General features: G+C 52.3%; 6 protein-coding genes across 6 annotated transcripts; 5 read left to right on the plus strand and 1 right to left on the minus strand.

Moving 5' to 3' along the window:
- Positions 1-42652: 42652 nt before the first annotated feature.
- LOC122364938 (nidogen-like) lies at positions 42653-72389 on the minus strand. Its single transcript, XM_043335749.1, has 34 exons — positions 71981-72389; positions 70772-70908; positions 62905-63046; positions 62387-62595; positions 61996-62096; positions 60857-60997; positions 60441-60674; positions 59917-60117; positions 59391-59533; positions 59145-59226; positions 58866-58962; positions 58376-58563; positions 57950-58102; positions 56936-57064; positions 55822-55968; positions 55377-55523; positions 54727-54846; positions 54081-54227; positions 53705-53824; positions 53155-53301; positions 52744-52863; positions 52204-52427; positions 51688-51778; positions 51191-51385; positions 50498-50759; positions 50108-50219; positions 49679-49817; positions 49250-49387; positions 48799-48909; positions 48405-48576; positions 46725-46897; positions 46307-46415; positions 46015-46133; positions 42653-43677 (listed from the first exon to the last, which is right to left on the minus strand). Exons 1-34 carry the CDS (start codon positions 72188-72190, stop codon positions 43460-43462), a joined length of 5178 nt encoding a protein of 1725 aa, XP_043191684.1. The 5' UTR covers positions 72191-72389; the 3' UTR covers positions 42653-43459.
- A 650-nt stretch (positions 72390-73039) lies between these two features.
- On the plus strand, positions 73040-95283 carry LOC122364939 (protein bark beetle-like). Its single transcript, XM_043335750.1, has 16 exons — positions 73040-73095; positions 75429-75618; positions 85158-85318; positions 85634-85821; positions 86072-86271; positions 86517-86658; positions 86900-87141; positions 87459-87590; positions 88175-88292; positions 88611-89891; positions 90602-90759; positions 91060-91226; positions 91485-91711; positions 93618-93861; positions 93997-94236; positions 95172-95283. Exons 1-16 carry the CDS (start codon positions 73040-73042, stop codon positions 95281-95283), a joined length of 3858 nt encoding a protein of 1285 aa, XP_043191685.1.
- Positions 95284-95689: 406 nt separating this feature from the next.
- Positions 95690-98359, plus strand: LOC122364940 (ubiquitin carboxyl-terminal hydrolase 16-like). Its single transcript, XM_043335751.1, has one exon. The coding sequence runs from the start codon at positions 95690-95692 to the stop codon at positions 98357-98359; it is 2670 nt and encodes an 889-aa protein (XP_043191686.1).
- Positions 98360-100194: 1835 nt separating this feature from the next.
- Positions 100195-117646, plus strand: LOC122364942 (protein bark beetle-like). The gene is made up of 21 exons (XM_043335752.1): positions 100195-100671; positions 102364-102493; positions 103054-103242; positions 103509-103726; positions 103947-104054; positions 104199-104325; positions 105662-105797; positions 108275-108484; positions 108781-109566; positions 109901-111223; positions 111748-112007; positions 112220-112431; positions 112708-112938; positions 113147-113271; positions 113581-113706; positions 113861-113887; positions 114115-114240; positions 114403-114532; positions 114788-114992; positions 115386-115645; positions 115960-117646. Exons 1-21 carry the CDS (start codon positions 100195-100197, stop codon positions 116566-116568), a joined length of 6015 nt encoding a protein of 2004 aa, XP_043191687.1. The 3' UTR covers positions 116569-117646.
- A 7297-nt stretch (positions 117647-124943) lies between these two features.
- LOC122364943 (trypsin-1-like) lies at positions 124944-129376 on the plus strand (the record flags this gene model as incomplete). Its single annotated transcript, XM_043335753.1, has 5 exons — positions 124944-125083; positions 126155-126314; positions 126574-126688; positions 126915-127069; positions 128870-129376. Coding segments are annotated over 5 exons (759 nt in total), but the record flags the coding sequence as incomplete, so codon positions are not given.
- Positions 129377-130078: 702 nt separating this feature from the next.
- On the plus strand, positions 130079-132822 carry LOC122364951 (trypsin-1-like). Its single transcript, XM_043335761.1, has 5 exons — positions 130079-130292; positions 130574-130917; positions 131263-131377; positions 131775-131929; positions 132290-132822. Exons 1-5 carry the CDS (start codon positions 130226-130228, stop codon positions 132458-132460), a joined length of 852 nt encoding a protein of 283 aa, XP_043191696.1. The 5' UTR covers positions 130079-130225; the 3' UTR covers positions 132461-132822.
- Positions 132823-142033: the final 9211 nt, after the last annotated feature.

Genomic DNA, 142033 nt, shown 5'->3' on the forward strand with positions numbered 1-142033 from the left:
TGTGAGCCAGGGACCCCATTTTGGCTATCTCAGCTCAAATCTAATGTTAAGGTGGGAGGGTCCCTTTAACTGGTCGATAAAAACAATGGTAAGTGTTTACAAAGTAATATAAAGGCATGGGTCGGGTGGGCTACCATTTATATATTTTTCTTTTTAGTTAAAAAAAAATTCATAGTGTCAGGGCTGTGACGAAAAATAAGTGGCCTAAATCCGATGAGAAAACAGGATTTGGGGGTACCCTAGGTTTGGCTCCTGCATGAGTTGGCCCCCCCCAAAACGCAAGCCTGGATCCGCCAGTGTCATTGTGTATGGCCGCGGGCGATGGGCCGGCGGCCGGCCGGGCGGCCCCACCCCGCGCCCGGAGCGCCCGTCAGGTGACAGGTTACCTGACTCAGGGACCAGAGCGGTCGTGATTCATCGATCGGCGTCGATGATGGTCTCCGGGCGTGAGTCAGTCGGCGGCGGGCGCGGTCACTCGCCGCCACCCGCCGGTAAATCGCTCGTCTCACCGGCGCAGAGCGACACTCCTAAATAGCTCCCATCACGGCGTCAGCTAAATATTTGCGCGTCGACGAGAGCGGCGCGGAAATAGACGATCGAGTGACGCGTCGCGTTGCGTTCGCCGCAGACGCGGCGAGATTGACGCTAACCACTCGTACACAGAGGCGGCGCGGCGGCGGCGTGACGACAGCGCGCCGTGTTTGCCGCCGAGTGACGAGCGGCAAAAATGGCGCGGCTCGTTTTGCGCGCCGCGTGGGAACGCCGCCTTGGGTCGCTCGGACGGCGCCCGGTCGGCCAACGGGGCCCGGCTGGGCCAGTAGCTCGGACTGAGAGCAGCCACACAGGTAAACGGAGATCTGAGAGACCCGACCTCGACGAGAAACTGTCTGTTTTCCCAGAAATGGCGCCGATGATGCACAACAGGCCAAGCGGAAATCCTACAGCAGTAGCTATCTGATCTTGTGCCTGATCGGGGGGTTAGTCATCAGTCAGAAGTTTTTATGGGAGATTTTATCGCGCTGTTCCGAATCCGTTAGAGAAACTCCAGAGCCCAACTCTCCTCAGCAGCCTATGTTTTTTTTTTTTTTTTGATAGATATTTCAATGTTTTTTTTAGTGAACCCTGGTTTTTAAAAACGTCCTTTTCCTAAAATATCTCCCACAACATTATTAGAAATTAGAAAACATATTTACCTAGGCATTGCATGAAATATCCTCAATCTCGTGTTCCAAGGAAAACATACCTATCACCGGCAAAAATGGAGAAAGTTTGAATCTATGCAGCTTTCGACAGGTGTGTTGTCAGTCGTGTCAAAAAGCCGTAAATAAGAGCCCTCATACTGTCTTTGTATAAGCGCTTACTTTTAATGAAATCTAAATTCTTTCAGCAGCATTTTGAGTAAGTTCTTTCTCTTTAAAAAAATGGCAGCTGCCCAATGCCTGCAAATATCTTACCGGCACCTTCATCAGGTGCGAAGTCCGGGTAATTCAAACTACAAGCGAGTGTGAAACACAAGCGCATACTGATGTAAAAGGCCGAGGGCTTCTGCGCCTAATCAACATCTGTGCGTCAATGAGTGTACCTCGACTTCAAGTAGATAGTGGGAAGCCCTTGTACAACCACTGTAGCTGGAAGCGCCTTGAATCGGCGCTGCGTTATTGCCCAAATTCGCCTGCAAAGAACAATCAATGGATAATTTATGTGCCATTACCTTGACTAAGCCAAAGTCGTTTTGGCTGCCTGGGGATAGTATGTGGAATATATTTTATGCCAATTTGTTTTGTGTGGCGTGCCGTTGATTGCCTGTGTACAGACTCTTTGATAAATATTGACGCCATGTCGGGATACCTCCCGTTTTTATGTGCTGCTCGCACGACATCTGCATGGAACGACATGATAAGTTCGTTTTATGCATACACCTATCCTGTGCTGAGTCCCCAAGACATGCACTGCATGATGCTGCATTGCTCGTGCCACGTACATATTAATCAGGTAAGCTTTTTTTTTGTCTAATTGTGGCGTATGTGCAGTGCCTAGTATTATTTGGTTTACTCAAAAGTTCTAATGTTTCTGTGCCATTGGTTCTTTTCGGCTCTAACAAAGCGTTCTGTAGCCTTATCAAAACAGACGGAGCCCGCTCAGCGCCAGCTCAGCAGCGCTGTGCCGCCGACTTCACACCCCATCTCGGCGGCCCTCGGCCGTCCGCCGCGATCCCGGCCAGAATTAACAATATGGCTCCTTTGTTTTTTGACATGGGGGCGGTTTCGGCGCCGGCAACAATGACCCTCGAACCGGGCTGCGGCAACAATCACAGCGATCCGGCGCGCATTGTGGCGCACTCTCGCCGCCAGCGCGCCACAATAGCCGCGCCCGGCGATTGCGGCGATAGCGCAGCGCCGCCGTGACTTATCCGGCGCAGCAGCGCGCCGCTCTGGCCACTCAGAGCGCTCTCGGGACGGGCGAGCGTGGCAATCAGAGGGTCGACCCGGGCGCGCCGCCTTTGTCGCAGACCCCTGACCCGGCTGACCTGACAGGCCGCCGGCGGCGGTGGCGGCGCGCGGACGGCGCTCCGTCCGACGGCCGGGCGGCGCCGGGTGTGGGGATTGGCCTCGTTTGCCGTCGCCAGTTTGCCCCTTTGGTCGGCGTCGAGTCGGCCGCCGCTCACATGTTAGCAGCCAAACGCGCCGGCCGTCGCGCGTGCCAATTGGTTTGATTAGTGCCGCGCACGTCGCGTCCGCGCCGCGTTGGCACACTCGGCGCCGTTTTGGTCCCAATTAGCGACGGGCCGGCCGGCCGCGCCTGTCACCCGGAGAGCGGCCCCTTTTGTGTTCAAACTTGAAATTCTGGCTGCAGGGCGGGCCCGGTGCCGCCGCGCCGTCGCCGGGTCGTCGCTCAACCCGTTGACGTTTCAATCCTGGCTCTGCGGGCGCGGCGGATCGGCTCGAGTGGCGTCAGGAGGCGATTGTCCGGCTGTCACACACCAATTGTCGTAACTAGCGTCAGATGGATATGAATCGCCCGCCGCCGATGGACGTGGACGGCCGGCACAGATTGGATCAGAACTGTATGAAATGGATCGGCCTGGTGGGCTACGGAGGGAAGAAAGAAAGTCGCTCGGGGCCACTTCGCTTGATTTGATGGGTGAAAAGCGAGTTATGAAATCAAATTGAAATGAAAGCTATGTGATGGATTAACCCGGCCGGGCCCGGGGGGTAATCCCAACCACCGCAGCCCGGGGGGGGGGGGGCGTTTTTCGCCCCCCCCCTGTCTAACTCCGTAAATAAGGGAGCTACGGAAACAAAAGCGATACCAAACGAAAGGTCCTTACGAGACGATTCTAATGCACCCAAAATTTTTGACCTCAGGTCAATTTTCAAGGTCAGAGGTCAAGGTCAAAGGCCAAAACCGGCACATGTGTAGTGATCTCAAAGTAAGCATTCTAGAGGACGGCAGGCTGCATCAAACCGGCAAAATTGGGTGTCAAACAAAAGAAGAGAATCTGAGGATTCTGAAAATGTGCTCCAAATCAAAGGTCAAGGTCAAGGTCACGCTCAAATTTGACCTCAAACTTGGCACTTTTTCGCACATCTTGCGTGCTAACTTCCAAGATGTTTTGAAATGTTTTGAGGCTTATCAGTTCCCTATTTGTGGTTCATCTTACGATACAAGGCTGCTCAAAGGTCAAGGTCACAGAAGAGTATCCCTGCTAGAGGCTATTTCACTGATTCAAGTTAGTAATAATAAATAAGACAATTTTGCCATCCGGAAGCTCTAAATGAAGGCTTAGAGGAAAATAGATGCCAGATTCGTGATCAGCGGGTACAAATCCATCATAAACGACCTTTCATGTGTCAAGGTCAACCAGAGGTCATTCGAGGTCACATGAGGTCAACATGAAACTTGACCTTTTCCGAACAAAATATATATCATTCGACGCGGCTTGACAAGGCGAATGCGATGGTACCACTGCTGTAGCTCTAGGACCATTTTTGTCGAAGTTATTTGCGAAAAACTAAAACCACATTTCGGGGTCGTTGACATGACCTCTGACCTCAGGTCACCGAAACTATTTTTCTATTTTTTTCTAGGTCAAACGCTACACAGCCGTGCTCGCAATTTGTCTTTATCTCTAAAACTCTATTTTTAGCAGCTATTTGAAGTTTGCGTCTGTGACGCCGAAGTTTGCCGTGCAGGGGTCTAGAAAAATGGACCTTGTGACGTCATCAAGGGGGCTAGGTCCAAATTTTTTACTTCAGAAGATGTCAAATTGATGGGAGAAAAGGTACTGAAAGTTTCGCCTTCCTATCCCTAAGCGTTCGTGAGTTATCGCAAATATTCGCCAGGGGGGGCGAAAAACGCCCCCCCCCCCGGGCCCGCGAGGGTTAAGCTTCAGTTAGATAAGTTTTATTTGAGTTTCATCCTGAACGTATGCTTATTGACGGGCAAAGGATAACTTGAATGATTTTCTTCCATCTTTTTACCAATGATAATTGCTGTAATCAGCGGCGTAAATGTTACGGCTGTTACGGCTCTTTATGTCCATCCCGAAGCGCCCTGCGCCGAGCTTGATCCGCGGCTTCGATTTTGATCGAGTTTGACCGGTCACCTCGGGTCGGTAGAGTGCAGACCGCCCGACATCTTTGTCCCTGTTCGTCTGTCTCCGCCTCTCCCAGTCTTCTGCCTGGTTCAGAGTCCTTTTCCTCGTTATCGTCTTAGTTGTTGACTGTCTGCCTCCGTCTCTGTCTACGTCTCCGTGTCCGTGTCTGTCTCTCTCTCTCTCTCTCTCTCTCTCTCTCTCTCTCTCTCTCTCTCTCTCTCTCTCTCTCTCTCTCTCTCTCTCTCTCTCTCTCTCTCTCGACTAATTTCGTCTTTCTTTCTCGCTGCCTCCATCTGGCTCTGCGTTTCCGTCCGTGTCTGTCCTGGCTCTCTCCGTCTGTCTTTGTATATGTCTCTGTATTAGAGATATCAATCGGATACCAACTTTTTGGTATACCGATACCAAACCGATACCAACTTGGTATTTGGTATTTCAATCGTAATGTGTTTGGTATTTTGTTGGTATCATACGCCCTCACTAATGTACATATAAGAGGCTTATAAATCGGTAAAAAGTTGGTATTTCCCTCAGTTTCCCAAGTTGGTTTGGTTTCGGTATTTTCCCGTGGTTTTGGTCGGTATTTGGTTTGGTATCGGTATTCCGATTTTCCGTAATTGACATCACTACTCTGTATGTTCCCGTCTGTCTCCGTCTGTGTCTGTCTCTGCGTCTGTGTATGTGTCTGTCTCTGTCCCCGTCTATCTCCGTCTTTCCCCGTCTGCGTCTCTCCGGTATCATCCGATCGTGTCCGGCGGCCTGCGTCTCCGTCTCCGTCGCCGTCTGCGTCTCTCCGCTATCGTCTGTCTATCCGTCTCTGCCTTTGTGTCTGTGTCTGTACACGGTGCTCTCCGTCGCCGTCTGCGTCTCTCCGCTATCGTCTGTCTCTGTCCGTCTCTGCGTCTGTGTCTGTCTCTGTCCCCAGTGCTCTCCGTCTGCGTCTGCACGTCTCTCCGCTATCGTCCGATCGTGTCCGCCGGCCTGCATACGACGGCTAATTACCCGCATATCCCGGCTATCGGGCGGCCATTAGTGAATACTCACTCCGATAATGAGATATGGCGGCGCGCATTGTCTCGGCGCGCTGCCAGCCCGTGACAGACGACCCGGAATGTGTCCACTTCCGGTCAGAAGGGCCCGGCAAGCGCGAGCGGCGCGCGCCGCAAACAGAGCGGCCCGCATGTCGGCCTGCCGAGACGATTTCGATGATCGCGCGAGCGCCGCGCCGCGGCTGCCGGCTCCACTCGGGCGGAGGGGAACGTAACGAGGCGCACACGGGAGAGGGGAGAGGTGGCGGTTGTTGGAGATGCTTCCCTCGGTGGTGGTGAGGAGGTTGTTGAAGTGGTTGGAGGGGGATTGACCCGGTGACTGCCCGCCCGCTGGACCAGAGCTGTGGCTGAGGAGCGCAGCGTCGCAGTTGCCAGTGACTTGTGACTTGGGAATGGTATTCCCTGCTGTGATTGGTGACCGGTGACCCCGGAGCTGACCTGTGATCCAAATGGTAACCGCACACCGGCCGCAGACCTTGGGTTGACAGATGCTGCCGGCCACAAACAAATAAATCCCTGCGGCTTGTCTGGTATGACTACAGCCTTGTGAATCTGTTTTGTTTGCACAACTCAATCGAGCTCACCTTGGATTCCGATTCCGTCAACTTGTCTGCATGGCTGCGCGGCTCAGCGTCCCCCGACCGGTCTCTGTTCTGTTTGCCATCGACTGCCCGTGTCGTTGCGAACGACAGCTCCCTGCCGGAATAAGCGCGAGGATTTGCATTCTCGTGATTTGTGTATTTTTGTCGAAGCAAGTAAAAAGGGAGAATTTCAGGAGGTGGATTCGGAACTTTGAATAGAATCATGTAGAATCTAGCATATGAGTAGTTAATTGCAAGTAAAGGCAATATAAGACATGAGATAAAATGATTTTGGCTTTTTTAATGTTTGAATCATAACATTTTGGTCCTCCGGGCCGGATCAGGCCAGTAAAGTAAACTTGATTATCACTAACGTAACGTAACATGTCGTCCAAATCACAAACCAGTTTGAAAACGAGAAGTGTAGCAGGGTCGGGCACATCGACTCAGAGTTCTGTGCGTAGAAGAGCACAGGTTTCACAAGTGAAGGCCGCTCAAGCCCAACGGGCTCTGGAAGATGTGGAGCGGGCTGCTGCGGCCCGACAGGCCGCGTCGGCAGCAGCGGCAGCAGCGGCGGCAGCAGCAGCCGCTGCGGAAGAAGCCCAAATCCAGGCAACATTAGAGCAAGCACGAGCAAATGCACGTCAAGCTGCTGACGCAGCTGAGGTGGATGCCATAGAGTTGCAGCTCGTGGAGGATGACGATGCAATTTCTCAAGGGACAAGAGAGGATGTGGAGGACTTCCGGGACGGCAATGGCACCGGGAGCGGTCTTGTGGCTCCAGCTGTAGAGGAGCGGGAACCTGCCGGCGGTGACTCGCCGCGCAGGGAGCCTGCTGCGAGGCTCCGACGAGTCTCCGAAGACCCACAGAATCGCACCCGGAGCTGGATAACGGCCCTTCCCGGCGGACGGGTCGAACACCGAGAAACAACAGCAGCACTCCCTAGGATATCTCTGGAGAAATTTGACGGCTCTCCGCTAGACTGGCCTAGATGGAGTGGTCTTTTTAAGGCACTGGTACACGACAACGGTACTCTGACCGATACGGAGCGTCTAACGCACTTGCAGTCTTGCCTCACTGGAGAGGCAAGAGAGGCAGTGAGGGGGCTGCTGTGCGATGGTGCACTCTATGAAGAGGCGCTCCGAGAGCTGGAACAACAATTTGGAGACCCAGCAGCGGTAGTGCAGCAGACTCTGGGGAGTGTACTGCAATCCCCTCCCGTGAGACCCAATGACCTTGCGGGGCTCACTCAGCTCTCCCGTTCGCTTCACGCGGCTGTTTGCACCCTGACCACCTACCGCTTCGACGCTGATCTCGCGGCCACGACCAACCTGCGCCAAGTGGTAGCAAAACTGCCAATGAATCTGGCGTGGCAGTGGGGACAAGCAGAACTGGAACTTGGTCACAGCGTGTCGACCCTGTCAGATCTGGATGAGTGGTTGCGAGGAGTAGTGCTCGCGGGTCGGCGCGCCCTCCCAGAGCTGGGCGCCGCGCGCTACTACCGGAGACCCAGTCAAGGAAGGGAGACGGGAGGATCAGCACGGACGACTCGACGCCCCCCGGCAGTGAGCAGCGGTGAGCTTCAGCGAACTACGCTGGCTACTCAGGACGCAGCCACACCTGCAGCAGTGTGCGTAATCTGCCAGAGAGGGGCACATCGACTGGACGAGTGTGAACAGTTTCGAGCCATGACGGCGGACGAGAGATTTCAGGTGGTTCGTGCCAGCAAGCGCTGTTTCAGATGCCTCGGCGAGGGTCACTGGGCTCACCAATGTCGCAAGAAGTCGCTGTGCGGGAAGGATGGCTGCCGCGGGCGGCATCACAGTCTGCTCCATTCACCGGCATCGGCGGTGAGCGAGCTGGAAGAAGTGGACGTGGAAGACCCGCGCAGGGTGCTCGCTACCAATTCAGCGCCTGTGAGCAGCCGCGTGTCAACACTGCTTCAGGTCGTGCCGGTACGGGTGCATGGAGATGATGGCGCGTATGTTGACACATGCGCTCTCTTGGACTCCGGCGCCGACACCTCTCTCTGCACAGAAGACGTGCTGCGGCGATTGGGGATTACCGGTGAGCCAGAAGAGCTGCGTCTCAACAATGTGGAAGAAACTGGCGAGAAACGGATGTCTGTTCGGACCACACTCACGGTTTCACCAGTTGCTGCGGCTGACGGAGAAGAGCGCCTGACGGTGCCAGAAGTTTTTTCCGTCAAGAAACTCAACTTGCGTCCGCAGAGGATCGAATGGAGGGAAAAGCACAACTGGAAGCATCTGGCAGGGATCTCGATCCCGGACACAAATGGCCGGCCCGTAGAGCTGTTGCTCGGTGCGAATGTGTTGGAGGCCATGCTGCAGAAGGAGGTGCGTGTCGGCCCTCCAGGCCAGCCGACGGCCATAAGAACGCACCTTGGCTGGTGTTTGACGGGAAATGTGCAGCAGCTGCTACCGGTCGGTGCTCGAGAGGTTCTCCACATTCGGACCGAGCGTTCAGATCGGGACTCGCTGTCAGAGATGATGGAAGACTGGTGGTCAACTGAAGCATACGGGACTAGATTTGACTTCAAGGCTCCCCGTTCGGCCGATGATCTGGAGGCTGAACGGATACTGGAAGGAACGACCCGTTGGAGAGGTGACCGTTATGAGACCGGGCTGCTGTGGCGCTCTGACGGTATCATCTTGCCAGATAACTATGGAATGGCACTGCGTCGGCTAGAGAACACAGAGAGAGGACTGAAGAGAGCGCCAGAAAAGGCTGACGCCTATCAGAAGGTCATGCAGGAGTACATAGAAAAGGGCTACGCGCGGAAACTGTCTGAAGAGGAGCGGCGTCAGTCTCACGATCGATGCTGGCATCTCCCTCACCATGCCGTCACGAGCCAGAACAAACCAGGGAAGATCAGAGTCGTCTTCGATGCCGCGGCTAAGTACGGTGGCACCTCTCTGAACGAAAACCTGCTCACAGGGCCAGACTACCTGCTAACCATCCCAGGGGTACTCATGAGATTCCGACAGGAACCAGTGGCCTTGAATGCAGATATCGAGAAGATGTTCCTACAAGTGGCAGTGAGGGCAGAGGACCAGCCGGCGCTGAGGTTCCTCTGGCGAGGTCTGGAGGTGCACCGACCCCCAGACATTTATCAGATGGATCGGGTGATTTTTGGTGCGCGCTCGTCTCCAGCCTCAGCCAGCTATGTGCTGAACAAGACAGCAGAGGAGAAGTGTTCTGAATCAGCGGCAGGCCTAGCCGCAGCGGCCACCGTCCGAGGCAACTTCTACATGGATGATCTGGCGACGTCAGAGAAGGACATCTGGGCAGCGAAGGAAATGGTTTCTGAAGTATCAGCGCTGGTCTCTAAAGGCGGATTCTGCCTCCGGAAGTGGCTGAGTAACAGCAGAGAGGTGCTGGCCGGGATCCCGACGGACGACCGGGTGTCAAGTGCGACTGACTTGCGAGGGCCGCTGCCGACGGAGAAGGTGCTGGGCGTCATGTGGGACGCAGAGCGAGACAAGCTGTCTGTAAGCCAGCCGCCAATAGTTACTGAAGATGCAGAGACAAAACGCTCAGTTTTACGTGTGGTGGCTTCGATCTATGATCCCATTGGCCTGCTCTCTCCATTCACGCTGCTGGCGAAGCTGCTCCTTCAAGACCTCTGGTCTGTTCAGCGTGACTGGGACGAGCAGCTCGACGCAGATGAATATCGGCGATGGACTGCATGGCTCACCGAACTGTCACGAGTCTCAGCGGTCACGGTGCCAAGATGGTACGGAAGACTAGAAGAAAAGCCACGTCAGACACAGCTCCACGTGTTCGGTGATGCCTCGGAAAGGGCATTTGGTGCGGTAGCATTCCTTCGAACAGTGTATCCAGATGGAATGGTGCATTGCTCCTTGGTTATGAGCAGATGCCGGGTCGCCCCCCTGAAGAAACTCTCCATTGTGAGACTGGAGACACAGGCGGCTGTCATGGCTGTACGGCTGGCCTGCTGTGTGAGACAAGAGCTCACACTGGACATCCACGAGACAATTTACTGGAGCGATAGCCGAGTCGTGCTTGGCTACATTTTCAACACCAGCCGGCGATTCCACACATTTATTGCGAATCGTGTCGCAGAGATCCGGAGTGTTTCCGAACCGTCCCAGTGGCGATTCGTACCCGGAGAAGAAAACCCAGCCGATGACTGCACTCGTGGACTGGTGGCATCCGAGATGACTGAAGACTGCCGCTGGATCCATGGGCCCGACTTCCTATGGCAGCCTGAGAAGATGTGGCCGGAGGATCCTCTACCACGGTCAGTCGCAGAAGAAGATCCTGAGGTGAAGACGGTTCTGAGCGTGAGTTATGGGAGCGAGACAACGTCTGAAGTGTTACCGGACCCCAGCCGCTTCTCTAGTTGGAACCGGTACCGGCGCACGGTGGGTTGGATGCTCCGATTCTGCAAGAATCTGGCGGCCGCACGCACGACTGGTAGGCGCGGCTCCGGCCCCCTGTCGACACCTGAGCTCCGAGAAGCAGATGCCGCTATCATTCGCCTGCTGCAACGCAAGGAATTTGGTCGGGAGTTGGCTGCGCTGAGAAGAGGAGCTCCCATAGACAGCAGCAGTAGCCTACTGCCTCTGTCTCCGCAGCTGGGTCAAGATGGCCTGCTACGTGTCGGAGGCCGCCTGGACCGTGCTCCGCTATCAGAGACGGCGTGCCATCCACTCATCTTACCAAGAGAAGCCGGTGTGACGTCACTGCTGATCGCAGCCACTCACGAGCGGCTGATGCACGCCGGGACGGATCACGTCCTGAACGAGCTCCGTCAGCAATACTGGATCCCGAGGGCAAGACAAACAGTGAAGAAGGTCGTGCGCGCCTGCGTAGTCTGTCGCCGTCGACGGGCCAAGCCATGCCAGCCGCTCATGGCCGATCTCCCGGACTCGAGATTTGACACCCGTCGCAGTTTCAGCTCAGTTGGGATTGACTTCTTCGGGCCTCTGGTCACCAGGTCGGGTCGGCGCAGCATGCAGCAGAAGAGATACTGTCTGCTGATAACATGTCTAACTACCCGAGCCGTCCATCTCGAAGTAGCAGAGTCTCTATCTACGGACAGCTTCCTCATGGCACTTCGGAGGTTCATCGCGAGGAGAGGCAAGCCTGAAGTGATCTACAGCGACAACGGCACGAATCTGCGAGCTGGCGAGAGAGAGCTCCGCCGGCTGATCCACGAGTGGAACCAACAAGACATCAGCGACCAACTGTCTCAGGCTGACATCATCTGGCGCTTCAATCCGCCGGGGGCAGCGGACATGGGCGGCATCTGGGAGAGGATGATAGGAACGGTGAAGAGGGCACTCCGCACCGTTCTCGGAAGGCTGATTGTCACTGACGAAGTCCTACACACTGTCATCACGGAGGCTGAAGCCGTGGTGAACAGCCGACCGCTGACCTACGTGTCCTCTGAGGATGATGGCCTGGAGGCGCTCACACCCAACCACCTGCTGCTGGGATACCGGACCGTCTGTCTTCCACCGGGTGTCTTCAGCGACAGAGACACGTCCAGCCGGCGGCTCTGGCGTCAGACACAGGCGCTGGCGGATCAGTTCTGGGCCCGCTGGTTGAGAGAGTATGTACCCAGTCTGATCTGCCGCCAGAAGTGGACTCGTGAGACAAGAAATCTGGCCCGTGGAGACCTGGTCCTACTGGTGGAGGAGAACATGCCACGCGGTCGGTGGCCACTCGGTCGCGTGGTGGAGGTGATGCCAGGTCCGGACGGTCGTGTGCGCTCTGCCCGCGTGCGGGTTCACGGCGGTGAAGTGCACCGCCCGGTGCGACGGATCTGTGTGCTGGAGGAGGACACTGTCTGAGGGAGCTGCCACCTCGTTCCTCGTGTCGTCAGCCCTTGGGAGGGGGAGGATGTCGTTGCGAACGACAGCTCCCTGCCGGAATAAGCGCGAGGATTTGCATTCTCGTGATTTGTGTATTTTTGTCGAAGCAAGTAAAAAGGGAGAATTTCAGGAGGTGGATTCGGAACTTTGAATAGAATCATGTAGAATCTAGCATATGAGTAGTTAATTGCAAGTAAAGGCAATATAAGACATGAGATAAAATGATTTTGGCTTTTTTAATGTTTGAATCATAACAGCCCGGTTCACTGGAACTCGAGGCCCTCTCAGCTGCGCCAGCCGCCCCGTAATCGCTCCGCGAATGGCTTAATTATGTGCCTTCCCGCCGCGTGACGGCCGCCGGGCGCCGCTGAGAGGCTCTCAGGGGGCGTCTGGTGGCGCCGAAGGGCCGTGTCGCCGCCCGTTACCTCCCCGACCGGTGCAGACCGCCGCGGGACGCTGGCCATCGGCGGTCCGGAGCTGTTGGCAGCGCTGTTCCCCAGCTCTGTCTGTGTCGGCGAGGCGTCAGTTTACGACCTGGCGGCGCCCCTCGCCGCGCCGCGCTGCTCTTCGTCGCCCCGTGAGCTGCGCTCGGCGGCGCCGCGGCGCGCCGACACCAACCGACCTCAAACGGGCAGTAAAGTGACGCCGGAAAATGGCGAGCAATTATCGGCCGGCGCGCGCGGCCGCTTTCATTGGCGGCGGCGCGTCGTTCGGCGTGGTTTACGATCCTGTCTCGGTCGCTGCGGCTGCCCAGGTGAGAGAACCGCCCCGGGCACCGCTCCGCCGCTCGACTTCAATGCGTGATTTCACACATGAACAGTAACACCGGCAGCCGGCGACGGTAAATCAGCGACGCTCGACTGCCCTTGGAGCGGTGAGACAGAGACAGAGACTGGTGCTGCGGCCGATCTGGATGGAGATTAGCTGGACTGGTGGACAGAGGCGCTGAGTCCCCCAGCTAGTCACAGTCCTGGGACTGAGTGATGTCTCAGTGGCCGACGACAGGTCCGGGCAGCGGGCATTGAGTCATAAATGCGGCTATACATCTGAACCAGTTTAGATATATATAATTTATTGGAACTTTATTTACTTTAGGGTAGCTATCTTATACTCGTACGTTACAGCGATTCTATCATTGCGTGCTTCACATTCCTTTCATTAGTGTTTTTTTTTTCAGGAAACATAACACTTGAATAGTAAGTTAATGTGAGTATGACAAGAAGCGGATTAAAAGTTAGGCGATTGCATTATTCAATTCTTCACCTTGAAAGCTTACACGAGATGGTGAATATCATCGTGCCAGACACAATCGCGTCAGAAAAGTAAAACTGTCACCAACAAATGCCACACGTGAAATGTTCTTGTGGTCCGGCACACGCGCTTCTATATCAGATTGGGCACACAAGACTTACTGAGACGAAACAATGGATCTACCACAACCGGCATCACCCCCAGTGTTTTTGTCGCGCCAGTCTCTCATTTTGCGACTGATATCCACGCAGTATCAGATCCAGCGACCCCCAAACATGTGTGGGTCATTCCAAACTCGGAGAACAAAACATATGTATGTATGTATGTATTTACGTCATGGGGCACATCCACATAGTTCAGTGGCTATTCCGCACCCTGCAGTCGCAAAGATAAAAAAAAACGGTCATTTAGGTCAACATGCACACATGCACACGCACTAACCCACACACGCCTGCTCTTTAAAGTACACCTAGCCGACGCCGCCCCGCTGCTTCATAAGCAGGTGTTGCCTGAGTTCTTTCTTAAAGTCTCCAGTAAAGTTTCGCAACTCACGTGGCAAAGCATTATAGGTGGTAACGATCGAGTGCTTAAAACGACGCCTGCCTGACTCCGATCGACTCGCCGGCATGACTAAATGGTCGGCGTTCCGTGTGGTACGATGGTGAACATCACCACGAGTGACTAGGTCGCTGACGATCGACTCGGGCTCCGATGTCACTAACATGCGCTTCAGTAGGATAAGACCGCGGTATAGATACAGGTGCTCTGCAGTAAGCCAGTCAAGACGGTCCAAAACGTCGCTGATGTGATCGTACCTCCTTCGACCGGATAAGACACGGGCGGCAAAGTTCAACACCTTCTGAATGCGCCTCATCTGGGTCTTGTTACACACGCCGTATACGACCAAGCAGTATAAAATGCGCGAAATGACAAGTCCCTGAATGAGCGTCAACAGGGTTGACTGAGGCAGACTGTGCCTGCTGTGGCTCAATCCGCACAGGATGCCAGTGCATTTTTGCACAACGCTGTCTACATGCGGGGTAAAAGTCATATGCTGGTCGAAAGTGACACCCAGGTTTAGGACGGCGGCGGAAGCGGCGACCTCGGCATCCATTAACTTGATGTTGACTGTGGGGAGACGTTGAATGTTTTGTCGCGAGCCAAGAATGATGAACTGGGTCTTTTGTGCGTTAATTTTGATGCCGTTTTTGCCGAACCATCGAGAAAGGAGGGCCAGGTTGTGCTCCATGTGCTGCACCAGGGAGCCGATGTCGCCGATCCCACCGCTGACTGCCACCTGGGTGTCGTCAGCGTATTGCACGACGTGAGCGCCCTCCGTGTACAAAGGTAAATCGTTGGCATAAATCGAAAATAAAAGCGGTCCGAGCGCTGAGCCCTGATACGTGCCGATCGGGTTAGGAAGCGCCTCTGAAGTCACAATCCGCCCTGAGGCGGCATCCTGAAGCTGCACCCGCTGGTAGTGACCGTCAAGATAGCTGCTAAACCAGCGGGTGTCGACGCCATATAGTTGAAGTTTGTGCAGCAGTGGGTCATGTGGAATCACATCAAAACATTTGGAACAGTCGAGAAGACATAAAAGCGTGATTTGACTGCGGTCCATAGCCGTAAACACGTGATCAGTGACGGATAAAAGCGCCGTGTCGGTCGAGTGGTTATATCTAAAACCGTGCTGAGATGACGAGAAGAGGTGATGAGCGGCGAAGTAGTAAAAGAGCTGCTCGTAGACAACGCGTTCGACGATTTTCGCTATGGTGGGTAAAATAGAAATGGGCCGATAGTTCGCGACCTCGGTAGACTTGGACGATTTCTGAATTGGATGAACAAGCGCCACCTTCCATGAGTCCGGGACACGATGCGACACAAGACTGCTGTTTACAATGCGAGTGATGACATGACAGATTGAAGGCAGACAGATCTTAATGAAGCGGATACACAGTCCATCGGCGCCACACGCGGCAGAGTTACTCATTCGGGAAAGCACACGACACAGGTCATCTGGTGAGATGGGCGCCACCTGGAACCGGCCGGTGGCCACCCGAGGTAGGCGGACCGGCAGCTCCGGTCCGGACGTGTCCACCTGACGGGCCGTGTCGGGGCCTACAGACACAAAGTACCGGTTCAGCGCGTCTACGTCTGCGCTGGGAGCAGACCGGGTCGGCCTGCTCGAACCGATGATAGGCCGCGCCACGCGCCACATACCGCTCGGTCCCACCTCCCGCAGCCGCCGGTCCAGCTCCTCACGGCTGTCGCGCCGGATCGCCGACCGAACTTGGCGGTTGAGGGTCTTGTAGGTGTCACGGTCTTGAACTCGAAGCGCTGCGCGTCGTCTCGACATTAAATCCTTAGTGTCGCTCGTTATAAATGGCGCCGTCGGATTGAAAACCTTACGCCGCTTGGCAGGCGCCACCGTGTCCAGTATGGGCCGCGTCGTCGCCAAAAAATAGTCCCACTGCACTCCTGGATCATCACTAGCGAACACCGGACTCCAGTTTATATATATTTTGACGTCGCTATGTGGCGTGCCGTTGGGTGGCGCGCTCGGCGCCCGTTCCCCATCCATCACGACCCGCTGACCGGCGGGGCTCTTCTCACCTCTGCCGGTGGGGTCTCCTCACCTCGCGGCTCGGCTCCCTCCCATCCATCACCCCCAGCGGCGGCGGACGACGTGCCAGAGGCGTTTATCAATTGTTTTCACGGTCTCTGTGGCAGGTATGTGGTGCGCCGCCATCCGTCTCCCGCGCGTCATCCACGCCGCCGTGCAGGACGCCATCGCGGTGCTAATTGGCCACAACGCCGCCACTTCCGCGCCGGATGGATGGCCAATAAACAATTAGCGAGGGGGCGGGGCACTGGTGTGTGTTGGCGGCCGGATGACCTGGGACGTGGAGGGGGGGGGGGGGGGCGGTGGCGGCTGAGGTGCCGTGGGCCAGCGCCGGCGCTCCGAGCCGCATCCCTTGGTAGACGGCCCCAGGGGTACGGCCTTTATTTTGCCACTTGGCGCGGTTTGTTGTCGCTGCGAGAGGCACTTCCGGTGATTGTTTGTCAAAAATGCTCGCCCTCTGTTCTGCCGCCGCGCTAAGACGGCCGCCCGGCGGCCAAAGCTTTGGTCTCGGTGCATCCGGAATAATAAACGGTCGGATAGGTCGCCGCTCGGCGTGACCGGCCACACGGGGCGCGGCGTCGATTTCTGTTGAGCCTGCACTCCTTCCGCCGGCGCCCTCTGATCAAAGGCGTCTGACAGTCGCGTCACATCCGGACATGGGCTGTGACGGGCCGAGTTTGACGGCTGCATGCGAGCCCAAAGTTGATCTTGCATGGCCGCTGAGTGCGGAGCGCCAATCGCCGCCCGCGGAGGACGCTGAGGTGCTATCGCATGTGACCGGTCTGATGTTGCACAACCAGATACAAATGGGTCTTGTAGCCAAGCGGTCGAGCTGCCAGCCTAAGGGCTACACGACCGCCTGTCCTGCTTGTTTACCAAATTAGCCCGGCAAGTTGTTACGAGCGAGCGAGTGCGGCGAGCGAAGTGAGTCTTTTCAATATAACGGAAAAATCTCAGTATGAGCGGCCCGGCCCGGCCCGGCCTGTAACGCTTTTGAGAGGCTTATATCTCAGCAACCGCTGGACCGATTGGCCTGCGGTCTTTTTTGTTGGGTAGCCCCATCCCTTCTACCCCGTAACTGACTACTTTTGATACATCTCAGTGACTGTCGTGGCACGTGCCACGTGAAAAGTCAAGGGTGTTCAAGCTGTTTTGCAAAAGTAGTGATTTTGAGAGGCTCATATCTCAGCAGCCGCTTGGGCGATTGGCTTGCGGTAATTTTTGTAGGGTAGCAGCATCCCTTCTACCAAAGATAGGATACTCTTGATGCATGTGGGTCACCCCCAGTGCACGTGCAAAATACAACAATAAGAGTTGTCAAATTTGTTCCCATTTTAATAACTCGGTAATTACTGGGGCGATTTTGCTGAAACTTGGAATACAGGTAGGCACCCACCAGACAATGCATTCCCATGTGTTGCAGTTAAGGTGCTACTGCACGTGCGCACGTGCAGGGGGCGCTTCCAGATCTCGAGAACGGCTGGGCCGATTGCGCTCAAATTTGGTACACGGTTGGGGACCAGTTAGTAGGGTGCCGTGCAAAAGTCAGTTTGGACCCCGTTTGCACGTGCGCACGTGCAGAATGCCGCTTCCAGATCTCAGGAACGGGTGGGCCGATTGCGTTCAAATTTGGTACACCGCTAGCGACCGGTTAGAAAGGTGCTTTGCGCAAGCCCGTTGGAAGTACCCTCTCGCCCTTCCGCACGTGCAGGGCTCACCATCTCGCTCGCTCGTTCTTCGCCCAAAAGGCGTTTTACTGGTTTTATGAATTTGAGTGGGGATTACTTTCTCTCGGAATTGGCGGTGTCCAGTTTGACGAAGCTGTTATTCTGACCAAATATTTGTGATCTCTGTTGCGTGCTGATATGCTAATTCCCCACGAATGCTGGTCATATTACCTGGCCCGATCTCTTCTCGGATGGTGTTTGAAACTAATGGATGGGACGATCGCATCCCCAGATGGTCCTGATGTATCGCTCCAGAATTCAGTCCGGCCGCTCTTCGCGATAGGCACGTGATATGAAATATTTACCGAAAAGCAAATGATATCCACGACCACGTTTTCTCATGCATGTGCATTCCACAGCCCTCATGATAAGTGTTTGAATTTCATTGATCCATGTGGTGTTATCAATGCGGTCACCGTTAACCTGTTTGACCTCACTGTACATACTGGCGCACCCGTCTCCCCCATTCCGTGGCCCTACGCGGAGTGCGATTTCCAATCCCGTCAGTCCATACCTGTTGTCTGTTTCTTCCCATCAGCTGGCTAACCGAATCAGTGTTTTATACACCCCATGCGGGCTCTATTCGCACGCCATCGACACGTTAACAGCGTTTTTCCATTAGTCTGGCTCTCTGGCGACGAAGCTCACCGCATGGATTAGGGCCGACGTCTTTCTCATATCTCGCCGCCGAGTTCGTATGAAGACTTCAGACGCGCCGAACGAACGCTGATGATGTCTGTCTGTCTGTCTGTCTGCCTATCTGACTATATGTATGCGTGCGTGTTTCCATAACGTTCCCGTGCCATTCAACCACACCTAGTTTTCCAAACCTACGTCTCTATCCTCTAAGGTTGCCGCGCTTTCTTCAAGCCCAGTAGCGATGACAGAGCTGACTGAATCAGAAGACCGCTGCATTCTGAGTCCATCTGACCCCAGCTCACTGCTCAGGGTGACTGATAGGGGTGACTCGCGGCGCACACCGACCGCCCTGTCCGCCGTGCCGAGCGGACATGCCCGATGACGTCTGTCGATGACGTGATGCGTTTGTAATGCGTTGACGGGTATCAGCGTCGACCACGGAGCGGGAATGAATATTGCGGAATAATTGCCGGAGAAATTGCAATCGTGCTTGTAATTGACTGATGAGTAAGATATTTGTATTCTTTCACTGCTTTTCGTAAGAGTTACACAGCAATGACGCGAGAAATTATGAAGGGATCGTGGCCTTGATTATCGTAGAAAAGCCTAAGCTAATACAGGCGTCTAAAAGTTAACGCTTATGTACAGATTCAACACTTGTAGGCACTATATACTCTCTGTTTAGGCAGTTGATAACTACATAATTGGCCAATGTCAATTTGTCAGTTAGTTACCTAGTGCAAAATTAGATTAGGTCAAATATATTTTACCTAATTAATTAGTTAAATTATATTTTTTCAATTGTACTTTTATATCAATGGCATTTTTATGCCAAACGCGCGTAAATACCACGTATTGACAGACCTTAACTGCTCCTCCGCTCACATTAGCCTCTGCAGGAGGGCCCTCGCGGGGTGGGACCTGCGTTGGGCCTCCGGGTCAGACATTTTGTATCCAGGACCGCCATTGGTCGTCGGTTGCACTAATGGTGGTCATTTGAACAAGTCTGAAGCCTCAACACCAATTGATTTTGATTTCATCCTCATTATACCTTAGTCGGATTGCGTCATCTCTAATTTCCCGCCAGGCGCCATGTCACCATTGCCATTGGCAATTGGACAAACGAAGTAGACGGGTGATTTTGAATGTAGCAGACCACCATTACAATCATTTCATCAGCTGCACTTTCTTCGCACGTCTGACGCAAAAGCGCTAGATTTTCAACGGCCCGCTGTTCAAACAGGTTTGATCTATTGGCTTGCTTGATGGATGCTGATGATCCCTCTCTAGCAGCTGCTGAATACATTGCATTATTTTTCTGTTGTCGTCCAAGTATAGGTGATTTATAAACGTACGCGTCGCACCGTGGTACTGTTAGATTGCATCGCTTGGCAATTAGTATTAGTATCATGGCTATTAGTATCATGGACTGGTGAGAAAAACTCATTTGTTTGACATGGCGATAACTTCAAGTGATTTATTCCCCCTTACAGGTAGGGGAAGCGGGGGTAACACCGCCCCCCTAAGCTTTTCGCCAAAATGAGAGAATATGTGTGAAGTCTCTTGGTAGTTATTGTCTTCGTTACAATATTTAAACATTTGCTCACGTGTTTTAGGTACTTATTTTGCATGCTCCTAAAAGGTTTTCATGTATCACGACTTTTAAAAATACCTTGCATATTTGCCGCCTACAAATTGTGTGGGTAACCCCGCCACCGGTGTTGACTGGTGATGTTAACCCAACCCATCCCTACGAAAGCTTTAAATTGTTCAGAGATCGCGTGCGATGAGTTTCCTGTCGGTAAGTGGTAATTTTCGCAAATAATCGGTAATGGACACCTAAATAGGTATAGGTTCATCAGCTGTTTGCCAGTTTTATACAGCTGGCAAGTGCTTGGTCGGGATGCATGAAAAATATAAAGTAAAAAGTCAAATAAGCTGCTTATTCCCGGCTTAGGAACATCTACGAACATAAATAAAGCGTGTCTTTGGAATTTCATCACTTATCACGCTACGAACAGGAAACACCGCAACCTCAATTGGGGTAACACCGCCACGGGGTGGCGGTGTTCCCCAATAAGTGATCACAAGCAAAAATCGCCAGCGGCAAGAATGTACTACACGGTTCAAGCAAACCTATCTTACTGGACAAAGCCGATCAGTTATTTTTCGATGTAATCAAGTAAATCAAAATGAGTCTCTACTTAAAGACATACAAAAGTGCTCCCAACTCATCGAATTTTTATAAGAGAATGTGCATTTTTCTTTAAATGCCCACAATGAGCTTCGATTACACTGAAACACCGGAATACAAATCAGAAGACGCTTACCTTCGTGCGGTTAATAGGAAATAACGGATTTTTACACTTTATAGTTCATACTTTCGCCGCCAGATGGGGTGGCGGTGTTTCCCACAGTGGCGGTGTTCCCCCCGCTTCCCCTAAAGCTTCAATTTGTTGACAGGTTCAGTTGCTGCTGCATGAATTCAACGATATGAGCATACAACTGATGCCTGATTTGAGAATCGCTTTAGTGGCTTATGGCTACATATTTGGATGTACATACATATTGTGTCCCCAGTGACATCGAATAGCATATAGCACAAGCTTATGCCGGCATCTAGTTTTCTTCGTATCGACCACAATTATCAGATAGAATGCTATATTTCACTGTACGTTCCTGCAAATGTCCCGTTTTCATTGGTTGAATGCGCCTTTGAATTATAAGTGAAGAGGTGTTTTGTCAAGTTGTCTATGAGCTTCGTTTTCATGACAATTGGATCAGTACGCTCCTCCCAATTCAACAATGGATTGACTGCGACGGACGGTCTAACAGAGATAATTAATCCATCGACTGAAACCTGAAACGGAGAAATTCATTCACGGTCATATGGTAGCTAGCGTTATCCATCTACCACGCACTGCTCGTTTATCGTGCACACGGAAACAGTTGCCAGTGGGCTTTAACCGTGCGGAGCCGACGGTTTGCGTGCGGCTGCGTGCGCGTTAGTGGCCCGTTTGGCGGAGTCTGCACCGGGGCAGCCGCTGAGCGTCCGCGCCGAGCGCCGACCATCACTTAGAACGATAACAAACACGGTGGTCGGCCGTTTACAAATCTCGTTGCCGCGTTATTGAGAGATGCGCCACAGACGACATGGAACACACGGCATGGGGCGTAAATAAACAACGGAACGCGCCAAATAAACGTTCCGTCAAACGTTACAAATCCTTTTTCTTTTCATAACACGTCGCTCCGTTATTGGGCACAAATGAACGGCGAAGTAGTGTGAAAAGCATCGTCCTGTTGACAACTGGCTCACCCCGGAGCCGAATGGAATCAGCCAACAGTAAACAAGCAACCGACTTCGAATGCTACACTCACCAGCTGAAGCTAAATAAAACGTCATGGCTGGAGCACACCTCGCCAATTCTGTAAACCAGTGTGAAACAAATAAGGAGCCAAGCTACCGAACCAACTAGCCTCACGTCCTTCCGAGATTGATCTAAATTTAGCTCATCTGTTCTATTTGTCATACGATTTGATTGGTATGTATCACCACCTGAATGTCCCCCAAGCCTTCACCAATCCGGGTCCCCTCCGTCAGTGAAGGACCTCTCTGGGCTCATTGTGGCTGCCCCTGTGTTCGGAGAGGCGCGCGCCGTCCTCCGAACACTCGAGGGCCCACAGCCAACCGGCCGGCCGGCGCTGCCGCATTCCAGAGGCTCTGCGGCGACTGTGTGACATGCCGGCTGATACAACAGAGTTATCACCGTCGAGGAGCCCTCTCCAGTGCAGTTGGCGTCGATCAATATCCGAAAATAAAGCCGGTGGCGCTGGTCAATATTTTCCCGGCACCGCGGTGACAAAGATGGAAGCTCTCCGATACAGCTGTCCCAAAAGACCACAAACACTTGAGGAGAGTCTGCAAACAGTCGGTAGAGGCGCCTCTTCCGCCGCGGTGGTGTCGGAACAGAGAAGCCTCGTGCGTCGATGGTGCTGCGTCACCTATCCTCACCTGCTCGGTCTGCCCCTCTGTCTGCCGCCGCGCGGAAAGGGATGAAACATGCTCACCACCATCCAAGCGAGATGTTGACGTGCTTTCTTTCGAGAATATCAACTAGGGTATTTCTTTGACCTTTTCTAGTATCTATGTATAGCGGTTACATAGCTAATTTTCAAATATTGTCCATGCCGAACGAATGTTTTTTATGTGGAATACTCGAGCTACTTGAAGAAATGTGTCATCAGAGACGGGCATTTGGTATGTATTTATGTAGGTACGGGGTTACGCACTTGTGACGAGTATGTGATTTTAGAATAGCACCATTTGAAGCACAGACATAGATCTCTCCTCTCCTCATCTCCTCTCTCTCTCTCTCTCTCTCTCTCTCTCTCTCTCTCTCTCTCTTCTCTCTCCCTCTCCCTCGCATGCCCCTCCATCTCCGCTCCTCCCCTGGTCGGGCGCCGCAAAAAAGCGTACCCAACAAGACCGACGGTACACAAGGAACGCCGGTAATGGATGTCGTCGAATTGTCGCCGCTTTCTAAAGGTGTTGATGTGATTAATGGTGCGGATAGCGGCGGGAATTAGTGCGGCTAGACCGCCTCCACTGCGGCGCGTTTGTCGCTCCGCGCCGCCGCCGCCGCCGCCGCCGTCGGCTCTTTATCTGGGGAGACGCGCGCGAACCGAAATATTTCGGCTCGCATTCGACGCGCGCGCTGGGTGGCCGCCGAGGACTGATTGAGACGTGGTCTGGCGCGGGGAGGTGAGATGTGGCGAGGTGTGGCGCGGCGCGGTGTCGCCCGGCGGGGTCCCGGTGAGATCCCAGCGGGGGCCCGGCCGGGCGCCACACCGCCCTCGGAAACACTCGCCGCCCCAGAGGTGAAAGTGCCACCATCTCTCTCGATTGGCGAACTAATGGAATGCCGATGATGCGCTGTGAAATGATATATGTGGCAAGCGGCGAGCATTGCGAAAGTGCGCCAGGCTCGGTGTGCCGATTGTGCTCGCTCGGCTGTGGGCGCCGGTGGTATGTGGGCGGGGACCCATGCTGAGGGTGACACTCCCGCCCCTTTATAAACGAGCACCTCACGCGTTTTATGTCTCAATCACCGTGTTCAAAATATCTCAATGGTGTCCCGCTGTTTATGATATTTGGTGTGGCGATGCAAATTCCTGAGGATAATACATCTCATTAGAGTCCTGTGTGCCGGGTGTTGAAATGTGCCCAGCTGAAGTAACCTTGATTTGAGGTATGGAAACATGACTTTCCGTCGCCAATGGATTTCATAACAGCTCATTGTCGTTACGTCTTCAGCAACGTTTGGGGTCGCATGTTTTTATGTGGGCAAAATAAATGATAACGTGCGACTATCGAGAAATGAATGGCAAAAATGGTGAGAGGTAGTGAGATTTGTGGTGTCTACATGACATTTTGGCCCGCTTATTATTTGCCACAAATAAGAACGGCATTGAACTGTTTGGAAGATGGTGTTTTCCACGGTTGTGAGCGTGGTCTTTTTCATCCACCTTTGAAAAAAACTGGCAGACAATTTTAACTCCATACTTTTTTCAACGGATGTGAATAAATCTAAACCTCGGCTCACCCGGTCGAGCCATCTGCCCCCGAGTCATCAGCTGGGCCACGCTGACCCACAACTGACCCCGGACCCGTTCCCACAGTCCCGCTGTGACCGGAAATACTCCCCGTCCTCTGAGTCGACTCAAGCCCTGACCCAACGGGATCACCCTCGGCGCCCCGGCCGGCGGCTCCGCGCTGTCTGTCTCGATAATTCCCAATCAATCCACCTCGGACAGCGTGCCTTGTGATCTCGGCTGCCTGTGTCAGCGGCGCACCGTTTGGGAACGGGTCCGGTCGGCGGCTCCGTGCCGTCTGGCCGGCCGGACGGACGCGTTCCTGACCGCGTCATAAATCCATCGGTGCCCGGTCGGCGCTGTCAGACGGCGGCGCGCTGCCACAGGTGCGTCTGACCGCTACCGGCCTCTTTTTGTGGCCGGTCACCGGGCTGCGTCTGTCGGCCGCGAGCGGTGCGCCGGCGATGTGACAGGGGTTGGATGACGAGACGACGCCGACGGAGGGAACGGTGGGGTGGGATGAGCGATGGGAAAGGAACGTGGGATGGGATGAGCGATAGGAAAGGAACGGAGGCTGAGGAGCGGGATGATGGGCGCCATACGGGACAGATTGTGCCGATCAAGTCCACAACAAATCATGGCATGTTCAAGAGAATTTTTTGTGAAATGCCAAATGTCCGTTTTGAATTATATTCAAGCGTTATTTTTTATTTTCCGAAGACTGACCCAGCCCCAAAATGTTAACTACACATCTTGGTAGGATCCTTTGCTTTCGAACAAAATGGCTGCTTGGAAACCGGTTACCGAACGATACCAGTTGTCAGCAGCTGTGCTCGGTGATCGTTTACAGCATCAGCAGTCAGCGCTGCATACCAAACAGGGACACTTGATGAAGTGCCGGCTCCATGCCGAATGACCTATTGACGCATCCCGGACGTAAACCATTTTCCGCCACCACTCTGTGCCCGGCGTTCTGCGAAAACTGCGCTCGTTTCAGCCGTCCTGCCACAAATCACACTGACAGCTCACTTAGTCGTGCTTTTGTGTGCTGGCGCTAATCCTCCCTGCTCGGCCGACGCGCCGAGCTATCTGATGCAGTCATTGCCTGACAGTGTATCACATTCAATCAACTTCATTTATCGAAATACCGTCAATAAAAATTCCAACTTCCACAACAAGCGTCCATTCTTCGTGACCGCTAATCCGATAAATAATGATTTTGTTAATTACGGACGGTTGTGCGCGGCGCGCACGTGCCCCCTAGCTGACGGGAGGGGCAGGGGCGTCCCTTTTGTTTGACTGATCGGGGGTCGACACGGCTGGGGGTGCGTTCCACTAGGGGTCGCGATCTCTGCTCTCGCGGGAGCGGAGCGAGCGGGACAGAGGAGCGGAGTTGACAGACATGGGGTGCTGGCGGGGAGAGGGGTCAGGGGTCGCTGAGGGGAGAGCCTGGGGCGCGTGTTCGAGAGGTGTTGGGTATGCGGGCGCGCGGGACGATGATACGGGTCTGCGGCCAAGATAAGTGTCCGATTGCAGTTAATAAAATAAAGCAGCCTGCTGGCGGGGTGATGACATGGCGTGTTGAAACTCGGGGTGTCGCCCACAGCCTGAAGACATGTACGGTGTGTTTGTTTGAATAGAGACGGACAGTCGAGTGCATGTTCCCTGGCATTCGTTAGTGTCACATGGCAGACGCTAGACCAGTGCACTGTTGTTAAATAGGCATCAGTCAAAGTGAGGCCATGATAATCGAACTGTGACAGGGGCGCACTGCGTCAGTTGCCTCATGCCTCACTCGTCTATGGCACCGTCAGTCAGCGGTTACCAGGATTCTGAGAGTAGCCGGTGAAAATATACAGACATACACCCATAACTCGGCCGACTGGGTCAGTCGTGTACAGCAGCTGGGTGTCGGCCAGCCATTACAGTCATGATTTCACAGTGTACACAGGAGAGTAAATTATAGGGCTTCTAACGACCGCACTTAGTACGGAGCAACGCGGCAGCTGGCCTGGAACGTAGCTCGACTTGAATTTACTGGTTTTTATAGACGTCCAGCGTCATGTTCCGTGACATCACTTGCGCAATATACAACACATTTGCACCCACAAAGAAGTGGTCAAAATTAATTGAACGTTATAACCCTTGTATTTGTTCACAATAATGGCCCTTGATATATGGAAAGAATGGGCAATGCATGCTACTGCAATGATTATTGATTGCAGAATAAGTGAGGTAAATAAAGAAGCCAGTCAGTTGTCGTGACGTAGCCCTGGGTCGAATCGCCGGGGATGAAGTGAGTTCAATTACTTATTCCCATAATAAATTGAAAAGTAATGCTGGTGACACTCTTCCTGAAATATGTCGCTTTAGCTGCAGCACTTCGTTGTCCGCTTTAACAATGATTTCAAAATGATTCCAAGGCAATATAATCCCTACGGCCTACGCCCTTCCCACAGACAGCCCCGTCTGCGTTTAGCTCGATGTCTGTCCGCGCCTATACCATCGTCTGCGCTTGGGTCCAGACCGGCTGTTTACCGTCTGGGGGCGGCATCCCATGAGAACCGCGCGCCGGCCGATTTTCACCAGTCTCAGGAGGTGTCAGCCGCCGGTCCTGTGACTGTGAGTGAGGGCTGGGGAGTCTGGTGAGTGACGTGTCAGGATGCGGGGTGACGGTCGGTATCATACTCAAGGATACTCCAGGCTCGCATAGTGTGTTCAATCATAGAAGCCTTTTGTGACGTGTAACGTGCACAGTCCATGCTGCCTATAGTTTGCGGAAACGTTTTTTTTTTGCGTTTTTCTCCTCAGCTCAGCGGACATTAGCATTATTTCTGTTTACTTCATTCCGCTCATATCCTGCTTCTTTTCATTCGATAACCTACATATATAGTATATAACCCTCCACTCTCTCCGCCCACATACCACGTTCCTTGACCGGCCCTTCCGTCCTATCCACTATTCCTATAACTATAACCTATATACCTCTCCACAGTCCACATACCTACCACTCCCCGACCGGCGCGGCGCGGTGACCGGCTCTTCCGTTATCCACAATTCCGTCGGCGGTATCGATAACGCGGCGCGCTTTTTGGGCGCGTTTTTGGTCGGCGACCGCTCCAGGTGCTTGGCGGGGACATCAGAAGTGGCCGGCGCTCCCGTCAGCGGCCGTCATCGAGCCGTCATCGGAGCCGTCATCGGCCGGTGAGGAGCGCGGCGGCACCCAGTCTGGCCGGGTCGTGCCGGCAGACACCGTGCCGCCGTCCGGGTCGGTAAAAACCGGGCCCGACGGCGACCTCCAGTCGCGGCCGGCGGCCAGGGGAGGAGGGGGGGGGGGGGGGCTGTGACCGGCATGGGGTCAGTGGGCACTGGTCAGCAGGCAGTGGTCAGTGGTCACTGGTTAGTGGTTAGTGGGCAGTGGACAGCTCTGATAAATAGTGATGGGTGATGGGGCGTTAAATGGTCATAAATAGTTTTCGCCTTTTGTTTGTGCTTCGTCCAGTTTGTCATTTTCCATTAATTTTCTGTCTGTTGAAATGTCAGGGAGTGAATATGGGGGCTTAGCCTTCGTTTGCGGGTAAATACATCCGTGTAATAAATACTGTCCAATGTCTCACAGTAATCACGCTGTTCATGACAAGCCAGTCATGACAAAAAGCTTTGGTGAGTTTTCTCTGTGAATGGGCCATAACTCAGGTTTACGGCTGCTTTGCACTCGGCTGTGACGGTGGCGGTCTGGCCACGGTGCCTGTTGTGTCAACTGCCGCTACGCGATTCCGTAATCTAAACACCAGCAAAAATACTGCGGCCGCTCAGCTATGCCGGGCTTGATGTGCCGGCGCGGTGCGAGCTAAGCTGGGATGATTAAATCATCATTGGTGATTTAGTTATGACCATAAAAATGTTTCAAGGTTGTCATAAATCAGTGTGTTCCAAACAGCCATTGCAGATGGTATCTGGTCGCCGCGACGCTCAACCCGGTTACATGGCTACATATTGCACTTGATTGGGCAATTCTACTTGCGTGCTTATTTTCTTAAATGTGTCATGTGCATTGTCCACTATGGGACGTGAAGTCTCATACATGTAATATCTCCTGTAAGAGATTCGGTCTGAGCCTGCTGTGGTATAGCAATTCGAATTTGATGGTGTAATTTCACTTTTCAGCCATGTTTCCAACAAAGATCGAAGCGAAGAGCTGTTTCGTTATCTCTGATCTTCTGCATAATCACACCGACATCGTCGACCGCAAAAAGTCATCGGCGGACTGCCCTGTCTTGTAGAAGAACCGGGCGTCTGTTGGCCCCCGCGGGCGCTTCTCGGTATCTCCCGGTGTCTCCTTATGTCTTTCAGTCTCTCCCTGACCCTCCCTCATCTCTCCCGGTTGACAGATGCAGCCCATGACATCTCCCGTCGATCGAGGGCCGCGATCAAAGCGTCCTCCGCCACGGCTCGGCGGTTTCCCAGCGGTGGGAAAATCGCCGCTCCATTGGAGTCCACCGCTGTCCGAAATAATTGACCTATCAGAGCGGTGACCAATGGGCGTCCGACGACCCTCTCTGGCTCCGCCCACCGTCTTAAATCGCCAATAAAACCGCCAAACAGCCGTCCGTCGGAGTCGGGATAATTTATTACCCTGTCATTGCGGCGAGACGTTGTCTAATGATAACCATTGGCTGCATACTCCCGTCCAGATACAACGCTGATAGCATTCATTGCAGTCGCAAAAAGCTCTCGTCTGCTTGCAGGCTGTCATGCTGTCAGCTTTGGCTGTCTCGTGTCGTCGTCAACGCTTGAGCGCTGTATGTTTTCATATTTTACTGTCACATTGTCCCCGCAGCGGCGCAGAGATGGTAATGGCTCCCTAGGGCCGGCCGTCCGCCACCTGAAGGTCCCACGAGGTGACTAATACCCTACCACTTGACAGACCCACGATTTCTTGACTGTGGGATTTGAACAGTACGTTATCGCGTAGCCTACACGCGAATGCATAGGTAATTATGTATTTCACAGTTCTCACAACGAAACTGATCAAACTAATGCACTTGCACTGCGCAGCCTGCGCCCCCCGTCGCATTTCACATACCATCATGTAATCCCATGTAATCCACACAGCACCATTGCTGCATTCCAGTTAGCAAATGCAAACCCTACATACCATAGCACACGGTCGAAATTCCACAGGCTCTCATTCCTCATTCCAAATCCACATTACACAGGTCACATTGAAAGTCCACAGATCTCGGTGGGAGTCCAGAGATCTCGGTGGAAGTCCACAGGTCACGGTGGAAGTCCACAGGTCACGGTGGAAGTCCACAGGTTACGATGGGGTCCACAGGTCACGGTGGAACTCCATAGGTCACGATGGAGTCCACATGTCACGGTGGAAGTCCACAGGTCGCGGCCACCGTCTGGCAGCTGCAGCTGGCCGCTCGGCAGGTCGCGGCCACCGTCTGGTGGCTGCAGCTGGCCGCTCGGCTGGTCATTAGTCCAACCAGTCTCGGAGGCTCACCTCCGGTGGGCGGCGGCCGGCGGGCGGTCCTCCGCCCAGCCCTCGCCCCCGCCATCGCCGCCTCTGTTTATTTGACCGCGCCGCCATCTATTTGGACAGCTACACGGGAAATATTTGAGTTTACATTAAATTGTGCTGATTATTGTGTGTGTACGCCGCGCTGCGGTGTGTCAGAGGCCAGCTCGCCGCCGGGGTGTGTTATTGGTATCGCGCTGGCCACCGCCCGTCTGTCACACACGCTGTGTCCGTGTGATATGGACCACTGCCCGCCGCCGCCTGCTCTACTGGCGCAGGCGGACGTATGGCGGTAAATGTGGGACCGCCCGGGACGCTGGGATCTGTGGCTGTATATGTGCGCTCGAAATGGTGTGTGCTCGCACAGATTGAACCATGACACAATATGAAATATGCCCATGACGACTATGCCCGTCTTGTATTGACGACTATGCCCGTCTTGTATTGACGACTCGTTCACAGTGATCAAGCTTGCAATAAGATATGCCCACAAACACTCATGCTAGAATGTAGTCACCGACTTGCGAAAAGTGAAATGCGAGTGGAGAAGCGTTCTATCGCCGCCTCATGATCTCATCACAGAGTGGCCATCATCCAACGAATGCGCTTTATTTCAAATACGTATTCAAGTAAATTTTTGCGATTTTTTTTATTGAATGCTTTCTTATGAATACCGAATCAAAACAGTAGTTCTTAACCAGGGTGACCCGCTTGTTCCACAACGCGAGGAGAGGCTGCGGAAACAATATCCAATACCCTCCAGTGTGCAGTGGCCGGCCGCCTAAGCCGGTCACCTGGCCCACGGGCCGCGTGCCCAGGCTCATGCGTTAGAGAGTGGCCGCGCGGTGCGGCTCCGCGGCCTCCGCTCGCGTGCCGCCGGCGTCAGGGCGGCACTGGGCGGCTCCATGTTTGGTAAGGTGCCGTCTGATGCCGTGCCGCCCTGGCACACGTCAGCGGACCGCGGCCCACAGCTTCCGTCCCATGGCCAGACACCTAATTGGTGAGAGAGCGCTGCTGTTCGCCTGGAAACGCCCTTCGGAGTTGATATTCGTTAGCAGTTTTTGAGGGTTGGAAGTTAAAGGTAGTGTGCCAGCTTTCCTGGACCGTATGGAGTTAATGGCCCAGATAAGGAGAACCGGATTTTTAGAACTTATCCATACCTTCAAAACTCATGAAAACGTCTTAAATTCTTCAAATTTTGAGTACCCCAGCGCGAAATTCGCCCCGACGGGTTGTCGGTCGTACCCCAACCACATTTCACACCACTATGAACAATAAATGCACACACTGAAATCGCTATTACCGATATGCTCATCCAATCAAGTTTCGATAAACCCGTTCATCATCATCTCCTGCGGTTTCGAACACGCCTGTTAGGTGGTGCGGTAGACCGCGCCCAAAGCCAGGGCCCCGGTAACGTGAGGTAGCCGAGTCGGGGCAGCGTGCGCTGACCCAAGCCGGGGCCGCGCGTCCTCCCGGTGTCATGTGATAGCCCGGGGGGATGCGGTAGACCGCGCCCAAAGCTGCGGCCCCGGCTTGGGTCAGCGCACGCTGCCCCGACTCGGCTGCCTCACGTTACCGGGGCCCTGGCTTTGGGCGCGGCTTTTGCTCATACTTTGTGGTGCGGTGGTGGTGCGTCGGGCCGCGCGCTCTGACTTCGGCCAAGAAAAATGCGTCAGCTGATCATTGTCATTTCTGCCACTTGCGTGTGGTGAAATAGGGTCATAACTTAAGAGACGGCTTTTTCATATCAATTATTTTACATAAAATCATATTTCAAACCATAAATAATGTTCGACAGCCAAATAAAAGAAACAATACCAATACAGGCTTACAGTTTAAGGCTCGACATTGTGTTGTCTACGATTAGACAGCTGATAACTCATTCCCGTACGCCGTAACTCTATAATGACCTTTGCTTATTGTCACATGTGCGCCGCATTCGCGATTGTTGCCGACGCCTGTTTGCAGCTCAGCCCACTACAGTTGTTATACATATCGAAAAACCGATAAACTTTTAGGCGAAAAAGGCACTATTCCAGGCCCATTTTTGATTTTTTTTTGCGATATTAGGTAAAAACAGAAGCTTCTTATCCTAGGAAAAATAAAATGGGAAATCTTTCAAAGGTGGCACACTACCTTTAATGTGATTTTCCCTGAAGGCTGTTTAAAGGCGATGGTTGATATGTGCAAAGGCGAATTCAAAACGATTGGTCATGGCGGCTCGTAAAATAGCGATTGTAGACATTTTCCTTCAAGAAGTGTTGGAACAAATTATAAACAATCAGCCGTCAGTACCTTGCATTGGAAGTCAATGAATGAATTGCCGGTTTTTCACAGCACCATATGCTGTCATAAATTATTGCCGCGAACGATATCTTGTGCTAGGTAAGTGCAATTTATCTATCACCTTGTTCATCCTCGTCCGGCTCCGTCGGATGAGTCGCCATGTGTCGTGTTTTGCCCTTACTTTCAGCTCAGCTTGACGTTTACATAATAAAACCTCGCACAGGACAGCGCTGATTAAACAAAAACATGAAACATTAATACATAAAACATTCAAACAATCATGAACAATAGCGAGACTTCATTTCACGCCAAGGTCTTTGGCACAATGGTTGTGGTTCATTGGACCTATAAATCGAATAAAATCAAATGCTATCTTTTGAAGTTTAACTTTATTGGTCAGTTATGAAACTTGGTTGTTTTCTGCCTCTAATCTGGGCCCAATCTTACCAATGCGGTGCATGGGACTTGGCGGCACTTGCCGGAGCTACCGACAATGATATTAAATGTATTCTTTTCATTTACGTGTAGCTAATTTCGCCGAATGTGTTTTATGTCGTGGATTATTGTGTGTGTTCCCTGATTGAATAAATGAAGGAAGAAATACTTATGAATGTTGCGAATGCCGTGAATGCGCGTTCATGGCATTTAGTCAGATTGGGCCCAGGTTCAATCAGTACCTTGCTCCTTGTGCGTTTGTCTCTGTTACGCTCTTTGCTCTATCATTTCCTGCTCCTAAGCCGGTGCTGTCCCTCGTACCCCGTTTTGTCATGTGCTAACTCTACCCCTGTCCCGGCCTGCTGCCGTCCCTCTCAGTCACAACCCTGTGGCGGTCTCGGGTGTCGCCAGGGGCAGTAACTGACCCCGGCCCCGGTCCAGACAAGGGCCACCATGACACGTGTTTAGCCCGTCTACTGCGCTTGGGGTCACATGCTGGCAAATGCCGAGAGACAAATAAACCGTACTTCAGGCGCGTCCGCACGCTGGGCGCAAAACATATTTGACACGGCATGATTTTAATGAGGTGTCTGGCGGCTGAGAGCTCGGCCCTGACGCTATTTGTGGCCATGATAGACTGTATGGTTCCATGTTGTGCAAATAAATAGGGCGTCTGGCCCGGGTGACATCAGCTGACCTCTCGATCCCTGGCGCAGATCCGGACCCTTTGCCGGATGGAATTATGGCCAGCTGGCTACGAGCTGCAATTTTATTTTATGGACGTATCTAATTGCCTGAAAGACTAGTAGGTATGGCTCCAGATTTCCGTCCGGTTAGGAATAGTAAACTGTCGATGGATCTTCAGGTCCTTGGCTTGTGGGTGGTCTGCCTCTGTGTCTGGACATGCCGATTCCATGCTGGTGGTCTCGAGAATGGAAGTGGGTCAAAAGACTGAGAAGGTCCGGAGTGGACTGTATGAGAGGGCATATGCGTGGGTTTTGGCTTTTGCTATATAGACTGAAGTCTCAACGGTTCATAGCTGTTTCGTGCCTCGGGCTGGATCTTTGTCATGAAATGATCGAAGTAGGCCGAAAGATCCTAATCCCGTAAGATAAATTGAACAAATTGATGAAGAATGAAGATCCTCCGAAACTGCCTTCACGTATATATTTGGCATCGCTGTTTTGGGTGCATTATTGATAGATCTGCATTTGTGTGGGTGCATGTGCACGAGCAAAACAAGATAATTATGGTATCATCACATTTCATCATGCTTTCTTCTCCCAGTAACACTATTTCATCATGGTCTAGCCGCGGTTTTCCCGTTTGTACACAGTGCATAAATTTGTTTGACAGCGAATTACGTTCCCTAATGGCGGTCCATCGATCACGGTCGCCGTGGTCACGGTGCTGGACCGTCAGCTGTCGACAGAAGGGGTCACGTGGCCGGTGACCCCGCGGCGCCAGCTGACGGCCGCCGGAGGACAGAGGGGTGATGGACCGCCGGCTGCCGGACAGAGCAGCGGTGTCCATCAGCGCGACACGTGCAAACAGGGCACCGAGGGTCAGACGGGTCAACACAGACAGGGTGTGGTGGACACTGGACGGCATAACAGACTGTAAACAACAGCCAACACTCGTCTGAAGTCCGTATACAGTCGGAGGACGTTGGACAGGAGGCATAGATCATAGAGCTGGTGGCTGAAAACAACTTTGTTATCGATTGATATCAATCGAATTATTGATCAATCTAGCGAAATAATTTTGTAAATTATGAATGTTATCCATGATTGCACCTCATTTTCTCATTTTTTTATTGTTATAAGAAAACGATACGAAAGTTGAGACTTAGAGGCAACTGCCTTGCATTGTTGCTTTAATGTGTCCTCTTCTACATCAATTGGTTTGCTTCTACAATACATACCTATATAACTAAAAGTGCAGTAAATTGAACAAAATCCCTGCAAGGCTGTCCGAATAGGCAGAACCGCCCCAAAATGTCAACCAATTTCCGTCAAACGAAACATGTCAGAGGTCACCTAAGATCATGATCTCGAATATCCTGAGTAACCTCTGGGCTAACCTTGCCTGGTCTAAAGATGTATCATATTTTTGTTGTAACTATTTTCTAGCGAATCGTATCTTGGAGCACCAAAACATGTTTCAATGCTGGTGTCTGTCCTGTGAACACTTGTCTTGCACATAATAAAAAGTCATGCAGTAGCCGGGTACACCAGTCTATTTACATTCAACATTATGTGATTGATTAATGATCATGTTTTGCATCAGCCTGGGCGATTGGCACGCCCATTTGGCTGGTGACATTGTTGAATGTTTATGCAGCTGTGGCGGGCATCTCGGCCCTCGGCGGGCGCACTATGCAGTACCTGATGATGATGTTTCCTAATGTCAGTCGGGACCACCCTGCGCTCTGTTTGTTGTAGTAGGCGGGCCGGCCCGATCGTCGGCTCCGCTGGCCGCTCCTGACACTCCCAGGGCCAATAGAGGCCCCTGACACCGAGCAGACCTATACCGCAGATACGGCGGTCAGCGCCGCGCGCCGCGGTGGTCGCCCCTCTGCTCTCCATTACCACGAGCCAGTGCTCTGCGTGGTCTGTCTGTCACACTCAAACACGCTGTCACGTCCAAACGTTTCATATCTTTGGCTTATTTTTGTTTTAGAACCTTGTTCTCGAACAGTAATGAACGCAGTTGGCTAGAGATGTCAATCGGATACCAACTTTTTGGTATACCGATACCAAACCGATACCAACTTGGTATTTGGTATTTTGATCCTAATGTTGTTGGTATTTTGTTGGTATTACGAATCCGGCTAATGTATAAGAGGATACGAATTCGGTAAAAAGTTGGTATTTCCCTCATGTTCCCAAGTTGGTTTGGTTTCGGTATTTTTTCATGGTTTTGGTTGGCATTTGGTTTGGTATCGGTATCCTGATTTTCCGTTATTGACATCACTACAGCTGGCACACTCGATATAAATCATGATACTTTTTCCAAAACTGTGCACCCATGTCGGTAAACAGTTCGTGAAACACTTCAAACAGTACACTGGTAATTCATTCATCGATCGCATACCCCGGCCATCGGTGGTCATCGCAGAGCTTTCACCACACGAATTCGCCGTATCGGCCCGGCTCTCATCTCGGTCTTCTGGAAACTGGTGTAAGTGGAGCCTGCACTATCAGATAATGAATGGGCATTTCCTCAACAGAGGCATGGCCAAACGTCAACAGCCGCGGCTGGAATGTGGGCGCGGACTACCGAGAGACTGACCCTCTGACGCCGGCCAGCGTCCCGCTTTACTGCAGAGTTGCGCGTGTGTTCAGTAAACGTGCAGCCTCAGTGCGCTCGTCTGTCGGCACTTGTTTGATTGCGGTCAAACTGAGGCAGCGCTATCGGCTCTGATTTCGTGTCCGGGTGCGCGCCGTTGCGCCGCTATCTCTGCCCGAGGCGGTGACCGCTCAAGGCGAGTCAATTTACATGGCGGCTCAGTGAATGTGGTGCTCTGTCGGCGATGACGTCACAGGATTTCCGGTGGCTCTGTCTGCCGGACTGATGTATTGAGTAACGGTGCATGTGTAGGGATCTGTAAACTTGTATTGAGGAGGCATAAGACGGCCTGCAATTTGTAGACTTCCTGAACAAACAGATTAACGAAATGCATGTTTGTGGTAACGGTCAAGTGCCAAAAGCACGAGTTGTCGCCGATATGCTGAATGGATTGCTAGTGGACTACCGGTAATGGTAATGGTACATATGGATGGTGAAGTGATTTTTGGGTAGACAATGAACATATTGATTATTGAATTGTAATGAACGAAGTGATTGTCCCAGACGTCTGGTAAATTTTATAACGGACGCAGTTTGATACCCGGTAAACCGAGTAAGACCGTTCCCTGGGCAATGTTTGCTTTGGTGCATAATTATCTGCTCTCTTCTCTGAAGGCCAGCATACGACCAGACGCCCCTGGGACCGGATGGGTGCTGTAATGCTGTGCAAACAGCGTCATTTGGAGCGTTTAGTGCATCATCACCAACACAGTACGGAGACGGAATGAGGCCATCACTAGGATAACAGTGTCTCTTACAGCCATAAACGGGATGTGAGTGTGTGTGTATGAAAATGGCATAACCGATATATTACATAATATTATAAAAGTAACCCAATAAACATTATTAGTCTATCACATAGCTAGTCGCTATATGAACAATTAAGATGAAGCCACTGGCTCATGCATGATAATTCATATTTTGGCGAGTTTTGCCTCGACTCCTGAGCAGGGTTGTATACGACTCAATCAATAGCAATCAATTCAATCACGACAAATTTGGGAAACCAATCAAATCAATCAAGTCAGAGCAGTTTTCGGGAATTGATTCAATCGACTCAAACGCGACAATGAAAGGAATCAATCAACTCAATCAAACGACTCAAACCAAGACATACATTAGGTTTTTTGCCCCACCAACTTGGAAAAGTGTCCATAGCAGTCTGGTGTACCTATACCTACCTACCTACCTACCTACCTACCTACAGAAGAAACATAAAAATATTGTCATCTAAAATTATAAATTGCCATGCCATTCAAAGTTTCTATGTAATAAGGAAGGATACCTAGTGATGGACAGGTGGATCATGATATTGAGGTTCAATGGGTAGAATTGGAGCAGAAGTTTCATTTAATGGGTGCAAAATGACCCAGTAGTTGACTCGCCCCTTAACCCAAATCACCACCTTTCACCTAAAAGTTGTCAATTTAATTTTGGCCATATTCCAACGCCATTTACACTAAATATCAGATATTGCAGTTGAAAGTTGGCTGCTCGGATTTTGGCAGTGTTCGTGATTTGGCCATTTACCCTACACCATGTCTATTTTAATGGATAATATGCATCAATAACATATTAACCATAGGGAAATAGAAATAAATATCTTACCTGCATCATGCATGTGACGGTTTCGGTTAGACAGAGACTGACGGGCAGCCTGAAAAATCATTCCACACAATGTGCATTTGAGACATGGGATGTTGTCAGATTGGGAAGGAAGAGATTTGAAGTATTTAGCGGTCCACGATTCTGGACGTGGCATGTCAATGTTAGGTAGGGGAAGTTGGGGCAATGCCGGAGTTGGGGCAAAGCCGAAATTCGAGATATTTCGAAAACCGTAAGACATAGATGCCACCTGTCAGTGATGCTCTGAAGCTTAAGTGACTACAATTATCGCATGTTTGTTACGAGTCGTCATTCGGAATACTTCGGCTGTGAGGGCGCCAAGAGCGTTTTCAAGGTACGCGTTCCTTGTACTACATGCGCCTTTGAAGCTGCATTTCTTACTCATTATGCTACCGTTTGTCTGGCCAATTCGGTCAAGTAATCTTCAGCATGTCTTTGCATAAGTGTGCTGCCTATTTGAAATTTATACGGCACGTTGAAAAGTTATGGGCCTGCAAATGAAAGTATGGCTGGCTGGGGTAATGCCGAAAACGTGCAATTACGCACGTTAAAGCACGCTACGTGGACTTTACTGCTGTACAATAGCAACGCGAATTTTTAGTCACACAAATTACACTTTCAACCGACACAACGGCCTGTTACCTGTAAGGAATTATTTACCTGGCATTTTCTTATTATATCACATAACTTCCAGTGTGCACCAAGCGTCCTCAAGCTCTTAAAACGCGTGTCAGCTTTGATAAATTCTGGATAAAGTTTGAGATCAAGTGGCAAAACATCAATGTCGGCATTCCCCGTAGATCATTTCTCCCATTTTCGGCTTTCCCCGCAGTCCGGGGCAACGCCGAAAAAGTCACTTCTTTGATATTTTTAGCTTGTGCGCTTAACGGTATGCGAGTTCATCAAATGCGCCTGGTATGTTTGAAAGGCAAAAGACTGGCCTCTCGAATGACGCCAACAAGAATAGCTTATGTTGTCTACCTTGCGTGCTACGGGCGTCAGAAAAAAAGCATTCGGCGTTCCCCCAACTTCCCCTACCTATGTGAAGAATTCAAAACATTTTATTGCAATACAATTTGAAACTGTTAGGACTGGGGGATAGGGATGAGGATTAAAAATATATTTAAAAGGAAATGGAGAGGACAGGGACTCTGGGAAAACGGCACGGCGCGACTGCGAAACAACGAAAACGTGTTTGGATTTGCCAATAAGTATGCTAAGCTTTTATAAATCCTTATTCTACTTCTTTTGACTTTTTGGTAAGATGACGTCATTGATTATCATGTAGTATGGTAGATCATCATAAAATAAATCGGTTGTACAGCACCAATTTCGCTTTAATTATTATTTCATTTGAAATAAAAACACTTAATAATATTCGGTAAAATATTTAAGGAAAATGAAATATATTAAATAATAAATATGTTATGCTTACTTAGGCTCTCAGGAGCAAAGGATCAACAATTCAAAAAGGAGATCGTCAGGAGCCAACAAGCTACAGACCCGTGAGTCTCACTGCAGTGCCGTGCAAAGTTATTGAGTCACTGGTAAGGGACAGCCTACTTGCACACCTAACCTCAACTGGCCAGCTACATCAGGCTCAGCATGGGTTTCTCCCCAAAAGGTCTTGCACCTCACAGCTCCTGGGGGTGATTGAGGACTGGACTGCTGCCATGGAAGAGGGAGTACCTGTTGATGTGGCGTACCTAGACTTCGCCAAGGCATTCGATTCGGTACCACACAAGCGACTCCTAGGCAAGTTGAGGTCTTATGGTGTGTCGGGTCGACTCCTGAACTGGATCCAGGCCTTCCTGTTTGAGCGCCTTCAAAGGGGGTTGTTCGGGGATGCAAGTCAGCCTGGGCTCCAGTAACAAGCGGCATTCCGCAAGGCACCGTCCTCGGTCCTGCACTTTTCACAGTGTATGTGAACGACATGCCAGCACAGGTCACCAACACAGTGAAGATGTTCGCAGACGATACCAAGCTGTACTGCAAGATGACTGCCAACCACGATGGCCTGCAGGACGACATCGACGCTCTGGTCCGCTGGTCGGAGACATGGCTGCTCCCCTTCAATGGTGCGAAGTGCAAGACCATGCACCTAGGCTTCCACAACCCAGACCGCACGTACCACTTGAATGGAACTGCTGTCGCCACCTGCGAGGAGGAACGAGACCTAGGTATTATCATCGACAGGCAGCTAAGATTCCACAAGCAGACAGCCGCTGCCGTCGCCAAGGCTTCACAGATACTCGCAGTGATCCGTCGGTCGTTGAGAACCTGGATGAGTTCACTTTACCTCTTCTTTTCAAGGCCTTAGTCCGACCCTTCCTCGAGTTTGGGAACGCCATCTGGGGTCCATTCTCCAAAGAAGACCAGAAGAGACTGGAGGGTGCAGCGACGCGCGACCCGCCTGATCACGGACCTCAGAGACCTGCCGTACCCTGACAGGCTTCGCCGCCTCGGCCTCCCATCGCTGCACTACCGCCGTCGTCGTGGAGATATGGTGACCGTGTACCAGCTCTTCCACGGACTTCTGGATGTGCCGCTTGAGTCACTGCTGACGAGACACGAAGCGCAAACACGCGAGGCCACCATGGAAGCTGAGGAACCAAACGCCAAGCATCTTTCTCGCAGGAACGCGTTCAGCGTCAGAATCATCAACGATTGGAACGCCCTGCCAACAACGTCGTCGCTGCTGAGTCGCTGTCGTCTTTCAAGGCGCGGCTGGACCGGCACTGGTCGAGCGTGATGTTCGACATCCCTACCCTCTACTAAGGACCATAGCCTCTCCGATTATGCCTTTCACTCGATATGAGCGGGACCCATAGGCCGAGTGGCCTTATAACCCGATGACCAACTAGGTAAGGTAAGGTAAGGTAACAAACGTTCTGCTGCAAATTAAACAATGCAGCAAATTAGCTATTAATTGTACGTAAACGTAATCAGCGAGACGAAAACGGCGCTTTTTTTTTGTTTCAGTTATTTTGTAGGGTTTCAGCACTGAACTCTATAATGTTTCAGATATTTATAGAGTTCAGTGGGTTGTTTCTGAGGAGATGTGGAGATGTGAATTATTATTAATCACACTTTATAGTATATAGGGCCTTGCACTTTATCATCTGGATTAAAAAAAAAAACGTTTCCTGCTGAGTGCAGAAAAAAGGTAGGTGCATCGCCAGGTTCTATCACCAGGATTGGAGCAGTTATTGCAGTTGAAAGTCACGTTGGCTGTTCATGTTGTTTAGGCCCTGTTCTTTATTTGGCCATCTACCCCATATTGCAGTTGTGATGACACAGTTTTCAGTGTAGTTTTGTGATCTTTGGTGTCATCAATTGGTGTCATTATTTTTCGTCAACTAAACTTATTTGACTTTCCATTCAATCGACTCAATCATACGAGTCACTCTAATTTTCGGGAATAAAATCAGTCAACCAGTCGCTAAAGTCAAACGAGTCAGTCAACCAGTCATCTCGAAAAGTCAATCGACTCAATCCAATCAACTCAAAATACGCGTTGAAACAAATCAATCAATTCAATCGACTTGATTGGTAACAACCCTGCTCCTGAGGGGAGGTCAGAATTGTTGTTCTCCCTCCATGCGTCTGGGCACCGCCTCTCTGCGGCGGGCAGGCCGGTGTGTAACACGTCTAAACATTTACACCGTCTGCGTCGGCCGGCACGCCGCCTGTTTGGTGTTTACTGACCCTCAGTGTGCCCCGAGGCGGTGTCTGGCATGGCGGGGGGCGGGCGAGGGAGTACATCCTACTCCCACCCGCCACCGCACTCCTAGCCGCCACGAGAGGCGCTTCCAGCCCCACAGGCCACCTGATGATCGCAGGACATGAACGATGCAGGTCGGCCGGACCATGCACTGTGGTGGCCTTTCGGTACCCATTTGTGGTATAGGTATGGACACACTATGCTCATTCGGTTGCAGTGTAGTTGCGAGATAACTACTTGGGAAATTATGCGTCTTTGTGACAACGAACATCGGTACAGATCCCAACCAGCAAGTTATCGATAGGTACTCGGGTCCGGCCCAAACAGTCCCGCACGTTTTGAAGTGCTCTTGCCCGCTTGTTCACTTTCCCAAGCCACATCACCAGAGGTTCTCGAATAAACGTGCTGCTTTCATTCACACACCCATGCATATTTCATCTGGGTCAAATTTCAAAAGAAGCACTTGACTGAATCAGACACTGACCCAGTCAGCAGGGGCGAGGCCAATTCACGTCTGGAACAATTAACTCTTGGGAAAAAACCTCCCGCGGACGACCGCGGCCCTGACGGCTCCCATGAGTGCGCCGAGTTGGCCGCGGCGCCGGTTTTGCGCCGCGCTCGCCGCAAGAACCTCATTACCAAGCCAGATACAAATTGAGAACGAACCGTGATGGACAGTCGGCTGGCAAACAATCGGCGAAACCGGCGCGGCGCGGCCAAACTGGCGCGCGCGCCGATCACGCCGCCAGGTCCAGGTGTCAATCGCGGCTCGGCTGGGGGTCGGCGCGGCCCCTCGGCCGTGTCATAACTTGTGAAAATACGCCGGCGGCGCGGCGCGGCTTGTTATGCGCGCCGGTGACGGTGGGACGGACGTATTGTGATGGAGGCACCGGGGCGCGATTGGCAGCACCTCGCCCCGGGAGGTGGCCGCTGAAATGAAGATGTCAGTGGTCCGGATCACCCGTGGCGCCCGCGCGCGCGCCCCTTACATATTGAGGAGAGAGAGAGAGAGAGCGGAGAGGAGGGAGAGAGAGAGAGAGAGAGAGGGAGGAGGAGAGGAGAGAGGAGAGAGGAGGGAGAGAGAGAGGGAGAGAGAGAGGAGGAAGAGAGAGGGGATGAGAGGAGAGGGAGGAGGGGAGGGGGAGGAGAGGAGAGGAGAGGAGAGGAGAGAAGAGGGGAGGGAGAGGGAGAGAGGAGAGATGAGAGAAAAGAGAGAGAGAGAGAGAGAGAAGAGAGAGAGAGAGAGAGAGAGGAGAGAGAGAGAGAGAGAGAGAGAGAGGAGAGAGAGAGAGAGAGAGAGAGAGAGAGAGAGAGAAAGAGGAGAATGGTATTATGAAAGAAAGAGGGGGGAGAAAGGTAGATATATTTTTGCGGCACTGTTGAATAGTGAACTCCAAGCATGCTGAATACAAAGTTTATATACCCTGGTTTGAATTGGCTGGAGAAAACGTTACCTACACGAATGCCAAATGCCCGAGCACCAACCTCATACCAGTATGTGGGGATACTGAACCTGCTCCATCAACACAACAGATCTCGCCGTAAGGTGAACCGTACAACATTACCGTGTTGCCCAGTCGACTTTTGCGTCGCAAAATGCATCGTTACAGCATCATAATATGCGTTCGTTATGCCGACTTCTATTTCGCTCTTCGGGTCCCTCTGATAAGTGCAGTGGAGTCGCACCTTTCCGAAATTCCACCCCCATCCTAGCACATGACCACTGACCAGTCACTGCATCTCGAACCGTGACTGCATCTCAGACTGCCCAAAGACTGTGTACTCTGATGTGTATTGCAGGCCGACCTCAAACACCTGTGAAGGCACAACAGTACACGCTTACTGAAGGTCGCCGTTTCTTAGCCCGCACGCGCCAACCGAGGGGCTGTGACAGCGACCTAGGACGTTAGGAGGGTTCTATCGCACACAGACGGGCCAATCTAACAAACGGGAGGCATGGTACTAGAGGGGCATCATGCCCGTGCCAACTAACGACAGAACTAGACCTATATCTGTGCCTTACACACCTGAACCGAACAATGATCTTTCAGGACACATTAAGTGGGTATAGGACGCGGCGTATTTACTAGGTATATCAAATCGATCTTTCAAGATGTCATATGTTAGGAGGAAAGGTTGCATTAAACGAATATAGGGCCAATACCCAATGGTGTCATTGCAAAAAAAAACTGAAGTACAAAATCGACGATGAGGCGCGCAAAGAAAACACAAGCGGTATGCAGCAGCTTGGCAGTGAAATGGCTGACCCTTAAATGCATGATGTTCCAAAAACGGTACAAAGGTACATCACTCTTAAACGACTACCTCAGGGCGTGCGCTTTTCGCTGTTTACGATCATCGTTGCCATCCGCTCGTTTTACGTAATGCGATGCGCCCCTAGTTGATGGGGCAAGTACGCACAAGTACTCACAAGCTCTGTCATCCACTTTCTCACTAGCTGCGCTCACGCACATTGCTACTATAGGCTAGTTGCTTCCTTCTACCATTGCTTCCCTTCACTCGAACAGTAACAGCGCACTGCATCCGCGTTCTTCTTTCAGCACAAAGTCCACTGTAGGACTTTTAGCGTGTGTCCCGCAGTTGGCGGTAGGTGGCAGGCCGATCGGGCCGGTAGGTGTCAAGCTCAGCGGGCCGTCTCCGTTTTGTCGGCAGATGGACGGGCCCGAGGGTTCGGTTGACATACTGGTCCGGGCAGATGCAGACGCGACTGCCTCCGTCCGTGGGCAGGCACAGCTGCTCGGCCGGGCAGCCGCCGTTCTGACGTCCGCACACGTTCGTCACTGAAAAGAAACAGTGGTAAGTGCTTACTGCCACTGAAAGTTGCCTATAACGATTCACGTCCCATATTCATCCCTCGGCTTGATGCAAGGTATGTACAGTGGGTCTATTTAAGATCTCCAGAGCCACCACGTGGCGCTACGGTCGGGGTAGGGCGAGTCCAAATCCCGAGGGGAGTGAGGTCACCGGTCATTGTGGGGGAAGGAGGGAGGGGGGAGTGACGCGGTATCACGGCGCATGGGGGGCGTGCGTAGCGCCGGGAGTGGGCCGCCCAGGGCCGCCCGCCACTGCGCCGAGGCTGAGGGGAGGGGATGATGGTTGCAGGTGCGTTCACTCCGGTATGGTGGTATCCTGTTGATGTGGAACCAGCGACTGAAGAATGCGACTGAAGAGAATCATTATCTCAAACAAATGGGCAAGCGAGAGGCAGTGCCAGTTCCAGTCAAAATGTTGAACAATGATAGGTAATTGAAATCAAGGACGTATTCATAGCATGCAACTATTCAGTCGATAGTTGCATGATGTCTTAGGCCCTTTTCTAAACTGTTATTTGAGTTGGATATTTTTTTCATTTGGCACGTTCAGTTTTCGTGGGTTTTATCGGGTCGAAGAGAATTAGAATAGAAAACAAAGAGTTGAAATGGCTCCAGAAAATTCCCAAAAAATATTTTCTTAAAAATGAAACTTAGCTAAACATTTATAAGCGACAATTTTGACTTTATTGGGAGGATATTGGGGGAAAATGTCATTGTGCTTGTCTGTGTTGCAGTAGAAGGAAATTTTTAGTTCGTGTCTAGATAAAACTAGACCAGGGAGTGGGGCTCGAACTCACGACATCACATTCAGCTCACAGGTTACCCAACCTCGACGCTACGAGCACCCACCGCCCTGCGCAGCTTGCTCAGTGTTTCGCCTAAAGTTCGGCCAAAGTGTCTGACGTCTGTCAATGTCACGAGGCTAAACAAGGTAAACGTCCGTCCCGGTAGCTCAGTCGGTGAAGCGTTGGACTCCGTGTGGTGAGAGCGCACGTCCCGGTTTCAAAAGTCCGGGTTCGAAACGCGACCAGCGCTTGACGTTTTTGAGCCTCCTGACGGCAGGCCGCTGCCAGGCAAAGTCAGTGAGGGGACCGGCCATGCGCGGCTATGTGCGCATGTTAAAACTTGGACTCTTACTTCTGTCATAGACCAGGAATTGCTTAATCGGAGGGCAGATGGCAGGGTCAACGCAACAAGCTCAGCATAGCGGGGACTCTGTCCTTGTGATTCCATCCATTCAAAAGGTTCAGGCCAAATTTATATTAAAAAAGGGGAGCCGAGCCAGGTTGGGCCGGGTTGAACCAGGTTAGACCGGGATCTTACACGCAATCATGGTCAGACAAAACAGAAGCTAATTTCGGGTCAAATATTTTTATTAAATGATCTTATTTTTTTTAGCTTACACGCATAATAACTAAGTTTTTTTTGAACTCGAGACTTCATGCGCAAAAAGGTGGTATTCGTCCACTTTTCCTCATCTTCTGTTAGCGAGTTCATTCGACCTAAAAGACCAGTCTTACCAGCAAAAAAAAAAAAAACGCCAGCCGGTCAAAAAACTGGCGAACGATACGATCTTTCGAGTGCTTATTATATTCAATGAAAATTTCAGGAGACATAAATTATCATAGGTAATCCTTATACCTAGCTACTGGGCGCTCGGATCATTCGCTGGCATTCCATTGCCAGCTGCATTACCAATATCACATTTGCATTACTTTGGGTGCATCCTAGTTGACAGCAGGTGAACCGGTCCGGCCACAGCAATGAGCAAACCCATGCCTCATTTATTATCCTTTCCTTCCAAGCAGCCAAGCTAACCGGCCGCCCGGCCCACCACCGCGCTATGGAACAGCGCTGGAGTGCGCCATTTGCCTGCGGCAGTGCCCCACCGCGCCGGGGCTGTTTGACAGGTCACCCGCACCGTGACCTCGCCAACCGCCCCCCTGCCCCGCCCACCTCCCCATCGGGCCCAGCTCGGTACTGACCTCCCCTTGAATTTGACATGGACTCGACTGAGGCTCAACGCCATCTAGTAACGTCTGGAGATCCTTACTAGATCCACTGTACATACGGCATTGGTGCTGGAACCTCTTATGCGTGTTAGTCATCGCTCCCGTTGTATTCATTAACCCATTTTGATGAGTTACCTCTGCTTGAAATCCATCAAGCTGCACGAGAAAAATTAGCTTCCTATAGCCTCCAAAACGCAAACTCCTTTGGACCCTGTTCAACACGTTCTCTCTGAGCCCCGCCATCCCTGACGAAGCATCCACCCCAGGAGAGGAGGAATACAGTGCTCCTTACCCTGAGGACAGGTCCGAGGCGTGGCCACCAGTCCATACAGCTTCCCAGACGTCCCCAGCACGGACCGCAGCGACTTGCCACGCTCACCCGTCGCCTTGTTCACGACGTGGATCTTCTTACTGCCGATCAGAGCGAAGGAGTATCAGTGTCTGTGGGGCTCTGAATTGACCAGGCTCACAGTTAAATTTGACACAGCACGCAGCGCGAACTCAACTCGTCAAAGGACAGCGAGTTCTGACTCAGCGGGCTTCAAGACCCGCTCGTTCCAGTCGGTCCATTAGAGAGTACTCACTCGTTCCAGTCGGTCCAGTAGATGTTGTCGTCAGTGATGGCGATGCCGAAGGGATAGCTGGCGCCGTCAGCCACCAGCCGTCGGGTCCGGTGCGTCAGCGAAAAACACTCTACCGGCAAAATGAACGCACATATCGGTCATTGGACAGCGCACAACTGAGGGTGAGATGCCGTACAATCTTACTGACTATTCCATTGTGCTACTCTCCCAACTTGAAATTCTGCTTTGTAAGATCACAAACATAACAAATCACAGATAGATATTTATACATGCAAGCCATTATAATTATATAAAACGCCCATACCTAATGTACGAGGAAAATGACGCCCGCCCTTTCTCTCCTCCTGCCTGCGTGCCTCTCTGCCTTCCTCCCCTCCCCTCTAATCCCATCCCATCATCCCCCTCTGCCCCGCCGTACCGACGCTCTTGGTGCCGGCGTCGGTCCAGCACAGCTCGTCCGTGGCGAAGTCGATGGCCAGCGAGTTGGGCAGACCGAGCTCCGCGTCCAGCAGCACCTGCCGGTTGGAGCCGTCCAGCGCGGCGCGCTCGATCCGCGGCTCGCGACGGTTCCAGTCGGCCCAGTAGATGGTGCTGCTCGAGGGGAAGGGTGGGGTGGGTGACGTGAAGAGGTAGTTGGGTTATTGATTACGCTGACGATTGACACTTCAGGCTTTTGTTTACCATATGCATGCAACTACATAGTTATATTTTGCAACGATTAGCCTGCCGACCAGGCGTGACTGACAGGTCACCGTTCCCTATCGTTGTTTACCCCTGCCCCTGGGGGACTGTTTCTTTTCCCCGTCCCGGATCGATTATTCCTTACCCCCAGCCCCGGGTGGACCGTCCCTTACACCTGCCCTAGTGAACCTTCGCTTAACCCGCGCGGGGCTGGGGGGGGGGTAAATTTTACCCCCCTCGCGAATTTTTGCGATATCTCAAAAACGGCGGCGCGCAGCGCCGCCAAACTTTCAGAAGCTTTTCTTACATCAATTTGACACGTTCCCTGAAAATTTAAGCGGAATCCGTCGGAAAATTTTTTGAGAAATTGACGTTTTAGTGACGTCATGTTCGCCATTTTCGCCTCAAAAACGGCAAAATTTCAAACGCCGCTAACATTCTCATTTTTAAAGGAATCAAGACGTAACAAAAAAAATGTTATACGTAATTCTACTTTGTCTATCAAATGGCTTTCTCGGTTTTTTGAAAATTTTGGATTTTGGCCCAATTTTTTTCAAAAAACTGACTTTTTTGGGAAAATAATTATAAAATCCAAAATTTTGAGTGTATCGAAAAAACCGGAATATATGTCAGAGAAGTGGCCTATGTGCACCTACATACCAATTTTTAAAAGAATCGGTTCAAAAATGTGGGAGTTATTCAAAATTTTATGACGTCACGACACACAAAAATTTTGAAAAATGATATTTTTGGAATTTCTAGACCTCATACGGAAACAAAAATAGCACAATTCGATTCGCCGTGAAAAACTGCATCAGATAGACACTTTTTTTAGGCCTTAACAACCAACTTCAAAATTTGACCTGACCTTGACCTGACCTTGACCTGAAATTCATCCACAGGTGGTCCATATCACTTATTGAGTGTGCCTATTGAATTCTATGAGTAAAGTGACCCATAAAACATGTGTCGCATATGCCCTTTTATATATTTTGTTTTTTGGTGACCTGACCTGACCTGACCTGACCTTGACCTTGACCTCTGAATGATATTGTATGCAACGAATATTGTCTTGGTAGCCTAAGAACACGTTTTGGGCAATCAGTCTCAGTCCATGACTCCATTCTTCGGCAACTACGGTGCAAGGCCGATACTGTAGAAACTTGCAATTTGTACCCTTGACCTGACCTTGACCTTGACCTCAAACTTAAAATTAAGTACATGTTTTTAGTTGTTCGTGATGAGATCTTTCGATTGGCGTTTGAATTTTCCAAATCGACCATTAGTTCGGGAGATAACAGGGGGGTAAAATTTACACCCCCCCCCCCCAGCCCCGCGCGTTTGGCTGGAGACCCCAGCCCCGCGCGGGTTAACCTTGCCCCTGAAAAACCGTCCCTCATGATGGACCGTTCCTTACCCGCGCCCCGGGTGGACAGCCACACCGCGCACGTTGACCAGGCCGCTGCTAATGACGGTGAACCGGTTGCCCGTCTCGATGCTGGCCACCTCGATGGCATCGCGGCTCGAGTCTGTCCAGTACACGTTACGGGACACAAAGTCGACCGCCACGCCCTCCGGAGAGCTGATACCTGTCGGAGAGAGACGCTCTGTTAGAGAGCGGGGAGCGGGACAATGGCGACTGAGCCTCAAACAACTGGAGTTGGGTGAGATGATAGCTCAGGTCACGGTAATTTCTGACGGTGAGGTATCAAAGGTAGTAACCAAAGCCCATTACTGTGGCAGCCCATTGCCGCTATCTATATGGCATGTCTATGATGCATAAGTGAATCCCTCTGGGTTATTTTACCCACCTCCCATGGCAAAGTCGACCCTCTGGGAGCCGTTGTAGGCGGCCGCCTTGATCTTCCTCCCTGCCACGTCACTCCAGAAGATCCGCCCGTCCAGACAGTCGGTGTCAATGCCTGTCAGAACCGGAAGAGGTGATGGGGCCGTCGAACGCCAGGCCACGTGGCCTCAGACGGTGGTGGACAAGATCACAAATGCATGCGGGTCAACCGATCGTTTCGATATAAAACAGAACCGTTTTAGGTATTTTAAGAAGACGTATCGGTGACAGGTTGCATAAAGAAAAGAAAACATAGCAACCCATGTTCTTCCTAAGCATTGCCTCATATACACGTATGCACTAACGTGAACCAACTCACAATAAGATAGGTATACAATATACAATTATGCATACACCCGCCCGGACCCAGCCGACCTGCCTGCCACCTGGCGGTCGTCCCTCAAACCTCCACTCACCGACTGCCGTCTGTGTCGGCTCTAGGATGATGGGCCGGCCCCGCTTCCTAGCCTCAAACGGCACCTTCACGATGGCAGAGCCCTGGTTCAGCAGTAGGAAGCCGCCCTCGTGACGCGGCGCCGGACTGCAGCGGCGACCTGCGAGACACATAGACATAAAATCGTTAGTCCGGAGCTAGTGTATCTGCAGGGCACAGCGGTCAAAGTGGCTTAATGTGAACGTTCTAAATTGATCCCGAAAAATGTGCCTTTATTTTCTGTACAATGCACTTTATTGCACGTATGTTTGGTTGATTTATCACGCTTGCTCATCGACATCAATGATATTTGAGCTGCACTGAGCGACTTTCCCAATGGATCAACTGCATCATATTCTCGATCGACGAGTGCGGTATGTGATTCTAGCGCTAGTGCAGCGTGGGCACATACCGTCACCGACGAATCCCTTGAGGCAGACGCAGCGGAAGCCGTCGAGGTCGGGCACGCAGGCAGCGTTGACGTCACACTGAGTGGGCTCGTCGTAGCAGCTGATACTGGGCCGGCACGTGTACCCGTCACCGGAGAATCCCTGCGAGAGAGAAACGGAACAGAGGAGAGGAGGGTTAGTGATGAACTATGTCGCTGAGCTCACTGATGCTAGATACCCGCCTTTGAATCAGCTATGGACGTCACTTAGCTAAATCAACAGGTAATCGGGCGCCACTGAGTTCACTCCCTGACCTCATGACTGAGCTGACTTAGCTGAGTAAACTTAGTCCTCAAGTGGACTACGTCACTGCTCTTCTTGCTCACCGATAGGTATTTCATTTTACCTAAGTAGCACGCTCTTAGCTCACTAAGCTCTCCGTCTTCACTCACCGGTCGGCACCGGCAGCTGAAGCGCAGTTCCTCCGGCACGTACATACACTCGGCCCGCTCGCCGCAGTTATTGACGATGTTACAACTGATGGCCACCTCATCACACTGACGGCTGCCGGTAAAAGACGGAGGTGAAAATGGTCGGTTGGCAAGGAAATCTTGTCAGGTAGACGGTCGGTTATATACGCATCATGGATCATGGTCTCATGGCCGCAATATGTTATGACTGTGTTAGCTGACAGGAGTAAATATGAACCTCTGCTGGCATGGGTTATATGATGGATGGCGGCATGACTCTTGTGTTCAACTTCAGCTATGCCTAAATTTTGACAGCAAAAAGACTCGCCACTGCGCACTATTTCTGTCAAACCCAGCTCAGCGGTCACTTACCCGTCTCCCTCGTAGCCCCGGCGGCACTGGCAGTGGTAGCGGTCGGCATCCTGGTCATACACACAGGTGGCATCCTTGTGGCAGTCCTTCAGCACGGAACAGTCGGCGTTCGGGTCGGGCGTGCACACAGAGCCATCTTCCGTGTAGCCGGGGAAACACGAGCACTGGTAGCGGCCGTTGGTGGCGTTGTAGGAGCAGAGAGCGTGCACGTCGCAGTCCTCGTCACCGCGGCACTCGGGGACCTCCGGGACCTCGGCCGGAGCTGGAACGGGGGAGGGTCACGTCACCGCGGCACTCGGGGACCTCCGGGACCTCGGCCGGAGCTGGAACAGGGGAGGGTCACGTCACCGCGGCACTCTGGGACCTCCGGGACCTCGGCCGGAGCTGGAACGGGGGAGAGTCACGTCACTGAGCTGTGTATGAGCGAACCAATGAGAGGAATCGGCCACATCATTACGTTACATTTTCGGCGGTGAGCTCCCATGCGCGAGAAAAAAGAATTCGGAGACGGCTGACGGGTAAAATGACATTCCACGAGAACACGAGAACCTTTGTACGCAAGTCTCCACAAGCCAGGTCTATGACGTCTCCGAGGGTGAGTACAGAGGTTTTTGCTTTGGGGATTTACATAAAAAGTTACCGTGAGCCAATTTAATTCCAAAATTATAGGCATAAGTCACATCCGGCTCTCACCCTCAGTGACTGCGGTGGGCGCCACGTCCACTCCCTCTTCTCCCTCGTCTCCGTCGGTGCCGCTGGGACCCTTGGTGTCGTACTCTCCCTCGCCGGTAGGCAGACACTTCTCCATGGCCTCGTCATAGCGGTAGGTGACGGGACAGTAGCAGGCGCCGTCGTAGCAGTACGGTAAGGGTGTCTGATCCTCGTCATCTGTCAATGCAGGAGCGGACGGGGAGGGGATGAGGGAGAGATAGCAGTGGAGGAAACGCAGCCACAACAAGAGAAGGCTGCCTATACTTGAGAGTTGTTCTTTGTACTTGTGATTCCCTTGGGCAGATCTTTCAATTCAAATGCATTCCAGCAGTGCCTTCGCACAAATAATACCTTCCCCTGGTCCCTCCAACTTTGTCTGATGCCATCATGATACATCTCAGTCGTACCTTCCAAGAGTAGACACTCCTTTCGGTCCCTATGGCACTTCCCGATTCCATTATAATACACTCCGATCCTACCTTTTAGCAGGAAGCACTCCTCCTGATCGTCTGTGAGCTGATAGCCGTCCGGACACACACAGAAACCGAACACACACGTCGAGTCCAACCTCTGTAATACGGCAGGGAACAGATCAGAACAGCAGAGAGAGTGTGAGAGAGTCAGTGAGTGTGAGAGAGTCCGTTGTTCGAACACACACGTCGAGTCCAACCTCTGTACTACGGCGGGGAATAGTTCAGGACAACAGAGAGTGTGGTCCAATTATCCGAACAGGCAGGTCAAGTCTACCCTCTGTAACTCGACAGAGTTTAGGTCAAGACTGTGGTCCTTCGTACGAACGCCAATGACACATGCGATTTGAATAAAGGCATAATTTTTTGATTAATGAAACTTCCAAACTAGTCCAATCGATATGATTGTATCTCATCCATTGTTTCATTACTCAGACTATTCACAACATCAAATAAAGCCCAGTGCCTTTCGCCGCCCTCCGGGCTCCAAGTCCCCCGTCCCAGCCCGGTTATTTGGCGCCTCACCTCCGGAATCGCCTCGGGTACCTCTGGTCCCTCGGGCTGTCCCTCTGGCGTCTCCGAGGGCTGCTCCTCCGGCGCCGGCGTGGTCGCCGGCTGGCAGTTGAAGCCGTCGCCCTCGAATCCCGCCATACAGGCGCAGACAAACCGGTCGGCCGTCAGGTCGAACCCACACACGCCGTACTCCGAGCAGATGTTGTCCACCGAACAGTCGCGGTCCGGCGAGGGTGCTGTGGGTCACGAGTCAGTAGTCACAGTCACAGTGTGCAGAGTGCAGTCACAGCTACAGGCCACAGTCACAGACACAAAGGCACAGTCACAGAGCTCAGTCACAGTCACAGCTTGCAGTCATGGTCACAGGTCATAAGCACAGTTATTGCGTTCAGTCACAGACAAAAACATAGTCATAGGCGTAGACGGTGATATAAACTCGACATACGATGTTATAACAAGGGACATGCACAACGTAGAATTCAATGTAAACGGGTCGGTAAAGCCTTGTTGGCAGTATAGTGTATACGTTTTCGGTGTGCGGTGGGCTCTCACCGGCTGACGGGCTGGGCTCTGTTGTCGGCGTCGGCATACACACGAACAGACCGGTCGCCACCTCGTAGTCACAGATCTCGCCGACGGCACAGTCCGAGTCCTGCAGACAGCCGCCCATCCCTGCGGGAAGCGGATCAACAGAGCGAGCAGTGTCAAAGGTCACAAGGTCAAAGGTCAGCAGAAAATCATCCAGAGAGCACCTTTCTCCATCAACCGTTTTCTGTGGTCATCCAGCATCAAACGAAGTCTTGTACGGTGCAGAGCGACACCGGTTTTCAAATATGTTTTCCCATAACCTCTACAAAACGCGCGAAGGTGTATAAACCTGCAAATTTTTGCGCAAGATATTAAGTACGCATATCGATAAAAGCTGGATGCTGGAGACACACCCGAACCCGCCCTCCACCTCACCTGGGATGGGGTCGACAATGGGGCCGACGTACACGCACTGGCCGCCCTCCCTGACGTACTCCTGGTCACAGAGGCACACGTAGCGGTCCACCCACGGGGCGTACACGCAGGTGGAGTGGGCGCCGCACTGGGCGTCCGTCTCACACGCTGTGGGGAGCAAGGCAGCGGTCAGAGGTCAGAGGTCACCGAGAGGTCATACAGAGTCACACCGGACGTCCGTCTCACACGCTGTGGGGAGCAAGGCAGCGATCAGCATAGGTCAACAGAGGTCAAACAAAGTCATACACCGTGCGTCTGTCTCAAGCGTTGTGGAGATTGGCGAGGGCAGGGGTCACCGAACATAGCCACACAGTATAAATTGAAGTCGACTGAGAAACGGAATTGCAGTTTAGAACGACCCGTGAGTCGTGAGGCGAGGTGCATTAGCGGACTTAATGATAGCAGTCTAGCAGACTTCCTGTTTCCTTTAGGACTGAGGACTAAGAGCCCTATGCCACTGTAGCCGCCTAACATTAAAGAATAAGAATCTCGAATGGCAGTTCCAACTCACGGATGTCCTCCGGGGCGGCCTCGCAGTTGACGCCGTCGCCGATGTAGCCCACGTTGCAGACGCACTGCGGGTTGTTGACCTCGTACTCGAGACACTCGGCGTGCTCGTGACAGGTCACGTCTGCCGTCGGCGGCAGAGAGGGGTGGTCACAGACACTGGTCCCAGAATCTGGGTGGTCTATTCGAAATGGTTTTATATGTCCATGACTGAATATGTTTTCCGTTAAAAAGTGGATAAAAGGAGACAGTCACTTTCAAAGTGATCGGGCAATATCCAGTTCATCCATTATCATTCAATGATCAACGATTCCATTTTATTCTATCACTCACTCACAAATCTGTACTGGTCCGCTATCCGTCCCCCATCGTGCGCGTACCTCTGCAGAGCACTGCGACCGTGGTGGCCACGGAGCAGTTGACGCCGTCGCCGAAGAAGCCGGCCCTGCAGAAGCAGATGTTGGCGCCCAGCCAGTCGGCAAAGTCGCACTCGGCATTGGGGCCGCAGTCGGCGAACGTGTCACAGCCTGCGGGCGGGCGGCGGGACGAATTGTCAGTGCCAGCGCTACAACTACACAGCACAAACTGAGGTCGCCCCATATATTTATTTACGGCCCTCCAGCAAAAGAGTGGTTGGTTAGCCTATGTGCTTTTGGTGTAATCACTTTAAATGACAGAGACAGTCCTGTAAAATGACTCAATGGAAATGAGAAGAGGGCTCGTGCACACATTTTGGCAGTGGTTTTCAACAGCCATTAGGCGTTTTCATCAATGCAGATCGGTTATTGTGATGTTGGCAACCAACCACTTAATACCTGGAGGGCCGTACAGTAGGTACTGTGATTATATTTTTTCTTATTTCACAATACCATCAACATGCATTGTCCATTGATAGGCGATTTCAAAAAGTATCCACTTGAATTGAAATATTATATCCGCTTAGCTCAAAAGAGCATCACCAATCATATTGAGTGACCGTTCAATTACATTTGCAGCCCATTGGGTGGGCCCGACTCCCGCACTCACGCTTTTCGACGGGCTGCGTCTTGCAGACGGTGTAGCCGTCTCCCTGGAGTCCGGCGTTACAGACACACTGCGGTACTCCCTCGAGCTCTACACATTCGGCCGCCGGGTGGCACTCGACACCTGGAGAAAACACGCAGAGATAGCAATGACACTGCTATCATTGGTCATTGCCCGTGATACTTGTAAACCATATGCATATTTTTACTAAGTAGCGTAGTTTTCCAGCATCCAAATATTCCTTTTTATCAGCTCTACTTTGCCTCAACGCCACGCATTCGCCGGATTGTAGGGAGCCTTGCGGCGCAGCCTACATACAGGTGTGGAGCTGTGCGGTACAGCCTACCTGCAGGCGTCGACTACCAGCGCCATCTATGGTGCAGCGGGAGAACTAGCATAGGGTGACGGCTTATGCTGATTCCTTTCCGTTGCGGCGGCGAATGCATGTACCGAGGGAGTTGTATATAGGAAGGCGTGTTTTATACCAGCATTTGATAATGCTTTTATTATCGTGTTGCCCCTAGTCTTGCTCATTTTCATCTCCAATTTGGCGTGTAACTACTACGCCTTGGTTGGACCCAAACCAGCAGTTACAATCGACCGATGGAGATGAAGATTGGAGGATTTACTTCCCTCTTCCCGTTCCCACTCACCACCGCAGAGCACTGCCAGCGGTGTGGCCACCACGCAGCGCATGCCGTCGCCGAAGTAGCCCTGTAGACAGACGCACACGTTGCCTCCGGCCCAGTCGGCGAAGATGCACTCTGCGTTCGGCCCACAGTCGTTGGCCGACTGGCACACTGCAGAAGGGAGGAGAGAAATGACGGTCATCACCATGAATGTTTGATCATAATTCTATTTTTATGATCATACTTTAGTTTCGCATAGGATCGTTTCCTTTTTCTTCTAGCTACATGGCAAAGACGTTTACATATAGTCTTGCATTTTCTAGCACCCACGCCTTCACGCATCATTTATGGCTAGCTTGCACCTATATGACCCCTCCTTCCCTCCAAGTGCCTTCCCGTGATATGTATGCGCCTCTTCCCATCCCGCGAATCATGAGCTCCGTGGCTGCAGTCAGCTCTCGGCACTCACGGTTGCCCTGCTGCTCGGCGGCGCGACACTCGAGTCCGTTGCCGTAGAAGCCCGGGTCGCACACGCAGCCCGGTCTGCCGAGCTCCACCTCCACACACGAGGCGTGAGAGTGGCAGAAGAAGTCGCCACAGGGTCCCGGAGTCGTGTCTGGGGCCGGCCGACCGGGAGGGAGGGGTGGTGAAACGGTTACGGGGGGGGGGGCCGAGGCACAGAGCATTGTGCTGTGTAACAACGAGCTAATGAGGCTTCACAATGAACGTTTATCAATAATGAAAATGCGAAAATGAGCATTAATGTGAAGCACTCTAATTAACAACACTGTAGGTATGGTGGGTCTATCAATTTATCAATTTGGAGGACTGTCGATCCAAAAGGTTTTCATGTTGAATGGTTATACCGCGCTGGTGAAGATTTCGATCGCTAATAAAAAACAGGAAATATCTACATGCATATCAGTGCAACTCATGCTTTTACCTATCTACACTGCATGTACATTTCATGTATTTTTAAAATGCAATCTACATTCTACAGGTAACAAGCGGGGTAAACAACACATGATTAAATGGGAAGAAATCATTGAGTTTGTTTATGTTGGGCATGCTAAGTAGAATTAACTGAAAGAAATGGATAACGGTATGGTGAAGTTAGATAAATATAGTAGTCTCAGTTACAGCATTCAATTCCTTAAAATTCCTTAAAATCCTTGAAATGGATAACTACAATCTATTGGTACGAAATGAGCATGGAAGTTTGAATATCGACGTAATTCGGCATGTCATATCTACATAAGCTACTTTTTGCGAGAAGCATTTCTAAAATGAATATTTATGAGAGTGTGTATCTGATCTATGCACCTCATTTGAAACCAAACCAAGTGTTTTCTAGAAACATCACACAACCCTCAATCTAAGCTGCAAGTCTAAAAATTGTGTTTCATTGTTGCTGCTGTTGAAGTGCGTCGTTTCTACTGTCTGTTGTCTATTATCTATTATATATTTTTGTCATTTATTGTAATTTGTCATCTATTGTAATTGTCTGCTGGCTGATTATTTCCGGTCTAATTTCTACTGATGTGACTATTATCTATTCTATTTATCCTCGCTGCGCCGCTCACCGGTGGCCACACAGCGGTTGGCCTGGGCCGTGTATCCGGGCGCGCAGACACAGAGCGCGCGCTGCTGCCACTCGCTGAACTGACATTCGGCGTTCAGGCCGCAGTCGGACGAGCTGCGGCAGGACGCGTCTGTGGCGGCGGTCAGGGACCGCTGACTCACCCCAGCTCACACCAGATCACCCCCACTCACCCAACTCACCCTACTCACCCTTTGCAGAGCTACAGCTCACCTCCGTGACTCGACTCACCTCAGCGGGTGATTCAAATGAGAAACATTGAGCGAGATGAGATTACGGAGGCGGCTTGCGTCATGACAGGCATCTAGCATTCCCGACTTAGAATGATTGGTGAAACGTTTAGCTAGGAATGCTCGAAAGGGTGTGCAGTGTATAGAGCACACTTAAGACATGGTAGTGAAAAACGACATACAGCATTCAACGCTCAACATCAGCACATTTTAAGCCATAACATCAGCGTAAGCTGGGCAGTGGTGAGTCAGCAGACAGCCTCAGCCCCAGAGCAGGTATGTGCGCCATACTAGCGGTCAGATAGCAGCGTAAGCATTAGATAGAGCGATAGACACCCCATCTGCGGACAGCGATAGCGACGGCCGGTGGAGCGCCGTTCTCAACATGGTATCGCTCTGAGTCATGCGGGTCATTGCCGAGCGCCAGGAGGCTGGGTTCATACGAGTACCCCCGAGACATGGATTGTTTGTATAGATTGGACTTTGGAGCCATTTAGCATTAAGTACTTACCAGAGTGCATTACAACCCGAGTAGCACCAATGCCCTCCAAGCAAGATTTTAGCACCGAGCGTAGTGCATGGATTGTTGGAGCCAATGAATCAGAATTAGGCATTTTTCGACTCATTGTTATATACCGTTTGATTCGCCTTTGCTTTTTCCCGGAGCTGGCTTCCCCGCTGCCAGGCTCAGCTTCCCTCCCTCCATGGCGCTCGGGAGGGCGCCGGGGTCCCTCCTTTCCCTCCCCTCCCTCTATCGTCCTCCTCACCTGGCGCTCCGGAGGGCGCCGGGGTCACCACCTCCTCGCAGTGGGTGCCGTCGCCGGTGAAGCCGATGTCGCACTCGCACACCGGACTGCCGCGGCTGTACTCGTAGCAGGCGGCGTTCTCGCCGCACGTGAGATCCGCGCAGCTCAGTAGCTCTGTGGGGGACGTGAGGTCATTGGTGTGACGGGAGACAATAATTAGATGTCAGCGGCGATCCCTGCTCATTGGACAAACTCCGGAGTTGTGGCTAGGCACTGGGAGTCTGTTTCATATCGATGTAAAAAAGCGACGATTCCTTCGAACATGTCGGACAAAGCCACCAGTTACTTGCAAAGCCAGGAACAGTTTCTAATTCATGCAGACCTAAATCCATTGACGAGCCCTATCCCTCTCCCCTCCGATTTCCTGTTCGCCTGTTCGCCACTTACTCTCACAGTTCTGTCCGTTCCCGGTGTAGTCGGGCATGCAGAGGCAGGAGTAGCTGCCGAACTCGTTGGTGCACATGGCGTGCTCGTGACAGTTATCCTCGCCCTGGCGGCACTCGTCGATGTCGACACAGATCCGCAGCTCCTCCGGCGGCACGTCCGACGGACCCTCGCGGTACTCGTAGGTGAACCTGCGGGACATGGGTGGAGGCGTTGGATGAGCGAGGGCTGAGGGAAGTCTGACGCTGGGATTTGCATTACGGTATTTTCAATAGCTGATTGTCGTGTGTGAAAGGAATATTTCGTACCTGTCTACATATGTATCATACACAGTAACATGAGGTAAAAGTTAATAACAAAAAGGTTATAAATTGACAGACCTTTCCTTCAAGAAACGGTCGTCTATTGGTATGGTCATGTTTTTCAAAAAGCGTCCCCTCCATGTGGCATGCAGCAGTGCTCGTAGATATCCTGTTGTTTCAGTTGCACTCACCCGGGCCGGCAGTCGCACCGGTAGCCGCTGTGTCCCTCCGGGGTGCAGACAGAGTTGGGGCCGCACTTCCTCTCCGCGTCCTTACACGGACTCTCGTCTGTCGAAGGGAAAGTGTTCACGGAGCTTATGTCTTTGTTCTTTAGAGACATGCACTGATTATAGCTGGCTAGATTGCGGATTGAATTGCTATAGGACTCCGTCTAACAATTTATTCAAATCTAAACTATTCGATTGTTGTGTAAACTGTAATGCTTTGTAGCTTTAATTTCTCAACCTTACCTGATATCGCCTCGATATTATTTGAGCTAGCGAAACGTACAATCTGCTCCGGTTCCTCGTAGACGATAAAGTTCCGATCAACCTGCCAACGAAGATGGAAAAATATCACGGTGAAACTCGAACACACATTACTTATCAGTAGGCACTGAAGCTTTCCAGTAGCTCCTCATCTGACCGGCTGCTTCTTTACTGCACAGCCCCATCCCTCCCCTCCCTCCTCCGTGAGACCAACTCAGGCCGACTCACGATGTGTCTGAGCTGGTTGAGTTCCTCCTGCTCCGGCTGCCAGGGACACTCGTCGAACTGCACCTCTGCCTCCAGGTTCATCGGGATGCTGATGGCGTTACCCGCCTGGCGGAACTGGCGCTGGGAGGTGATCCTCAGACGACCTGGAGCAGAGGGACGAGACGTCACAGGTCAGTGAAGGGGCGGGGCTCGATGGTATGGGTCAGAAAGGAGAGAGGGGCGCGGTGACAGAGGTCAAGGAGGGAAAGAGGCGTGGTGGCAGGGGTCAGTGAGGTGGAGGTTCAGATAGAGTAAACTTAAAGCCAAAGAGACAGCAGTTCGGGGCGTTATTAGTCGAAGAGACAGCGATGCAGGGTGTCACATGTTCAAGAGGCGAAGTTGCGAGTCGCGATAGGTCAGCGAGGTGAAATCGATAACCCTCGGCGACGGCGAGTAGCGCGATCAGTGGCGCTAAGCGATGCAGGTCTTCCTGACTGTTTTGGTATCGTTGTCACCACGGCATGGTAGCGTATCTCTCACCACTGACCTCTGCCGATCCTAACGACGGTGTTGGTGTAGCCGTCCATCTCCACCTTCTCTCCGAAGGCGATGGCCGGCACCGCGCCGTTCAGACGCGTCTCCACGCTGAGGTGGTTGAACACGTTCAGGCCGCCAAAGTCCTGCTGCAGCACCACGTGGTGACCCGTCTGAGGAAAGTCCACGTCGATCGTGGCGTTGGCCACGCCGCCTGAAAGGAAGGAAGGCAGCAGTCAGTGCGGAGTCAATGCAGAACGGCGGCAGAGACAGCTTCAGGGTCGAGAGCTACAGCAGAGTCAGGGGTTGTCGAGCAAGTACATGATGGCCGCCTTATCATTCACGATCCAGCAATTAGTGCTTGAAGTGAGTCATTTGATTCCCAAGAACGATAAGAGTAGGCTATTGGAGTCAGGAAATGATTCCGTTACGAGCATCAGCGATATTTTCAACGATATCCGTACTTAAAAAGAACACCGCATATACAGTAGGTAACCTAGTCTATTTTTCGCTTTTAAGTCACATTTCATCCCTTACCGGTCATCTGGAATCCGTTTCGGACGCCGGTGGCCGGCTTGGCGAACATCCAGCCCACGATGTCGCTGACCGGCATCAGGGTCTGGAAGTCGTAGCCCAGCTCGGCCACCACCTTGGCCACGCTGGTGTAGGACCTGCCGTCCGAGACGACCGCGTACGCCTGCAGCTGCTGGCCGTCGATGGTGAAGCCGTTCAGAGTGCCGAACACGTCGCCCATGATACGCAGCGGCTCGTCTGAGGGCGGGAGGGGAAGGTCGCCGGTTCGAATCCCGTCAGGGAGTATTTTACTACCCGATCAAAGTCGTGACCCGGTTATGAATAGTTTAGCCACATGATCAAAACGTCACGAACATGATACTAGTATACGACTGGCTAGTGGCTATATTTCAAATGTAAGTGTCCTACTCAGTTCTCACCCCGCGTCAGACAGCTTTTTCCGTTGCCGTAGAAGCCGGCGTTACAGACGCAGCAGAATCCGTCCTCGTGGTCGTGGCACGTGGCCTCCGAGTGGCACGTGATGCCTCCCGTGGCGCACGTGGCCGACTGCTCCAGACTGGCTGGGGGAGAAACACTGGCTGTTACCAGACACTCTGCTCAGGTCTTCATGTTTGTTGCCTTTCAATACACACCACACAGTCAACCACGCAAGGTTAGGTCCTGGTTTTTGTAAATCGAGCCTGTATTAGTATCGATATTTCGACCACCGGCCCGGGCCAGGGGTCGTGTGGTAATTGTGAGTTTAAAGATGAGTTCACCGACTGAGTATGGTCTAGAGAGGGCGAGACGTCTGACTCATGTAACATAAACATGGTCACTGGCTGGCAAAGGTTATTGGTAATACCCGGAAGTGTCAAGGTCTTAACGGTGTGATGAAGTTCGTCTGCTGTTTACCGGTAATGATGCGAGTGTTATTCGTCAGTTCTTACCAGTGTGCGTATATTTCTAAGCTAAAAAAAATCAAGTGAGAGGTGAGAGAAAAAGAGGGCGTGTCCGTGTGCGTTCAATGTGTCTCACACATGAGTAGGTGCGCTGTGACCGAGTATGTTCCGGGACGACCATGACCCGTAACGGCGCGGGACGGCGCTGGTGCCAGCTCGACCATTAGTGACCGCCGGCCCGGTCCGACATGGAAAATAAATAGTGCGCCACGTCGGGCCCCGCCCAGTGGGGTCCCGGCGGGGAGGGGAGGGTACGGAGGGGCAGGATGGATCGGCCTGACATGGTTCATGGGCTTGTCTGGGTGCCAGCACGTGGGAGAGACTGGCAGAGCAGCGGGGACCTACGGTGGTCAACAGTGGACTGAGTGAGGTTGGTGGGTGAAATTAGGGGTATTGATTGGTCTCTAGCCACGATATTGTAGTGGTATATGATTGTTAATAACTAATTTCGAAGATTCCGTATGTTTACAGCACACACATAGACTTCGATATAAGCATTTACCGCGAAGTAACTAGTGAAATTGAATTAGCGCTATTTATTTGTCCTATTACCTATAAATTACCTAATAAAAATAAACCCATAACAGGTCATTGCTACATCACTTCATGCATCTTACCTGGCCCTGATTCAATATTGATGTCTGGTTCATCCAATTTATTTCCTTCAATTCTTCCGATCCTGTAAATGTAGACTCCTGCCTCCTGGCAGTTGGACAACCTGGAAAAGAAATCAAGAGCGAGATCTGGTCAATGAGGATTCATTTGGGAACATTAGAAGATTTTTATTCTGGTCACTGAACAGCCTCCCACTGACCTGTCACGGACCTGTCACTGACCTGCCACTGACCTGTACTGACCTGTCCAGGGGTATCTGACCTGTCACTGACCTGCCACTGACCTATATTAACCAATCCAGGGGTATTTAACCTGTCACTGACATGTACTAACCTGCCCAGGGGTGTCTGACCTGTAACTGACCTGTCCAGGGGTGTCTGACCCGTCACTAACCTGTCGAGATGGCGGACCTGGTCGGTTCCCGAGTGTCGCAGCTCCGTGTAGCGTCCGTCGCCGCTGATGAGACCCGCCTGGCCGCGCGCGTCCTTGTGGTGTGCCGTCTTCCCCTCGCCAGCGATCCACTGGATACCGTCGTCAGCGTACAGGAACTGGACGAACGTCTCGCGTCCGTTCCAGCCCAGCACCAGCTGGAACGTGTTGGTCTGCGGCGGCGCGGCGGTAACGGTCAGACAACATACGGCGGCCCTCTCGCTGTCCTAGCTTTCCAGCCGTTCTGCAGTTGCAGCAGATTGAAAATGGGCTGTGAGACTGGTCCTTCGGAACCCATTTCTGCCCTTCAATGACAAGTCCTCTAGTCCTGAGGCACGGGTTACTTCGCAGTTCGCGTTTACGAAATGCTAGGGTCAATAACTGCTCACTGTGCTGTTAGAACTAATATTCGGATAAGATTGACAATCCATCCACAGCTCACACACCTTCATCTAAACATGTCAGTCAGTCACCGTCCCCACCTTGTCGGCCCTGGAGTTGTAGTAGCCGACTCCGTCCCAGGTCGCCACCAGCAGCTCCTGGCTCTGAAAGCTAGCCCCGCCGCTGAAATAGCGCGCTATCCGCTCGTCGAACCGACGCAGCTCGTCCTTTTCGTACGTCACCCTGTGGTGCAGAGAGGAACGCTGTTACACTGTGTTACAGGGAAAACTGTGACCCTGTGGCGCAGAAGGGAAACGCTGTTACACTTTGTGACGGGGGAGCCGTCGTCTGTGACACAGCGTAACTTATTGAATGTGGCGCCAGTGACATCTGGGGCTCTATGTCACAACGAGAGAGCATCGCGGTGGTGCGGTCTGTGGCCTAATGATACGGATTTACCTATGACTTGGATTGAATTTATTTTTAGTATTTTCTTATGAGAAACGCTATCGCAGGTCCTACCTTCCTATTTCGTCGTGTTCATCATCCAAGCAAAGTTTAATACCCTTACCTTCACTAACCGATAGATGCCAATCGTTTGTTTATCTATTAGGACCAAGGATGCGGACTCATTTCGAAATCCCGCTGAGCGGTCGCGTCGTGTTTACTCTAACCGGGAACATTTGTGATGATTCACCAATACCGCTGCACCAGCCAGTCCACATGGCCACAGTTCATGGGCAGGGGTCACACACGGGCTCACACTAAAATGCCCTCTGCTGGCGCGCGCCGGATGGAGGTCACAGCTGCCGAATTTGGTCAGGGCCAACTCAACTATTCGAGCCAATTAGTACTTGCGCACGAATTTATTGAAGTTAAGGGAAGCTTAGGATGCATTTATTGAGGTGTATTTGCTGGTTTGCGCTCAATCATTAGGGCTTCGCAATGCGTTACGTTTCCGCCCGGCATTCGTCGGTCATTGCACTAGCAGTGAACGTATTGTTCCCCGCAGTCCGGTCTGGCTGACGAACTGGCACCGGCCAATGACACTATCCTCCGCTTTGCTCCCGTCGGTCCTCTATACATACATCAGCACTAATGCAATGCTGTTCACAAGCATTCGGAAATCTGCAACAATGCGGCAATGCGACATCCTAAACGAATCAATCAACGGATCTCTAGCTATGGGAAGCTCAATATGGGAAGATCTACATGGGAAGTATCCACGGTGATAATCAACTATTCATTCGGGTTTAGCTGACAAGTGACGACCATCGGCTGGGTGGCCGCGGTGGCGGCTGCCGGCCGGTCGTGCGGGCCGGACGGGCTGGGTCGGGCGTGGCGGCAGTCCACCCGCCCAGGTCACGGATGGGCGCCGGCGGGGACGGGACGGGGCGGGGCGGGGCGGGGTGGGGCCCCGGCCCCGTCACGTATTCCCGGCCACACACCTCTCTGTTGGCGGGGTGGGGTCAACCTGTATGTCCAGTTCCGTGTTGTGTGTCAGAGTGGACGGATCGCGGAATAGCGGCAGCGCTGGTTCAGAGACCCGTACAAAGAGCGTACCAGTGTTTTATTTTGCTCTTGCTGTCTGGTCTGAGAAGTGCTTGAGAATTGGATGCTTTTTGGAACGATCAGAAGAGTCGACTTGGTCAGTTGGTATCTCACCAAACAAGCTCTGAGTGGCATGTGAAGATTGGGCCGTCATCGGCATTTTCTTCGAAGAATAAAGTGTGCTGATATACCAAATGTGACACGTTTTAGTGCAAGGAGCTGAGAGACATTCAGCAGTGATCGGTAAATATATTTTGTTCTAGTCTTTTCTTTTTTGTTTATGTCCCATTTATATTTCCATCTGATGCATCTGTGCGGCTACGTTATAATGCATTTACTACGATCAGTTATGTGACTGCTGTAAAATTGATATAACTTACGACACACTTGTCCATCACCCCTGCCCGCGCTACTCTCGTGGCTGTCACATTCGCACCTCTAGCGGTGAAACGCGCTTCTATTTCATTCAGGTTCGCACAATCTCAAGTTAGTTGCGAAACAGTTTTCAGTCGTGTTTCGTGTCAGCGGGCCATCCGCATGACATGACCGTCACAAACGGTCGAGCGGCCGGGGTCGTCACGGCTGGGGTAAACCAGATCATCGCCACGTCACGTCCGTACTCCGTAGTCAGCTGGCGTGACGTACTTACCGTAACGTCATCAGCGCTCATACACTACAAATACCAAATCCTGTTAAAAGTAAAACACGGGTATTCAGAAACCTTGCGTCGTATATGTGTAATCGGCAAGCTTTGCGCCGATTAAAGTTTATCTGTTTCACCGGCGAGAGGAGCCCGGTGACCATATGATGTCTGGACAGGAATTTAATTCAACGGTTTTGCGCGTGATCGTCTGCTAATCAATTGTTGCTTCAGGTATGAACTCGAAGCTGTCCTAGATAATGCATGATTAAATGTTTTTATTATGTACGGCATATTATTAGAATGGTAAACACTCTTATTCATGCTTAGCGGCTTTACTGACCAGTTAGTATAATGTTTTATATAGCGGATGCCGCGATCGGAGCATCTCATGGTGCACTATGTTTTCGCCCATTCAGCTGATCACGGCAGGTGTTCGGCTGACTGTGGGCGGGGCAAGGCCGTATAAGAGAGGTAGAATCATCCCGCAATTTCCAATGGACCGGTCGCTAAGCATTAGCGTGACGTCACTGGTGGATACCGCGCGGCGCCCGGCTCCAAGCCGTAACTACGTCGGGTACATTTGGCACTTTATCCGTTGCTATTACTGAACGTAACGACAACTAATGACTCTTAATAACTTCTTTACCCAGCTAAAGCTGATTTCCTTGCCGATACATTGCCGACCCGAGCCCCAGGGTTGACAATCTTGGGATATATGGGTCGGATGGGCGACCTCGCGACGGGAGAAGGAACGATTGCAATTGTTGTGTCCCGCACCGCCGACTGCATTCTCTATCTGCACCCGGAGGGGGGGGGGGCAGGGGGCACGTGCCCCCATCGGATCAGGGGGCCTCTCGGGCCCGAGGGGCCCTGCGACGCCAATTGGCGGCTGAGGGTCCACGCTGGCATTTTCGACTCAGAAGGGCCCCACAGGGCTCGAAAGAACATCTTATGTGCTCCGAATAGCCACACAATAGCCACACTTCTCTCCATAACAGCCACACACCGGCTTTTTATTGTTCCTTGTCGGCATTTGAGGGCCCCTTGCCGGCCTTTCAGGGCCCATTGGCGACCTCTGAGGGCTACTTGCCGGCCTCTGAGGGCCCTTACCGGCCTATCAGGGACCAGCAGCTCTAAGGGTTCCACACACGCCTGTGATGACCCCCTAAACTAATGGTTGAAGGCCCCCACAACGGCGCCTGCGAGGGCCCTCACCGGCGGCTGTGAAAGCCCCAAAGCGGTGCCCAGCTGAGGGCCCCACACTGCCACCTCTGAGTTCAACCGACACCCCTGAATGAAGTTCCAAAGGCTCAAACCAGTGCTTCTTAAGGCCATATATCGGCGGCTCTGAGGGCTCAACGCCGGAGCCTCTGACGGCCTAAGACGGGACCTTCGCATCAGACGGCCAGTGGCCACTCACCGGTGACTTTTGAGGGCCCCGCACCGACGACTTGAGGGCCCCCACCGGCGTCTGAGAGTACCTTGCTGGTCTCTGAGGACTCCACAGGGCTCCTGAAGACACCGCAGACCTCTTAAGGGCCCTTTGTCGGTCTCTGAGAGCCCCTGTCGGCTTATAAAGGGTTCGAGCCAGCAGCTCTAAGGGTCCCACACCCGACTGTGATGACCCCACACTGCAGTGCCTCTGAGGGCCCACAATGGCAACTGTGAGGACCCTCACCGGCGCCTCTGAGGGCCACACACTAGGACCTCAGAGGGCCCACAGCGGCACCTCCGGGGCCCCGCACTAATGCCTCTGAGGGCCCACACCAGTGCCTCCAAAGGCTTCATAACCGGCGGCCCTGAGGGCACTACACCGGTGATTTTGGGGGGCCTACCGAAGGCACAACACAATCCCTTAGTCTCGCTGAGTTTCCATCCCAATCCCATACCGGCTAGTCTATCCCTATTCCGGCTCTAGCAATCCCCCCCCCCATGGGTCAGCGGCGCCGCACCGGTGTCGGTGCCGGGGGCCAGCGCCATCGAGGCGGCAGTCAGCCACGCGCACTCAATGGTTAGCGCTTAGCACCGGCGGCTAGCGCACGCCCGGCGTGTTTTCAGCCGTGAGCCGCTCCAGCACGGCTGCAGTAACTGGTCGATATAGGCAGTAAGCAGATGAGGAGATGCAGGTGGAATGTGGATTGATAACCGGCAAGCTTTTGTATTTTACGAGGGCGAAGGGTCGAAGTCGGCTGCTAAGCCGTGAGCGGATTTTATCAGATGCCGGTTCACTATGACCTTTATCTTGGTCCTGGTCCGCTGACGCACTCTTGGAGAGCCGAATCACAGCAAAACTCCATCCAAGACTGTATCTACACGGCTTACGCTTTTCTGAAAACGTCTGCGTTTGGCCTCCTACGGGCCCGGCCGGCCCCGATTGGTGATCCACCAGTGACGTCACTGGTAGTGTTAAGCTGATTGGCGAATAATACATGGGGAGAACCAGGACGACATCCCCCTGGGGCGGGGAGTCTGGACGGAGAGCTCAAGGAGTGAGGTTGCGCTCCGGGCTCTGTCAAAATGTAACCTAACGCTAAATACAATGTAATGTTCTTCACTTTTGATTATGTCGATTCACCTTCAGTAAACACGGGTTTACATATGATACAGACAAAGAAATTGGAGATCAAATGCAGTCATGGTACTGAAGATTGCATCTCTCTCTTCTCATTTCATCTGTGCATGATTTAGCTGGCGTCTCGATGAAGTTGTTCCCCTTATCCGTACAGCTCGGCCGGCGCCACGTTGAAGTTGTTTCCCCACTCTCCGCAGGGTCCTGCCGGCGTCACGGTGAGGTTGTTCCCCCACTCTCGGCAGGGTCCGGCCGGCGCCACGGTGGGTAACGCGGTGGTCCTCTCGCTGCTGCGGATGGCTCCCGGCTCCGGGGCGGGCTGCCGCTCCCCGCCGGCTGCGCTGCCCTCCGGCGCGGCCGCCACCCGGCTGGCGGCCGCCTGTGACGCCGTGGAGCGCCGGCTACAGACCGCCGCCGACCTGCTGCTGCTCACCAGCGACGCTCGCCCTGTGAGCGGTGCCGGCGGCGGTCCGCCGCTGCCGCGCTGCCGGGACGCGGCGGCCGGCCGCGCGCGGGCCCTCTACCTGGTGGCCAGGGACATCGCGGCGCTGCTGCAGGCCGGCGCCGGACACGCCGAGCGGCTGACACAGGCGCTGGCGCAGCTTGGGGAGCTCGGTGTGGCGCTGACCGAGAGCTGCGCGGAGGCCGGCTACCTGGCAGCCGTGGCGCTGCCCGGCTGCGCGCCGGCGCTCCAGGGGCCCGTGGACCGGTACCAGCTGTGCCGAGCCGCCGCCGAGGTGGACACCGGGTACGTGGAACCACGTGCTCCGCACTGGATATAGGTAGAGAACGTGAAGTTCGGGCCGCATATTGGAAAATTGGGCAGTTTCAAGAGTTTCTACCAAAATTTTATTAGATGCGGTCTCCATTAGACTTATTTGGGTTTTCAACGCTCTGAGGTCGCCTTATTAACACCTGGAAGCAGGAAGTTATTATGTCGTGCCCATTTTCAGTAATGGCAAGCATCACCCGTCTTCATGTTTGACGCCACTCAACCCAATGAATGTGATCAAACTAATTTTTATCGTTTCATTTCCCTTTCTGCCGCAGGTGCTCCATTCTGAAGCTGTACTCTCACTCCTCAATGCCAGCCTCGTTGCTCTCCGAACTGTGCTCCGTCACCAGCGAGAGTGCCGTCAGCCTCATCGAGGCTTGCACCGCCGCCGCCCAGCGGGTCGATCACCCCTGCACGCGCCAGCTACTGCTGCAGGGCGGTCGGGCCGCCAGCGCGGCACTAGAGGCGTTCCAGGCCAGCGCCAAGCTATCAGCTTCCTCATGTGAAGATGATGACAGCATCAGCGAACATACCGACGGGGAGAGGAACGGTAACCTCTCTGTCAGCCAGACTACCAACGCCGGCGGTCCGCCAGCCTGCCACCTCTTCGCCGAGAGTCTGGTGGCCGCCTGCAACTCCCTGGTGGTGTTTGCCACCCAGGACAGCTCCCTGACCGGCCGCCCGGCGCGGCTGACCGAGCCGGCCCGTGACGCCCTGCACGACCTCTTCAGCGCCTGCATGAGTATTGTGTCGCCGTGTGTGCTGGTGTGTTCACTGGTGCGCCGACTGGCCACCGAGGGGGAGAGGAAGCCAGGAGCGACCCGGCTCCGGGTTCAGCAGTGCCAGGCGGTTATAATGAAGGCGTCAGTGCAGCTGTCACAGGCGCTGGGAGTGCCCGGCTACGAGATGTGACCGCTAGAGTGTGACAGGAACCGGCGCGCAAGGCGAAAGGCATACTAATTTGGTAACTATGCATTCTGCTGGATTATCGACAGTATTGTCGGGGCGGGTCCAATGCCTATTTTACAAATATGTACTCTTGCATTTATGTGTGAAGCGATGATACACTCATAATTTTCTGAAAAGGCTACTCTAACATACATAGCAACGTTGCACTTGTGTAAACGATAACGATAAATGCGTTTACCTAAAGAGGATTACCCAGAGGCCAGAGGTGTTCGATACATGAACCGGTCATATTGACATATCAGTGTCAGTGCATGGTGTTCACATTCCAGGGGCCCAGGGCTCTGGACAGAAAAATACCCGATCTGCGATGGAAGGTAGTTTACCAGCTCTCTGGAGACGGTTCGGTCTACGGCTGGATTCGTGCCGGACTGAACCGGAACGGAATACAAACGTTAACAGTCGGAATAAAGGCGATGCTGGTCACTGAAATGCGACGTTTGTTGTCCATGCTCTATCCTGACTGACTTTAAACATACCTACCTAAACGAAGAAACTGCTACCTCCTTTTACTTTTCTTCTGTTCTGTCCCTTTTAGTATGGAATGAAGTGCACTTGATTTATCCAATCCAACTTATTTGTAACGATAAAGTTTCGCATCAGCCAATCACCAATGGTAGCATATTAGAGCTGCCATCCGCCAGTCGAGTTGTATTTTTGCACTGCAGTTTCAAGGGCATCGTTGCATTCCTTTCTCTTCGGATAACGATTGCTCTGAAGTATCTGATATGACCTTTCGTCCAACAACGCTAGGAGCAGATCCCGCCAGACACGCACACATCCACCGCGCCAGGCCAGTCACCGTTCCAGTGACCGAATTTCCCAGCGGCCATGATCTATGAACCTCAGTATTTTATCCTGTAATAACATCCGCCGTCATAAGAAGTGTCTGCCGGGTCCGCCTCCCACCAGCCGCCGGGCTGGGAGAGCCGTAAACCACCCTGACTCAGATGGCAGCAACGCGACGGCGCGGCGGCACATTCAATCACGGGGTGTTGTTGGAATCTGTCTGAGCACTCGTTGTCACTTAGATCAGCGCCAGAATGTAAACATTTTAGTCACCCTGGGAGGGCCAGCGGCTCCCAAACCAGAGCAATCTGACCGTATTTGGGTGGACTGGTCATACAGCCGCGGGGCGTTATGGGTTGAGGTGAGCTGGATAGTTGGCGAGAAATACGCCAATCAAATTGAAGCGGCTTGGCCGTTACTTGTGAGGAATGTGCAGTGGGAACTGACATGAATACACGATAAACGGGACATGTGATGTGCTTATGGGGTGGTCAGCCTTCGAATGCCGATGATGAAACTATTATTATTTTTATAATTGCAACTGTTCAAGTTGCACAGAAAAATTGGTTTACTTATATCCGTCAGTTTGCCAGGTTTCCCAGACAGGAAAGAGTCGTGTTATGTGCTTATGCTGCCGTGATGTGTCAGTGATGTGCCTTCTGACGTTGGACCCACCTGTAGAAGACGTCGCCGGCGCCCCTCGTGTCCACGTCAGAGTACAGAGGCGCAATCAGCGGGTAGTCCAGAGGAAACGGCACGTTGTAAAAGTTCGGCAGCTCCGTCATAAAGGACAGCAAGCCGTTGCTGTTTATCTGAAAACGAAACCAACAGAAATGTTACAGCAGAGCTATAGTTGTATGTCATCTTGCTTTCATCCATTGTCATACACCATTGGTTCCCAACATACTCTCCGATGCTTCCATACTTTATCCCCAGCGCAAGGCAATCGGCGTTCATGCTCATGTTATTTATTCGGCACAACTTGATTTAAACAAACATGAAACACCTAATGAATTGCAGCACGTAGGGCACCGGGCACACAGGCGCTTCGCACGCGTTATATAACACTCAGTGAACACTGTCCATTTAGTACAAGACCTTCCTTACATAATTGGTCCACCCGAACCAAAATTTTCCGGACAAAAAGGGAGTTACATGTTAAAGATTTAGAAATGATGACTTTGGTCCTGATTCAGATTTCGTCATTAGTTCGCAGTGTCAATCCTAAACGCCCAAAAAGACTTCAGAACAGTACAGAGCAATACATCTGAGGAATGGACTATACCGCGTATTGGTATTGTCGCAGACCGCAGTCCTGGGTGTCTATGCTGAATTTTATCGGTGTCACGGCAGTAGACGGGATGGCGCAGTACGCCTGGAGGATAGGCTGTACCGCCGGTCCCATCTTTACCTACACCGGCACGCCTGGAAGCTAGGCTGTACCGCGATACGAGTCAATATCAGAATGAAGCGTTTCGCCTGGAGAATAGGCTGTGCCTCCGATACGACAGCCAACATCAGAATAAAGCGGTACAGCCGGCCCTGGGGTATGGGCTTTGCCCGTGTGCCGCCGATACCGCCATCAGATACGCCTGGAGGATAGACTGTGCCGTTAGAGCCAGTGATTGACCGGTAAGAGACAGAGATTGCCACTGTCAATGGCCAATGCTAACGCCGGCGTGCTTGGGTCAGCGTGCTTTTGGCATGTTAGTGCCTATTGCCAGTTCTGAAGAGGCAAAAAAATGAATCATGTTTGATATTCTCTTCTAATGCTATTGATGTTGAAGGAACCTCACCTATAAACACGTCAACATTGCAAGTGCTCTACCGCTTCTCAAGAATGAATACGAAGTTCCCACGCCGGGGAAGTCCACGTCTACTCACATACGCTCCGCTGTACTCCTGTTTGTAGAACAACAGCGGCGTGGTGAACTTGAGCGCGGGACTGGAGATCTCGTCCTTCTTGGGCAGCACATCGTCATACACCTCGGCACCGTACGGGAAAAACTCGCTCTTGGGGATCCCATGCGCACCAATCACCAACAGCAGCACCACCACGGGGGCCAGCGGGCGTCCCGGCCACAGCACACCCATCGCCGCAGCGTATCGGTCGCGCCAGCAAAGATCACCACCTCACCAGTCGCTCACCCCGGCGCACCGCTCGTGGGTCTGTTACCGAGGAGGAGAGGACGCGCGATGGGGGCTCGGTCGCGGCCCGTCTGGACTGCCGAGGTGGTCCAGCAGGACAGGCGCCGTCTGCCCGCCGGTCCGCCGCTCTCGACTGTATAAACAGAGGGCTCTACGGACGCCGCCGAGCCGCGCCGCGCCGCGCCGCCGCCGACGCGTCGCGAGGTGTATAAATAACCGGGTGTCGCCGCGTGGCGGGCCGGGCCGCCGGCGTCGGCCGCATGTCCCTTTTGCTGCCGCCCTCCAGTCCATGGAGGTGTGGCTAGCTAAGGTACCCATACCCAAGGCTGACGGCTTACATACAGCGCCTGTTGGTTGATCGAGCGCTGAAGGTTTTCAAACTACCTGGAAAATAATGAAGTCACGACTTGGGAGGATATTAAGAGGGACGGCTGAGAGGAAAAGAGAAAAGAGCAGGCGGTCGGAACTGGCGGTCCCATCTATTGTGACTTGCGGGATGTTACATGTTACTGACGGAAGACTGAGTTGTTTGATCAATTTTTGGATATGGCAGTTGGCACGTATTTCACATTTGTTTTACTTTCTCGTACCTATATTGCATACCTACAAAAAAACATGGAAAGAAATTCTTCCCGCCTCATAGTTCACTGATCACTCCTGATCCCATCTTACTATATATTTTCCGTGCTGGGCCGGCTCGTTGCCGACGGCACAGTCCCTCGATGACAGAACTGCTCTCGGCCACTCGGCGCCCACTTCCTGTCCGGCTCGTGTCGCAGCTCATCTGGTACGCAGATGTGCGTGTGCGTCGGTAGCGGTCTCTTTGATCTGGTGCCAGGGGTGCCGCCACGGTACGTCGCCGCTCGCGGCACGCGCCGCCCCTGCCTCAGGCACGCGGCGGCTCAGCAGACGTAAATAGCCCGTGGGCACGTCGGTCCTGCAGTGCCGACCGACAGGTACCGCGGTAGAGTCTGACCTTCTGACCCCGATCGGTGCCCGAGGGCTCTCTACTGACCGACGGAACACGTGCTGGTCAGATGAAAGAACTCGGAAGGCGGCAAGATGCCAGGCCAGTTCTCGAAAGCGAGGTGTTTGACAGCTCCTTAGCGGCCAGATCAAAGCCAGGCATGTTTTGTGGCTGGCAGCGCTCGACTTGGCGCCAACATCCTGTCAATTACGAGCTACAAACATCTTCGTAAATAACGTTAACTAGCTGGAATGTGCGTGGATAGAGCCATCAAACGGGTGCACAAAGCCGAGTGTTATGGGCGGTATTGGTGGATGTCATGAGGGTATTGCAGGCTAGTCAAAAACCCTTTTTTAAATAAAAATGGAATGTAAGTATTGCGACGTGGAATGATAAATATATGTCCATTTCGGCAAGGCGCTTTCGGTTTGTTTTTACCCTGAGATGATGGGATGAGAAAATATGCAAGCTGCTTCAGGAATAGTTGAACTGTCACTGGTGTGCTGCAGCGACTGGCCCGTCTTGGCTGGACAAGCGTATCCCGCTGAGACAAGCACCCATGATCGCTTAAACGGTCACATCTGGGAATGTTTCAAGTGGAACCGCCTTTCCAGTTGCGTTTCAGTCGTTTTTCCAGCCTAGGAAGTGGTGTTCATGGATGGGTATGAGTTATTTCTGACGATAAAAAGGACGGATGGGTATGCCACTTCAGCACCAGCGCTATGCCGTATCAAGACTGACGATCGTCCATGCAATCAGTAATGTATGTGGTGGTAGAGCGCAGAAGCTCCATACACATGTGGCGCCATCATACGAGAGGTGCTGGGCATAAACGGTAGGGGGCGCTTAGACCAGATGTTATCCCAAAGTGTTGCCTGATGCCAGGCTTCAGTATCGAGCCGAACTTTAGCTGTATTGGTACGCGTGTAAGTAACGCGGTGTAGGTTGTGTAGGTACAGACATGCGGAGGGTACCGTCTGATGAAAACCTTAAACGGTTTCCAATTAATACCGATAGGCGACGTTCCTTGGCCGCCCTTTGCATTTAGAATAAGACAACTTTAAACGGACTATTACCTATATGAATTCATAAATTGTTGAAAAGTGTCCGCTGCTGGTCAAGAGACAGACTTCATGTTTAAGAACCGACGAACAGCTAGTGATAACAGTGGTTATAAGTAAAGTTAAAAACTTTTTCCCTTTCCATTGGATTAGGTATCTGAGAGCAATGCCCATTTGCCTAGTGCAATAAAGAATTGTGTATGCATATGCGTAAGCATCTTTCGTCACTCATCCAATACTGACGGCCAGGCCATGATAAGCCACCTTTAGTTCATGCTTAGGTGGGCTCTGATTTCACATCCTCGAGTTTCCGCCTCTAATCTTTGTCAGACGTTCCGAGACAACATTGCCCGATATTCAGTGGCACAGTCAACGGCCCGCGTTTCTTGCTGATATCTTATACGTTGTCTGTTAAAAACGGCAGGCAAGTATCGCCCTGTCTCACCCAACCGTATTGTGCCGAGCCGAGGGAGTCATACCTGAGTGACGTCACACACAGAGTGACGTCACACGGCGTGACGTGACGCCGCCGAGAACCATATCAGCTGCGGAGCAGCGGAGCAGCGGCCCGACACACAGAGTAGAGCGATTGTCGTGTGAGGGGTGAACGGTGGGCGCGCTAACACGCAGGGTCGCAGTGAATGTGGCAGTGACAGTGCTGAGGCGCATAGAACAAGGTGGTCCAAGAAGCAGTGGGTTTGTGACTGTTGACGGAGGTGATCACGTGGAAGTCTGTGGATGGTGTGCACTGTGGAGTTTTTGAAGATATCCGCGGTTGTGCGAAGAGTGGTGACCGATTGCGCCACCCTCGTGGGAGCAGTAAGTCAGTGAGCTAATTCAGTGGACTTTCAGTCGTTTTGGAGAGATCAAGTGGCGTGGAAGACTTATTCACGCAGCGCGCCTTTATAAAAGGACCGATCGGAACCCCAACCGGCGCCATGCGTCGCTCGGCGGCGCTAATCCTCCCCCGCCTGCCGGACAAACTGGTCCGCGGACCGGCCGGTCCACCCTGCAGGACCACCGGTCCCTGTGGACGGACCACCGGTCCCTGTGAACGGACCACCGGTCCCTGTGGACGGACCCCTCCGCTCACACGGGCCGTGCTGCTCGCCGTGCCGGCCGTGCTGGCCGTGCTGTCGGCCGTGCCGGCCGTCAGCCGGGCCGACACGGAGGTGGGCGGCGTGTACTCGAGCGCTGTCCACTGGGACCGGGATCGCGGACCCTACCTGGCCAGCTCTGATGTGCTGATCCTGGCCGGAGGATCCGTGAGCATCGATGCCGGTGTGACTGTCCGATTCGTTCCCGGAACGGGGGTCACAGTCAGAGGAGGTCGACTCATTGCTGCGGTGAGTACGCAAGGAGTGGCGGATGATAGGAGTATCAGTTGTTTGACGTGTCTCAACTGATTGCCAAACCTCAAGGTGAGGCATGGTTAAATGCCGAAAGTGTTTGCCTACCCAAGTGGGTAATGTTTGTATAATATATCGCGAGCAGCTTTTGACTCTTTCGGCATTTAAATCAGAGCGAATTACAACCCTAGACTATTTTATCTATGCAAGGACGTAAGGTGTTTGCATACCCAAGTGGCTAATGTTTGTATTTTATACCGGCAAGCAGCTGTCAGCTCCTTCGGCATTTGAATCACAGTGAATTGAAACTCTGGACTGTTTTATCTAAAAGTCACATTATTGTTTCATGTGCGCATAACTGCTGGCAAACGTGCATGTGTAGCCGTCAATACCATCATTGTCAGGCATACTTCAGCCGCGTGGTGCGACCGTTGTGATTTGGATTGGCAGTCACGTCCCCTCCCCTCCCCCGCCCCCACCTGGCCTGTCGCCACTGATAACTCACTGATAACCGCTGTGCTGCTACAACGGCCTGTGGCCCGTGCTCGTGGCAGGGCGGGTGGGTGAGCTGAGCCGTGTGACTCACAGCACTCACACGGCGGGTCGGTGGGGCCTCAGTCTGATTCGGCAGCGGAATGGGGTTGGGAACTCGATTTTTTAAGAATGCATGACAATGATCAAACTATTTTCACAGAATTTATGGTGCATACCATTGCCTCATAAAATCAATAAGCTGAGAGAAATGGGGGAAGAAAGATAGGAAACTTGTTTTGAAAAGTTCTTGAAAAAAGATGCTCTTGATGCTGTTACGTCACATGTCACCTTCTGCGGTTGACAAATAATGGCGCATCTGGCGCACCACAGATTACATGTTATATCAATGGGTGAAAAATGTTGTTTGCTTCACTCTGCCATTCGCGCTGTTTTTAACTTTAAATTATGCTAAAACATTTACGGATGAAATGTTCAGTGTCAAAAAATAATGTGTCTGCCGTGTACTATATTCCCACTTAACATGAGCGCGTGATAAACATTTTATGTACCTCGAATTTTCAAATGATAAAGATGATGAATCGGAGGATGCTGAAAAGCAAAAGCTCATTCCAATATTTGGACTACTTTACGATTAAAATGTTTACATTCCTGTCATCTTATTGATCATTTATTTGTTCTTTTTTATGAAAATAACTTAAGGCGTTGAGAACCGAGGTAATTTCTATCTACCGTGCCTTAACTTACCAGCAACAGCAATCTATCTACGCCCTACGGTGGCAAGGGAGACTGTGAAAGAAGCGTAAGATGGATTCTAAACAATTCTTTTGTGATATACTGAAGGGCAAAGTGCAGAGAAGAGCGTACAAGTCCTGTTTTGTGCCAGGCTGTTGCAGTAGCACTTATGAAACTCCGAAAACGATCTTCGCTCATGTCCCGAACAACATTACCCTGAGGAGATGATCGTCTGCAATAGCAGGAAGAGCTGATGCAAGTACTTTGAAATCCACTATCAAGTCGGTGCTATTGTTGTAATGATCACTGTGAGGTGAGATATTTTGTGCAAGGGCTGAGTGTAATGCCCAGGAAATGACCTCCATTCGCCCCCTGACCGGTCAGGGTTATAAAATTTGAGTGGATGGCGGTCCGTTTGGGGTTCAGATGTCAATTGTATTTTGTTACTGTCAAACAATACATGTTATGCTGGCAGCGAATGTGTGTAACGTCGTTTTTCGAAGCAGAAGTTAGAACTGTAACGGCAGAGTGCTTGCTGGTCTCATCGTAAGTATTGTAAGTGTTGTAAGCAAAAGCATTGTCAATATTGTAAGTATTGTGAGCATTGATGTATGGTAGATATCACCTCACATGATCTCGGCTCAGATAACCCTCTCCGGTGTCCCTGTCAGTAAATGGCACCTGGATCATTACAGATAAGATAATTTGTCATAATTCTTAAAGAATTGGGTGGTTTTGACTCGTTTACTCGAGGTGCAGGTCGCATTTCAATACTTTTCCATAGGCTTGCAATGTAAAGGTCACGACTCTGACCTAACCTCAGGTCACAGATCAAAAATTCTGAGATATACAAACGACACATAATGCAGGTACTGTTTTGAAGACTTGATGAGAGGAAATAACTTCGTGAAAAACTCAAGCTCTGACGTGTTTGCAAACTTTTCTGAGGTGGGGTCAACAAACCCGCTCTGGTTACCTGACCTGACCTGACCCGGCATTTTTTTTTTTTTTTTGCTGAGATGTGCGCAATGAGCATTTAGGAAAAGTCACCAAATATGAGCTGAATGTCTCGCGGCGTTTGGCAATTGTACAAGAAAATCCTGAAAGGTCTCCCCGTCCGAAATAGGGTTAATGTGTATATGAAGAGTTGCAGATGCCAAACATACCCAGATCTAAGACTGCAGTTCCCAGCGCCGCTGCAACGTTTTTAAAACAAACATACATAGGACATACAAACATGTACATAGGATACATAGGATACATAGGATGACAGGCGAATAACCGCTCACGCAAGGAGCGGAGCTCCGCCCCGTCCAAAGTGGCCAACAAAGCAGAGACAGAGGCAGCATCACATCTTCACTGGCGGATCCAGGGGGGGGGGCCACGGGGGCCATGGCCCCCCCAAAGGCCTAAAGTGGCCTGTTTGGCCCCCCCCCAAAGCGTCAGAAAAATTGCTAAGAAAATATACCTTGATGGAGGTTTTTAGCCACTTGGTGAAGTAAAGCTTTCCACAGCATAATATGGAAGCAATATAGTAGCAGTGACGGTCAGTCATCATCATCATCATCATCATATATTTTTTGCATCACATGGGAAGTAAGTAAGAAATAGAAAACATCAGAAATCAGTGACACAAAGGATCGGTGCAGAAGCCTACCGGCTTAAATTAAAGCACCTTTCCTGAGAAAAAAAAACGAACGAAGCTAAAGTCGAGCTTGAACAAAACATACAGTACATACAACAGAAAGGAAAGAACACCACCGGATGTGTTAATGATGGATGTTATTACTGATGCGAGTGATTACTTTTTTGTTGTGCCACTGGCTGGTCTGGGGACGATGTAATTGTTGAACCGTCTTGTACTGAAGATAAATTTTTGGAACTCAGAGGCAACTCTGAGGCCGCTGCCGGTGTTTGACTGCCTGTCCCCTGACAGGCAGTCAAAAGTTGCGCGAGCGGAGTCGACCTTAAAAAAAAAGCTGTTGTTGGCACGTGTTTATGGCGCGGCAGCTGGTAGTTGGCGGTGTTTCGCGTGGTGTGGCATCACTGGCGGATCTGGGGGGGGGGGGGGGCACGGGAGCCTGAGGTGCCCCTGACAGGCCCGTGGTGCCCTTGCTAGGCCTGTGGTGCCCCTGGACCCTGGCAGGCCTGTGGGACATACCTCTGGCGGGCCTAGGGTGCCCCTGCTAGGCTGCTGATGCCCCTGGGACCTGACAGGACTGTGGTGCCCCTGACAAGCCTAAAGTGCCCCCAACAGGCCCGTGATGCCCCCGACAGGCCCAAGGTGCCCCTGCGTGATGCCGTGATGCCTGCGAGGCCGGTGGTGCCCCCTGCGAGGCCGGTGGGCCCCTGACAGGCCCATGGTGCCCCTGCTAGACCGGTGGTGCCCCTGGCAGGCCTGTGGTGCCCCTGCTAGGCCGCTGGTGCCCCTGGGCCCTGACAGGACTGTGGTGCCCCTGACAGGCCCAAGGTGCCCCTGCAAGGCCGGTGGTGCCCCTGTAAGGCCTGTGGTACCCCTGCTAGGCCTCTGGTGTCCCTGACAGGCCCATGGTGCCCCTGCGAGGCCGGCGGCGCCCCTGGCAGGTCTCTGGTGTCCCTGACAGACCTGGGGTGCCCCTGACAAGCCTGTGGGGCCCCTCACAGGCCCGTGGTGCCCTTGCTAGGCCTGTGGTGCCCCTGGCGGGCTGGTGGTGCCCCTACTAGGCCGGTGGTGCCCCTGACAGGCCTGTGGTGCCCCCGGGCACCAAGGGGGTCATGACCCATGTGGCCCCCCTTGGATCTGCCACTGATGCATAATATATTGATTTGTAAAGGCGTTATGGCTTATGCAATATGCAATTGCAGGCACTTGGTATCCCTCACTTATCCCTCATTGGGGCTCTGGCGGGCTCCTGAGGGCCCACGTCTATCTCCGGGAGCCCATATAGACAGGCTCCTTTGGGTCCTTTCAGTACACTATAGCATAAGAGGTCTCCATGCGAGTCCTATACATAGTACATACATCTGAGGGCGTACCCTGATGTCTGAGGTACCCAACTGCAGCTCCAATGGTCTCTTCTTACACTGGCGGATCCAGGGAGGGGGCATTTAGGGCCATGCCCCCTTCCCAGAGGCCTAAAGTGGCCCGTTTCCCCCCTCCCCCAAACGATAATGAAACATAGTTCAATCAGGGCGTGGCCCAGGAGCCGAGTTAGACAGGGCTCTTTTACCACCTCCCGGCCCGCAAAGGGACCCAAGCACTGACTCGAAGCGGGTTAAAGAGACCCTCCCACCTTCAAAAAAGTTAATGAATTGGCATGAAAGTGATGTCGCTAGGTTCAGAAAGGGCGAAAACGAATATCTACCAAATTTTATCGAAAAATATTCACCGGTTTTCAAGACCCAGTAAACATGACGACGTCGGCCCGACGTCGGGCCGAGGCTCGGCCCGACGTCAGTCCAGCGTCGGTTCAACCTCGGCCCGACATCGGCTGGACGTCGGATATGCCCGCATGTTCCGACGTCCAGCCGAAGTCCAGCCGACGTCGAGCCGACGTCGGGCCGAGATCGTTTGCCGAGGTTGACGAGATCGTTTGTCGTTGGACCGACGGGGCCGACGTCGGCATGTTTATTGGGACAACGCGCCAAAAATATCAACCGGCGGCGGGATTCGAGCCCCCCAGTTGCCGACGTCGGCATGTTTACTGGGACAACACGCCAAAAGCATCAGCCGGCGACGGGATTCGAACCCCGTGTCATTCGAACGCGAGGCTAGCGCGCTAACCACTACACCACGCAGCCAGATAACGAATTCTGTTTGTTTTGTTGGGTTATGCCCTTTCGGTCTGACAAGACCATTTCAGAGCCGGAAGGATCCTAGGATGGAGACATTGGTCTTCTTGGCGAGCACCCTGGGTCCAGTTCATATAGAGTCCCTGGTCCCATTGCTGTTACGTGACACTTTTTGGAAAGGGCGACCCCACAATGGATTCATATAGCCACTCTTACACACCTGCACCAACGTTTCCCAAAGCGTCCCTTTGATAAGTGGCACTTTGGCAAAGTGACACTTGCCGACTGGCCTTTCTATATGAACTGGGCCCGGCCCTGGTGAGTTGCCGGGGCTGAGCCTGACCAAAGGATAGGCCGAGCAGCCCCCAAGCACTCACCGCACCCGGCTACGGGCGAGCTCGGCTTACGGGCAATCCCAAATGGGATAAAGTTTCCCGTCCAGTCCGGATCAGGGGGTTGCGGCGTGGAGGAAGATTTGAGTATCCTGAGGATATTTTGAATACAGAAGCTCTTTATGAAACATGAAACATGTATTTTATATTATTTTAACGGTCAAAATAGCGGCCGATGTCGGTCCGACGTCGCCCCGACGTCGGCCCGACGTCGGCTGGACCTCAGCAATTTATCTCGGTCCGACGTCGGCCCGACGTCGGCTGGACCTCGGCTGGACGTCGGAACATGCGGGCATATCCGACATCCAGCCGACGTCGTGCCGAGGTTGGACCGACGTCGGGCCGACGTCGGCATGCTGATGCCGAGTTGCCGACGTCACCCCGACGTCGGCCGACGTCGGGCCGACGTCGGCATGTTTACTGGGGAGATAATACTTTTATTTTTGTTTACTTTTTGGGATATCCGCTGCTGTTCCTAGCGACTTTATTTGAAAGTGCGGCATTTGTTGCGCGCAAAGCAGCCTATACCACCGCATGCTACCAAACGTTTTAGTAAAATATTAAAAAATCATTAGATCTCCGCTGACGTCACACATTCAGAGGGGTATCCAAAAGCATTAGCCCCTCTGAATCAAAATGCTGCAATTTTGAAATTCAATATTTCCGATTTAAGGCATTTCTCGATGTTGTGAGTGCGTGCCGAAACCGGTAATTGTGAGCCAGGGACCCCATTTTGGCTATCTCAGCTCAAATCTAATGTTAAGGTGGGAGGGTCCCTTTAACTGGTCGATAAAAACAATGGTAAGTGTTTACAAAGTAATATAAAGGCATGGGTCGGGTGGGTTACCATTTATATATTTTTCTTTTTAGTTAAAAAAAATCATAGTGTCAGGGCTGTGACGAAAAATAAGTGGCCTAAATCCGATGAGAAAACAGGATTTGGGGGTACCCTAGGTTTGGCTCCTGCATGAGTTGGCCCCCCCCCCCCCCAAAACGCAAGCCTGGATCCGCCAGTGCACATCTTCCATCAAAGAACTGGTTTCTGGCTTGGAAGATGAGCTCCATCTTTGCATCCGAGTCGGTGCTGTCAGGAATCAGCTGGTCTAATGGAGTGAGAGTAGTGAGACGACTAGCTATTGTATCAGAGCTGCCTGGTCTTCGTAGCATTTGCACCGATTCTTCTCGATCGGACTCTGAATTCTGTTCCTCCTGCGTATTACTTGAGGCATTGCTATGTAGCTAAGTCTTTGGCAGAGTTTCATTATCCATACTTTGCAAACAGTGCCATAACAACACAGTTAATTAATCACCAAGCTTCTTTGCAAGTTCCAATACAGTTGAATCGCACGCGATTTGAGTGCAAAAATCAAGAAAAGTGCCAACTTGTTCCCGTAAAATATTTTGAATATTGACCTAAAAAAATGAGTAATTTCCAGATAAAATAGCAGCGAAATCAGTTTTCGCTTGCCAATAAAACTCACAGATATTGAAGCTCCATTATTAAAGGAACATTTTAGTATATGCCATTCTTGATAAAACTTCTTAGCCACGCAATACCAGCGCAAAATAAAGAGACACTGAAAACACGACCAATCACTCCGATTTACCATAGGAAAATACATAGAAAATGTATGTCTCAACTGCGCCATATATACAGACAGTTATATACCTACATGTGACGTCATGATTAGCCCGACCAATCAGAAGCAAGTTGTTTTCAGCCACAAATAATTAATTTCTGAACTAACTAGGCATTTTTTTAACAAAGTGATTTTAAATTAAATCATTAAAAATTCTGAGCTTTTTTATTTCACCAAAACATACAGAGCATGCAGATAGGTCCCAACCCTATTCGACTCGGACACTGCACTGTGGCGTAGATCAGTGATGATATAATGCTGTGGATCGCTGACAGGCCAGTGGCTTAGCTCACCGTCAACAGAACTTACATTAGTCACGTCTTCGCACGCCACACCGCACTGATTTGTTTTTGAACAGCGAAAGTAAGCGTTTACTTTGATTTCTGGCTCTTTGATACTGGGAACGGGCCAAGCTGCTTGGCCAATGCAACGATGCGACATTTGGATCTGGAATTACGGCACTAAAACAGGAACGTCTACCAAAATACAAAGTTTTCTGATCGTAGCCACTACCGCATTTCGACAAACGCTCTTGTAAACTTCAAGCGTTTTTTCAATGCCGTAATTGCTGAGCAGCACGTGGTGTGGGGTTGCGGCTGAAGGGGACAGGGGAAGGAGTGAGTCGGACCCATTCACGGCCCCACCGTGACGCCGGGGTGACGTTGTGACGGTGGCGGTGTGACGGTGTGGCGGTGCCGTCACGTCTGAGGGCGCGACTGACTCAGACTCGGGCCGACAATCTGGCCCGTGTGTTCCGCCAGGCCCGCCCCCATACCGAGTCACGCAGGGTGCCTCGGCGGAAGTCACCGCGGTTCCACCCGGCGTAACCGAATGGATGATACAATACCATGGACTCGGCTACCATGAATTGGCTTCTGTTTAAATTGTTGTTAGCTGTACAGAAAGATTCGAACCCATGACTTTGCAAGCGTGTCTGAAGCAGGAATGCAAGCAAACAGGGACTCCTAGTTGCGACGATGGTTGATGCAGCTCGGAAAGTTTCGAAGTATACAGTTGAAACTTCGATGGATAAGCTCAAGTGGTGGAAAATGAAACGAGTTCTTGAATTTTGAAGCCGAAGAATGTGCAATTACATGATGTTTTGTTATTGGAGTTTTTGAGCCTCAAGAGCCACTAATCATCAATTGAAGACGGCCAGACAGGTGACTGCGGCGGTGACGGCGGTGACGGTGGCGTCGTCGTCACGGTGTGCCGGTCACGGCCGCAGGGTCACGCCGACCGTAACGAAAACAGCCGTCACAGCCGAGCCGCGCACGTGGCCGGCTCGCGCCGCGTCACATTGACCGTCACAGCGTTACACTGGCCGTTACACCGTCTCACTGGCTGTGACAGACTGCCCGTTACTGCATCACACTGGCTGTCACAGTGTTACACTGACCGTTACTGCGTTACAGCACTTGCAGCGTCACGAAGATCTTCACAGTGCTACTGCTGTTGTAACAGAGGACAGATTAATTATTATTCGAGCCAGGTATGAGAGAGAGACAGAAGACAGATAAGTTATTATATGACCCAGGTATGCATGCATTGTCACATTAACGGGTATTTAGGGATTGTAGTAAGAATTAATGTTAATCTGGTTCTCATAACTATAGGAAGCTAAAAACAAATCCACATCCTTTAGTTATGAACAAAAGGCTATCATTAATTCTAACTACAATTATAGGTAATTAAAATCATGCTAAAAACGTTTTAAACCATTGTAACGACTAACGAGCACCTAATGTAATTTTCAAAGTCTTTTTGTTGACCAATGGTAGCTGCATGACTGACACACGTGTAACACAATCTGGGGGTTGAATTAGTCTCTGTACTCCAAGTTTGATACGGTTATCGGCTCTTTGTTTGTAGGCTCAATCGCTTGCTGGCCATGTCTAGGGTTATGATTCAATCGCATTTTACCTTTAAAAGATTACTGTGCGATATGTGTAACTGTTCCAAGACGTACTCAAGAGATATGTAGCTTTAAACGGCTGCAAACATTAGTATGCAAATATACGGGACTTATTCATCCTTCAGGGGCCTCTGAAGGTGAAGTTACATGACACACAATCCAAACACAATGGTTGGCTGTCCCGCAGTGCAAGCGCGCCTCGCCACTTAGACTGTCCCGCAAGACACAGCCAGTAATACTAACACGTGTATTGGCACGACACAGCTAACACGTGTGTGACTCAAACGCGTAATAGATGGCTGCACACATTTTGAATAATATGAACGACATTCCGTATAAAGCATGCACTTCCGAGCGTTATCAGTCCGTCTTGGTTCGACCGGTACAAGCGATTGAAAGCATGAGAAGTAGGTATAACGTCACGTCATAAACCACGTTCCTAATATTTAGCGTCTTTCATCTGCTGTACTTGCGACTGATTCAAACAGCTATAAAGCAATCGTATCGTGTCCTCTGCCTATATGTAGCTAATTAGGTGCCTCATGACCTCCCCTAAATGCACGCTGTGGGCGTTATGTTCTCCCGTTCCAGGGCGGCAGCCGGGATCGGATCGTTCTGACCACGGCCGAGCCGTCCGTCGGTCCCCTGCCGCACCCCTCCCTGCGACTGGTGGACGGGCCGACACCGTGGGAGGGCCGGGTGCAGATCTTCCACCGACACCACTGGCGATCCGTCTGCACCAACTCCAGAAAGTGAGAATGAAGCTGAACGAGTACCATTGATGCATGCATTATTGTGATTTAATTTACCTGCAATTCAACATTCCCCAGCGATTGTAGATGTCAACAGCGCCACATGTTCCAATTATGTGCTCATTATGGCTGCAATGGGTATCAATGCACTATCTGCGATCGCTCCACGGTATTTGCACTGTTCAACAGACGTTGCGGGCGTTGCAGGTAGCGACCGTAACTGCTGTGAGGTAATATATCCGGTCTGAGCGGCGTGCCAACTGCCAGCAACCATGAACGACCTCTCCCAACCGTGACTGCGTTCACTTTCTGCAGCTGGACGGAGGCGGACCGAGGGGTGGCCTGCTCACAGCTGGGCTTCTCCGGTGGCGAGTACGCCGACTGGTACCCGTGGCTGAACGGTACCCGCCGCCTGCTGTACCCCAAACCGGACTGTACCGGGACAGAGCGCCGCCTGCAGGACTGCAACTGGCAGTACCGCGCCATGGGGGCCGGCGTCTGTGGTGAGGCTCAATAGATCGTGGCAGAAGTTTAACGCCCTGCCTTTTGTCCTTGCCTGCTTATTATTTTTTCATAGTCCGTCTCCGTTGCGTAAAATTATGAGACTCTTCCGAATGCCCTTCACTGACATCAGCTGCAGCATGCAATTCTTCGTTCTATTGGTTTTCTTGATTCCGATACATTTACGCGAAGGCCCAACTTTCCTCAAGGTCGCGTCCCGTCTCTCAGCTGATCCTTGTGCTTTACCCGCAGACGAGCACGCCGACCTGGCCATCCGCTGTGAGCCCGTGTTGGGGGCCGGCCGGCCTCTGACCCACTGGCGGGGCCTGAGGTTCGAGCATGCCTCCTACGTCAAAATGCTCACCGCCGGAGACACCCTCTACGAAAAGTTTTCCAATTCGAAGCTCTACCATGTGGATGTGCTGCACGCCGGCATGGGACCCAATAAAGAGGTAGCGTGCGATACCATACCCATGAAGTGGCATTGAATGAAATGCAAAGTCCTTGCCTTCCTACTAGGCCCACAGCCCTACTTACCGTGAAACGAAGTTTTCATACTGTTAGCATTCAGCAATCATTGTAGTGCCGAGTCACTTTGCCGAACTTAATTTGCCGAACTTAATGCTGTTTGCCGAATTTCGCGACTATGAACCACAAAGAAAGTTGTATCAGTAATGTTTGTCCATCTCGCTCCCAGGTTCAGGCGGCCATTGAGAGTGTGGGCGTGCCTCCTCGGATGTACTCGCTGACGGTGAGGGACTCGGTCTCCGGCGGCATTAACGTCACCCAGCCCGACTCCCTGGTGGCCATCAACAACTGCACCGTCAGCGACAACGCCGGTCAGTGGATGAAGTGTCAGCAAGGGTCTACCGTCTATGGGAGGCGAGGAATTCGCGCACTAAAGGGTTTTGGTGACGGGATGGCTCATCACAGTGTCTGCTTCCCTGATTAATTACGCACTTCGAGAAAGTTCACTTGACATATTAAAGTTCGACATATTTCGTATCCAATGTCATTGTATGTTGTTCAAAGTCATGAACAAAGTCATGAACAGCAGCGATCTTCTTTAACACTTGTCAGGCATCGGCATGTACTTCAACACGTCCACGGGCCTGGTGCACGTGCACGACTGTGACGTGCACGGTAACGGCGCCGACGGCCTGAAGCTGGTGCAGCACGAGCTGCAGATCCCGCGCCGGGAGGTGGACGGCGCGCCGGTCTCGGATTTTTGCAGCTCGGGTACCACGCTGGAGTCGGTGTACCCCATCTTCACGGCGGCTCAACAGTACCGCACCAGCTACCTCTCCAAACGGTGTCAGAAGGTGAGAGAGAGTCACAGAAATGTCGCCTCTAAAGCTTGGGTATGTTCAGGTAACTCCGATAGCTACGGTACTCGGAGTAACTGCTGTGATAGCTACGGTATTCGGGTCGATATCGTTTTGTTGGTCTTACAGACTTCGGTGTGATAATGTCGTCTTAATGAGACACGGTGTGATGCGGACCTTAATCTCTTGAAGCTGCCGCAACTAGTGCATTTCGTCTAAAAGCTGTCACCCACCCTCTTATCGACAACCAAAATATTATCATCTGTGCTGTCGCCAGCGTCACTTTACCGTCTGATTTCTGTGACCTACTGCAGACGTTCCGCTGCCGGCCCGGCCTGGTGATGACGGTCAACTTCCTCTACCTGGCCAACGACATCGACGACTCTGCCACGCTGAGCTTCTACGACGGCACGGCCGTGACCTCGCCGCTGCTGGGCACCTTCCAGGTCAGTCCCGGAACGTTCCGCACCACACGCAGAAAAATATTAACACCGTTAGCGGTGTAATTGCACAGTACATATCTGAGCACTTGAGGAAAGTTAATTTAGTCCCTTCCCCGCTTAAATTACTCGCGCTTCCAAATGAACACCAGGAAGAAGGTAATAGAACACTGTTAGGAGGGTTGGGTGTTTTACTACATGTAGCAAAACACCCAACCCTCCTAACAGTGTTCTATTACCTTCTTCCTGGTGTTCATTTGGAAGCGCGAGTAATTTAAGCGGGGAAGGGACTAAATTAACTTTTCTCAAGTGCTCAGATATGTACTGTGCAATTACACCGCTAACGGTGTCAATATTTTTCTGTGTGCACATTCTCTACGACAGTCGGGTGTTCTTAACGGTGTGTGATTGCTTTGTTCGTTTTTAGATTCGGATCAAATCTACCTGGAGGGCATGATGTATCCGGTTTGTTTTTACTGAAAGGACATTGCTTTGTCATGTGTTTTTACAAAAGTATGGCAGTGAAGTAACTCATCATGAGACACATTTGTAATATGGCACCAGTCTTACCCTCTGAGTGGTCTCGACAGATCCGTAACGGCACCCGACCTCAGAGCGTGGTCACCACGAGGAACAATCTGCTGGTGACGTTCAGCGCCCGGAACGAGACGCAGACCGAGGTCCTGATGGCCATCACCGCCGGCGACGGTACGCTGCGTCTGCCGGCTCTGTTGTTCACTTCCTGAACGCTATTGGGAGCGTTACCTCTTGAACTGGTTTCTTCTTCAAAAATAAAAGCTTTTAGCTAGAATAAATAGAAAATTGCCGTTATATTGTGCTATTATCTGGGTCGCAATACCTCATCACTGCTCTCTGGGGGACAACATATAGACAGATAAAAGAGTGACAATGATGGCCAGAGATGGTGCGCTTTGTTTGTTTGTATAGCAAGTTGATCAATGATCAGTGGTCATTGCTATAAAGATTATCTGGAATTAACGCTCCTTAATATCGTCTCTCCCGCAGGAAAGGCACACGATCTGAACGTCTCCAGCTCCGTCATCGCCAACAACAACGGCCGTGGCATCGCCATCGAGAATATCCGCTCCTTGGTGCACATCCACCGCACGATCGTGGCCAACAACTCGCACGTGGCCGGCGTGCACGTGCTGGGAGGCGCCGGTGACGTCAACATCACGCGGTCGCACATCAGCGGAAACCTGGGCGATGGAGTGAACGTAACGTACGCGGGCGGAAACCAGAACATCTCGTGGTGCGACATCCGCGCCAACTCGGGACGTGGCGTGTCCGTCTGGTTCAACGAGACCCGCGAACGGGTGGCGTTCGCTCAGGAGCTGGTCCTGTCGTACTCAAACATCTCTGCCAATCTGCAGCAGGGCCTGTTTGTCGGTAACTACTGCCGCTCTGCCTTCGTCAACGTCAGTGGAAATGTGTTCTGGAATGGCAAGGGGGACGCCGTGGACATCTGGTCCTGCTGGAACGAGACCTACGATCCGTTGAAGCTCCAGATCGGTCACAACCGCTTCATTGCCAACGAGAAGCTTGCCATCAACATGGCCCCGGTCGCCAACATGGTCGGAACTATCGAACATAACTTCTTCTTTGAGCAGCGGAAGGCCACGATGCGTATTTTCAGCGGAGACGCACCGGAGGTGGAACTTCTCCCAGTGCGGCTGAAAATCTCCGACAACTACTTTGAAAGGAATCGTGGAATCTACGTCGTCAGCATTGGAGCATCTCAGTTTGTTCGCTCATCTCGACAGAACATCCTCTTCACTCGTAACTTCCTGCTGCGAAATACTGTAGCCGAGCCTTTCCCGAGCCTGAACCCACGTAACCGTGTATCCGCAGTCGTCACCGTTTCGTCGGCCTCAGCGATTGTCTATCGAAACATCCTGCAGAACCCTGGCTCTCGCTACGAGCTCGGTGTTCACTTTGAGGATCAGAGCTCCAACGCCAACGCCTCCCACAACTGGTTTGGCTACAAACGCTCCACAGACGTGTACGACCGCATCTTCGACCGCAAGGACCGCTACAACTTGGCCAGGGCAGACTTTGAGCCATTCTTGCTGAGCGAAAACGATCCGGACTCGTCTCTGCTGTCTCTGAACGAGCAGTTTGTGCCGAGTTTTGGGCCGAACGAGCAGGGAGAGATCGGCGGCGAGATCGACGGCCAGGTGGTGCTGCCTGAGGGCACTCTGAAGGTCACACGGGACATCTTCGTCCGTCCCACAGGACGACTGACCATAGCGTTTGGTGTTCGCCTGCTCTTCCCGCATAGCGTCGGTAAGTTCTTAGCCTGAAGCATACGGCAACTATTAAATGGCAGATACCTATTGGATTATTTTACTCGTGTTCGTTTTGTAAGTTGTCAGTCATTCTTGTCTGTTGCACTGTAGCAGGCGGCAATGCTTTCAAATCCGTATCTTGTTACTAAAAAAAGTCATGATCCTCGTTTCATTGTTGAGCTGAAGGAGTGTTTCGATGTTCATGTCCTATCGGTATTTGTCTCCTTGAACGCTGATATCTCACCCACTCTTAAGGCCGCCCCACACTGGACCTCGCATGCGGGTTGCGAGTTTGCGGGTTTTGAGTTTGCGGGCATAATACTAATTCATAGAGTGATAAGACCGTTCCCATATGGTAACTTCATGAATGCAGTGAAGCCGGTACACCTTCAGAAAATTATATATAGTCGCAATACCAGCGCAACGAACCAAAATTCGACTCCAACTCCTAAAACCCGCAAACCTCGCAGAACACGCAGACCTCGCAGCGAGGAAAATCGAAAGTTGACTCAAAATCAACTTTTGGAATGCGATGCAAGGTGGCTCACAACCTAAAAACATGCAGACTCGCTTGTTATATAGTAGTGTGGGTCACTCAGCTTAGATTGTATTATTTAATTTTGAAGAAACCCGAAAACCCAAAAACTCGCAACCCGCATGCGAGGTCCAGTGTGGGGCGGCCTTTATTCACGAATCTCGATCTCCCAGGCATGATGGTGGCCGGGCACCTCCACGCTGAGGGCTCCTCACTGGCAGAGGAGAAGCGCATCACCTTCGGCCTGCAGGAGCGCGGCATCCGCAGCAACGTCAGCCTGGCGCCGGTCCGGCTGGTCGGCGGCAAGACGGATCGTGAGGGACGACTCCAGGTACGGAATGGGACACGACCGTGCAGTCACAGTGGCTTGTAGAGCTTGTGCGAGGCAAGCCCGGTGTGCTTGTATGTCATCGAATCTAGGGAGTATATTTTCATGGCGTGCGACTATTTAACGTTTTTACCTTCAGTACTTTTGTGTCTTTAACAGAAGGCGAGCAGCAGGAGTATCATGGCTAGTGGCTACCCGATCCACTGGACAGAAAATCTCTACTACTCTCAGGGCACTCATCTTACGCACGTATGAATTAGATCTGTAGGTAAATCGTGGCTCACTCCGACATCCATCACGCAGGTGCTGATCGGTAACGAGTGGGGCACGGTGTGTGACCACGGCTGGAGCCGCCTGCCGGCCTCGCTGGCCTGCCAGCAGCTCGGCTGGGTGCTCAACCCCGCCGACTGGACCGTCGATCCGCACGACCTGCCGCCCGACGACAACCTCGACACCCGAGTCCTCATGAGGTGAGCGAGAGTCAGCCGCGGCTTCGCGAACTCTTTTTAATATGGATAGCTTGAGTCTAGAGGTTATAGTGGAAGGTATAGAGGATACATGTTACATGTCTCCCAAGGTTTCGTTAGAATAGTTTTATGCATGTGCGAAAAACAACACCTAAGAATAGCAATCCAGTCGATTATCTGACCTTTGTTGCAGCTTTTGTGACCTCTGACGTTTGATGACAGCGGTTTTCCGACATTGCATTGTGTCTACCTGGCCCACAGTTCGGTCCAGTGCTCCCCGACGGACACTGACCTGACCCGATGTCAGTTTGAGGGCGCCGATGACATCGAGAACACCTGCTCCCACCAGCGTGACGTCACTCTCCGCTGCTATGACGTCACGTGGGCGGGCGTTCGGTTCGGGGTGCCCTCGAAGAAGAACATCCTAAAGAATGTTCAGATGGAGAGGGCGGGACTGGTAGACTACTCCACCTATACATTTGGGCCCGGTGAGTGATAACTGACCGCATAATGACCTATCGCAAGAGTGCATCGGATGACGGTTCCTAGCATTTACCTTTTGGGGGTTGATGATAAATTATCAATTTATTATACCTAATCGTAGTCCATATAACTAACATAATGTGCTAGCAGGAAAATGTTGTAAGTAACGTTATATAAGTAAATAATTTATTGTCAACTGCTAAAAGTGCGGCGGTGGCTCATTATGAACCGCGCGCGCACGATGTAGGAAAATGTGTGCCGACTGAAAGTTTGGGTCGGCTGGTTTTGTCGGTCTCGAGAGTCTCCAGCGCTAGATATGGCTTGGAATTTGGTTTAGTTCTTGGTTGGTTGGTTGGTTGCGGACCCACGGACTGGGCCACTGCCCAGTAAGTGGTTCGTTGTTTGGAATTCTTTCATGTTTGCTTCATGTAGTTTGCATGAGACTTACGCCAACCTAATAACAGATATGTGGCCGAAAATATTGTGTTCATTTTTAATTAAATACTGAGTTAGAGTACTTCGTTTGTCATGTGACATCCGTGGCGGGTCGAAGACGAGATTTGGCGCTCACTTTCAACCTGGTTGTCTGATCTTGCAAGCCCCTTTTATCGACTATCTTGATCACTGCGCTGCTGTGCAAGGTATTTTCTTTCATGGGCCGGGAGAAAAGCATCGCTGGACGACAATTTCGTATTAAATGACTATGTTAATGATGTTCTCTTTTATATCATTTTTGAAGCACGCAAGCAAATCTCATGCTGTTTTGAATTTCAAGAACGTGACGTTTTGAGCTAGACACCTTAGATTATTCGGAACATGTCTCGATCACCCAACAGTACTTCAAAACTGAGGAGTTCGATGCATGAAAACATTCGATAAAATGAATCTGACTTTCTGCCTGCACTGCTATTAGCGTTATGAGCGACGAAACACTTATCTCACCAGAGGATGGACGCGCAACAATGGGTGGAAGCACACCTCGCTGTTGCAAGTGCGTATCTAACCCGTGTAGAACCTGCCGCTGCGTGAAACTGGGAAGACGGTGTGCCACCTGTCGATTCGGAGACAACTGTCCGAATTCAGTACCGAAGCTCACACAATTATGCGACATTGCTACAGAAATCGCTACTTTGAAGCAAAACAGTCGGGTTCTACCGCACATCCCAAAAGGAGCGCGTATCGCGGTAGCAGACGAGCTTGCTCACCTTATCAACGACGCTGTCGAACAGGGCACTGAGGAAGCGTGGCGCAGGCTCACGTGCTTTGGATACTCTACGCTCAGTATCAACAGAGAAGCGCGAACAGCAGACAAGACCTCTTTGGCCACACAAGTGCGCCTAAACCTATCACAGAAAAGTGACACCAACAAGGTCCGTCCTTCCAAACCATCCAAACGCTCACATGCACATCGCCCGGTGGGCGAGATGACAGCGATGTCACGACGCGTGGCCTCAAAACTGACGGACGGCGATACCCGGGGAGCGCTACGAGCTCTGACCTCAGATGACTCCTTCGCATCTCCAACAGAAGAAGTCATCAAAAGGATGCAAGAAAAGCACCCAGAACCGCCCACTGACCTGCGAAACGTTCCGCCACCTGACGACATCCACGTGCCGTTAGTGGCTTCCGAGGCCGACGTTTTGAAGGCGATCAACTCCTTTCCGCCGAGCTCCAGTGCAGGTTTGGATGGGATTCGCCCCGCCCACCTGCGCTCCCTCCTCACTAAACACACCGCCGAGGCTGGAGCTCGCCTACTCACAGCTCTGACAGCGCTCACGAACTTGGCGCTCAGCGGCCGTCTTCCGGAATGCGCAACACCAGCTTTCTTTGGCGCGTCGCTGATTGCCCTTCGAAAGAAGGACGGCGGCCTGCGTCCCATCGCTGTCGGCAGTGTGTATCGCCGAATCACAGGCAAGGTCGCCGCCACGGCCGTCTCGGCGGCCATCGGAGCTCAGCTGCGACCAGTACAGCTTGGTGTGGCCACGAGGAACGGCTGCGAGGCGGCAGTACACGCCACCAGAGCATACATCGACGAATGCGAAGCGTCCGAAAACAGCAGAGTTATCGTGAAGCTGGACATCTCCAATGCCTTCAACACCGTGCGCAGAGATGCGATGCTGGAAGCTGTGAAAACTCGTGCGCCAGAGATATACCCGTTTGTATGGCAGGGCTACAACAACGCCGCGCCACTTTTCATCGGCGACAGTAAAATCCTTTCTCAGACAGGAGTCCAGCAAGGCGATCCGCTGAGCTCCCTGCTGTTCTCTCTGACAGTGGATTCTGCCACCAGGGCTCCAGACACAGAAATAAACACCTGGTACCTGGATGATGGAACGCTGGCTGGCCCACCATCTGACGTCATCTCCAGTATCAAACAAGTGAAGGCAGAAATGAGCGAAGTGGGGCTCGCCATAAACGCAGGCAAGTGTGAAGTCACCTTCCTGGGAGGCTTCACCGACGATACCAAGCTCAGCGCCCTGCACATGCTGCAAAGTGTTCTTCCCGACATCCGGGAAGTCCCCGTGGATGAGTTAGAGCTGCTTGGTGCGCCTGTACATGACGCTCAAACAAGACGTGCGCTTCTACAAGGCCAGCTCCTGGTAGAGAAGCTTATCAAGCGCCTTCAGGCTCTGGACGAGGCACATCAGGCGTTCTTCCTACTGAAGAACTACGTGTCCCTTCCTCGCCTGTTGTACCTTCTTCGAAGCTCTCCAGCCTACCGCCACCCCGCCCTGCTCAACAGGATTGACGAAGCAGTTCGCCGTGGCATGGAAGTGATCACAAACGTCCAACTGCGTGACATTTCATGGCGACAAGCGACATTGCCAATCAGCCTTGGTGGGCTAGGCGTAAGGAGAGTAACAGACGTTGCCCTTCCTGCTCACCTCGCATCTCAAATAGCATCCGCTGACACGATCGCATCCATTAACGGCTCCGCCGCTAATCGCGTCAGTGAGCTAACGAGGTGCTTGATCTCAGAGTGGGAGCGTCGCACAGGCTTGCCTCCACCGGAAGCGCACAGGCGGCGCTACCAAAGAGAATGGGATCGAGCTGAGACAGCAAGAATCAGTGAACGGCTGCTGGAAGACAGCAAAACCGATGTTGACCGAGCCCGACTCCGAGCTGCCGCACAACCACACTCTGGTGCCTGGCTGAACGCCTTCCCAGCCGCCAGCGTGGGCACGCTGCTCGACCCTGACACCCTGCGGACGGCCGTCGCCCTGCGGGTGGGAGCAGATATATGTGCTCCTCACCGCTGCCGCTGTGGAGCCGACATTGACGAGCGAGGCCTGCACTGCCTGTGCTGCCAGATGAGTGCTGGCCGGTTCCCACGCCATGCGGAACTCAACAGCGTCATCAAGCGTGGACTATCAACCGCTGGAATGACGTCTGTTCTCGAGCCGGCCGGCTTAGACCGCGGAGACGGACGTCGCCCTGACGGCATGACGACCTTCCCCTATGCAGAAGGGAAGTGCCTCGTCTGGGACGCTACCTGCGTCGACACGTTCAGCGCTTCGTCAGTCAAGGCATCCGCGGCCCGTGCGAGCTCAGCTGCAACCGTCGCCGAGAGGCGTAAGCGCCATCGCTATGCCGACATAAGTCGACGCTATCTGTTCCGCCCTGTCGCCGTAGAGACATCCGGAGCGCTCGGCCCGGACAGTTACTCCTTCTTGAAGGAGCTCGGCCGCCGTATTGTGAAGACCACAGGAGACCGACGGGACTTTGAACGCCTCATGCAGCGCGTGTCTGTGGCGGTGGTGCGCGGCAACGCCACAGCCGTTCGACTTGCGAGCGTCAATGTAAGGCCGAGTCACAGAGCCAACATTGAGCCAAAAGCACTTCCATGGCCACCCACAAACTCAACTGGCACCGAAGCAAAGCTCCCACCGGAGCTACCAACCACCACGTCTCCTACGACCAGACCAGCAGAACAGGAGATACTGGATCCATTGAACATGGGACTTCCCAACAATGGTATAAGCATGTGCCAGCACGTGGGCAAGAGCGTCAGTCTGGTTGACATTAAGCGGCAGCTGAAGTCGAACCGGCGGATCGGCGCCTGCGACAAGAAGGTGCCGACCCCGTGCACGGCACCCGCGGATGGGGAAGAGCGGCCGGTGCCGTCGGGCGCGCAGCTGCCGCACGGCGTCTGGCTGTGCATGCAGTGCGGCCACCAGGGTTGCGCGAGGCACGCCACGCAGCACTTTAACACGCCGCGCTCCGACTCGCACACGCTGGCCGTCAATGCCGCCGCCGACTGGGGCGTCTGGTGTTTCACATGTAACGAGAAAGTGTCACTGAAGAGTAATAAGAAACTTCACGAAGCTGTGCAGTTTGTCAAGAAAAAGCAGGGAACTCTACGTCCCGGGGCCACGCCATCCAAGGAGGACACTCCGCCTCCCAAGTCTTCCAAGGGCGCCTCCGCTAAGGAGAAACAGGCTCAAGCGGACTGTGATAACGAGTCACTTCCGAAGGTCAAGGGTCTGATCAACCTGGGCAACTCGTGTTACCTGAACTCGGTGCTGCAGTGTCTGAGCCAGTGCCACTACCTGACGCACTACCTAGACATCAGCAGCCGCCCAGGACGAAAGGTCACAGTCAGCGCTGACGGCGAGACCATGGAGCTGGTGCTGCCGGAGGGCGGGCCCATCACCGCCTCGCTGTGCGACTTTCTCAAGAAGATGCATATCACGGGCACCGGCTCCACCGTCTCCCCCAGTCATCTGCTCAGAAAGATCGCCCTGAAGGTGCCCCAGTTTGTGGGCTGCAACCAGCAGGACGCACACGAGCTGCTGCGAGCGCTCATGGAGCAGGCGCGGCTTGAGGATCTCGGGCGGCACCAGAAGCAGATCCTGCTCGGTCTGGGGCTGCCGGCCAAGGCCGACCCCAAGGAAGTACCCGACGACATGAAGGCGCGTGCCAAGGCGCTGGGCCACCAGGTATCGCATACGACCATCGACTCCATCTTCAGCGGCCAGCTGGTCAGCCTGGTGGTGTGTCAGGCCTGCATGGCCTGCACACACCGCATGGAGCCCTTCCTCGACCTCTCGCTGCCCGCCGCCGAAGATATCATCTTCAGCCTGCTGTCGGAGCTCGACCCGCCGCCGGCCTCGGTCAGTGGGGATTCGACGGAAGACGAGCTGAACGAACCGCCGGCCTCAGTCAGTCCGGACCCGCCGGCTGACGAGCCGCCCGCCTCGGTCAGCCCCGACCCGCCGGCCGACCTGGCCGCGGAGGAGCCCTCGGAGCGGCTCAGCGCGCTGATTGTGGACAGCGCCGGCGCCGCGGCCGCTGCGGACTCGTGTGGGGACGAGCCGGGCCCGCTGACGGTGTACGGCCGGCCGTCGTCACCGGTGGAGGCGGACTCGGCGCCGGCCGGGCTGGTGCCACTGGTCGGGGAGAGTGCTGACAAAGCCCCGAACGGTGCGCCGGAGACGGCGGGAGCGGACCAGGTGGGGGAGAAGCAGAGCTCTGTGCCGGCGGAGAACTGCGGAGAGGCTGTGGAGGCGCGTGAGAACAGTCTGGGCGCTCCGAACGGTCACTGCGGAAGGGCAGCCGAGGAGGCCCCGCGGGAGGGCCAGTCGCCGTCACCCGGTGAGGTGCCGGGCGGTGTGCCGACGGAGGCAGTGGCGAACGGCCAGAGCTCAACGGCAGGGGTGGCGGACGGCGGCGAACTCCAGTCTGCGCCGAACGGCGGGACCTGCGCGCCAACCGAGTCTGCCCCGGCCGAAGGGACGGGGACCCCCTCACCGGCGGCCGATCCCTCGGACGGCCCGCCGCCGCCGCTGAGCCGCTGTGAGTGGCTCAGTCGAGCGCTGACCACCCTGGCGCCGCGCTACCAGGCGGCCGCTGGCGAGTGCAGCCTGCTCACCTGCCTTAACCAGTACACGGCGCCCGAGCTGCTCACCGGCAACAACAAGCTCGGTTGCGACAACTGCACCGAGCTGCGCAACAAACGGCTCACGGCGGCTGAAAAAGCAGCTGAGAAGAAACTCGGCACAGTATACAGCAACGCCAGCAAGCAGCTGCTCATCTACAGTCCGCCGCCGGTGCTGACCATCCACCTGAAGCGGTTCGAGGTGTGCAGCTTCAGCCTGCGGAAGGTGAACCGGCACGTGCAGTTCGGCGAGCGGCTCGATCTGGCCCCCTTCTGTTCCTCCATCAGCCAGGACCTGCCTCAGATGCGGGCCGGCCAGCGGCGGGTGCTCTACTCGCTGTTTGGTGTCGTTGAGCACAGCGGTCGACTGACCAGCGGCCACTACACAGCCTACGTGCGCGTGCGCCGCCGTCACGACCAGCTCACCGTCAACCCTGCGCGACTCACCACACTCGTCACCGACGCGTTCGCCGTGGCGTGTGAGCGGGCGAGGCAGCGCGCCGAGCAGACCCGACCGGAGACCACGGACGGACCGTCCCCGGTCAGGCCCGCAGAGGAGGGCCGGGAAGACGGGGAGGGCGAGGACCCCGCCGCCGCGCCACAGGAGTCACAGACGGATCAAAAACAGCCCGCCCCGGAGCCCGAGGCGGAGCCGGAGCCGCAGCCGGAGGCCGGGCGGTGGTTTTACGTGAGTGACACGCACGTCACAGAGGTGACTCTGGACAAGGTGCTCAAGGCGCAAGCTTACATGCTGTTCTACGAGCGAATTGTGTAAGCGACTGCGGTAGCTTGGGATGGTGCTCTGTGCACGGGGCTGTGACGGCGCGCGAATCGTGTCCCTCAGTCTGACCGAGGTGTGATTTCGGAAAGGTCGTTTTTTGAATTTGCTTTAATGTGTGTTCATATGCTAATAAAAGGTTATTGTTTTGGAAGTTCTTGGTTTGAAAGTTTGTGTTTTGCTCTGAATACCAAACATTTTTTATTCATTGTGTTTCAATCCCCCACAAGCTATTTCGGCGTTATTCGTAATTTATCATTTAATTCAAATATCAAGCGAATAGCACAGTGAGCAAGAATGGCTTCACCTAGCTTCGACATCAGGTTAATACCGGAATTTGACGGGTCAGGTGATGTCGTAGATTGGCTGACCAAAGTCGAGATGGTCTGTAATCTACAGACCCCGCCGGCTGAGGAACTGATTGTCATCCCTCTGAGACTGAAAGGTGGTGCGTCTGCAGTATACCAGCAGCTCTCTGTAGAAGAAAGGAAGGACGTGACAAAGGTGAAAACTGTGCTGAAGCGTGCGTTCGCAGCGGACAAATTCATGGCATACGAGAAGTTCGTTGACAGAAAGTTGAGAGATGGAGAGTCGGTAGATGTGTATCTAGCAGAACTCAAGCAGCTGTCAACACTGTTCGGAGGTCTCAGTGAAGAAGGGCTAGCGTGTGCTCTTATGGCGGGCTTACCGGATGCGATAAGGCAGATCATGCGCGCCGGCGCTCGCATGGAATCGCTGTCATTGACAGAGATAGTGGCACGCGCGAGAGCAATTCTCTGTGAAGAGCAGACAGTACCAAGCGCATCTGCTTTCCTCGGACAGACTCCCCGTTCGCAGGGCGTCTCTGCGATGCGAGGTCTCAACCCCTCGAGTAGGGTGGTGTCCAACCGCTCTCAGAATAACAGGTCAACCGTGTCTTCAAGGAACACGGGCCGCGGAAGACAGAGTATTCAGTGCTACCGATGCTCCGGATGGGGTCATATCGCCGCTGAGTGCCCGAGCCAGCCTCGCTCGGGAAACGAGCTGCGAGGAGAGGACTCAGCGCCGGCCTCTGCTCGGAATTGAAGTGGATGGGCGCGCTGCCAGTGCGATCACTGGAAGTTTGCGGAAAACAGTGCAATGTTCTTATTGACACAGGATGCACCCGCAGTATCATTCATCTGTCTGTCTGCCAATCATGGGAACGGCAACTTGTGAACGTTGCCACTGCAAGCGGCCACAATCTGTTGTGCATCGGAGTCGCGGACGTCAGTGTGCTCATTCCGGGGCTGAAGGTTGTGACAATAAGCGCACTGGTAGCGGAAGACAGGCCTCTGGGATTCCACATGGTGCTTGGAATGGACGGTGTGCAGGCGCTTGGTGGTGTCTCCGTCCGGTCTCCAACCGAGGTACTCTTCTGTAGCGAGAAGAACACCTGCGCTGGACTCCGAGAACAGAGTGTGTCGACATCGGGTGCGGCTGCAAGGTCACGCCAAGGCGCCTCGGCCCAGTCTCCGACTGAAGAACTCTGTCGCAGCGAGAAAAGGCCGCGCACTGAACTCAGTGAAGAGGCTCCTGACTTGACGACTGGCGTAGATGTGAAGCCACAGCTGTCCGTGGAGAAAGCTGATTTCCGGGCTTGGTTTGATGAGCGCCAAAGATGTTGGATCGTGTCCTGGAAGTGGTCTGATGGCAAAGCACCTGGAGTGCTACAAAACTGTGTGGCTCAGTATCGCATCTCAGCTGAAGCCAAGGCGGCATACGAACAGGAAGTGGCCCTTTGGATAAACAATGGATGGCTTCTACCGTACGATGAAAGTGAGCTGGGTCCGCCAAAGGGATTGATCCCCATGATGGCTGTCGTGCAACTGAACAAACAGAAAGTCAGACCGGTGATGGACTTTCGAGAAATGAACACCCACGTGGACACTTTCACGGCAGATGCGGACGTGTGCAATGAAAAGTTGAGAGAGTGGCGCAAGCTGGGGAGAGACGTGGCGCTTTTGGACCTCAACAAGGCCTATCTGCAAATTCACGTGGAAAAGGAGATGTGGCCGTACCAAACGGTTATCGTCGGTGGCGTGCGATACTGCCTGACGAGGATGGGCTTTGGCCTCAGCGTATCGCCCTGCGTCATGAAATCCGTGCTGGATCTGGTCGTCAGCCAGGACTCGGACGTGCAGCGGGCAGTGTCGACGTACATTGACGACGTGCTGGTTGACGAGGCCGTGCTGCCGGCTGAGAAGGTGGCCGAGCACCTGAAGCGCTTCGGTCTGGAGTGCAAACCGGCAGTAAAACTCAAGGACGGAGGCAGAGCTCTGGGGCTGAGAGTATCAGCGGGAACAGACGGACTCAGATGGAGACGTGATAATGAAGTCACGGGGATCGAGCTGCCACTGACAAAGCGAAAGATATTTTCATTCTGCGGACGTCTCACAGGGAATCTGCCCGTATGTGGCTGGCTCCGACCAGCTACCTCGTACCTGAAACGACGCGCGAGCGCGCTATCCGAGAGGTGGGACGATCCCATCGAAGACAGTGAGGTGAAGAACATGGTTCAGGACCTGTTGGAGAAGGTGGCAGCAGATGACCCAGCGAAGGGCAGATGGGACGTGTCTGGAAGAGATGTCACAGTCTGGACTGATGCAAGCTCGTTGGCCCTCGGGGTAGCACTGGAAGCAGACGGCGAACTGATAGAGGACGGCTGCTGGCTGAGGAAAGACGATGGGACGCACATAAACGTCGCAGAACTGGACGCAGCTATCAAAGGAGTAAATCTGGCGATATCATGGGGAGCCAAGAAGGTTGTCCTAATGACAGACTCCCGCACCGTATATCACTGGATATCAAACTCACTGAGCGGAAAGATGAGGCTAAAGACGAAAGCCGCGTCTGAAATGCTCATCCGAAGACGTCTCTCAACTCTGCAGATGCTGGGTGAGGAGTACAGACTGGACATGTCTGTGCGAAGTGTGACCTCTGCTGCCAATCGTTCCGACAATCTCACAAGGGTGCCACGCAAATGGCTGAGTCCAGAAGTGAAGACCAAAGCGCCAGGTACTCCGCGAGGCGCCACTGAAACCAGAGATCCAGAAGCAGGGAATGACAAGCACAGAGCCCTGTGTGCCGCGATTGGAACGACAGCGAGGAGTGATTCCTGTCAGATCGCTGAAGCTGCTGTACAGCGGGAAGAGGACGGTATCTCTGCGAACGAGCTCGGTGTGACTGGTGTCGCAGCCGTGGCAACAGCCGTGCAGTGTGAACAGGACCGCGTCGCTCAGATTCATGCTGATGCCGGCCATCCCGGAATCAGAAGAACGCACTTCTTCGCTAAACGTGTCATGCCCACGGTCACAAAGACCTGTGTCAGGAACGTCGTGACGAGCTGTCAAGTCTGCCAGTCGATCGATCCTGCCCCTGTCAAGTGGAAGAAAGGCGAACTCAGTGTCAAGCAGGTCTGGACAAGACTTGGGATCGACGTCACAGAGTACCGCGGCAGATCATACCTCACCATCATCGACTGCAGCCCAAGTCGATTCACCATTTGGGGTCCACTGAGACTGAAAACAAGTTCAGTTCTAGTGGCCGAGCTACGCTCCATCCTGTTGGAGAGAGGAGCGCCGGATGAAATCCTACTGGATAACGACCCAGTGTTTCGAAGCAGGCGTTTTGGTGCATTTGCTGCAGAGTGGGGCGTGCGACTGACGTTCCGCTGTGCCTACGTCCCGTCCGGAAACGGTGTCACCGAACGCGTCCACCGCACCGTCAAGACCATAGCAGCAAGGAAGGGATGTGATATCTCAGAAGCTGTGTACATTTACAACATGACCCCGAAAGACAACAAGACAGACAACTCGACGCCAGCGAACCAGCTGTATCGCTACAACTGGAGGACGAGTCTGCCACACTCCGACCCTTCAGCGCAGCAGGAACCGGCTGGCGGGTACCGCCCGCCAAAAGAAGCGTACGAGCCCGGAGATGCTGTCTGGGTGAGGCCACCCGGCGCGCGCTGTCACACACAGTATGAGCAGGGCGTGGTGACACGCACGCTCTCGGAACAGGCCGTGGAGGTGAACGGAGTGCCCCGCCACGTCCGAGAGCTGCGACATCGGCTCCAACAGGACCATGAAGCTGAGGATGACAGTGACTCAAGTGAGAAAGGACCCATGCTGGTGTCCCTCCCCGTCAGACAACCAGAAGTGACGCCACAGTCCGAGACCGCCCCGGTCACAGGTCGAGACCGCCCCGAGACCGTTTTGCGGCGATCAGAGAGGCTCCGAAGTCGTGCCGCTCGTGAATCACAGGTGTGATATATGATTTGATGTGTCTTGAAAGACAGGGTGAGGTGTGCTAGCAGGAAAATGTTGTAAGTAACGTTATATAAGTAAATAATTTATTGTCAACTGCTAAAAGTGCGGCGGTGGCTCATTATGAACCGCGCGCGCACGATGTAGGAAAATGTGTGCCGACTGAAAGTTTGGGTCGGCTGGTTTTGTCGGTCTCGAGAGTCTCCAGCGCTAGATATGGCTTGGAATTTGGTTTAGTTCTTGGTTTGAAAGTTTGTGTTTTGCTCTGAATACCAAACATTTTTATTCATTGTGTTTCAATCCCCCACACATAATGTCAAGTTCTACGAATGCGAATGATACTACGAATACGAATGATAACTAAGACTTGTGTTCGCGCCCAATTAACCCTAACTTTTGTTTCAGCGCTCCGTCTGGATTTCAACCACCACGTTTTGGAGCATGTGACGCTGAGTGACAATGACGGTGACGGACTGGGCATCATGTACTCGGACATCTACAAGATAGACGACGTCAACCATTTCAAGCACGTCGAGTCTCGCTACAACCGCGGCCACGGGATTTCAATGCGAACCGCCTGGCTGGATATGACCGGTTAGTTTTCGAGACCCTCTGGGCCTGGGGCGCTCTTTGGGGCTGTTGAGGCTGGGTCAATGAAGTGTGAATGGATCTGATTGGTTATTTGGTGATACTTGGGACGAATGAGCGGGGACGTCTCGAATCGGAACGTCTTGAAAGCCCTCCGAAAACTTTATGTCAATGCATTAAGCAGCCTCTTACTTTGTAACCTCTATGGTACCTCAGTATGTATGTCCGATGGGTACTAGAATACATTCTCATGGCTGCCTCGTCTGTTTCAGATTGTAGGCTGATGGGGAACCAGCAGTCGGGTCTGCACTACGAGCCGTCCCTGAGCCGCTCCGAGCAGAGGGAGCTGGTCAGGTGGATTGCAGAGGCACCCGAGAGGAAGCTGCTGCTGCCCTCTGCCGACAGCAACATCGTGCTGAAGCAGGATGAGCCGGTCTACCTGATCACCATGGGCGCAGAGCGGGCCACGGACAAAGTCTTCAATATCAGGGTGAGACTGTACCAGAAATTTCTGTAATATTTCTTGGAAGGTATGACAAATGTATCTTCTGACAATGCAGAGGAATGGGACTTTCGCGAAACCCACGCTGTTTGACAGACACGTACATATATCTCGTTTTGCATTGTGTTGCCACTTGCCACATATTGCGGTATTCTATAACAAGCATTAACAAGCATGTATTTATTCCTGTGAATGTCTCCTCTTGCAGACTGCCCGTGAAAACGTCATCGGAATCCAGGTGTTGAACCCGGGTGCCGAGGAATCCACCGAAGACGTGCACGTTTACGACTACTACAAGATACAGCCGGATGTCGAGGTATCGTTAATATTGTCTGGGAGATGATTTTTCAGTTGTGAATCTCGGTTATAAACCCATTGAAACAAACCTGACCTGTTGGATTGAGGTGTTCTTACAGTCCTGTTTAGCCGCTGGCAGTGACGCTTTGCCGACCCGACGCAGGTGTGGCAGCTGCGAAGGGACTTTTTGGCCTTCCCGGTGAGCTCGTCCAGTTACCAGGTGGTCATACGCTACCTGGCGCCGGGGAGAACCAGGGGAGGAGCCGTCCTCCTGCTCACCGCCGTCAGACGTGAGTACCTACAGCTGGTTCCCATGCTTTGTGTTCTGTCCCGTTTCCCTGCGCACATTGTAATCACGTGCCCCTTAGCAGATGAAAGTTTGCAACTCGTAACGCAGGCGTCAAGTTTGGTCAAGCAAACCTTCTTTTGTTGCGCAAGTAAATTTTAATTAACGGTGACGAAATATAAATGGAGTTCACTAGGGTTACCCGCGTGCTCCGCAACGCAAAGGGGGGATTTTTTGACCCGTGGGTATTGGGTTGGTCTGTGTCGATTTGGTTGGTAGATATCCATTTCGTTCGATTGCTTTTTGACGGCCAAGCATTTTGTAAGAAAACAAAAAGATACATCGCATCGAGGTGCCCGTGTCGTATTATCATGCGTTCTACTTTAGAATGATTCGAAAACTGGCGTGAAGTCTTTTGAGGGCCATCGATGAATTTCGTTAAAAATGACAATGTAATGGTTTGGAACATTTACATTTTTAAGGATACTGTTGCTAATCATGCAACAATGAAGAGTGAATATTGGACAGAATTGAATGCTCTATCCAATGGTACCATATTCAATTGCCAAAGGCATCAGGTTATGCAGCAAACCCCGTGTGATTAATAAAGTGGCACAAAATTGACAAACACCATTTTCTCCTGTGATTTGCACCACCTTGATTTGGATCAATCAGCTTTTCACAATTTTCATATGAGAGGCGGTACCTTTCTCTTGCCAACAGGCGTTGTTCCAACTCGCTCCGTTTAACGGTCACCTAAAAAAAAAAATCAATTCCAAAATCCGTCCAAAACGTCAATTTTCCACATAAAAGTGCCCTCCTCGGTGCACGTGGCGCGTGCCATCCTCTGCATCGTACACCATTCGATAGCCCGTTCAATTATCTACACGATGCTGTTATTCCCGTGCCGGTCGGACCCCTGGTCACCAAGATATTGCACGGGAACTGGACCCGTGTCGGCCAAAATTAGCCGTTTTCGCCCGATTTCGCACGCCGATTTATACATGTAAAGTCTATGACGCGAATTTGCACTTTTTGAGCACGCGCCACGCGCTCCCTATCACTCCGATCGAGCTGAGACCCCTCAAAGGCACGTCGCGCATCCTTGATCTATAAGTTGTGCAATTTTCACCGGGCTAGGTGCAACGGTCTGGCCTGTAGTCCACGCAAAGCACCATCAAGTCGGGACCTCGGTAACGGACAGACGCACCCTCCTCAAATAGTAATATAGATTATTTTGAGAAACTCACCTAATCGCTGTTTAATCCTGGACTTATCCCTGTCCCGGAGACTCGGAGTGTGGCGTTCCAGTGCGATCACATGGTTGTCTGTCTCTGCAGGCTCGGACGTGCTGAACGAACGTCCAACTTCCCTGCTGCGTCGGATGGTCATCCCGGGCAGAACGCCCCGCATCAGACTCTTCAAGTCAACCGTGGAAAACAACAGACGCGGCATCTCAGCGCATTTCTACGACAGGTGGGCACGGTTTGGGGGCGCGTGGCGTAGCTGATGTCCGTCGTATCGTGGACCTGACGCCGTTCGGCATGTGTACGCTGCTGCACAAAGCTTGGTTCTTAGTCAGCTGGTTACGATTATTTTACTGGCTCGTCGGACACTCATTTATTCGGAATAGTCCCCACGGAATGTCATGAACCATGGACATTTGACAATGAGGCACGTCACAGATGCCCTGTAACATGGCGTTAAGTTCAAACGGCATATGTTCAAAGGAAAATGTGGAATACACTGTAAACCATGCTTAAGAACTCATGTAAGTCGTAACAATTAGTTTCATAATTGAAAACGCTCAAGAAGATATTTCCCGGCTGCTGTCTTTCCTCTCTACAGGCACCTTGGTCTTTGACTTCAGCGTCTCATAGGCCGCCAACTTTTATGTCGAAGGCAAACAAGCGACTCAGGTATAAATGTTCCTTTCTCCTGCCATGATCTTGCTGGCTTGACTCCACTTGCTCTAAATGACCTGGCCCTGACACCGGTCTACAGTTGAGCTGGATCTGGCTGACCTCTGCTGGCCCTGGGCCATGGCCTGACCTTTTCGTGGTTCATCCGGATAATTGGGCTGTTCTTCCTAACTTATCTCCAGGCACTACTCTGTGTAGTTGGCCTGATCCTTGCTTGTCTCTCCTTCGACCTCCCGGTCCGCCTAGCCTACGTCGTATCCTCGATCCTTCTAGATAACCTGTTCGTCGTGGCGCGTTTCGTCGGTGGCCGGCAGCAGCTCTCCGTCATTCCCTCTGCGGTACATGGGTCCTCCGCTGCGGGCCGTGTTGTATGAGCCGCACTGGGCGCACTTGAGACCCACCACGTGGAACGGCGCCACGCTGGTGGCGTGGCAGTCACGGCACAGCACGGACGCCAGGAGGTGTCGGTACTGGCTGGGCATCGCGGTCTGCTGCACCGCCTTGTCCAGCTCCCGCCAGACGGGCTGCATCTCCAGCATGGAGACGTTGCACAGCGGACAGGAGAACAGTCCGTGCTGCAGCATCTGCTGGCGGCAGGCCTCGTGCAGTCTGTGGCCGCAGGTGTTGACGTGCACGGCGGCCCGCGAGGAGTGCAGGTCATCCAGGCAGACGGCGCAGTCGTCCAGGGCGGCCGACGGCCGACACTGGTGGCTCTGCCGCTCGAAGAGGGGGTAGCAGCTGCCGCACTGCGCACAGTGGAACGTCTTCTCACGGGGACCGACGCGACACAAGCCACACTCCTCGCAGTGGTACTGGTCCCGGGACTTATCATACAGCCGGCAGATGGAGCAGAAGTACTCCCCGAACTGAACACCACAGCGCTCGCAGGCGCGGCTGACACCCTGACGAAGGTCGCACGCGCCACACTGGATCTCCGACACCTCGAACCGGTTCAGCGTGTGCACCTCGGCGGCGTCATGGCAGAGACGGCACCAGTAGAGTCGGCCGCAGCAGGGGGCCACCAGGCGTGCCCTCCGACGGTAGTGCTCGCAGCCGAGCTGCTGCAGGACGTCCGTCTGCGCTGTCACAGAGTTCACAGAGCGTACTTCGGCCATGTCCAGATGATTCTGATAAGACGATATTGGAGATCTTATGCCACCAGAAACGTTCCCACCAGCGTGACAGTGCCACTAGTGACCAGACAAAAGCTGAACGTTCCACTCACTTGTAGAGACTCTCTTGGACTGGCGTCGTTGTGGACAAGGGTGCGCCGACCACCTCGGCGTCTCTTATCTTCTCAGGGAGCCGACCGGGCGCCCGCTATCGGCTGGAGGGTGTCTGTGGCACGAGGCATTGTGCTGGAGTTCGTTTGAACCTTGCCCCGTCCACGAGTCAGTTGTTATCGGGCGTCCATTTGCATGCTATGGAGATTGGAGACCTTTGGATCGGATAATGAGAACCACGGATGGTGGTCTTTGGACTTCGTTCGAAAGTCGAAACTTTTGCCAGCTCAAGTTATGGGTGATTTAGACTCCCGTCTCTTCAAAATGCTGCAGCTGGGCAATTGCTGCTTGTTCGTTGATAAACGGTCTAATATTTTCCTTGGTAATTTCCTATGAAATAAAAATACGTAAGTGTTACCTGACTTCTTTTAAAAAGCAGATGTTTCAAATGATTAGGACCTGATGGAGATGCCAGGTTCTTTGTATTAGGCTGCTAACATGTATGACATTGCACCTGAGCCCATGGAACACATATCCACAATTATTGCAGACCACCTTTTGTTTCAACTCAAATGCCACATCATTTGTTATGTGCATCCAGTAGCGGCGGAACACCTTCAATTAAGGGGGGGGGGGGGGCACTGCCGACTTCTGGTCCCATTCTTTCCATGCAACGTCCATAGGGCTAATGTTAAAATGCCAAAATCAAAGGGGGCACGGTGCCCCGGTGCCTTCCCCGTTCCGCCGCCTATGTGTGCACCCACCCCTTGCCGTTTTTTATTGACCGTCCCGCTCCCCCGTTACGCAGGTACCGCGGGGACCTGCACGAGCTGCGTCTGAGACGGTCCAACCAGTCCATCGAGGTGTGCGACTGCACCATCACCGGTAACCGGGAGCAGGCGGTGCTGCTGCGCTCCCCGCTCCGCGAGGTCACCTCCTCCAACATCTCCGAGGTCACCGTCATCGTCAACCGCACCACCATCGACGGAAACGGGGCCGGCCTCCAGCAGATCTCCAAGTTAGTAAAAGGTTTTCAGAGCTACGAACCTAACATTTTTGCCCGGTGCCGGCGTGATCCTGGAAGGTACTTTATTTATCATGAGCTCAGGTACCCAGCGCTGATTCGTGTTTTTTTTTTATACTTTTACGATCTTTGGGTATTGCAAACGACACGATCATTTTGCTGATGAAACTACGACGGAGCTTCAGTGAATGCTGACGTTTCGCTACAAAAGTGTGCGCTACTTTGTAGATTCTTGCCGTTTAGCAGTGTTTATCCGAGCACACGCAACAAGCTCATCTCTTTTTCCGCAGCAACCTGTGGCTGTCCAACAATCTCTTCCACTGGGTGTTGCACAACAACACCATCTCCTCCAGTGGACGGGGCGGCGTCGAGCTGAGCCTGCCGTACGTCTGGCAGTACAACGAGAACTTCACCCACTCCATCTACATCAGCGACAACGCCTTCAGACACAACTCTGAGCTCCGGCTGTCCGTCAGCGGACACTTCTCTCGGGTACAGCTCAGCGGCAACAGCCTCACAGACAACACCGCCGCGGGACCCATGATCGCCATCTCTGGCATGGAGAAGGAGTTTCTCATCACCGACAACACCATCCGCAACAACCGGGCTCCCACAGTCGTCAATATACACTCCGATAGCCAGACAGCCGTCATCGGGAACGTCAGTGCCGAGGTGACGCGCAACGTCATCCGCGACAACTCTCCGCCGCTGACGTCAGGCGAGGAGGTGGACCTCGCCAGCTACGTGGTGGCCGTGCGCGGCGTGCAGCCGGTGAATGTGACAGACAACGTGCTGGCCACGAACGGCATGCGCTACGTGCTGCTGGCCGGCAGTCGGGTGTCCGGCCTGGGTACCGCCATGGACGCGCGCCGCAACTGGTGGGGTACCCGCGAGCCCACGGAGATCCGCCGGCTGATCGTCGATTTTGACGACCGGGCCGGGTACGTGCCGGTGACATTCAGTCCGTTCCTGACGCAGAGCTACGTGGGCGCGCCTCAGCAGCAGGACCGCGGCTCGGACGGCCCGATGGATCTGGACCGACTCTGCGGCAGACTCACACAGAACCTGACGCTCAGGTGGGTACTTAGTACTTACAACGGACATCTTGGATTCAGGTTGGGGAGCGTGCGCCCTCAGGCACCTAGATAAAAAATGTGTTCACTTCTGTGGCTGTTCACTTGGTTGTTGTCTGAAATGGCCTCAAACGAAGCTGTGTTGCACTTCTTCTTAGATTTCATTTCTCTTTCACTGGGTCTACAGTTTACATCCAACCACTTTCTCTTGTGCCTTGGATCCGTTGTCCATTTTACGGCACTAAATAACTATATTACCAGCCTTTTCTGATGCTTACAATTTATTTTAGCATCGGTATCTTCCACACCCCAATGACCTGCCGTTCTGTGTCCCCAGGTACCGTCCGGAGCCGTACCTGGTGTGGTCGGACCTCACCGTGATGCCGACAAGCACACTGCACCTGGAGCCGGGCGTCATCCTCGAGTTCCACCCGGGAGTAGGACTTCTGGTGCTGGGAAGACTGATGGCCATCGGCAACGAGGAGCGAAGGATTGTGATGAGGCCGGTGTCTCTGCGAGGCGATGGTGAGGGTCGGAAGAGGAGCTTGCCGCCGGGTGTGACGAGGTTGAGGGCCTCGAGTGAGGTGTTGGAGAATCGTCGAGGCGGAAGAAGTTCTCGTGACTTGTCACGGAACTCACGAGCTGAAAGAGACACTCGTGAAGTCGCCCTGGGCGAGGCGGAGGAGCAGTACGGCGGTCCGGTGGGCCAGACCGCTCCGGAGTGGCGCAGCCCACCGCCCGGCGCGGCCATACGCCAGCCGCTCCCCGTCCGTCTCTGCACCCCGGGCAACTGCACGGGCTCCAGCGGCTTCCTGGAGCTGTTCAACCGCACCACGCGCCAGTGGGTGCCCGTGTGTGACCGGCACTTCTCCGACCGCAACGCCGAGGTGGTGTGCCGCCAGCTGGGCCTCAGCGACGTGCACGTGCACGTGGCGCTCGGTCAGAGGACAGAGTTCACCGAGCTGACGCTGCGCTGGGTCACCTCCTGGTCGGAGCCGATCCAGTGCTCCGGCGAGGAGCGCCGCCTCGGCGACTGCCACCTGCGGCAGACCGGCCGCGAGCCGGACCCGACCGGCGCGCCGTACGTCTGTGACTGGCTCGATCCGTTTGTGTTCGTCGACTGCGGCTCGCCGGTTCCTGTGGAGGCCGCCCGCGCCTGGGGAGGGATCCGCTTCTCTCCGGGCCGGCTGGAGGAGGCGCTGCGCCGTCCCGAGGACGCGCCCCTCTCCGTGATGCGTTACGTGGATGTGGTGGGCGCCGGCCGGCAGCACGGCCTGCCGTCTCCAGCTGTCCTCTCCGTGCGCCGCGCGCCCGACGTGCAACACATCCGTGTGACCGACAGCCTCGACGACGGCGTGGCGGCCGTCAGCCCCGAGCAGTCCATGGAGCTGCTGTACCTCAGCGTCAGCGGCAGCCTGGGCGTCGGCGTGAGCATGGCGATGCTGACCGGGGAGGCGCGCAGCGCGGGCCACAGCTCGTTTGTGCCTGTGCAGAACGTGACGCTGCCGTACAGCGTGTTCGGCATGCTGGACGTGTGCGACTCGGTGAAGGAGGTGGTGGTGCGGGAGCGCGTGCTGCTCCACTACAGGTACGACGACAGACCGGTGGACTGCGTGAAAATCTTCAAGTCGGCCGCCGAGGTGAAGACGCTGGGATTCAGGTGAGTACTTACCAACACTCAATGTTTGTTTGTTTGTTTTGTTTGTTTTGTTGGGTTAGGCCCTTTCGGTCCAATGAGACCATTTCAGAGCCGGGAGGATGATAGGATATAGGGGGAGACATTGGTCTGGGCAGGCACCCTAGTGAGTCGCCGGGGCTGAGCCCGTCCAGAGGACAGGCCACCCAGCCCCAAGGCACTCACTGCACCCGGCTACGGGGTGCGCTCCCTCGGGAGCAGCGGTGCCGCTCCAAGGGAGCAGCCCGCATGAGATAAAGTTGCCTGTCCAGCCCGGAGGGGGGTTGCGGCGTGGAGGAGAAGGATTTCAGTATCCTGAGGATAGAAGCACGGAACGGTCGAACACTCAATGTGGTTGGCTTGGACTTTTGCATTGGATACCAGTTGACATTTTATAGCTGCTACGATTTTTCTACTTTTAAAATGCTTATCGCAGATATATTCCCAACCTTGCATGTGCGTCTTTTTATTCACTTTTTCTGCTCTCACATGATCGTATTCGCCTTCAGACTGCTGCAGTTCAACCTGGCCAACTCGAGCGACTTCCCTGATCTGGCTCCCGACTCGATCCGACTGTTTGACGGCGACATTTGGAACGTGACGTCGATCCTGATGTCGGAGCTGACGTACGCCAGCGTCGCCGACAGCGTGCTCTTCCACACGACCAACGAGACGACGCTGAGCGTGCAGTGGCACTCGAGCGGCGGTCACAGCCGGCACGGCTTCATCGCAGAGGTCGTCACCCTGCCCGTCTCCTCCATCGGATTCAGTGAGTGTGGAACGCGAGAGCTGCGGGGATGACGCGATCCCTGAACCTGATGCGACGAGAATAGAGTTGATTGCTAGTGCTCACTGTCTCAGGCAGTTATGATTGCAATGTGTGGAAACTAAGTAGCGTGTCAAAGGTTTTTATTATTTGTATTTGTTATATTCTGACATACCAGATAAAAATAGTTGTTACCGTTGCGTGCTTCGTTCCAGGTCGTGAGGTGATGCACAACATCTCCTTCTCGGAGATATACGATAACGAGGGCGGCGCCGTGACGTATGTCGGTGCCGGCGAGATCAACCCCACCGTGACCATGGAGTGGAACCGGATCACCGGCAACGGCAGGCACATGTACGGCAACTTCAGCACGGCCAGCGCCGCCGTCAGCATGGACGTACAGAACATGCAGTACCTCTACTTCACGGTGAGGGAACGGATCGTGGAGTGCCACGCATTCTGTGGTAAGACATCTTAGCACTTGTCGGTAGCCTTGCTGTCACCACGAGACATGTTTTAGGTCCAAGAAAAAACATGATGAATGATGATGATGATTGAGAAACTGTGCTTGCGTTATTCATAACTATAAAGCAACCGACAAAATAAGGCAACCGAAATAATTTTTGGAGAAGTCTTCCTTTCTTCCTGTCGATGATTTGATGTACATTTCCGTATCCTCCTCTCACGCGTTCCGTGATTGCAGAACAACCTGTTGCGGTACAACCAGGGCGGCCTGCGTCTGCTGGCTGACTCCAGTGGTCTGGCCACGGCTCTGAAGGCGCACATCAGCCACAACCTGTTCAGCGACACCCGGCAGCACCCGTCACTGCTGGTGGAGGGCCGGCGTACATCGCCCTACCAGGAGGCCATCGTCTACTATAACTACATCACAAGGGCCGACTGCTTTTACCGAGAGGTCATCGAGTTTTCACAGGTGCGCGGATGATAAATGTTACCTGTTAAAGCGTTATTCGACAGACAGTGAATTCCACAGCTCGTTTGTGGCAAGATCATGAAGTTATATAACGTTATAACGTTTATATCGCGCATGACCTTTTGCTCTTTCGTAGCTAACGTCTTACTGGTTGTTTCTAATGACAGACACATTCCATACACCTGATTACTCTAATGTATTTTTGCAGGTTGTTACCAATTTTACTCACAACCTCATCTATAACAACAACGGCTTTCACACGATGAAGGTGACTGGCTTTGAGCGCGTCCATCTGCCCATCTACCAGAGCTTCGTACGCAACAGCTTCTACGAGTAAGTGCCGTTCGTTATAAGTGGATCCATTGAGGACAAAATGCTTTTAAAACGGTTTTTAGATGATTTTAGATATGATTTTGCATGACATTGCGGGAAATAGTTGATTTCAATCAACTTCTCAATGATCAACAACAACAACAACCAACTATTTACAACATTAACTAATCAGCATCGCGGGAAAATGTTGATTTAACTACTTTCTCAGTAACCATTTTTCGACTAATATACAACTGCTGTTAGTTATTTCGCTCAGCACCCACAATTCACACATGGCCGTTTTACCTACGCGCCGTTTCGCCCCTTCAGAAACTACGCGACTGACGAGGATAACCGTACCACCATCCTGGTGAGCAGCGCCGGCCAGCGGTACGCCGAGAACGTGCTGGTTAACGAGGACAACGACTACGAAATGGCCACCATCAACCGCACACAGTACGTACTACGTACCATCTTAAAACCGAGCTGAAGATACGATAAAGTAGGTGATGTGCAAATTTACGCACACTTCAGTAACAGGTCATTGGGTACTTGTCATGATGCTTATTTGGAATTTTGTGTTCGCTGACGATTGTTTCTTTATTTCCAGGGAGGAGCTGAAAATGTCCAACTACAGGTCAGTTTCTGGCGTAAATCGCTGATCATATTTGCTTTTAGCTGGATATAAATTTGCCTGCAGCGATGGATATCGTAAGATAATTTGCTATTTCCGCATTATTAATATATTATAAACTTAGCATGCTTGTTTTATATGGCACAAGCAATGTTTATGCATGTTTATATGTAGATATGTAACGCGAATCGTTTGAAATATTTTTGAGTTTCTGTTCGTTATCTGTTCAGGTACGAGATCTGGAAGACGCCGCTGGACGCTCGGAGTAACTGGTGGGGCTACAACGAGACTCGGGCCATCCAGGGACGAATCAAGGACAAGCTGGACTTCCACGGTCTGCTACGGATCGACTTCAGGTAGTGTGCTGAGAGACAGAAGTACAATAGCATTGTCCTGTCGTAATTCTTGCTGACTATCAACGAATTCTGCTTTGAGATGTCCGCACCAGCCTCCAATTTTCTGCTGTGCGCTCCATCCACACGCATTCCGTCACCAGCCTATCGTTTCTCCGCCTGCAGTCAGTTCCACATGAACAACTTCTCGCTGCTGAGCGACAAGTGTCCGCCCGGCTGGACGCTGGTCGACACCACGTGCTTCATCTACGTGCCGGCGCCGATGACGTTCGCCGAGGCCAAACAGTTCTGTCAGGTGAGCGCGGCCTGGGGTCCTCCGCCGATCGCCTCTCTTTGGGAAGTGATGGATGTTAGATAGCCTCGTTGTTAGATCCTCGTCGTACTGAAGTGAGCTGTATGCCTGGAGATTTTGGCATGATTATGTGTGGCTTAATGATCGTCATCGATTGATTTAGGTAGCTATAGCATATGATTGGTGCGACTTAAAGACGTTTATTACGATAGGAGGCTGGCGAAGTAACACCGCATCGACCAACCGTTTCCATTACAGGGCGACAACGCGTCGATGCCGTACCTGCAGCGTCACACGGGCGAACTGATCGGCTTCATCCGCGGCCAGCAGCCGTTCTACAACTGGCGTCTGGACCGGGTGTGGATGCAGCACCTGGACATTGTGCAGGGCTGCAGCTTCTTCGTGCAGCAGCGGGTCGTCAGCGGACCGTGCGACCTGCACCTGCCCTTCCTCTGTGAAATGGGTGAGTTTGGGGGAGGGGGTACTGACCTGCACCTGCCCTTCCTCTGTGAAATGGGTGAGAGGGGGGTACTGACTACTGACTTATACCTGCCCTTCCTCTGTGAAATAGGTGAGCTCGGGGGGTATGGTACTGACCTGTACCTGCCCTTCCTCTGTGAAATGGGTGAGAGGGGGGTACTGACTACTGCCATGCACCTGCTCTTCCTCTGTGATTTCATCCGTGCAAGGCTCATCAAGTTTCGAAAGTGTGTAGAATCGTACCACCTGAGACCATGTTTTTTTTTAGACCAACAGGGTGAGCACTCCGAGTATGCGTACCATTTTACACCATCTTTGCCTGTTTCTTCCTGGACACACCCGATGGTGTGCTAACCTCTACGCTCTCTGCCGTCAGACCCGATGGTGTACGCGGACCCGCTCTCCTGGTTCCGCGACCCGGCGGTGATTGGCGTCATTGCCGGCGCCTCGATCGCGCTGCTCGTCCTGATCATCCTGCTGATGCTGTGGGCGTTCAAGTCGCGCCACCGGCGCTCCGAGAAGCTGATGCGCCGGCGCAGTGTGCGCAGCAGCGCGCGCAGCACGCGCTCGCTGGTGGCGGCCAGCAGGTCCGGCAGCGCGTCAGATGTCAGCAGCGTCAGACGCACCAAACAGGCCGTGAGTTGGGTGACAGGGCGAGGGTTTTGGTAGAGGAATGGGTGTGAGTTGTGTGTGGAGTGATTAATGGATTTGGTAGACAATGGTTTGGAAGGTGGGTGCAGGGGAATGAATGGTTCCTGACCGTTATCTCTGTTGGAGTAGATTTCTTTTTCTCATTATCGTTAGAGTTCATATGTCTATTAGAGATAATATGTGTTTTAGAGATCTTCTAATCAGATTGGATCCAAACTACTCTCACACTTGACTGTTTTCGTAAGCTGTTTGATTTCCTGTCTGGTCTGACTGACCTGCTGCGCTCTGCCGGCCGCCAGATGAGCCAGGGCTCAGATGTCGCGTCGAGCGCCGGTCCGGTGGTGCTGACCTCTGCCGGCACCGACGAGGAGAGCTCCACTGCCGAGTACGACTCTCGGTTCACCCCTCAGAGGACGGCGTTCCAGCACCCCTCCCTGGACACCCCGCCGCCGAGCGAGCCCGACTCTGACTCCGACTCGGCGCCGCTCTCCGATCCTGACTCCACGGACTCACCGCCCAGATTCGAGCCGGCCGCCGCTCCGGTCTCGCGCCATCCTGCCGGCGGCTACCCTCGCCAGCCGGTCTCCGAGACCTCCACCGAGTCCGAGTGTGCCGACAGTGGGAGCGGTAACTACACGGCCGTCCTGCCGCCCTACGGCCGCTCCCGCCGACAGACGCCCGGCGTCGACCCCGTCTACCAGAACATCGGACCCGTCTATGAGAACATGAGCGAGGTGCGGCGGCCAGCGTCGCCCGGCTCGCGCGGGGTGCACGCGGCAGTGTCGATGGGCCATCTGCCGCGCGGTATGAGTGTGTACGCGGCCGGCGCGCCGGGACCTGACGAGCCGTTCCTTCAGGGCAGGACGCGCTCTCAGCCGATGCTGGACTTTCTGGAGACAGCGATATGACACTGTCGAGCGATATTGTTGGCCAGTAGAGGCCTGGAAGTGGTAGTCCGTTGTGGTAAGGCCGTGAGATTGTTCGTCTGGGACTCAGGACACCGGAGGCGTTTTGTAATGATTTGTGGTGAGCGCCGGGTGCCAACGATCTTGAGCTGTCCTTAGGAAGTGCTGAAGTATTGCGAGATATTGCTGAGAATCGAAACTGGGCAACGAAACAAGTGTTTGTTGGGCTGAAGAGCAGCGACGCTTCAGTCATTAAAGATACTCTCGTTGTTACTTTTTCATGTTTATCAACGCTTATGAAGTCGTGGCCCTTCATGACATCACCAACGCCTTTGAACCACGAGCCCACCGCGCAACTACAGCGAACTTTCGCCAGCGTGTGATCAAATTCATTTATTCATTCCATAGTGCAGCAATTTCCAGTGTGTTTCCAGCGTGTGTGTTATTTCCAGCGTGGCCTGACACGGGCGATCTACGCTGTGCTTGTATCGAACATTGATGTGCTGATATAGCGAGATTCCGGAGGCGAGACTGGCCAAAGACTGGTTATTCCTGGGCTACTCTTTACCAGTACTTTTATACCAAGAGCGCGTGCGAGTTTATGGTAGTGTACCTGCCCGCTTTTGAGTGTTTGGAGTTGAGTGGCCAGTGAGGATCGTCCGGTACTTCAACCTTGTATTATACATTTGTAGAAGGGTGTATAAGTCAGTAACGTGCTTGTCATAAACGTTACTACATGAAGTGACACTGTATTGTGTTATAGAAATGTGGACGGCATGACAATGGATTGACGTCTGTTTACTTAGTGCATAATGAATATGCCTTTTGACATGTGCTCTGATGTCTGTGAGGCTTAGGCACTGCAAGATGATGCTATGTAAATATCGATTATCATTCAGCCTTTAGTTGCCCCAAACTATGATCAATCATGACAAGTCATTGTTAACTCAGTCACAAGGAGAGCTTGAATAAGATGTTTTTTCCGTATAAGTTGCGTTTCATACATCGCACTGTGTGTGTTGATGGATGTATTTGATTGATATAGGAATACTGGAAGTGTCTTACTCTTTAGTGACGTGTAACATCGTAAAAAACAGTATAACGCCTTTTGGGGCGACTAACGGAGCGAGCGAGGGGGTGGGCCTTGCACGTGCGAAATTGCGAGGGGGTACCTCTAACTGACTTGTGCACGGCACCCTACTAACTGGTCTCTAGCGATGTGCCAAATTTGGGCACAATCGGCCCAGCCGTTCTCGAGATCTGGAGGCGGCACCCTGCACGTGCGCACGTGCAAAATGGGTCCCAACTGACTTGTGCACGGCACCCTACTAACCGGTCCCTAACCGTGTACCAAATTTGAGCGCAATCGGTCCAGCCGTTCCCGAGATCTGGAAACGATCCCTGCACGTGCGCACGTGCAGCAGCACCCCAACTCTGGCACATGTAGGTATATGCAGTGCCTAGTGGGTGCCTACCTACATGCCAACTTTCAGCGCAATCGGCCCAGTAGTTACCGAGATATTGCAACAATTACAAAACTGACACCTCTTCGTTTTGCACGTGGCACGTGCATAAGGGGTCACCCACATGCATAGGGAATAGTCCAATACTTGGTAGAAGGAATGAAGCTACCCTACAAAAATTACCGCGTGTAAATCGGTCAAGTGGTTGCTGAGATATAAGCCTCGCAAAAGCGTGACCACGGCCGGCCGGCCGGCCGGCCGCTCATACTCAGAAATTTCCGTTAATCTAAGGAAAGACTACGCTCGCTTCGCTCGCTCCGTAACAATATTTGCGTGTAAAAGTATAAGTCATTCTGCTTCACCAGCCCATCTCCACGAAACCTGAAGAGGCAATAGACCTTTTCACGACGGACTATCCGGCGAGCAGTGTTCGCCGCGGGCCGCAAAATCCCAGTCCAGCCCAGCCCAGGCCCATGGGTTCACAGCCCGGCCCAGCCCTAGCTTATTCATGGTAAAAGCGTCAAATCCCAGTCCGGCCCAGCCCGTTAAAAATGAATAGATTAAAAATTATTGACACCACACAAGTACCCAAAGGAAGCAAAGGACCAATCTTTTGCTAGCAGCATGTACAATGCACAAAGCATGCGTGCTTTATTAACTCGCTTTTGTGTCTTGCAAAGTAATAAGCTAGGTAGTTATAGTTTTTCTCTCAGTTGCGAACCCCTGACTCCACTTTACAGTTCTTGGCCCAGCCCATCCACAGCCCATTGATCCTTCATATTTGAGGGCCCAGCCCAGTCCGTAGCCCAGCCCAGCCTATGGCCCATTGGGCTGGACCGGCCCATGGCGAACACTGCCGGCGAGTGCACCTAATTTGACCAAATCTACACCTAATCTCTTTTACAGCAAATATATTTATTCTATACATTTATTTCAGTGTTTTAAGCGATGATACTCTGATAATATGACAAAGCAGGCATATAAGCAATTAGTGCAACCCTAGCTGTTAGCTACGAAGAGACACACTGAACCTAATTTGACCAAATCTGCACCTAATCTGTACCAAATATGCACCAGATGTGTACCAGATGGCCGTCCTAAAAACGGCTATTGCCTATACTTGTGTCATAACTCGTTCAGCGCTGCCGTCTCCGGTCGAACTCGGAACGGTACATAGCTTCTAGCGGGATACAACCGTCATCAGCAAAGCCCAGCATTCCCCGCAGAGAGCATACGCATTAATTTGACATTGCTGCGACCATCATGCACATTTGTGCACTGACCTGACTTCCAAACCTTTCAGCTGAAGCTAATCACAGCTCTACTGATGAGCTGCGAGGGGAGGGGAGGGGGAGGGACCCTGATCGGGGTCAGTGGGGCAGCGCTCTGTGCGGGTGGGGAGCGGGGGGGGGGGGGGGGGTGAACGGCAGGGGAGCGGCAGGAAGCGCCGCGAGACTCCGCCGCCGTCGGCGCGGCCGGCGCCCAGGGTCAGCTCAGAGGGCTCCGCCCGCCCCGCCGTCGCCGCTTCCCACACCCGTCCCACGCATGGACGGGCGTCTGTTGCCTGGTGCGTTCTACAGGTAGAGATCGATGATAAAAGCCACCGTAGGTGCAAAGAAGATCAGACGAATGTCGCTTGTTCAGTGCATGTAAGAAGATATGATCTATCAGCGCTTAATGAGCATTGAGCAGGTCGCTGCCGTATTGATTTTGAATGAGATGCAAAGGCCTTCGCCCTTCAAACATCGTCCACAGCGGCAACGGCTAATCGTTTCGGTTTCATTGTTTTGGATGATAGCAAGATGATAGTCATACTCGTACAAGCTCACAACCCAACCGAAATAAGCAGATTTTCAGCGAACTGGTTGTCCAGTAGTCAACTATCAACCTAGTGCTGATTAAATAATTCGATAAAAGCTTTATTTCTCTGTGGTAAAAGACTCGACAGGAAAACATCGTAAACTAACGCGATCAAACTAAACCACTAGTATAGCAACAGGTAGCACGGGCGGTGGCCAAGGCTGCATTCCAGAGAACGGTATAGGCGGAGTTCTGTCTGGCCGCGAACTGTCCAGGGTCGACTGCAGGAAGCCGGCGGGAGTCTCCGGGATGTCCAGCTCGCCAAGGTCCTGAGGCAGGAAGGAGGCGTCGCAAAACATGAGCTTTGCGCTGATAAACCCGTGGAAGTCGGCAGCTGTGGTCAGCTACACTGCAGACTCAGCTTTTCTGCAGAAAGGCCAGTGGCGAGATAGCCTTCAGATTGTCAGCAGCACCCGAGGAAGACGAAACTGGGGCATCCGGGCAAATCGCCCTCAAATAAAGCTTTGCAACGTGCTAGCATGTTAACGCGAATAGGTACGTTAGAAAGAAGTTAGCGTAAACGTATACATAGGCGCAAGTTATAAGAATGTATGCTGTATTCTAAGTCATAGCAGTGAGGAAGTAACTCCCAGCGCACGCATTAATTATGCATTGTTAGTGATCACATTTTATGCCGCTTTTATTCTGAAATGAAAACTTGTTAATAATCCCAGTAATTTTCTGCATACGTGCCTATCAAGCCGATTTAGGCTGACGTTTTGCGCATCACAGCTTACACAACGGAATATTAACCCAGTTTAGCGGCTCTCCATCCATTATGTAATGTTGCATCACTCGTCAGAGATCGTTGTAATATGTCCCCTTTGTACAGTGCCCTTTGTAAATGACATTGAATGGACTCTAAATCTATCGGGAAACTAAGATGACTGTTTGTACGCATTTATGTATCAGAAGTCAGGACCTAATCGCTCGCAGCAGCTCGACATGCAATATGTAAATTCGAACGTATTCCGTTTTCACCAGCTCCACGATAATGAATGATGGGCTCCGTCTGGGCCCGTTTCTGCATGCGTCGGGTAAAGGGTTAGATAAAAATGGGCAGCGAAATTTATATCAGGGAAGAACTCGTTTGCCACTGCATCTTTTACGTACCTAAGCATGATTTATGTATGAACGGTTTGCGTAGCATCAGCGCTTATTTCGCCTTTTGATAGGTAGCTTATGCCTATCGTTTTCTTTTTATTGTTCACCCTCATTTTTATATGTATAGGATCTACGCTACTCCGCAAAATTACTTCAATGTTTGTACCAAACACTGAAAACAATTTAACCCAAAGCCGGCGAGTAAACCGGTGTTTCGCGGGTACCCCTATCCGCAACCATTTTTACTACCCTCCCAGGAGTACAATAAGGTGCAGTGTAGTCGTCCCTGCTCTCAGTGGATATGTTCGCTGACAGCGGTTATATCCGCTCCGCTCAGAGCAAGTACGACTACACCGCAATGGGACCTAGCACTACTCCTGGGAGGGTGGTTAAAAATGGTTGCGGATAGGGGTACCCATGAAACACCGGTTTACTCGCCGGCCTTGGGTTAAATTGTTTTCAGTGTATCCTTAGGGGTCACGATTTAGTACCTATATAAATGTTATTATTATTATATCGTTTATTCCACTAACCACGATTATCGGGTGGGCGTTACAGTGGAACATTATATAGGTATAATTACCTAGGGGAAGTTGGGGCAATGCCGGAGTTGGGGCAAAGCCGAAATTCGAGATATTTCGAAAACCGTACGACATGGATGCCACCTGTCAGTGATGCTCTGAATCTTAACTGACTACAGTTATCGCATGTTTGTTACGAGTCGTCATTCGGAATGCTTCGGCTGTGAGGGCGCCAAGAGCGTTTTCAAGGTACGTTTCCCTTGTACTACATGCGCCTTTGAAGCTGCATTTCTCACTCATTATGCTACCGTTTGTCTGGCCAATTCGGTCAAGTAATCTTCAGCATGTCTTTGCATAAGTGTGCTGCCTATTTGAAATTTATACAGCACGTTGAAAAGTAATAGGCCTGCAAATGAAAGTATGGCTGGCTGGGGTAATGCCGAAAATGTGCAATTACGCACGTTAATTAAAGCACGCTACGTGGACTTTACTGCTGTAGAATAACTACGCGTATTTTTAGTCACACAAATTACACTTTCAACCGACACAACGGCCTGTTACCTATAAGGAATGATGTACCTGGCATTTTCTTATTTTATCACACAATTATAACTTCCAGTGTGCACCAAGCATCCTCAAGATCTTAAACGCGTGTAAACTTTGATGAATTCTGGATAAAGTTTGAGATAAAATGGCAAAACATCAATGACAGCATTCCCCGTAGATCCTTTCTCCCATTTTCGGCTTTCCCCGCAGTCCGGGGCAACGCCGAAAAAGTCACTTCTTTGATATTTTTAGTTTTTGCGCTTAACGGTATGCGAATTCATCGAATGCGCCTGGTATGTTTGAAAGGCAAAAGACTGGCCTCTCGAATGACGCCAACAAGAATTGCTTATGTTGTCTTCCTTGCGTGCTACGGGCGTCAGAAAAAAAGTCTTCGGCGTTCCCCCAACTTCCCCTATATACCTATAAAAAGTAAATACTTACATACATAAATATATGAATTGTGAATCTAATAAATAGCGATTAGCGAAGCAAAGTGACTTGAGCTACATTTGTTTGTTTTGTTTTCACTTGACGCCGCGTCCCTCCTGGAGCACCGATCACCATAATAACATTCTGTCCTGTCGGGTGTGATTGGCGTAAGGAATGGAGGAATGGACATAACGTGAGAGGGACGGCCGGCCGATCATCAGCCAATGTAACGTTCGAGCAGAGTCTGTGCGGCGCTATAGTTAACGGAAGATAACGTTCGTTATATGTTCGTTAACGGGCTAGCGCCGGACAGCGGCGAGACGGTCCTCCGAACAGCCGCGCCGCCGCCCGGGGCGGCCCCGCCGGCGGCGCGGCCCTCTCGGACGGGACGGGACGGGACGGGCGACGCTTCCCCAGTGCGTGGGCGCTCGGCGCGCGCGGCGGAGATGCGCTCCCGCCCTGAGAGGAGCGTCCGTCGGGGTCGTTTTTTTTTCTCTTTGTTTTTCAGCTCGTCGACCGTCCCTCTCTCATTGCGTAAGGAATGGAGGAATGGACATAACGTGAGAGGGACGGCCGGCCGATCATCAGCCAATGTAACGTTCGAGCAGAGTCTGTCCGGCGCTAGCCCGTTAACGAACATTTAGTAACGGCGAGTAACCTCATTGAGCTACATGATCATGTGGACAATAGTACCTACCCTACCTATAGGTACCTAAGCATGGCGCATGGGTAAGCTAAGTTCATTCAATTTGTCGCCTACCCAGATAGAAAGTAGTAAACAAACGGGCATGTTGAGCAGCAATGGACAAATATATGTATAGGTACCTATGAGACGGATAAAACAGCACTATAGGGTAAACGTGTTTCGTCGAGTTATGACTTGATCAACACCCTTCCGCAAATAATTGTATTGCTTTTATTTCCGAAAGGGTGTTGATAAAGTCACAGCGACGAAACGCGTCCACCCTATGTGCTGTGTTATCCGTCTCAGTAAACGGGCATGTTTATCAGCATTAGCATTAGCGCAGACTCAAAACCATCAGCACATTAAAACGCATTTTGCTGTCGTTCATTTCGTGTCATGATTGTGTTTTTGCTGCCTCATGTCAGCACTATACATGGCTGTTACACGCATGTGCGTAATACGGAATACCGACACAATGCTTGTCCTTGGACGATGGAACCATTCACATCAACCTGACCCATCTGTCCAACACGGGTCCATACAATGTAAAAACCTGGGCCTTTACCTGCCACTATAAACAAACAAGCAAGCCCGGCCAGCATAGGACGCTTCCTGATCAGAGAACAGAGGGAAAGGACAGAGAACCGAACGAGCCTGCGTTACGCGGAAGAGGTCACCAAGGTCACGCTCTTGACACGCGCAGAGTGACTCGGCGTTCCATGAAAAACAGCGACTGACGGAGGCTCCCGTGCCGTACCGACACTGAGTGACGGGGGGGGGGGGTAAGACGGGGACGGTCACGTGCTGTGGGTGGCCTTGCAGGACGGCAGGCGTGTAGAGAACCGTCAGCGGCATTTAAGAGTGGGAAGTATGGGGCACACTGCAGAGTCGAGCGTGTTGTGGTGGTCGTGCCCTGCCTCCCGCCGTCGGTGCGACGGTGGTTCCAGCGTGGAAAAAGAGCGGTGATTAGAATGGTGGCGAAATCAAGACAAATCGTGTCGTTGGTGACTCTTTTGGTGGCTGCTTGTGAAGTCGATGCACTTAACCGTAAGCTATACCTACCTCGAAGGGCTTATTTGCAGTTGAGACGGTAACTTAGAACGTGTTTATTGCACAAAATCACTTGGCTGAGTATTCAGTAATGAATCAATTGTTTTTGCCTTATTTTTTATTGGAGATATTCCCTGAGCAGCTGCGGCATTACATAAATAAAGGGAATGTCGGATGTAAACGTTCTTCACGTTCTTCATACGCAAATGGCGCATGAAAGACCTGTTTGTTACTCGTCCTACTTTTGCTCCCGACGGAAGCGTCATTCTTGACTTCGAAGTAAATAAGGCTTCATTTTTTGGGGACTGTCATTGCATATCCTACAGCTTTGAAACTGGTTATGTCCATCAAATATGCTCAACCGGGCTCTCCATCCATCTTGCTATGCTGCATTCTGAAGAGCATTTACATGAAAAGCGCTTCAAAATCATGCACTTGGAGAGGCTGACCTGCACGATTTACATCCTTCTAAGTCCTAAGATGAGCTGAATTGTGAATTCGTCTTCAGCCTACACCTGAAATACCTACACACATCAAAGTACTCAAACATCACATTATTCTATCTAGCGTTACCAGACAGCCTTTCTAACGTAGTGCTTGCCAAGACACCTATAAGAGACTGTTTGCCGTGTTCCGTTGATGAACCTCCCACGAGCTGGCCGCTGTGCGCCGACAGTGGCGGATGTACCCTGCGGCCAGCGTCAGCTCCTGGCGGCGCGTTTCAAGGTGGTGGGCGGCAGGGAGGCCTACCCGGGCCAGTACCCGTGGGCCGCCTCTCTTCAGATGAACGGCCGACACGTGTGCGGCGCGAGCATCGTCAGTAGCCGATACGTCGTCACGGCCAGCCACTGCCTGCACGGGTCAGTGCCCTGCGCGACCGACGGCTCAGGGGATTATCGCTGAATCGTGATGTTATTCATACCGGTTTATGCAGTATGGCACGTTTCGACATATATCAGATGTTAAGTTTTGATCCAGCCCGAAGAACGAAAGCATAATACACGGCTTTCGCATATTATCTCCTATCTAGCCAGAATTTCACGGCACCCGCACTTCATTAGCTGTAAGGGAAATACCTTATTGTAGGCACTTATCAAGAGTATTGGTCGTTACCAAGGCATTGCTAATCATATTCGCAGACATTTGAGTCGTCTATCGTAAGTAAATGCTTTTCTTAACGCCAGCATCAACGGGAGGCAACAATGTGTTGTAGCGATTCATTTCTCGCGCATCGTTGCTCTGTCGTCTACAACTATAGTTTTTCAGCTTAATTTTATGCATAACAATAGAGTCGATAAGCTTGAGATCAATTCCTGTAAGCATTGTGATCTCAAAAGTGGCACGTTCATGCAAACTGTCAATCGGTGACCAGTCCCTTAAATGTCTGGACAGTCAGTCCAAAGCATGTCCCAGTTCCGTTTATAAGAAATGTTCAAGGTCTATAGCTCAATATAGCCATGGTCTTAGTGTTTGTGGTTTTGTAAGTCTCGGGAAGGATCACTTTTCGCGGTCATGTCGCGTGTAAAGTCAGCCTTGGAAAATCACGGTCAAAGCGTCTGTAAGTGCACTATGTGAAAATATCCGGTATTACACCAGCTAACTTCAGCTTGGACCACAAATGTACTAACAGGAGTTGATAATGAACGTAGAAAGGCTTGAAATGTGGAATGTGCTTTGGCAGTGGTTTATTTCATTCAATTACCTTACCTACCCTAACTTGTTATACGCTATTCGTAGGCCTGTAACTTAATTTCCTTGGCCTGTTACCGTAGATAATTTCAATGAAGACGGCAAATTTCGTCTGTGTCGTTCTTCAATCCCCGTCTAAATAATCACTAAATCCTAAAAGACTTATAACGAATGGACTTTGCTATGCAAAAAATAAACGTCTTTAAATTAGTTGACCGTAACTAATCACTGCTCCTCGCCAGCCGGCCGCAGCCGAGCCTCTCCGTGGTGGTTGGAGAGCACACCCTCAGCAAACAGGAGAGCTCTGAGCAGCGCCTCCCGGTGGTCAGGACGTTCCCGCACGAAAAGTACCGCTACCCCAGCTTCAAGAACGACATCGCCGTGCTCGAACTCGGAGGAGAGGTAACCGGGCTTTGCTCGGAGTGGAAACATGGATCACATTGGAGAATCCAGCACACAGGAGGCCGGAGGGAGATCCTTGCGATCACGAGTAGTTGTCACATGCTTATCACAATTGGCTATGCACTATTGATGCACGCTGTGCATCAGCTAAAATAGTTAAACTGCATAGTGCTTCATGGTAGTAACGTTGCCGACACACATATCCCGATGTTCTTTTTTTGTGAAAACTTTCTCTTTCGACCCTGGTGTGTGTTTTCAGATCGGCTGGAACCAGTACCGTCAGCCGGTGTGTCTGCCCGACGTCGGTCAGGCGCCGTCTCACGGTACTTCGGCCACCGTGGCCGGCTGGGGCTGGCTCGGCGAACATCTCAAAGGTCAAACTTGGGACGTGATAAAGCAGTACTAATTGATGACATTACACTTCAAATAGACGGTGATTGTTGACTGTGGAAAACTGTGGCTACTGAGCACTATTTGGGCTGTGGTTACATTGTATTTATTTGACTTATATTCAGAGCGCGTGATCAAACATGGTTCTTTGTGTTCACTGTTCAATGTTCATGTAACATTCCACACGTGGCTGTGTCGATTCTCCCACAGGCGGGAAGCAGGCGGACGTGCTGCAGCGCGTGCACGTGCCGCTCGTGGCGCCCGCCACGTGTTCCGGCTGGTTCAGTGAGGCGGGTCGGCGCGTGCACATTGGTCGTGGTCAGATCTGTGCCGGCTTCAAGGCCGGCGGGAAGGACGGCTGTCAGGTGAGGACTCAGTCTGGTGTGACTGTCATCTCACGACTGACTCCAGTTGGCACTAAGGGCTATAAAAGCTCGCCATATAAGCTGCACTACCGATACAGTCCAGCGTTATTTTGTCGATCTGGAAGTGAATATGGACGGCCGTGGTCAAATGCTAAACGTTTTGCTTAACCCGCGCGGGGCTGGGGTCTCCAGCCGAACGCGCGGGGCTGGGGGGGGGGGTAAATTTTACCCCCCCCCCCCCTGTTATCTCCCGAACTAATGGTCCGATTTGGAAAAATCAAACGCCAATCGAAAGATCTCATCACGAACTACTAAAAACATGTACTTAATTTAAAGTTTGAGGTCAAGGTCAAGGTCAGGTCAAGGGTACAAATTGCAAGTTTCTACAGTATCGGCCTTGTACCGTAGTTGCCGAAGAATGAAGTCATCGACTGAGACTGATTGCCCAAAACGTGTTCTTAGGCTACCAAGACAATATTTGTTGCATACAGTATCATTCAGTGGTCAAGGTCAAGGTCAGGTCAGGTCAGGTCAGGTCACCAAAAAACAAAATATAGAAAAGGGCATGTGCGACACATGTTTTATGGGTCATTTTACTCATAGAATTCGATAGGCACACTCAATAAGTGATATGGACCACCTCTGGATGAATTTCAGGTCGAGGTCAGGTCAAGGTCAGGTCAAGTGAGGTCAACTTTTGAAGTTGGTTGTTAAGGCCTAAAAAGGTGTCTATCTCTGATGCAGTTTTTCACGGCAAAACGAATGGTGCTATTTTTGTTTCCGTACGAGGTCTAGAACTTCCAAAAAATTCATTTTTTTCAAAAATTTTGTGTGACGTGACGTCATAAAATCTTGAATAACTCCCACATTTTTGAACCGATTCTTCTAAAAATTGGTATGTAGGTGCACATAGACCACTTCTCTGACATACATATATTCCGGTTTTTTCGATACACTCAACATTTTGGATTTCATAATTATTTTCCCAAAAAAGTCAGTTTTTTGAAAAAAAATTTGGGCCAAAATCCAAAATTTTCAAAAAAAAAAAAAAACGAGATAGCCATTTGATAGACAAAGTAGAATTACGTATAACCTTTTATGTTACGTCTTGATTCCTTTAAAAATGAAGATGTTAGCGGCGTTTGAACTTTTGCCGTTTTTGAGGCGAAAATGGCGAACATGACGTCACTAAAACGTCAATTTCTCAAACATTTTCCGACGGATTTCGCTCATATTTTCAGGAAACGTGTCAAATTGATGTAAGAAAAGGTACTGAAAGTTTGGCGGCGCTGCGCGCCGCCGTTTTTGAGATATTGCAAAAATTCGCGAGGGGGGTAAAATTTACCCCCCAGCCCCGCGCGGCATACTGTGTATGCAATCTATGCAGATTGCAGGTGTAACATCTCCGCACTACACCGCCAGGCTACACGTTTCCACTTTCCAGTGAAGGCAGTGATACTGTGCCGCAAGACATCCTTATGTCATATTTTGCCCCTAGATGGCACTAGTTACCAAAGCGCCTGCAGCTATGCTGTGCCGCAGTGATTGGTAAATAAATATTTCGCCGACAGATGGCACTAGCAGAGCGCCTGCAGGTATGCTGTGCCGCAGACCTCTTTTATAAAGCAAACGCCATCTGGTTTCAAGTTATAAAGTTATACATTTTCAACTAGGTACAAATTTTAGACAACCGTTGGTCTTCTCAACTTGTAAACCACAGCCACTCCTCTGCATATACTTACATCTAGCTCCTGCGGGACAGTCCGGAGCCGGTTGTGACGGCCCTCCGTCTCCGTTCAGGGTGACAGCGGCGGCCCGCTGGTGACCGATGAAGGCGGCCACCACACGCTCGTCGGGGTCGTGTCGGCCGGGATCGGCTGCGCCCGACCCAACCTGCCCGGTATCTACACGGACGTACACCTCTTCACCGAGTGGATTGTCAGCAAGACGCGGGCGTCCAGGGGCGGCAGGGGCGACCGGCGCAGCTAGTTACGGCCGCTGGGAGGGCAGAGGGGACGACAGGGAGCAGTCACTGGGGTGGACAGAGAGAGGATTTGTTACGCCGCCGCTGTGGTGAAAGTCGCAAGCAGTTCCGGTTTAGGTGGCTTGGTTCAGGTCATGATGCGTTTAAAGGGCATTGAGAAGTGAGGACTGCTTATCAGACTGCATTTCCAAGGTTATGAGGTGCGAAGAGGAAAACAGGAAAATGGCAGCGACATGTGCATTGTGGGGTCATTACGAAATAAGACATATAATGAGCAAAATAATTGTAATTTAATGCTTTGTATATAAATTCATGGATGGATGCAGGTGTATGTATGCAGGTATATGCATGTGCATTAATGCTGAATGCATGAAAATAAAGTGAATTCGACGTGACATCGCCCTTGACTCCATGCGATTGATCTAAAGAGCTCTAGACTTGCGTATTGCTGCAGGAATAGGTATGCTCGGTGAATCAGAATAGACACTTTTCAAAAGTGTCTAAAATAAACTGCCTACCTACATCAGAACGCCATGATTTCTGCCAATGTATCGGGGAATATCGACGTTACCTAATAATAAGCCAATATTTAATTAATGGACAGAAATTATTTTCATTTAGTGCCAGTCTAAATAACATGACGTACAATCCGACTTACTATAAACTGCCACTCCCCCATCCCATTCACACGCACAGTTACCGGAAATAGTGTCCTCCACTTCCGTAAACACAGAGCCAGACGGGCATTTCCGCCGGCAGAGCGGGCCAGACGGCTGGCTTCCGGTGCGGCTGACCTGGGCTGACCTCTGCCCTCCCCCACCTGAGGTTTCACGGCCAGTTCAAGGTCACAGGGGTGCCATCAGCCACCTGCTGCTGCGCAGAGGCGGGGCATGGTGACGGACGGACCACGGCGCAGTGGAGAGTCACCCCTCTGCGCCCCCCCCCCCCTCCCCCTCCCCAGCCGGAAGCACCGGAAGCCACTGCGCACCGCTGCAAAACGACTTCCAAATGGATCGGAAACGACCTTGAGTCAAGTCCTCGATGCAAACGCGGTGTGATGCGGGCCTGTTTAAAAAAGGGTGCGATGGTGTGAGGTTGTCACTTGGCCGAAGGACTCTGGGTGCACAGGACACTGAGCTCGCTTTTGAAGGAGTGGTGACAGTGCGAGAGATATGAAGCGATTTGTGGCATTTCTATCGGTGGCAGTGATGTGTCTAGCTGGAATATCAGCAATGAACCGTGAGTATACGACCCAGTATCTACCTTAACTAACGTATGGTATACAAAACGTTTTGAAGCTGAAAAGCAATATTACATGCACCTATAGTTCGTTGGTATAGTTATTTGGCAGTGTTTGCATAGAATATATACTGTTTTATATTTTATAGACGGCGGCAATATTTATAACTAAAAATGTTGCTAATGGTTATTAAGACGGTAGGTTAATTGGCTAATTTTTGGTAAATCTATTGCTAATCTTACGCCGGTTTGTGACCGACCATTTTACGGCCGTCTTGCAGTGGCTAACGTGCCGTGCGGGGTGCGTCAGTTGTCTGGCCGCCGAGGTCGGGTCAAGGGCGGTCAGGAGGCGCACAGGGGCCAGTTCCCGTGGTCGGCCTCCGTGCAGGTGAACGGCGCTCACTTCTGCATGGGCGCCGTCATCAACAACGAGTACGTGCTGACGGCAGCGCACTGCTTCGTCGGCAAGCCGAGTGGCGCGGTCACGGTCACCCTGGGAGGTCATGACCTGACCGAGGTCGAGCCGGGTCAGGTCACCATCGCCGTCGCTGAACGGATCATTCACGAGGGGTACCATCCCGGCACGTTTGATAACGACATCGCTCTTCTCAAGCTGGAGAACAAGGTTAGTCACATGGTGTTCGGTCGTGAGGCAGAAATCACAGATTTTGTTTGAATTACTACATATATAGCACCGTTATTTGAAATGCTATTTGAATATCACCGTTTGAACATTGTTAAGAAATTAGATTTCGTTGAATGGTTAAAATGACTTTGGGCACATTGGCGTGCTTAACAGGACTTTATCATATAGAGCTTCTGTCGTCCTTCGATGTCATACAGATCTGACTCTTCAGATCAGAACTGTGGCGACGAATTCGATCAGAGGATGTCTTGCAAGTGAAGTGGTTCTTATCGTTACCGATGTTTTTTTAAATAAGTAAGCGTATTATTTGCTTGCCTATTGCAGATAAGCTGGAACGGTGCAGTTCAACCCGTCTGCCTGCCATCAACTGGGACGAAGAAGTTCGTCGGCATGAAGGGCACTATTGCCGGATGGGGCTACCTCGACGAATGGAGGGATGGTAAGCTATTTTTTCATTTATTGATGTTTGAGCACGACCTCCGGTTGACTTTGAATCATTGAATTGAGTAAAGCATTAGTTACCCTGAACTTGATTATCAAACAAATGCTATTTATCAAACCGTTTTGATGGATTGAAACGTTATTTACATAGCATTTCCACGAGGATTATGTACCTAGTTGAATGAAAAAATGATGTTTGAACTCGCTCCCACTCCCGAGGAGGGCACCGGGGCACCGCGCCCCCCTTTGATTTTGGCATTTTACATAACATTAGCTTTATGGGCGTTGCATGGAAAGAATGGGACCAAAAGTCGGCAGTGCCCCCCCCCCCTTTAATTGAAGGTGTTCCGCCGCTACTGTTTCTGACCGTTTCTGTGTGCCGTGTTGCACCTCAGGCGGCGAGCGTCCCGACACGCTGCACTGGGTTGAGCTGCCCATCCTATCCCCCGAGACGTGCCAGCAATGGTTCACCGAGGCCAAGAAGAAGATCAAGGTGGCCGCCGGCAAAATCTGCGCCGGGTACAAGGAGGGCGGCAAGGATAGCTGTCAGGTGAGAGCGAGAGAGAGAGAGAGAGAGAGAGAGAGAGAGAGAGAGAGAGAGAGAGAGAGAGAGAGAGAGAGAGAGAGAGAGAGAGAGAGAGAGAGAGAAAAAAAACAAGCGATAAAATAAGAAAGATAGAATAATCAGCTGCGTACCGATTGGTGATTAAAAGTCATACACGTGTTCAATGTCGTGCTCGTGACGAAGAAAAAATGACGGCACCCCATTGCTAGGTATAGTAAAGTTAAAATATAGGTAGAGGTTGCTAGCCAAAGAGGCAGCTAACCGCTCCAGGCGGACAGCGGTGGTGCCCTCACCGTCGAGCCGGAGTCCACAGTTGACCTTACGATGACCTGTGTGTATTTCCAGGCGGACAGCGGCGGCGCCCTGACCGTCGAGCGGGGCGGCGAGGTGCAGCTGGCCGGCGTGGTCTCTGCCGGCATCGGCTGCGGCCGACCCGGACTGCCCGGTATCTACACAGACGTCACCAGCTACACCAAGTGGATCGTGGGGGAGATTAGTGCCCGCACCACCTTCTGAGCACCAGCTCAGCCAGTCACCAGAGCTGGTGACTTGGTGATGCCGTACGGGTACCAACTGCCAGCTGCCGTTCAGCCCATAGTTCGGGCTGATGTCGCGAGATATATATTATCAGTGAGCTTTGGTTGGTAGAGTGACCGAGGAAATGGTTTGAATGGAAGTGCTGAAGCATGTTTTGCAGTGCGGGATTTGGATACTACGTCGACATACTGATCTCATGCTGCGAACCTCTCGACGGGTAAACGATGCTTGCCATGAAGTGTTGTTCAGCTAGTAGTGTGTATAGTTAAGTGCAGGTAGACAGGGCAGTGGACACCCATACGAGTGAATTATAGTTGTCTTAATACACCTCATACCACGTGGAAGATTTTTATAAAATAGATTACGAACTCCTACGCTCCTAAGGTAGACGGGGTTGAGGCTGTTGAACTTTTGAGTATGGTTCAGACCTCACCAAGTTTCTTTGTTTACCACTCATTCCAGGGCTGCTTAGAGCCTGTCAGTAGCATTTTATGAGGTTATGTGACAAAATGATATGCGTTATTCTTTGAATGAAATTTATTGAAAAGCGCAACTTAGTCATAACACTATGTATTTATGCATCACCGTACATTCATGCTCCTACCATCAACATCCCAATTTACTGGACTGCACTTCCAAAGTGTGGACGACAATGCCATTGAAACCGCACCATTAAAAGAAATAGCCATCCAAAAGCCTATTTCTCGCTGGTCAATACTCCAAATGAACACAAAAATGTCAAATGTGCTACTTGATTTTTAGCACAACGATGCACATCGAATATCAGTGCGCAAAGAACAGAAAGGCAATAGAACTCAGACCGAGGATGCAGTGTCCGTTTCCCTAGTCCCCGCACTGAACCCTTGCCAGCTCAGTGGCGGCACAGTCGCGGCGGCCGTAGACCCGCCGGCAGCCGGACAGGCTGCGCTCCGAGCCGCCGCACACGTAGTCCTTCACCGAGAAGAAGTTGGGTTCGGCGGCGGCCGTGGTGTTCCAGGGCAGCGGCCGACCGCCGGACAGGCCGAGCGAGCGGCACGCGACGCCGGCGTCGGCGGCCGTCCAGTCGCTGTCGCAGAGGTACTGCCACAGCTGGCCCGAGTTGAAGGTGAACTGCAGCAGGCCGTCCGAGCACGAGTCGCCGCCCACCAGTCGGTACTGGTAGGAGGAGCCGCCGCTGGGCGAGTCGCAGGTGCGCACCGCACACGCGCCGGCGGCGCACACCAGCCCGACCAGCGTGGGACAGTCGGCGTCCCGGTGGCACGGCTCGCCGATCCCCAGTCCGGAGCGGCACTCGGTGCCGTTGAAGTTGAAGAGGCCGCGCGGGCAGCCGCAGAGGCCGTCGGCGCAGACGGCGAGCTCTGTGGCGCCGCGGCAGTCGCTGGTGGCGCGGCACGGCTCGGTGAGCCGCGGGTACGGCCGGCACGCCTCCCCGGCCACCGGCTGCAGGCCGTCGGCACACCGACACCGGCCGTCACTGCCGCACACCGTGTCCGACCGCAGCGCGCCGCAGTCGGCAGTACTGCGGCACGGCTCCCCCAGCAGGCGGCCCGTCACCAGACTGGGCCGACCCGAGGGCACCGGCGTCAGCGCCACCACCTCGGCCACGGAGGTCAGACGGGCCGACAGCGCCTGCTGGAGCTCCCTCTGCCACTCAGGGAAGGACGACAGGATCCCGCCGATGCTGGCCAGGGCGCTGGAGTGGTCGGGAAGGGACGACTGCTGGCTGGTGATGGCTGCCAAGGATTCCTGGACGTCGCTCAGTCGTCCAGAGTGAGCTGACAGCTCCTGAAGGGCCTTCTCCTGACCGGTGACCAGCTGCTCCAGCGGCTCCATCCGGTCCCTCTTGCTGGCGAGCGAGGCTATGTTCTCCTGAAGATACTTCCTGGATGGAAGGCCGGTTAGCGCAACTTGAACGTCCCTTTGGTGGTCAGAGAGGATGGCCAGTGAATCGGCCAGGCCCTGCAGCCGCACACCCTGCTCGGAGACAGTCTCGATCAGCGCCTGCTGGGTCTGTGAAAGGGAGGTCAGGACGCCCGACAGATTGGGATCCTGTCTGCACTGCGAGGCGAGACTCTGCTGCACCTCCTGTCGCGTGGGAACAATGTCCAGCAGGTACTCGACGCCTTGCGGCGGCTGCTCGGAGAAGACCTTCAGCTGTCCCGATAGTGTCGTCAGTTCGTCAGTCATGTTATTCTGCTGCCTCTCGAGAACTTGCAGTGTCCGTTGAGCTGACTTTTGGCCTTCGGAGAGGTCAGTGACGGCTCTTTGGAGGGCCTCCTGCCTGGCGATAACATCTGAGAGAGACGTCTGCAGGCTGTCCTGACGGTCGGATATTGGGGACAGGGTCTCCTGCAGGCTCTCCTGGCAGGCTGAGGCGGCTGCAGGGGACTCTCGCAGGCCGTTCACCAGGCTCTCCATGGCCTCCAGACGCGCGGTGAGTCCTGCCACCGCGTCCAGCGAGCTCTGCACCCTATCCAGTCGAGACAGCACCTCGGCGTGCGTGTGTGCCGTGATGTCTCGGACGCCGGTATGGAGCATCTCGGCCACAACATCCAGCACCTCCCTCATGGAGTAGTCGCTGCGCAACTCCAGGTTGGTGAGGCCGGCCTCCTCGGGACTGAGGTCGCTGCCGGACACTCGGGAGCAGTGCAGCGTCAACAGCTGGACGGCCAGTGTCCAGCCGAGCAGCACACAGCGCAGAGACGGAGAACGGACGGCCATGGCGGCGGCGACCTGCGACACAGCCACACTGGCCCCGACTGGCCGCGGCCAGCAGCCTGATATCCCACGCCGCCCACCGGCAGCGGATGCCACTATCTGGACACGGGGCGTCCCGCAGAGGATGTGGCAAGCTGCGCCTCGTGGTGGCGATGTTCCGGAAAGGACATGATGGTACGCACCTACCACTCAGTTCTCTGCTGCGTGGGACTTTCCGACGTCAGGAGCCAGCAGCTGGACGGGAAACCACGCTGACCACTGGTCAAGGAAACAGTGATGTGAGGAGTCAAGAGTGTTGCGTCTTAGACCCGACGGAAACACAAAATTCCGCCGGAACTAGGACTTCAAGCCATCATAGCTATCGTGATCAGCTCGACAGACGCCAATGTTTATCGTGCTTCTTCATTGAATTGAATTCAATGCTGTATGATTTCAACTGATATACCTACCTACCTAACCGCCAACAATCCATAACTTACTGCAACGCTAGTAAACCTAAGACATTCTTCGTCAAAACAGGTCAATGCATCATTCACATGTCGGACGTCCATGTACCCGTTGACCTTTGACCTGATGCGTTACATTATTGAAATGCATGCAGACTGGCTCTACGCGGTGTCTAAGCCCTGCTCTGGTTTCTGAAACGGGTAACGCCCCGCCCACCACGACCGGTCTGTGCAGACAGGGCTCAGCGCAGACAGACAGTCAGTCAGGCAGGGCTCACACGGATGGCTGCCGAAGTGGTACAGCGTGGAGGACCGTCCTCACTGCAACAGCAAACGACCAGGAACTCAACACCGCACGGAACTTGTGATGTTCAATGGCATGTGCAGAAAGTTAACGGCTGACCGGATTTCACCCATGAAGTTTCGCAACAGTCTAGCAGTCCGAGCAGTCTTATTTGTTGTGACATGAATTCCCATTATCCTGGGCACGAGTGAAAGGCAATAAAGCACGATTATTGCTTACCTAGGCATTTAGTACGGAGGATTAGCAGTATTACTACGCTGTTCGTTGCATTGAGTAGCCACCAGTTGCCGTAACATATCCGTCTGCCAAACCGGTCTCTTACCTAGTCAGTGGCGAGGCCAGTAGATTTGACATATATTGATGGACATAGATATTCGAGCTTCCTAAAGAAAGATACATTTAAAAGGAAATCACACACATACTGGAAAGGAAAATATGCATTGGGACTACCGCACAATCGCAGATACCTAGATATATCATCAGAATATGCGTTTACACTGCCGAGTAACTCATGTTCGTGGCGTTTTCGACTTTTATTTAGCTCAACTACCTATGATAATTCCTCCATTTCATTTCATAAAATTAAGGCCTTTTTCATTAAAGAGCTTAATTGGAATATCTGTCATAAGCTAAGACTTCTGGCTAAACGCCAATAAACGGACTTCAAATGAGTGAATGGCAGGACGAAGTAACGTAAGAATTCATACAGTGTATCGTGACAGTGGGGACGGACGGGACGGGGCGGGACGGGGCGGACCGGCGCCGGTCTTGGTCTGCACGGGCGTCAGACAAGAGTCTGGACTGTGTCACGTCGCGCGCGAGCCGCCCGCCCGCCGCCAGTCACAGTGGCCCCGTGTCGCCCAGTGGTGCGTCTGACGCCGCGTGGACCCTCCGTCGGCGCCGCCCAGGGACGAGAGGAGCCTCCGAGAGCGACTCGGCCAGAGAGCGAGTGCCGCGCGGAGGCGTGACCGGCCGCGTGGGTCGTGGCCGAGGTCACCGTGTGTGTCTGGGCAGGCCGGGAGGCGGTGGTTTCAGGTAGACGGTGACAGGGATACCTAGTGGAGCGGACTGGAGCCGATCGGAGCTCAGTGGGGCCGGGCGGAGCTTAGTGGAGCCAGGTGGAACTGGGCGGAACTGAGCGGAACTGCTCGGAGGTCGCAGTACAGGTAAGACGTGACCGCCCTGGCCTCTCAGTATCGACATGCAGCTAATCGATTTAAATGTTAGTTATGTCATCCGGTGCTCATGAGCTGCATGGTTGATGCGCGTAACACGATGTTTGCCTGTTTCAAAAAAGTTTTACGATCACTTACGTAATGAACTGCTTAATGATTAATTGCCGATTTTGTGATCAAATTTCCCTGGCCGAGCTGGTATCCATTCCGCCAGACAGGCCGGTGGGGTTAGCTCCAGAAAGAGCACACCCTTCCGGGGCGAAAGCAAGTGGCGGGCTGGCCTGTTTCACCGGATACCATGACATCCCAGTGGTAGGTACGGACCCACTACCCAGTCACTGCAGCACACCAGTCGGTGCTTGCGTTGTGAACACCAAACGTCCTATAGCATGCGTCCATTATAGTAACTAACCTGGAGCACCGACTGGTGTGCTGCAGTGACTGGGTCCGTACCTACCACTGGGATGTCATGGTATCCGGTGAAACAGGCCAGCCCGCCACTTAAAGGTAGTGTGCCAGCTTTCCTGGACCGTATGGAGTTAATGGCCCAGATAAGGAGAACCGGATTTTTAGAACTTATCCATACCTTCAAAACTCATGGAAACGTCTTAAATTCTTCAAATTTTGAGTACCCCAGTGCGAAATTCGCCCCGACGGGTTGTCGGTCGTACCCCAACCACATTTCACACCACTATGAACAATAAATGCACACACTGAAATCGCTATTACCGATATGCTCATCCAATCAAGTTTCGATAAACCCGTTCATCATCAGCTCCTGCGGTTTCGAACACGCCTGTTAGGTAGTGCGGTAGACCGCGCCCAAAGCCAGGGCCCCGGTAACGTGAGGTAGCCGAGTCAGGGCAGCGTGCGCTGACCCAAGCCGGAGCCGCGCGTCCTCCCGGTGTCATGTGATAGCCCGGGGCTGCCCGCGGGGATGCGGTAGACCGCGCCCAAAGCTGCGGCCCCGGCTTGGGTCAGCGCACGCTGCCCCGACTCGGCTACCTCACGTTACCGGGGCCCTGGCTTTGGGCGCGGCTTTTGCTCATACTTTGTGGTGCGGTGGTGGTGCGTCGGGCTGCGCGCTCTGACTTCGGCCAAGAAAAATGCGTCAGCTGATCATTGTCATTTCTGCCACTTGCGTGTGGTGAAATGGGGTCATAACTTATGAGACGGCTTTTTCATATCATTATTTTACATAAAATCATATTTCAAACCATAAATAATGTTCGACAGCCAAATAAAAGAAACAATACCAATACAGGCTTACAGTTTAAGGCTCGACATTGTGTTGTCTACGATTAGACAGCTGATAACTCATTCCCGTACGTCGTATGGTCGTAACACTATAATGACCTTTGCTTATTGTCACATGTGCGCCGCATTCGCGATTGTTGCCGACGCCTGTTTGCAGGTGAGCCCACTACAGTTGTTATACATATCTAAAAACCGATAAACTTTTAGGCGAAAAAGGCACTATTCCACGCCCATTTGATTTTTTTTTTTTGCGATATTAGGTAAAAACAGAAGCTTCTTATCCTAGGAAAAATAAAATGGGAAATCTTTCAAAGGTGGCACACTACCTTTAAGCTTTCGCCCCGGAAGGGTGTGCTCCTTCTGGAGCTAACCCCGCCGGCCAGTCTCAACAAGTCTCATCAACTTCTAAGATTGTCTCAACAAACTAAAAGAATCTACCCACAAAAAATAAAAATGGTTGGCGTTGAGCTTGCGGAGCATGTGTTTATGCGTAGAAAGATATGAGAAACAACTCTAATAAGTTAGTAACACTTCCCATCGTCGTGTCAACCGCTTCAACAGCCACTCTTACCTGACAAAGCTGGTCATTCCAATAAGACGATCGGAAGAAATTACTGCTGCAAATCAAATTAGGTAAAGAGAAGGTAACCAACTTGGCATGTATGTATGTAGGGGAGAGAGGTCATATTGCGCCACCTTAAGGATATCGGCCTATTGCGGCTAAAGTTGACCAGCTGTCATGCTTGATGATATCTCAAATTGTACCTCAGTTATTTTGGCATCAAATTACAACTCCTAATTTGTATCATACCCATAAAAATTAACAAGAGAAAAGTTTTCCGACACACCTGCAAAGGGCGCATTTACGGACTACCCCATCAAAAAGCGCCCATGCCTCTCATGTAAAAGCGCCCTATTAAAAACAACGGTTTGCCACCTAACTAAGTAGCCTATTTGAACGTGTCAGCCCGTTAACCATTTATGCTGTGAAGGCTAAGGTAATGGTAAGGTGAGCGCTCTAATAATCAAAGTGTTCAATGAAATGTGTCCCAACCACCAGATGCTGTTTCTCTGGGTTGAAGAATAGGGCGCAAATAGGGTGGGCGCAATTACGAATGGAACACATTTTTCATGAGCTTCAAATATGGCGAGGACAGCGAAGCCACGGTGGTGATAAACTTACAAAACTACCATTAAACGAGCAATTGACAATGATTATTAGTTGAATCACTATCTCTAAGATAAACCATGACACTAGCAAAGGTCGAAATAGACTGTTTCGCGTAAGAAAATAGAGGAAATCACAAAAAATGATCTGCGAGAAAGCTGAGACACCTCACCTGCCCCCGTGGACCGGAATAAGAGCGAGTTATTGGTGGTGAAGTAAATGCACACATTCGAGCATTCATTCGAATCGAATTTTGGACAGGAGGAAGGTGTGGCGCATTTAAGAACATGGCGCAATATGACCTCTCTCCCCTACACTATGTACGTATGGCTTAACTTCACAAGCTTTCCACATACAGCGAGGCGATTATGGCTTCACAGTTCACATTCACATCAATGTTCGGAAGTGCTAGGTGCTTATGTCATTATCGCTGCACCACATTAACCGTCACATCGACTTTTGATCCTGCAAGGGAACATGATCCTGATCTAATCCAGGACCATGACAGTGATCCAACTTTAGGATGACTCAGACCGAAATCATCTTTAAATCATTATCGATGCCAGTGAACGTTGGCCACGTCGCTAAAGATATGATACGTGTAACTGTGCCCACATCTGTGAACTCAGGATGGCGGTGATCGTGCGACGTTAAGGAAGGCCGTGCGACGATAAGGAAGGTTAAAGGCGAGGCGAGGTCTTAGAGAAGGGAATGCAGATTTTGCTTAGCTGTCGTTTGAGCTAGCAACGATTGTCGATTCCCATCGTTGGGGTAGGTATTTGCGTTGTGAACACCAAACGTCCTATAGCATGCGTCCATTATAGTTACTAACCGATGTGTCCTAGGGAGCATTTGGGGCAATCGCACCTACGGTTTCGTTTTATTCTCACCGGAAAAATATAGAAAAGACGAAACATTTAATTGCAGTCCAATAAACCCTTTGCTGTTTCACAAATAACATGTTTTTTATGCAACAGTGTCTTTTAGTAATAAGGCGCGCTGCAACTTCTCTTGCCCCACGGTTTTCTTCGCCGCCGCCAAGTCCAATGCCACTGCCCATACAAGTCACTCGACCACGTCAACGCAAACGGACCGCACAACTCGCGTTTACGCTCTGGCGGCCTCTGCTGAACTGGCCTCTCTACACAGCATACAGCTTGCCCTGAGCCTCGCTACCGCTCCATCTTAATATTCAGATCATACATACATACACACACACAAACGCATACACATACATAAACTATCCTATGTCCATTGCAGAGTCGGAAGCCATCGAGAGGAGGTTTTGTCTATAGGCTAGTTCCTTGCCTCCTGATCCAGACATATCCGGCTTTGATCACCAGACAATTGGCACGCGGCACGGTTGCTCTCTAGCCACTTCAAACAGCGTGAGAGTCCCGGTTGCCCTCAGGACATGGTACTTCACCCGGAACCAGCCACCGAATGAACCGGACTGACTGGCGCGTGCGGCGTGCCCCGCAACCTCTTAACCCATCTCACGTACGGCACAGATTCCTCTCTGGACTGCCGCCTGTGACGTAACTGCCTCGACATGTGGCCGAGCTGGTTTCGCAGACTGGCGAGGGTCCCAGTCCGTGGCGGCTGATATATAAGCGGAGACCCGGTCAGGTTTTTAAGTACGCGACTCGGCTTGATGGGCGCACATGGTTCAGCTATAAGTGTCTGACCTAGCGGGGTTTCGCCCGGTGGCGGAGGAAGAGAGAGCAAGGAGAGCAGCGGCAGAGTTCTTTAGAATCCTAGCCTACATCTTGTAAATCCTCTTGTACATCTGCTTCTATCCAGTATTATACTATTCCTTTCTATTGTGAAATTTTCATGATGTCCCTGAGATAGCTGCAGTTGCTGCAGCTTTTCAGAGCTCCATCCATTATCTATATGATCATTTTTGTTCTATTTGGTCACCTCTTCTTCAATCTGAATCTGTTTGAAGATATACCAATATGAAGCTATCCTACGTCATCCTCTTTGCGGTCGTGATAGTTTCTGTGCGGTGTGCCGCTGAACCAGAAAATACTCAGAGCGAATCGAAACGGCCCGGGCCCAGCCGGCGCGCCCGCTTCCTGTTCGAGGAAATTCTCTCCGGCCTTTCCGCGCTGGCCAACGCCGGAACCAACAGCGTCAGTAACCCTTTGTCCAGCCTCAGCAATACGCCGGGTGTTGTGAGATTCTCTTCACCCGTCGGCGTCGCCAGTCCGCCAGTCGTCACCTTCGTGCAGCGCCAGTGTCCGCTGCCGCTCTTCACGTCCGGATGTCCTCTGGGACAAGTGTGCAGCAATGGAGCTTCGGGAGGTACCAGGTGCGTTCCCCAGAGTGCGGACGGCGTCCCGTGCACCACCGGGTTCCAGTGTCTCAGCGGAGTGTGTCGGGACGGCGTCTGTGGCAGGCGGGAGGAGTGTTCCGTGACCTCGGAGGGACGCTCCGACTGTCCGCTGGGACAGCAGTGTGTGCTGACCTCCCGCGGCT

Source organism: Amphibalanus amphitrite, unplaced genomic scaffold (genome assembly GCF_019059575.1).
Source record: "Amphibalanus amphitrite isolate SeventyFive unplaced genomic scaffold, NRLGWU_Aamphi_draft 000708F_arrow, whole genome shotgun sequence".
Lineage (NCBI taxonomy): Eukaryota > Metazoa > Arthropoda > Thecostraca > Balanomorpha > Balanidae > Amphibalanus > Amphibalanus amphitrite.

What these genes read in the sequence shown, in the direction of transcription:
- LOC122364938 (XM_043335749.1), bottom strand. Translation starts at nt 72,190, where the DNA reads ATGGGTGTGCTGTGGCCGGGACGCCCGCTGGCCCCCGTGGTGGTGCTG. An exon ending in TAATATCGAGGCGATATCAG is followed by an intron (nt 58,963 to 59,144) that starts GTAAGGTTGAGA and finishes TCCCTTCGACAG; the next exon opens with ACGAGAGTCCGTGTAAGGAC. An exon ending in GCTGTCCACCCGGGGCGCGG is followed by an intron (nt 46,898 to 48,404) that starts GTAAGGAACGGT and finishes CCCCTCGAGCAG; the next exon opens with CACCATCTACTGGGCCGACT.
- LOC122364939 (XM_043335750.1), top strand. Translation starts at nt 73,040, where the DNA reads ATGTGCGTGTGCGTCGGTAGCGGTCTCTTTGATCTGGTGCCAGGGGTG. An exon ending in CATGGGGGCCGGCGTCTGTG is followed by an intron (nt 85,822 to 86,071) that starts GTGAGGCTCAAT and finishes CTTTACCCGCAG; the next exon opens with ACGAGCACGCCGACCTGGCC. An exon ending in GCATGGGACCCAATAAAGAG is followed by an intron (nt 86,272 to 86,516) that starts GTAGCGTGCGAT and finishes TCTCGCTCCCAG; the next exon opens with GTTCAGGCGGCCATTGAGAG.
- LOC122364940 (XM_043335751.1), top strand. Translation starts at nt 95,690, where the DNA reads ATGTGCCAGCACGTGGGCAAGAGCGTCAGTCTGGTTGACATTAAGCGG.
- LOC122364942 (XM_043335752.1), top strand. Translation starts at nt 100,195, where the DNA reads ATGGCTGTCGTGCAACTGAACAAACAGAAAGTCAGACCGGTGATGGAC. An exon ending in TCAGCGCATTTCTACGACAG is followed by an intron (nt 105,798 to 108,274) that starts GTGGGCACGGTT and finishes CCCGTTACGCAG; the next exon opens with GTACCGCGGGGACCTGCACG. An exon ending in AGGTCATCGAGTTTTCACAG is followed by an intron (nt 112,939 to 113,146) that starts GTGCGCGGATGA and finishes GTATTTTTGCAG; the next exon opens with GTTGTTACCAATTTTACTCA.
- LOC122364951 (XM_043335761.1), top strand. Translation starts at nt 130,226, where the DNA reads ATGAAGCGATTTGTGGCATTTCTATCGGTGGCAGTGATGTGTCTAGCT. An exon ending in TGGAATATCAGCAATGAACC is followed by an intron (nt 130,293 to 130,573) that starts GTGAGTATACGA and finishes GCCGTCTTGCAG; the next exon opens with TGGCTAACGTGCCGTGCGGG. An exon ending in GCGGCAAGGATAGCTGTCAG is followed by an intron (nt 131,930 to 132,289) that starts GTGAGAGCGAGA and finishes GTGTATTTCCAG; the next exon opens with GCGGACAGCGGCGGCGCCCT.